This window comes from Castor canadensis, chromosome 11, assembly GCF_047511655.1.
Source record: "Castor canadensis chromosome 11, mCasCan1.hap1v2, whole genome shotgun sequence".
NCBI lineage: Eukaryota > Metazoa > Chordata > Mammalia > Rodentia > Castoridae > Castor > Castor canadensis.
This window is the reverse complement of record NC_133396.1, coordinates 43,135,195-43,277,797: the sequence shown is the minus strand read 5'-3', so window position 1 is coordinate 43,277,797 and position 142,603 is coordinate 43,135,195. Positions and strand designations below refer to the sequence as shown.

Below are 142,603 nucleotides of genomic sequence, written 5' to 3'. Positions count from 1 at the left end.
GACCTATCCAGGAGACTCTAGGGCAGGGCTCCCAGCTCTTCCCTCCAGAAGCACCTGGAGCTACCTCTCTGTTCCAAGCCACAGGGAACTCCTTCTGGAAGCCAGGCTTCAGGTCTCCCTTTCATCCTCCTTATCAGGTGGGGTGATGAAACCTGGTGGGCCTCTCTGTCAACAGCCCTTTCCATTGGAATTTAATAATAATTCATAGGCCAAAGTTGAGGATCTCAAGGCAGCCTGTCCTTCCCTGCTTCACGCTGCTTTTCCTGATACTGAAATACTTTTGCATGCTTATTTTTATGCAGGAAAAGCTGTGAATACCAGGCTTTTCAATAAGCATTCCCTATGGAGAGGGGTTGCATCTCTTGCCACTTAGAGACCAATGGCAAGTCTTTAGAGACTTTTCAGCAAGGAGTCTAATTAAATAAGCTTAGAAAAGTTTCCTAACTGTGTGTCTGTGGGGTCCTGAAGCAAGCCTGGTTTCAGGAGTAAAGACAGAGGCCTTTCCTAGAGGGTTGCTGACTGACCAAAACAAATATGGTTCACCCAGCCTTCCTTTCCAAAGGCTCCTCTGTTGGCCAGATCTCCTTTGAGGACTGTCAGAAGCCAGAGCTGGGGGCAGGAGCCAGGCTCCTTAAATCCTTTCTCTCTAAACCGCAGAGGGGAATCCTGCCTGGAAGACATTTTATAAATAAATTGATTTTGTAATTTATGAATTCATTTAATCAGTAAATACTTATTGTGAGAATTTATTTAGTTGCAGAATAGGTAAGACATTTGCATGGTTCAAAACTCAGTAAAAATAAATCTTCTAACCCAGTGCCCAACAGGCCCAGGTCTCATGTCTCCTTTTAGACATGTGCTATCCGCAGAAAATCTGCACACATTTTTTTTTCATGCTTTCTTTTCAAATCCAAATACATAGTAGTCATTATAAACTCTGTTCTGCCCCTTGATTTTTTTTTTTTTTTTAAATTGTCTAAACCCAGAGGAGAAGCCTGTTGCCAGAAGCCCGCAGCTCTTAGAATCCATCTCTAACTTGGGCCTTAGTTCTGTACCAGTATACGTCTGCCCTAAACACTTGGAAGAGATTTCTTTTTATTTTTTTGGTGGTGCTCTTTTTTTTGGTTCGAACTCAAGGCCTCATTGCACTTTGATTTTTTTTTTTTAACTTACTGTCTTGGAATTTTTTCAAAACAATGAATAAAAGTCTTCATTCTACTTCTTCTTCTTCTTCTACTTTTTTTTTTTTTTTAGGGTTCATATTAGTTTCCTGCAAGGAGATAGCACGGGTTTTTCAGGAATCTTCTGTTGAGGGACATCTGGCTTATTTACACTCTGCTGCTGCTCTAAGTAACACAGCAGGGACTGCTCCTGTATAAATGTTGTTTCATATGTGGAAAATATCTGTAGGCTAGGTTCCTAAAAGGGGAATTGCCAGGTGAAAAGGTGTAAACATTGGTAATTTTGAAAGCTGTCATGAAATTGTGCTACATAGACGTTGGAGCAATTTATGCTGCATTTCCATGTGTTTCAACATGGAAATGCTTTATTATGTCCCGTATACATTGCATGAGTAATGAGGTGGACCTAACCCCAGTGGCTTCCCTTTGCTTGTTAATAAAGGCTCTCCCTACTTGGTCCATGCCACCTTGCATGACCCGCAAGCTCCCTGCCCTCATCCTGGCCTCACACATCCTTCTGCTTGCCAGACTTCCCACCCACAGACACATCACCTTTGTTTATTTCTTCAAATATGCTGCACTGGGTGTTTGTACATAACATGCCCCATGCTTGGAAAGCGCTCCCTCTCTTCCTTCCTCTCTCCTTTTCCACCTTTAATCAACCACCACCTGCCGTGGAACCCTTTCTGCACCTCTATGGCTCTCCTAGGACTCTTCTCCTTGTAGGCCCAGAGCTATGACCCATTTTCTTTACGGTTGTTGTTTCTTGCTGCTCTTTAAGATTCGTGAAGGCAGGGACCATGGCTGTTTTTCTCTCCATGGTATCTCCAAAGCTTAGCACTGTGTCCAGCACTTAGTGGGAACTCTGTAAATATTTGTCGTATGAATTGATTGATTTTTGAGACAGGGTCTTTGAACTCGAGATCCTCTTGCCTCAGGCTCCTGAGTGCTGGGGTGTGAAAGGGAAGAGGGGGAGGTGGGGGGAGGATGAGAAGGGCAATAGAATGGGTGCATATGATCAAAGTGCTTTATACGCTCAATATTTCATTATATATTTTTCATTATTTCAACATTTCATTATATGGAAATGTTACGAAACTCCTTTGTACAATTAGTGTACACTAATAAAAAAAGAAAAAAGGAAAAACTCATAAAGATGAGGTTCTCACATTTCTACAAATATATTTTCTCAATAGCAAACTGCTTTTAACATATACGATACAAGAAACAAATTCGATATAAAATTTGTAAATAGTTTTTATGGTTAGAATTTATACATTAAAGCATTTGGCTCTAATTTGCCTAATCTATGAAGTTACAAGAATTCTAAAAAAAAAAAAAGAATTCAACATGAAAATACTTTATCTTGAGACCATAGACAAAAAAATAAAGCCACATTCTTCTTCCTAAAAAATCTGATCTCCTGTGTGTAAATAAGGCTAACTACCTCACTTCAAAATACTATAATTCATTTCACCTAAGTTACTTTAGATCAACAAAGTATCAAAATATTCTGTTTTTCATCAAGAAATAGAAATATCAGTACAAATATAATCTCCAGAATTAGCCATTTATAATGATGCAGAAACTTATTTCATATAAATTTATATAAAATCAATATACACTTATGTCTATGATGTAAATAATTATTTCTGAAGAAATTATTCATAAAAGAGAAGTTTATATTATCAATAACATTCAATTCAATATAATGATTCTATTTTCTCACATGCCAGTCAAAAAAGGTGTAGTGATATGAAATTCGAGTTCAAAAAAAAAGAAAAAGAAAAAGAAAAAGACTTCTACTGGTCCCCTAAGAATTGGGCAGGATTCATAAAATCACCTCTAGTGAGATTAATCTTCACGGTTTATGGGACTGGGGACTGGCTCAAGTGGTAGAGCACCTGCCTAGCAAACTCAAAGCCCTGACTTTAAAACCCCAGTATCGGGGGAAAAAAAGATTTTTCATAAAGCATCCTGAAGGTACTCACAAGCACTATATATAAGATACTGTGACATTTGTCAGTCAAACTTGAGCTTACCAATGGAAGATTCATGGTGGTGTGTAGGGCAGCTCATACAGGCTCTCAGATTGCTAACTATACAGGAACTTTGCAAACTGGTTATTAAGCCATGGAAATCACCAGTGCTACTCACCAGGTAGGCCGGGTTACCAGTACACTACTAGCTAGGCAGTGTTTATGATTTCCCTGCAGCTATCCTATTTTCAAAAATACTTTCTTCCAATTCCTAACCTGCCCTACACTGCTGCCTGTGTACACACTGAGCTGAGACGGGCCTATGCGACAAATGTCCAAGGACCCTGTCCTTCCAAAGTTGTGTTACTTACAACAGCCACCATGGTCCCCAGCTCCTTACAGAACTTCCCCTGAAGGATTTCCTCAAGAACATGTAGCCTGTTTACTTTGAGCAGGGTTGTTCCCTCTCTCCTCCAAGGTTATTTATACATTGTCCATATGACTTAGTGTATTTTTCCTTGTCGTGAATGCACAGAAACTGTATTGAGAGTTTATCATCTGGCATGGTTTCAGATAGGGAAGAAACTGCTTAAAAGGAAATCTCTAAATTTCATAAATAAGGCTCTCAGACACAGAAAGAATCCCATATTTATAACAGCAAAACAAGAGTCTGAGTTCTGCTGTTGTTTTATTATTCCCAGTAGAAGCATTGCTTTGGCTGAGGTGCACATTTGAATGGTGTCTCTGTAAGAGGAGCTGAAAAGCTGCTTTTGCTGAGGAGCCCAGACTCCTTCCTTGGGCCTAGGAATTAACTAAAGGCAGGAAGAAGCTACGTGATTGTAATGCCTCTTTTCCATAGAAATGGAAGGAATAAATTGACAGTGGGGAAAACGTAACCTGGACTATAAGAGGGAAGAACTCTTGGTGTAGCCAGCTTGTGTGCTGGCCAATTAACTCTGCTTATTAATCAAACTGACACTTTTTCCCTCTTTGTCTACATGCTGGAGAGCCCACAGTTAACACCCTTACTCTTCAATTTAGCCAGGCATTTTTTACTCCTTATCTGTCTCTGACCACCAGAGAAGTAAATCTGTCAGCCAAAACATACAGTTTCGGAGATGTGGTGTCAGTAAGAACCTCGGGAGAACCAAAGCCAGTACCTATTATAGGACATGTACTCAAACTGAGCCCCTGAACTCCCCTTTAATTATTAATTAATTAATTAATTAATTAATTTTTTGGGGGTGATATTGGGTGTTGAACTCCAGGACTTGAATTTCCTCTACCACTTGAGCCATGCCTCCAGCCCTGAACTCCCCTTTAAAATGCAGACATTTTTCTCTCAGAAGGGGGACAATAGAATCTCCAGAGGGCGACTCTCCTTGTCCTCCTCTTCATCTGATAAATAATAAACCTTATTTCCTTTTCCTCAAAACACTGTTGTCATTTTTTGTGAGTTGGCATTGAGGCCAAGGGACCAACTTTCTGGTAACATCTCTAGTAAATAACTTTTTTGGGCAGTACCGGGGTTTGGACTCAGGGCCTCATGCTTGCTAGACGCTCTATCACTTGACCGTGCCCCCAGCCCTTTTTGCTTTAGTTTGTTTTTTTCAGATAGTGTCTTGTGCTTTTGCCCATTTGGTCTCAGACCTTGATCTTCCTATCTCTACCTCCAGAATGGTTGGGATTATACATGTCAGTCACCATGCCTAGCCCCTGAAGTGAATAATTTTGTGATCTTGCTAATTTCCTGGCTGCTCAAATTTCTTCCCCTGCTGTGTTGCAGAGAGAGTGTGTGTGTGAAATGAAGCCATGGTTCTCAAACTTTAGTGCACAGGTCATCAGCGGGGCACCTGGAAACATACACTGCTGGGTCCCACCCAAGTTTCTGATGCACCAAAATTCAGTGGGTCCTGAGACTTTTTATGTCAGCAATGCTGCTGACTAAGAGACAACAGTTTGAGAACCACTGAAGCAAAGCAAGGAAATGATACTAATTTGCATAATCCTTTGTGTTTCCTAGCACCTTAACTAACAGATTAAGGAAAGGGAAAATAGCATTGGAGTATCTATAATTATGCAAGTTATCTTATTTTCTTTAATATTTACAGCACCTTTAAAATAATTGTTACCTCATTTTATGGATAAGAAAATTGAAGTCCAAAAAAACCTGACATGCCGAGAGTTTTACAGTGAGAAAATAGTGTAAAACTATTTTTTATAGTAGTGTAAAACAATTATGCCTAAACCACCACAGTAAGAATCCAAGAAAATAGTCTTGGATTTAAATGCAAGGTTACCCAACTGCAAAATCTATATTCTGAAACTTTTTTTTGGGGGGGGGGGCGGGTACTGGGATTTGAACTCAGGGCCTTGCACTTACTAGACAGGTATTCTACCACTTGAGTCACTTTGCCAGCTCTGAAATCTATATTCTATTTACTACCTGTATTCTATTTTTGCTACCTTCCAAGAGTGTTGGCCATAGGAGCTGCACAAGCTTGCATCTACTTTAACTGATTTACTGTACTTTCCCCAGATATTTGGTTGTTCAGATTTCAGTCCACTGGTCTAGAACAAGATATTTTGGCTTTTTAAGCTTCATTTTCCTCCTATGTAAAATGGGGAATCATAGTAATATGATTCCACCCTTGGAGCTTTGTAGTGAGAATAACAGAAAACTATGCCTAAAACCACCTGGCAAGGTGCCTGGCGAGTGTGAGGCACAAACACTTGACAGAAGTATCATTATTCCATCACTTTTTGCTTTTCTTCTTTTCCACCATTCCTAACTTTAAATTGAGGTATTCTCCTTTCCTGTAATCCACATTATCCAGAGTTTCTTCTGACCACGTGACTGAGTTGTCAGCCTGTCTCTCTTGGGAACTATTTTATTGAAGAGTGCCGAAAATATTAAATGAGAACACATGCAAGAGATGTAGATATAGACAGGCAAGAAGCCGGTATCTACCGAGCTTAGCTGCACGCCAGGCATGGGGACAGAGTTGTGAGGCAGAGTCCCTCCTTGAAAGGCTCTTACACAATCCTTCTTACTGCTTCTTTTTGGAGGTGGCAGGGATGACATCTCTGAGGCATTCCCAAAGCCACTGGCACTGCCCTTCCAATAGTGCTCTGCTTTGCTTCTGGGCTGTTTTGAATCTCTGGCTGTTGTTTTTACTATGTAATCTGGGAGCTACTGAGTTGACTGGGCACTCAGATTCCTGTGTTTGAACTCCCAGCAGCTCCCTGTGCATTTTCACCCAAATGGACTTGCTGGGGTCAGTAGTGACACGCCTCCGGTCTTAACACCTGCAGTGTTGCAGATGTGCATGGGGCTGGCGACTCTGACTCCCAAGGTACTTGGTGCCCTGCCTGAGGACTCAGTCACTACTAATGCATGCATTTAAGGGATCACTGTTTGTTTCAAGCTCACTCCGTTCCTTCACTCAAATATAAGCTCTAGGAAGGCAGGTATTTGTTTTGCTCACCTTCTAACCCAAGGACCTAGTCCAGTGCCTGGTATATAGTGAGCGCTCAGTAGATATCTGTCACATGCTAACCTCTCTGACATCTACCAGGTTCTCACTGTGCCAACACTGCACTTAGCACCTTAGTGCTCCTCTAAACTCAGCCTCTAGCAGTATGGTGAAGCACTGTTATTTTATAGATTAGACTTAGGCTAAATACCTTCTCTAAGGTCACATAGCTAGGAAGCCATAGATGAGGGACTTGACCTGGTCGGCTTGTCCTCCAGATCCTGTGGGCCTCACCTGTGCTGCAGGCATTTAAGCCCCTGTTACTGAGCCTCTGCCTCCAGGAGGCCTTCCTGACCCCACTACAAGCCTGCTCTGGTGACCAGTCTCAGTCACAGCACTTGAAACAGTCTGCCTGACTGTTGGTCCCTCCTTTCTAGCACAAGTTCTGCTAAAACAGTGACTTAGTCATGTTGATCTTCCCAGCTTGTCACATAGTAGCTTCCCAGTGAATATTGTGTAGGAGGCTGGAGCTGCTTGTGTCTCCTGGGGACCATGGATTGATGGTTACTTCCAGAGTGCTTTGCAACAGCCCAGTGACCAATCGGCCACGTCTGTCTGTGGCAGGGAACAGGCCACATAACTATTTGTCTAGCTTCATTCAAGTACAGAGGACAAATTCTGTAGCATTTTCTCAACTAGAAGGACACATTCCTTCCTTAAGGAATTGCCTTGAACCTTTTAGGTCATACAGAGAACGGGTCATTTTAATGCACCAAAGGAGGCATTTGGCTGGGAAGCATTTGGCTAGGGTGCTCCTTGGAGAGACTGCTAAACAACAATGCTCTTCTGGTTTAACAGAACAGAAACAATTAGAGCTTGGTCGACACACACTTTTGCGCCCCTGTGCAAATTATATTAAAAGAATGTGCTTTTGCCAACAGTAACTGAAGATGCTGTAACACCAACAGGTTCAGTACAGCGATTCTTCTTACAATATGGGTGCAGACAGCCACTTGACTAGGTCAAGGACATTCCTGGAACACTGATACCCAGTAGTGGTAGGGGCAGAAGAATGAGATTTATTACACGGCAAAGGCACGTTATGGAAAGAGGCAAAGTAAATATTTCAGTCCATCTTCGGGGTGCAGATGTGAGTTTAGTATTAAATAGAGGAAGAATTGGGGTAGAAGAGATAGGTATGCCTAATTAAACAGTCTCGGTTGTGGTGTGGCCTGGTCGATCATTATCTTGGTTCTGGTTCTGCAGGGATTCCTGAGTTGTTATTGCTGTCATCACTTAAGGGGAGCAATCTGGTTCCTATGAGGTGATTACTTCTGCTCCAGGGTGCAGCTTCATTATTACAGGTAATCATCCTCATTTGGGGAGGGGCGTTGTGTTTTGCAAGGCTCCGCTGTTCCTTGGGGGTAGTTTCTGTCCTTTGCCATAAAGACGTTATCAATCAGTCCTGTTATTGATCAATCCTTGAACACAGGTGATTGCAGGAGACAGAGACTCGGAGCAAAAGTGACAGATGTAAAATGGAGGAAACACCAAGCTTTGCTTCAGCTAAGTGCCTGTTATATTGGAATACCCTACCTCTCAGACATAAATGTAAGTTCTTGTGATTTAGCTCTTCATGTTAAAATCAGGGCAGCTACATTTAGGGACAGGATGATAGATAAGATTCTAATTAACTGACTGGAATGGAATAGATCGAGGTGAATGATTTAGCAAATAATGGGGCTGTAAGACAACTCTGTGAAGCTAACCTGTGTTTACACATCCAGGAAACCAGACACAGTTACACCTGTTGTAACCAAATATTGTAGCTACTCTGTGACTCTCTCAGTTGTCCATGGTTGGGGATCTTTTGTTCAGCGGAGATTTTGCAGGGCTGCTACTGGCAACAAAGTCTGAAAGACAGGAACTGGATGAGTGCAGGTGTGTGAAGCTTTGTTGAGAGGGGGAAGATTTTGTCCCCTGCCCCCCCTGGCTCCCTGACTGTGCTGCAAAACAGATCCTTTCAAACAAAGAAGAGTAGGCAGTGCCTGTCCTCTGTGTCACCAGTCAGCTCAAACCAGTGCACAAGAACAGAGTCAAGTCAGGAACCCAAACCCTACCTGGAGCCAATTCTTTCTGAACAACAGTTGTTACCAACAACACAGGGACATTGTGGGACATTAAGTAGTATGGTCAGAGCTTAATCCCAGAGTCAGTTTTAATTAGGTAATTAATTAACTTTGCATGATTATTGAAAAAGGATGGAAGGGTCACACAGTTTTAAATACAGTGAAAATGAAGATTTTTTTTTTTGATACTAGGGTTTGAACTCTGGGCCTCATGCTTGCTAGGCAGGTGCTCTACCATACTGCCAGCCCTGAAAATGAAGAATTTAAAGAGACTGGAAACTAGTTATGATGTTTCAGAAATCTCAAGCTGAGATACGGGACACTGAGCAGGAAGCAACGTTTTATTGTGCTGGCACAGACCCAGCGGACTTGTGTCCAAAGGCTGAGTTCCAAGAACAAAGAGGTTTCACCTTATATACCCTTGCAAGCAGCTTACGGAAGCAAAAAGCAAAGCTTACCACACATATGGCTGCATGTGACTTCATTGGCTATTTCATTTTCCCAGTGCTATGTGACCTTCATGTTTCAATTCTTTAAGTTTTATCTCTGCTTTGCCATCCTTTTCCCCCTGCAACATTATCAGAACACAGGCCTATCTGTTTCTTTTCTGGTCCTCCTCCCTGCTACAATGACAAAGTGAGAAAAATTCTATCCTTATGGTTAAACAGTTTAGGCATTAAATTTGACTCTGGTCTTCTTAGCACTCAAGGCAAAAAGAGAAATGGTGGACCATCATCTAATTTAAAAACAAGAAGAAACATATTTTTTTGTTTCTTTATTTCTTTGTCTTTTGGTGGAATTGGGGTTTGAACTCAGGGCTTCATGCTTCCAAAGTTGGCACTCTGCCACTTGAGCTACACCTTCAGTCCGTTTTGTTCTGGTTATTTTGGAGATGTATTCTTGTGAACTGTTTGCCTGGGGTTGGTCTGGAACTATGATCCTCTTGATCAAGTTTCCCAAGTAGCTAGGATTACAGGTGTGAGCCACTGGCACCAGGGTGTTAGGTTTTTTTCTTTTAGTGGTACTGGGGTTTGAACTTTGGGCCTCTCGCTTGCTAGGTAGGTGCTCTACCACTGGAGCCATTCTGCCACCATTAGTTTGTTTTTTAAGATAAAGTCTGCTAATGAAACTCAGACTGTCCTGGAATTCATGATCCTCCTGACTCAGTGGTGCTTGGTCTAAGGAGAGCAGTCAATTTACAATCAAGTACCTGCGTCAGTGCTGGAATTACAGGCGTGCACCACCACACTTAGTGAAACATAATTTTTTAAACATCTTCATTGAGGTATAATTGATGTATAATATAAATTTTTAAAGAAGCCTTTTTAAAGTCAGATATAACCAGATCCAAATGGACTGGAGGTATAGTTCAAGTGTTAGAGTGTCTGCTTTTCAAGCACAAAGCCCTGAGTTCAAATTTCAGTCCTACCCCTCTTCCCCAAAAAACAGGCATTTTGTTTGGAAGAGCAGTCATTCACTTGGAAAATTAGATTTGATAGATCCACATGTAATGGCTTGGGTTATCTTGCTCTGAGGTGTCTTCAGCTGTGGTTTTGCAAGAGCAGGCATGGTCTGGGTCTTACCATGACTCCTGACTCAGTGGTACTTGGTCTAAGGAAAGCAGTCAACTTAAAATCAAGTACCTGCATCAGTGCCTGACCCATGTCCCATTTATTTTTAGCTTTTGTTCAGGGATGAGAGGTGGTTGTTCAGAATGACTTGACTTCCAGAAAGATGGGCTTTGGACATGCAACTGGTACAGGTACCACAAATGAGCCAGCTTGAGCAAGTCACCAGAAAACTCCCAGACCTCCTTTTTCCACTGGTTGCTCAATATTGTATTTACTCCTACGTGATGGTGTCAAAAAAAGAAAGTGAAATAACCAGGAGAGTCTTGGCCAATGTTGACACAAACTTTGGCACTGACTCCATGGACTGAGCAGGAGTTTTGCCATTGGGAAATTCCCAGTGTGCACATCTTGGCGTTCCCACCTTGAGTGTGGGCCTGCTGGGTGGGTGGAAAGCAGCCAGACCTGGCATCTGGGGTGAATGTCCCTGACCAAAGGCAAACATCCTGGGCCTGAGCGTCCCCTCCTGGGCTAGCAGACAGGCTGACATGGGGTTCAATTAGCTTGTTTTCTTATCTGGTTCTTTTGCAACCAGTTGCAAACATCTGCATTGCAATTGTGAATGGAGAATATTCAGCACTACGGTGACCCCTATAACTCCTGTAGTTCATTTCCAGGAGGGCCTCTGGCTTCTCTGGATTCATAATCAGTGCTTCTCACAAGAATTAGAATTAACTGCAAACATTTCATCTCCTGCTTCTAAATCAGGTGTGTGTGTGTGTGTGTGTGTGTGTATGTGTGTGTGTGTGCACGTGTATGTGTTACTGTGGCTTGAACCCAGGTCCTGTGCATGCTAGATAAGCGCTCTACCTCTTGAGCTATGCCCCCAGCCCTTTTGGTTTTATTTTTGTTTTTGAGACTGGGTCTTGCTCCTTTTGCCAGGGTTGACCTCAAATTCAGAATCTTCCTGCCTCCGCCCCAACTAGCTGGTGCACACTACAGCTAACCTTCTTAATGAGATAGGTTTCACTTGGGGAAAGCTCAGTGAAGGGTTCTTTTCAGCAGTGCCCTTTGGAGGGCACAGGTTCCTTCCTTGGGTGCCAAGTGAAAGGCAGAGGTGATGCGTAACAGACTTCCTTCTAAGACAGAATGCAGTTCTACGGTCAACAAAAGGGCATGAGTTGACTTTGGGAGGTGAGAGGGTGGGGGAGGCTGGGGATGTCCCCTTGCTGTCAATATCAGGTCAAATGATAGGAAACGCACTCCACAAATTCCCCAGTTTATTAAACCTGTGCATTTGGGGACACCCTGTGCAGTTCTGAGCACAGCAGTTGTGGGATTTTCCCTGCCTGGGTGAGAGTGATTCACCTCTCTGGCTAATTTCCTTCTGGAATCTTGGCTCTAAGTCTTGACTTTGGACTAGAGAAAGAATACTTCTCAGAAATGGGCATCACTGCTGGGCGTGGTGGCATATGTCTGTAATCCCAGCACTAGAGAGGTTAGGCAGAAAGATCAAAAGTTTGAGGCCAGGGGTGTGGGTGTAGCTCAAGTGGTATAGCACCTGCCTAGCACCTGAGTTCAAATTCCAGTAACACCACACACACACACAGTACCACTTGTCTGAGCCACTTAGGAGGGCGTCACATATCCATGCAGACATTCTGTAGGCTCTAACAGAGGACCAGGGGATAACATTAGTAAAAATATTAACAATAAGTCAGGTGCCGTAGCTCACATCTATAATCCTAGCTACTTGGAATGCTGAGATCAAGTGGATCACAGTTTGAGGCCAGCTGGGCAAATAGTCCATGAGACCCCCCATCTCCAAAACAACCACAGCAAAATGGACTGGAGGTGTGGCTCAAAGGTAGAGTGCCTGCTTTGCAAGCGCAAAGCCCTGAGTTCAAACCCCAGTCCTACAAAAATAATAATAATGACCTGGGGATATAGCTCAGTGGCAGAGCATTTGCCTAGCAATTTGCCCTAGGTTTGATCCCTAGCACCACAAAAAAGGGGAAAATATTAATTATAGGAGCTATTCCTCATAAGGTGCTGTGTTCCAAATTCTCTTCTAAGCACTTTCCACACATTCACTCCTTTGATGTTCATAGGAGCTCCATGAGGTGGGTGATGTTATTCTCATCTGCAGATAAGGAAACTGGGAACAGAAAAATTTAGTAACTGGCTCAAGATCACATGGCGGAGGGGAGAGGTCTAGAAGGCCTCTGACTTTGTTCTTCTCTTTCGAGACTGTTTGACTGTTAGGAGTCCATATGAATTTTAGACTAGATTTTTCTATTTCTACAAAAAAACATTATTTGGGATTTTGATAGAAATGATATTGAATGTGTAGATAGCTTTGGGTGGTACTGACATCTTAACAATATTAAGTCTTTTAGTTCATGAACATAGAATGTTTTTCCGGTTATTGGTGTCTTCTTTATTTTTTTCAGGAATATTTTAGTAGTTTTCAGTGTATGTTTTTTACCTCCTCTGTTAAATTAATTCCTAAGTGTTTTCTTCTTCTTCTTTTTTTTTTTTTTCCAGTACTGGGGTTGGAACTCAGAGCTTTGCATGTGCAAGGCAGGCCCTCTATTACTTAAGCTGTGCTTCCTCTGTGCTTTTTTTTTTTTGCTCTGTTTGTTTTTGAGACAAGGTCTTACTTTTTTGCTGAAGAAGGCCTGGGCTGAGACTCTCCAATTTTAAGCTTTCTGCCCTTGCTGGGGTGATAGATACGCATCACCACACTTAGCTTTTTTCCATTGAGATGGGGTCTCGCAAACTTTTTTTTTGCCTAGGCTAGCCTGGAACCAAGATCCTCTGAATCTCAGTCTCACACATAGCTCGGGATGCCAGGTGCATGTCACTGCATCCAGTTATTTGGTTGAGATGGGGTCTCGAAAACTTCCAGATTGGACTGGAACCTCAATCCTCACGTTCTCAGCCTCCCAAGTAGCTAGGATTACAGATACAAGCCACTGGTGACTGGCTCTAAGTTTTATTCTTTTTTTGATGCGCTCGTAAATTAAATAGTTTCCTCTTCAGATTGCTCCTGTTAGTGTATTGAAATACACCTGATCTTTGTGTGTTACTATGTATCCTGGAAGTTTGCTGAATTCCTGTTAGTTTTAACATGTGTGCGTATGTGTTTGTGTGTGTGTAATCCCATGTCATCTATGAACAGAGACAATTTTATCTCTTCCTTTCCAATTTGGAAAGCTTCTATTTCCTTTTTTCTTGCCAAATTGCTTTGGCAATTTATTTGGCAATACTGGGGCTTGAACTCAGGGCCTTGTCCTTGCTAGGCAAGCACTCTATCACTTGAGCCACACTCCCAGCCCTTTTTGCTTTAGTTATTTTTCAAATAGGGTCTTGCATTTATTCTCTGGGCCAACATAGATAGTGATCCTCCCATTTATGCTTCCCATGTAGCTGGGGTGACAGATGTATACCATCATGACCAGCTTTTTATTGGTTGATTTGGGGTCTCCCTAGCTTTTTACCTGTGCTGGCCTCAAACCATGATCTTCCCCATCCCTGCCTCTCAAGTAGCTAGGTTTGTAGGAATGAACCATTACTCCTGGCCTCCATTACATTTCTTTTAATATGCTGTTGCATTTAGTTTGCTAGTATTTTGCTGAGGATTTTTGCATCAGTTCTCATAAGGGATGTCAGAATGTAGTTTCTTTTCTCATAGGGTCTTTGGCTTTGGTGTAAGGGTAATGCAGGCCTCATAGCATGGGTTAGGAAATGTTCTCTTCTTTTCAACTTTCTTTTGGGAAGAGTTTGGGAAAGATTTGTGCTCACTCTTCTTTAAAGTCTTTGGAAGGATTTCCCAGTGAAGCCATCTGGTCCTGGGCTTTTCTTTGTTGGGAGTTTTTGATTACTGATTCAATTTCCTTGCTAAATATGTCTATTCAAATTTTCCAATTCTTTTTGATTCAGCCTTGGTGGGATGTGTTTCTAGTAATTTATCCATTTCATTTAGGTTATCCAATTTCTTATTGTACATTGTTCATCACACTCTCTTATAAAATCTTTTCTATTTCTATAAAATTATTAGTAATGTCCCCTCTTTCATTTTTCTTTTCTTTCTTTTGGTGGGACTGGGGTTTGAACATAGGATTTAGTACTTTCAGCAGGCCCTCTACCCCTTGAGCTGCAACTCCAGTCCATTTTGGTCTGGTTATTTTGGAGATGGGGTCTCACAAACTATTTGCCCAGGCAGGACTTGAATCACCATCCTCCTGATTTCAGCTTCCCAAGTAGGTAGGATTATAGGCATGAGCCACACAGCACTCCGCCCCTCTTTCATTTCTGATCTTAGTTGTTTGAGTCTTCTTTCTTTTTTCCCTTAGTTTACCCAGCTTGTCTCTGTGGATTTGATTATCCTAGGAACCTCAGAGAAGTGGAATCACACAATATTTGCCCCTTTGTGTCTGGCTTAGAGAGTACCCTGAAAACATGTTTTCAAAAATCATCTACACAGTGGCATCACTTTTTAAAAAAAAATTGCATTTACCTAAAACTTGACATGTAGAAGGTATATTAAGTTATTTTCAAAGATGATGAAACTGGGAAAGAGAGTGGTTAATTAACTTGTTCCAAGTCATAAGCTAGTGGCTGGTGGAGTGGCTCAAGAGGTAAGAGTGCCTACCTACCAAGTCATAAGCTAGTTAGAAGTAGGGCAAGTGCTGGAGCTCAGGTCTCTGAGCTTCAGGGTACTCTCTAAGTCCCCCACAAGGCTGCAAATGCAGGGCAAAAACAAACAAGATATGGAATGGGTCACCTAATCTTTAGATGCCAAAGAAGGGTATCTAAAGTCTCCTAGGAGCTTCTAGTCTCTCCTCCCTATTTAAGATGCCAAAGTTCTAGGATCCAATCCTGGTTGTCCATTTGTGCCCTTCACCAATGCACTTAATCTCCATTTCTTCACCAATAAAATGTTGATAATAATATCCATCTCACAAGTCACTATGATCCATCTGCCTCCCTTGGATACTCATTAAATGAAAGTAATGTTGATGATGATGATGATGGTGAGGAGGAGGAGGAGGAGGAGGCAATCAGGGAGGTGAAGGAAGGGTTAGGCTTGTGAGCAGGCAACTGCTTTGCCCCTGCCGCACTTGAGGCTATTTTAGCCCTGCCTCGGAGATTCTGGTCAGCTGCTCATGCAGCCTGGCTTAATGAACCCCCTTTTCTGATTGGTAATCTGAAAAACAAAGTGTACCTCATGAGGGAAAGTGTAAAGCTGTCGTGAGGGACTCATCTTTGCACTGAACTCCAGGGAAGAACACCCCCTTGCACTGTGCTGGCCAATGCAGGCAGAGGAAGCCAGCCCAGGAGCTGTGGCATCATGGAGGGGCCATGGGAAACTGGCCTCCCATCAGCAGTTTCCCACTGCCTCCCATCAGCAGAGGCAGGGGTGGACTTGCCCAGCCTGGCCAGTCTCTGCTCAAGTCCATGCAAGGCTCAGCTGCTCACTTCTTCCCTGGATAGTACTGAATGTTAAAAACAAAACACCTTCCAAATTTTGTCTTCTGTTGGATAAAGCTGTCTCTCAGCTTCTTGGACTTCTGGTTCTGCCTATGGAATGACACAGGCTAAGTTCATTCCCTCCTCCACACAACAGACCTTTAAATATTGTGCACAACTGAACAGCTACAGTAAGGACCCTCCATGTATCAGCCATCCTCTGACACAATTCTTTCACTCCTGCCACAATGCCCAGCAGGTACTCAGAAGGTTGAGTTGATGGATTAGCAAGTGAATGAGTTAGGATGTGGTACCCATCTTCCTGGTGACCTTAGTCAGCCTTCTCTGGTTGTGCCCCAATGTCCCAGTGTTGTTAAGAATGTGGTTTCCTGAACTGGACACAAGGTTCCACATGAGTCTGAGCCATCTGGAGGCCAAGAGTTGTCACCTCTTATTTGCAAGACACTCTGTTTCTGTTTATGGGGCTAAGGGTTGTGACAGTTTTTTTGGCAGATGTGTCTATCCCACTGTTGACTCATACTGTGCTTAGTATGTCCACTGATATTTAAATAGACTTATTGCCTTTTCCCCTACATGATTACAAAAGGGAGTGTATTTTGAAAGACATAGAAAGATAAAAAGAAAAGAAATGAATAATTATTTTATCTAGTCATCAGTCCTGCCTTCTGGTTTATTTAAAAGTTTTAGGTCACATATTGCATGTCATTAAATACTCTTAAAAACTTCATTCCATAGTGAGGTTATATAATCATAGAACCATAAAATTCACTCACTCAGTGTGCATTTTACCTTAATAGCTGGGGTATACTTCAGCCATTTTGCTATTGTTGAACAGTTCATTGTTTCATCATTGCTTATAAGTAATGGTATGATGAAATCTTGGTACGTAACTCCTTCTTAACCTCTCAGAACACAGGCTGACATCACAATTGTTATTTATTTATTTATTTAATTTTTATTGTTTTATTATTCATATGTGCATATAATGCTTGGGTCATTTCTCCCCCCTGCTCCCACCCCCTCTCTTACCACTCCCCCCAACCCCCTCAATACCTGGCAGAAACTATTTTGCCCTTATCTCTAATTATGTTGAAGAGAGAGTATAAGCAATAATAGGAAGGAACAAGGGTTTTTGCTGGTTGAGATAAGGATAGCTATACAGGGAGTTGACTCACATTAATTTCCTGTGCATGTGTGTCACCTTCCAGGTAAATTCTTCTTGATCTAACCTTTTCTCTAGTTCCTGGTCCCCTTCTCCTATTGGCCTCAGTTGCTTTTAAGGTATCTGCTTTAGTTTCTCTGTGTTGACTAGCTAATTTTTTAGGTGTCTTACCTATCCTCACACCTCCCTTGTGTGCTCTCGCTTTTATCATGTGCTCAAAGTCCAATCCCTTTGTTGTGTTTGCCCTTGATCTAATGTCCGCATATGAGGGAGAACATATGATTTTTGGTCTTTTGGGCCAGGCTAACCTCACTCAGAATGATGTTCTCCAATTCCATCCATTTACCAGCAAATGATAACATTTCGTTCTTCTTCATGGCTGCATAAAATTCCATTGTGTGTAGATACCACATTTTCTTAATCCATTCGTTGGTAGTGGGGCATCTTGGTTGTTTCCATAACTTGGCTATTGTGAATAGTGCTGCAATAAACATGGGTGTGCAGGTGCCTCTGGAGTAACCTGTGTCACAGTCTTTTGGGCATATCCCCAAGAGTGGTATTGCTGGACATCACAATTTTTATACAACACATTCCAGTGTCTTCCAATATTTGATTTGTTTTGGGTTGGTTTTACTTGCTTTTTTCATCCTTATCAAAATGTCTATGAGCCCCAATTTTTTGTTGTACCTCTGCACTCTGAACTGTTCTCTTCAGAGCCAGTACCCACCCAAGACCCTCTGTGGTCACCTTCCCTCCCTCTTGTTGGGTCTGGGGACCTAAAGGACAGATGAGTGAGTCAGTATCCCATCCCCCATGCAGAGCACTATGAGCCCTGCATATGCATATATGTGAGGAGGAGACACATGGCCTCATAAATCTGCATGGGGCTGATAAACAGAATGCCTCAAAGTTGTTTCCTGCCACGAGGGGCAAACAGACCAGCTCATTGAAGAGAACCCATGCACGCATGCACATGATTCCAAGGCCAATGGAAAAAACCCACCTAACACTTACCTTAACCCAGAGTTAAAGCGTCCATAAAAAGCCCCAGCCTTCACCTGAGCAGGGAGTTACTGTCTTCGGGCTGTGCTGCACTTCTCTAGCTGTAGCCTTTCCTTTCTCTCTAATAAACCCTACTTTATATAGCGGCTTTGGCTCATCATTGAGCTGCCTCACGAGCCAGTTCCCTGGCCTGTGAAGGCAAGGACTCTCAACACCTGCCCACAACATTTCACGCTGGCACGTAATACTCTTGTCCTTTCTCCATTGTTCCCTCCTCAACTTTAAGGTTTTTTTTTTATAGATAAAATTTTTTTATTAGATAAAATTTTTAATAGATAAAATTTATGCATGGAAAAAAAATCAAACAGTATCAGCTGAGGCTGAGATCAGGAGCATCACTGTTGAAGGCCAGCCTAGGCAGAAAAAAAGCAAGACCCTATCTCAAAAATACCCAACACACACACAAAAAAGCTGGTGGAGTGCCTCAAGTGGTATAGTGTCTGCCTGGCAAGTGTGAGAACCTGAGTTCAAACCCCAGTGCCACAAAATAATCAAACATTATAGAGTTAAAAATGAAGTAAGTCTTACCCCCAAACTTGATTCTACCCCACACCCAGTTGTCCTTCCTACACCCAAACATACATTAGTGCATCTCTGCATTCCTTCCTGACATATTTAATGCCTGAAGGCATAGGATGCTATTTGGGCAGCTGAGGCAGAAGGATCACAAGTTAGAGGCCATCCCAGACAATATTGCCAGACCTGGTCTCACAAACAAATAAAAAGGCATACAGTATTTAGGTGTATCTTGTGTATCACTCCCTCCCCTTTTTTGCAAATCCTATGATACTTTTGTAAACTTAAAAATCTGCCTTGGAGGTGCATGACCCTTTGTCCTTTGTAACTGCTGCAAAAGATTCCGTGAATGTATTAAAAGTGCTCTGTTGTGTGCAATGTCTTCTGGCCATATCCCATCGTCTGGCTTGGTTGGCTTTGCCCACAGGGGCCTGTGCCCCCACACATATACAGACCCAGTAGTGGGCCAGGCAGCTTTGAACCTGGAGTGTATGAAGAAATCCAGAAGGTGTGGTGGTAATGACCGAACACACGCACTGGAAGGAGGGGTGGTGCTCATTTTCCTATTTGGTAATGAGATGTGGATGTGGTAGAAGCTACCTGGACAGCTTCTCCTCATCCTGAAAGTTGGGTTCAGACTTCAGCTTACCTCAGGAGTGGCCAACCCCACTTATGAGCCTACTCTTCAGAAAAGGCTACTTCACCAGCACTCTGGGGGAAAGACGGGGATGAGGTTTTCCATACACTCCATATGGCCAGATGTCACAGAGTCTTCCTCACCCTCTTCTGTCCCTCGGCCTCTCTCACCACATCTTCCTTGGGCTCTCTCCTTTCCTGTCCATCTAGGATAACCCAGCTCTCTTGCTTCTTACCTTAGCATCCTCACAGCTACTGCCTGAGCCCGCACAGCAGCATTTCTCAAAGTGCATTCTCTGGATTGCCTGCCAGAATCACCTATTGGACTTCTGCTGATGCGATAGGGTCACCTGGACCCCACCAGTATGAGGAAGTAGAAGCTGGGGGAGGGGGAGGAGCCGCTGTTGGTAGCCAGCTCCCTAGAGGTTGGAGGACCAGAAGCAGAAGGCTGTCCTTGGCTCCATCAGTCAGAGCCAGGTATTTGGGCCAGGGTGATGGGGTCAAGTGGTACTAAACATAGTGGCTGGGGATAAGAAAGCCACCCTTGTAGGCTGCTCTATTCAGAAACAGACCATGTGTGGCTGCACTAATCCCCAGCACAATCTCTGGGGTGGGGGAAAAGCTGCTCGCTCTGCCTTGCACGGGAAGACCCTGCCTGGGAGTCAGCATTTGTTTGTCTTTTAACAATGGAGGCAGTGGTAGGGTGCCTGCCTAGCAAGTGTGAAGCCCTGAGTTCAAACCCCAGTACTGCAAAAAAAAAAAAAAAAGAGACAGAAATGATACAAGGAATTTGGATACCTATCACAAGTGAAAAACTGGGGAGGGTCACTAGACTCTTAAACCCAGGAGGAGGACGAGATAAAGGGGAGGGGTCTAAATGCCCTAAGCTGGAATAGTGTGGCATTTTCAGCTCTACGGTGGAGGAACATCTAGAGAAGGGAGGTTGACTCCATCTGTGAGACTCTCTGCTTCCCTGGTGTCACTTCAAAGGATGTAACTCCAGGCCAAGACTTTTCAGCTGTTGCTGGGAAAACTTGAGATTTCCAAGAAACTGCCCATGAAAAAAAGGAACTCAGCTTTGCATGTTAAAATGTTCTCATTGCTTTTCATGTTGTCTAGGACAAATGTATGCTTTGGAGGAAAACTGACTGTAATCCCTGAAAGATTTAAGCAAGCCCATGCTGGAGGCGGCAGTAACCAGGGAAAGTCCTGTATATTTTCAGGCCACAAACTGTTTATTTCTCTCAATGAAAGAAAAAGAGTGTCTGGGTTAGGTTCTGCAGACATCTGCCTTAGGACTAATATTTTCCAGACAGTTATCTTCTGTCCAGTCCTTTCCTGGACTGCTTCCCATGGTCTTCTCTCTGGCTACGTGAGCCCTGGCAGCCACTCTACCATCTGCAAAGGACAAGAAAGCCACTCCTGGGTCGGGTGTGGTGGTACACATCCATAATCCCTGCTACTTGGGAGGTGGAGTTAAGAGGATGGCAATCCAAGGCCAAACAGGGCAAAAGCATGATACCCTATCTGAAAAACAAACTAAAAGCAAAAGGATTGGGGGAATGGCTCAAGTGATAGAGCATCTGCTTAGAAAGCACAAAGCCCTGAGTTCAAACCCCCATACTACCAAAAATCAAGAAAGCCACTCCTGGATCCATGGCACTGACACTCTGGGGATGCAACAGAAGATGTGTCTGATTTCCTGCTGTGTGCAGGGATTGGACTTCGCTGGTGGGCACAGAGCCTAAGAGGGGATGAGGGGGAGAGTGTTCCCCTGGAGTTGATGCTGGGGAAGTATGTCATTTCCTGACTTGTGATTTATTCCTGAGCAACTGGAGTCTGCAGAGCGGCTCCGCCTGGGGACAAGGCACCTTTCGTGTCTTTGGGCTCTGCCAACCTGGGCATGTCTGTGAGGTTCACTGTCCTTAACAAATAATTTCTTATCTACTGTATTAATCAATGCATTCATCCAAAAAATATTTATCAAGGCAAGCACTATGCTAGGCACTGGGTATATACCAATGAGCTAAATAGACAAGAGTTCCTGCCTGTGTGGGACCCTTATTTTTGGGAGGGGAGACGCAATGAACAAATAAACAAGGAGATCACTCAGGATGTGAAGTTAAGCTCTGAGGAGATGCATAGTGAGGGTGGGAGAAATAGGAGGGTTGGGGAGGGCTGGGCAGTGATTTTAAGTGGAGGTGGCAGTGTTGGCCTCCATGAGGGGGTAACATGTGAAACATTTGGAGGGGGTGGAGAGGAGAGCTGTGGTTATTTGGAAGAAAGATTGTTCACACTGAGGGACAACTGTAGAGGCCTCCAGGCTTCAGTTCATCCTGACAACAGACAAATTCTAAACTCAAAGCTTAGCACAATGGAAAAGGAGTCTCCCACTTCCTTCCTTCCTTCCCTCCCTCCCTCCTTCCATCCCTTTCTCTCCTTCCCTTCCTCCTTCTCTTTCTCCCTCCCTCCCTTCCACACATATTAATTGGGGGTTTAATATGTGTGGCCATAGACCAGCCACTCTTGCCCCCATCCTTCTCCTTTCACTGAGAAACAAAGGACAGAGCGAGACACCTTCAGAAATGCCCTCCATATGGCTGGACAGATGGGCATTTAGTGATGGATTGAGTCTCTCTAATCTTAGAACCTCATAGATGCTCCTGGAATGAAATTAAATTGTAATGTGTTCACTCCAACTATTTTTATTTTACCCCAACTAACCCCTACCTTCTGAGGTCTTTGATGGGCATTTTAATTAAGTCCTGAAGAGCCCTTTGTCTCTTGAGAAGGGGGATGGAACCCTCCCCTTCCCCCCCCCTCCGCCTGCCCCCCCCACCCCCCCACCTCCCTCCTGCCCTGACAGCTGAGGAATGTACCTTCCTTTTAAGCAGGGTGTTGGGGTTAGGACCCAGCTCTGGACATGGCCTCCACCCCAAGCCCGGCTTGTAGGCTCAGGGAATCCTCCCTGGAGGGATGGGGCAGCCACTCGTGGATGGAGCGGTTGCTATCCTGGCTACTTGGTCAACGTTGGTGAAAACAACCTGTGTGTCTGTGTCCTCTCTGCTCTGGCTTGTTGTGAGCAGCTGCCAATCTACAAGTGATGCACTTCAGCTTCCCAGCTTCCCTGATGCGACAGACCTCAGCTGTCTGTGCATGTCCCTGCCTGATGCTTGCTTGTTCACCCATCCATCCATCCATGCATGGTTTCTACAGTCACTTGTCCATTTCTGCTTTCATGTCCTGTAGGCCTTTTGGCCTCAGTACAGCCCATGTTAAATTCCTGATCTTAACCCACCCCCACATCAGCCCCTCCTGCCTTCCCCATTTCAGTAAGGGGCATCCTTGCTGCTCAGTCACAGCAGGCAGAAAGCTGACTGTTGCTGGGACACCTTTGTTCCAAGTCCACCCATCAACAAGGCTTGTTGATTCTATCTCCAAAAATTTCAGTTCTACCTCTCCTTCTCACTACCTGTTTGGCCTTGGACAAGCTGGTTAACCTCTCTGTGCCTTTCCCCAAAGTAACATGGAGATAATATTATCATTACTTCAGAGGATTATTTTGGGCACATGGGAGTTAACACATTTGAAGAACAGTGTTCAGTAGATAGGAAGAGCGGAATATATGCTCATGAATGAAGATAATGGTGTTGGCTGTGTTCAGAACCTTTAGCCACATAGGAGGTGGCAGTAATTCATATTATTGTGCTTCTAATGCAATATGTTTTAATTTGAATACATGAAATGTCACATTTCACATTTCCAATGAAGGAATTGGGCATGCTGGCACTCGCCCTGTTCAGCACTCAGGAGGCTGAGGCCAGAGAATTATGAGTTCGAGGCCAGCCTGAGCTACATAGTGAGCTTCAGGTCAGGCTGGGCTGCATGAAGAAAGAGTCTGAAAAAACCCAAAACAAACAAAATATGTATATAATAAAAGGGAAAAAATGTCATTCTTTTTTTTTGCCTGAACTGGCTTCAAACTGTGATCTTCCTCAGTCTCCTGAGTAGCCAGGATTACAAACTTGGAACTGCCACATTCAGCCTTTTTTTTTTTATTAGCAGCACTGGAGTTTGAACTCAGGGCCTCACACTTCCTAGGCAGGTGCTCTACCACTTAAGCCACTCCACCAGACCAAAAAGTCATTCTTAACAACAAATGATACAAGAAAAGAATAATGATATGGAAAGTGTTCAAATATATTGTTTATTAACTGTAAACAAAAAGTATTGTTACAAAATAGTATATATGGATAGAGTAATCTCCTTTTTGCAAAAAAAAAAAATTATGTGCATGTATATGAATCAGCCAAAATATTGATAGTGTAACTACCCTCTGGGAGGAGAATTACATAGGGTTCTAATACTCTTTTTGTTGATCTATATTTTACTATAATAAGTTCTACAGAACTCATATAATTTTCTAAAAGTGAACCAAAATGGAAGTAAGCAATTCCCATGACCTTTGGTAGTTCCCTCACCTACAAGACGGGGGGTCCACATACCTTGGTCTGGCCTCTAAGAGTCTTTGATCTGGTTCTGTCAGTGGTCCAGTCCTTTCTCCTTCTCTTCCCCCAACCACACACCCATGCACATATGTGTGCACACTATTTGCACACACATGTGCACACACACATGCTTATACATGTCCCGGTGACACAATGGCAATATTGAGCCATTTGCAATCCCCCACCCGGCCTGCTTTTCCAGGCCTCCTGGCCTTCACTCATGCTGTTCCCTGTGGCAGGGTCTCCCATTCTTCCATTGGCAGCCCAGTGAAGATGTTCTTCAAAATCTTGCTCAATGAGTATGTAAAGCAAAATCAACCAGTTACGTCAGAATTTATCACTTTGCTTTTATAAGAGACACTTAAAAAAAAAAATCTGGGAGAAGATACTTGCAAACCATCTACCTGACAAAGGATTCATACCCAGCTCAAGAATCTGCAAAACTCAAGAGTAAGAAAACAGCAAATTTAACCAATGAGCAAAAGACTTGAACAGACACTTTACCAAGAAGACACACCCAGATGACAGATAAGCACACGAAAAGGTGCCCATCAGTGTTCCTCATTAGGGAAATGCAAGGCCACTATGACATGCCACGACACACCTGGATGGCTGAGCTATCTAACAAAAGCCTGGCGATGCCAAGTGCCGAGAGTACTTGAAGCAACTGGAACTGTCCCACATTGCTGGCAGGAATGTGATAGCACAACCGTTCTGCAAAGAAGCTGGGCAGCTTCTCACGTGCTCACCACCAGACCCAGCCCTCCAATCCCACACATTTCACCTGGAGAAAAACTTACGCCCACAGAGAAACCTGTGCGTGAACTTTACAGCAGCTCCCTTCAGAACTGCCAAAACCTGGAAGCCACTCAGATGTCCATCACTGGGTGAATAATTAAACCAAACTTCATCTATTCAGGAGACTGCCTTTCAACAACAAGCGGGTGACTTAGCAGAGGACTCTCAAAGTCATGCTAGGTGAAGACGCTAGTCTCAAATGATGTGCACCGTGCTTCCATTTAGAGAAAATCTAAGGAAGGCAAAACTCTTAAAGATGGAGAATATGTCAGTGGGTGCTAGGGGCTAGGGTTGGGGGTAGGGTGTGACTACAAAGGAGTAGGAGATGGTTTTGGGTGGGTTGGGGGAGTGGAAGGCCTGTGACCTGAGTTTAGAAGTAGTTACTTGAATCTACACAAGTGTTAAAACTCATTGAATCAGGCCAAAAGAAAAAGAATCAATGCTAATTCAAACCAATCCAAGCCAATGCAAATGCTGTTGGGGACTTAACTCCCCTAGGAGCCCTCCCCAACCTCTTGGCCCCCCAGCCTCATCACTCTGATTTACAGTGTGCAGAAGCCATCAGCCAGCTGAGGGGTGAGAGCCCTGTGACTTCACATGAGTGATATGACTCTGCTTGCTTCATGGTAAGAAAATACGAGTCTCCATATCCCCACATGGGTTGGGGACCAACGGGTTTGCTGGAGATCACAAGGATGGCTGTTTGCTAAAGGTGTTATGAGGATTTGCACACTGGTTGTCTTTCCCATGGGGATTTCAACAAAGCTCTTGGCTCCCTCAGAATCACTGCAAACTGGCAATTGGTACTTTCCCATGTGATCAAAGTGCCTCTCCTTCCCTGATCCCTCGAAGCCACTTGCTTTCATTTTTATCAAGAAATTGAAGACTTCCTCTATAAAACAATAGCACCTGTGTCAGGCTGTGCTAGGGAGCTGCCAAAAATTTAAGCCCCTCACACCAATGTGCATTTTATGGGATTCTCTGGGCTATAAAGAAACCAGATGGTGGCCAGGAGCCATGTGGCCTGTGGAGAGAGAATCCTATAAAGAGTGTCCAGGGCCTGGCATATCTCCACCTGCATGGTGGAGCATCCTGGTGGTCACCCTTCCCTCCTTGGCCCCTGTTCTCTTACTGCAACCTACCCTTTGCCCCCCACATGCTACTTCTTGCTACTTCTGTCCCATGGCTCCTGTCCTCTCTTCTTTCCCCATGGACCTGACTTTTAACTATTACTCTTCTGTCTGCCTCCACTTTACATGGCCTTTGGAGGCAGACAGAAGAGGCAGACAAAAGAGGCCATTGGCTACCTCAGGGTTACATTCCTCCCCCCCACCCCACCCTGCCAAAATCAACTGAAGGGGGTCATGTGATACACAGCAGGGAGTCTATGGCCTAGAAGTAAGCTGGGCAGGGCAGATGTGCTGAAGTGCCTAGAAGGAGGCTCTCTAGCTGGAGTCATGTTTTAAGACCAATGCCTATGGAATTACGAATGCAGCAAAGGCCTGGAATGAAGTTTCTGCCACAAAGCTGCCTGTGTTTTTGCATGTTTTTCCCACTTCTCCCAACCTGCTGCATGTTACTTTTCTCCTCTATAAATCTTAGAGCAGGGACTGCTGGCTTTCCCTTCTTAATCCATCCCAGGAGATCATCTGGCAACTTAACCAGCAGCCCTGAGAGGTATGTCACCACTGTTCCCATGCTACGCTAGAGGAAACTGTCACCCCAAGAATCCCAGTATCTCCTTGTCTCTGCAGGTGCCCCTGGCCTCTCTAAGTGCTTAGTGACATCCACCCCAGGGGCTCTGAAAACCAGATGCTCCATTCTCTGTGCAACCTGGAGGATGTATGCAGTCAGGGAGAAACCACTGCCACTGTGCCTCAGTTGTTCCACAACTTGTTTTAGTCTGCCATTCTTTTGCGATCTTTAATCTGCCCGGACTAACAGACTATGTAGGTGACACGGACATCTAACAGAGCGCTAGCCTTTAAGCTGACTAGACCGGGGCATTAAATACAGGCTATTGGTCACCAATCCTGGACAAAGGGGCTACCTTTTCCTCCTGAGTCTTAAAATACAGAACTTTAAAACCCTTCTTGCTGTGAGGCTCTGAGTGGCTCTACTTGTTGAAGGCTGGCACAGCAGAGAAAATAGGTTCCATCTTCTGCGAGGTTTGTGCTGGAGGCAGCACTATTCAGATGCTCCCCCCACACCCCCTCCAGTCCCACGTAGGGGCTCAGGTGTTCCGGACATCACACACGTGTTGGATGGAGCAAAGTACCCTTGAGAAAACAGGTAGGAAAAGATTCGTTTTCAGGAAACTCTCATCCATCCAGCACCTGCTCCGGGCTGCCCTGTACAGGCAAGGTACAGGTTCTCACTGGAATCCCACAAGCTGCGGTTTGTTATTCCTACTTCACAGATGATGAAACTGAGGCTCAGAGGGGTTACACAGCTTGTCCCATCCAGAAAGAGCACCCCTCCAGAGCCTTCCATGGGCCTAGGGGAGTCCAGGCCTCCTACATGCTTAGGAACCACTCAGGACTGAGAAGGACTGGAGATCGGTCAGGACCAGGGTGTAGATTGCTGTGTCTCGCCCTGGGAGAGGCCCTCAGGGGGAGCAGCTCTCCCACCAAAATCTGAGCTCGGCTCAGGGGCTGGCGTCCTCTTCCACCCACCCATTGGCCTGCTACTCATCCACTCATCACAAGTCCATTGGTCACTGCTCAAGGACCTATGGATAGGGAGCTATGGTAACAACGATGGCCCGCAACAAGTGTTACTGAGGATGTGGAGCAATTGGAACCCCCACGCTCTGTTGGTGAGGATGCAAATGGTGCAGCCAGTGTGGAAAGTGATCTGGAAGTTTCTCAAAGGTTGGACACGATGTTTCCCTGTAACCCAGCAATTTTACTCCTTGAACTGAAAATGTATGAAATGAAAAAACCCTGGGTTTAAATGTTCATAATAGCCAACAGGTAGAAACAACCCCAATGCTCAAAAATTGAAGAATGGATAAGTAAAATGTAGCATAGCCATACTGTGGACTATTAGTCAACAAAGAATGAAATATTTAAATATATCACAACATGGATGCACCTTGAAAACATTATGCCAAATGAAATAAGCTAGACACAAGAACCACTTTAAGGTCCAAAGATGATTTTAGGGGACAGGCCTAAGACATGTCCCTGGATCTGTCTCACAGTGGCCCCTCTCCTGCCTGACTCCAACTGCCGGCCTACACCCTTTCCTCTCGTTCTTCCTCCCTCCCTCCGAGCCTGAAACCCATATCTGGTTCAGGAGAAAGTAACCCCATTCTTGCCAACCTTCCTGGGTTTTTGAGGTCCTCAGCCCATCCTCCTGATTTCCACTGTTTCCAAGGAAACAGGCTTCAGTCCCACGTGTACCCCTCCACCAGGCAGAGAGCCAGCTTGTCTGTTGTTGCTCATCTCTGGGTCCCCAGAGCCTAACTTGGTGGTTTCATGGCTGATGCTCAGATAGTGTGTAAAATGAACACAGGACCACAAGAACTTGCAGTACTCTCTCTCTCTCTCTGCCTCTTGCAATTAAAACATGAATCAGGACCAGATGTGGTGATACATGCCTATAATCCCAGCTATGGGAGGTGGAGGTAGAAGGATAATAGTCTGAGGCCAGCCAAAGCAAAAAAGGGTGAATCCCTATCAAAATATAAAAACTAAAACAAAAAGGACTGAGGGTGTGTCTCAATTGGTAGAGCACTTGCCTAGCAAACTGAAAGCCCTGAATTCAAACCCCAGTAGCACCAAAAAAAGAAGAGAAGATTAAAAAGAGGACTTGGGCCTCTCTCCTGTGGGGAAGGTGACCCGTGGGCACAGTCACATGGCTGACCCATGTTTTCAAAAGGTAAATGTTTACTTTTTTTCTGATTATAAAACTAATATATGTCCACATGGAAAATACAGAAAAGGGCAAAGAGGAAAATCACTATCATCCACAATTTGTCACTGTTGTATTTAAATTCTTAATACATTTCTTTGGCTGTGCAATGGTTCACCATAAAGCTGGACACAAATGTCTTTTTTTTTTTTTTTTGCAGTACTGGGGCTTGAACTCAGGGCCTTCACCTTGAGCCACTCTACCAGTCCTATTTTTGTGAAGGATTTTTCAAGATAGGGTCTCACGGAACTATTTGCCAGGGCTGGCTTTGAACCACAGTCCTGATCTCTGCCTTCTGAGTAGCTAGGATTATAGGCGTGAGCCACCGGTGCCTGGTTCGAATGTCTTTCTCGAATGCTTTTAAAGTTGTTTATGACACTTACGAGCAATGATGCATGGAATGTGTTTGTGCCAAAGTGTTGGCCAGACTGTGGAGTAGAAGTTGCAGGTTATTGCTTGCATTCTGAATTGGGGTGGTGTGGGGGGCACTCTGGTCAGGAAAGGGACTCTGCCAATAGCATCAAAGACAAGATGCAGAGGAAATGGGACAAGAGACCCAAAAATCCCAGTTTTCTGAGCAGAAGGGCTTCAGAGGACCTTAAATGAGGAAAAGGAGGCTCAGAGGGCCCAACCAAAGATGGCAGCCACTTAGGGAAGGTTGCAGAGGGTGTGCTTAGTTGGTGGTAGGCCTTCAGAGCTTCTTGGATAAGTGTAGAACATCCTTGGAGGCTGAAGCTGGAGAGAAAGTGACCAGACACCTCTGTGTTTCCTCTGTGGCCTAACCCTGACCCACCTGCAGCAGCAATGTCTGTCCCCACCTCTCATTCCCACACCTTGCAAATTTCAGCTGTCAGCAGCTGCATTCTGGGCTGCAGGGCTTTTTCAGAACTGAGGAAGGCAGGTCTTGAGGATTAACTCCCCAGCAGCCTCAATCAGTGACACTCTGAAATGGTGGGGGATCACCCAGAGCCTCCCTCAGGTAGAATCACACAGATCCTGCGCTCCTCACCATTCCCCAGCAGGCTGAACCATTGTGTTAGCTGGCTTAGTGCACTCCCCTGATGCTAGCCTGACCTTCATGTCACTTCCCCATTCACCTACTGTGGCCTCTGCACCTCCCAGATACACCTTCTTGCACCTGACTTTGCCCCTTGAACCATTATACCCCAAGACCAGCCCAGGTAAGTGACATTCCAACCCTCAGCATTGAGGGGCAGGCACCTAGAAGGCCACATGGGAGGACAGGCAAGGGAATATATTTTGGGGATAGTTTGCAAGGAGCAGGGCCTTTACTGAAATTCCTGGCTGTAAGCCCACCACTAGTGGGCAGGCTGCCTGCTGGGCCAGGTCCTCTCTTACCCACTGTGCCAGCCTGTATAGCAGCGTGAGTCACACTTCAGGGACTCAGCAAGCAAGGCCTGACCATTTCCTGGTCCACCCTGGGCCTGTCCACACCAAGGTGACCACCTGGGCATTTCCAGCAAAAGTCCCTTTGCCTTGGTCATCTCGAAGTCATTAAAGTGGTTCAAAAGCTGGGCGACATTGATTTCCTACTACTAGAGTTTGTGTAGCTCACACCCTCCAGTGGCCAACTGATAAATGACATGGGGCCCACGGGCTGAGGGTCTGTTGGAGACCTAAATGAGTCTGGGGATCAAAAGTGGTAGGCTGCTTAGAAAGCCTCTTCCCAGTGCCTTCTGTTGGCAGGAGGTGGACTGAAGCGCAGGGAGGATAGGTGACTTGCCATGTCACCTGCACAAGTTCAGAGGTGTGTCTTTCAGTACGCTTTCCTTTGTGTCCTGTCTTTATAATTTTTGTCACTAGTGCATGGAACCATACTATTGTTTGCTTAACATTTTTTCCTTAAGCATTTTTAAAACTTAAATAAATATATTTCTAAAATAAATTTTGTCATTTTCCGTAAGTGGAACACCAGTCAGTTGCCACAGTAGTAATCACATCAAGAAATATGTCAGGACTGGAGGAGTGGCTCAAGTGATAGAGCACCTGCTTTGCAGGCTCAAAGCTCTGAGTTCAAATCCCAGTACTACTAAAAGAAAAGAAGAATAAAAGAAAAGAAGTATTTCAACTGTTAAAATAAAAAAAAAATATTTCACATGCCATCTTGAGCTCCCTGTGGATTGCCTGGGTACATGGACCATCTTTTTTTTTTGTGGGGGGGTTTGAACTCAGGGCCTACACCTTAAGCACCCCACCAGCCCTTTTTTGTGATGGGTTTTCTCGAGATAGGGTCTTGCAAACTATTTGCCTGTGCTGACTTCAAACCACGATCCTCCTGATCTCTGCCTTCTGAGTAGCTAGGATTACAGGTGTGAGCCACTGGTACCTGGCTGTATCTGAAAAGAGGCCAGATTCACCCAGATACTGCATTTAACATCATCAGAAGGACATGACCTTCTGATGCAAGTGCTGAAGTTATAAGACATTAAAGGGGGAAAGATTTATAAACAGTCAGATCCACATCCAAAAGGGGTGTGGTCACCACCGTGGTGTGCCGATGTGGTAGCCAGAGAAAGTCTCCAGAAGGAGCAGGGGAAGGGGCTAAATGGATGCCAGGGAGGTTTGGGGCCTCCGGATGAAGCAATGGTGAGCTGAAGACAGCAGTCAGCTGTCTGGACAGATCACTGTGAGACTTGGGATTAAGTTATTCTTGGGACTTGGTTTCCCATCTACCCAGAAGGTGCCTACTGAGTGCCTGGCATGACCTCATTTTATCCCCAGCAAGAGCCTACAAAGAGGCTCTTACTGGTGCCATTTTGCTATTAAAGAAACTGAGGCTGGGGGTGGCATTGAGGGATTTGGCCAAGTTCACCGAGGCTGGGCTGGGATTGGAGCACATTTCAGTCTGGCCTTGGAACCTCCCCCATGTCCCCCCCACAGGATGATGACAAAAATCCTCATTGTTGCAAACCTTGCAGAAATGCAAGAAGATCAGCCATAGCAGAGCTGCCTGACACTGCTGGCTTCCAGACCCGACTCAAGCTTGGGGCTGCTTCCAGGTCCTCCTGGTCAGTCAAGGGCATGTGGCACAACCCCACTGCAGACTCCAAGGCAACGTGAATCTGCTGCTTGCTTTATTCCTCTTTGGACCAGGTGCCTGGGTGATAAAGCTGGAGCTTCCTGGATGAGGGTGGGAAATTCCCCGAGGTGGAGGGACAAGGACTTTGCACTTGGGAGGACAGCCTGACCATTCAGTTATCACCTCCAAGAGGCAGGTGCTCTTCCCCTGCTCTGAAATGCTCTCTCTGTCCCCCTTCCCTGTCCAAATTCTTCTGTCCTTTAAGCGCCTTTGTTACCTGAAGGATTTCAGTCTATAGTGTCCCCCTGTGCCTCAGTGTTCTTTCACAACCCCAAATGCTCCATGCAGCACATCAGTGCTGTTACTGGAGCCAGTTCATCTGTCCATGAGCCTGTGGGCCCCCTCTTTGAGCCTTAGTGTCCCACCTGCAAAACACTTACCTTGCAGGTCTTCCTGGGGTCAGGTAACAACGTGCCATGCACGTGGTTAGTGTGCAGACTCCCCATGCATCAGTTTATGAGCGCTATTGTGCCTCATGGGGACAGAAGGATGCACGTGATGGGATGCAGTCCTCCTGTCCTCATGGCGCCAGGGGTAGAGGGAGGGGTGGCCTTTCTTCCACCTTCACTGGGAATATTCTGGGAATGAGGACAGGGCTGTGTCACCTTTGTCCACCATTGTGCCAAGTCCTGTCTAACAGGTACCTCATAAATACATGGAATGGGATGAACTTTCCCTTTGGAGCCTGAACAATCCAGGTTCAAATCTCGGCTCTTCCCCTTAGTCCCTTTGTGACTCAGGCAAGTCACATCACCTCACTGGACTGCAGATTCCTCCTCTGAAAATTAAAGATAAGATGAGTTCCCTCAAGAAGCTGGTGACAGGATTCTGTGGGGGCTCCTATGAGGCAGGCCCAGGGCAGGGACTCTGCTAGCCTGTGTCTCCCCTCCTCTCATGGTGTCATAGAAACCAGATACCAGACACAAACACTAAGGGGAGGATATTCAGCCCCAGATAAGCTCAGCAATCACCTTGGTCTCAGTTTCCCATCCCTCTCCTTACCCACTGCTTGCTCTCATATGCAGTGAAATGGGCACTCAAGGCAGGTGACAGCGAGGATCCTGGGTCTCAGAGCTGGGCCAAGCCTTATCTTTGCCATCTATGAGCTGAGTGACATTGGGCTAGCCACCCAATTTTTATGCATCTCAGTGTCCTCACTTGAGAAATCAGGGTGACAACAGCAACCATTACATCACATGACATGGTGGGAGGACAATGAATGGAAACCCTGGGGCCTGGCTGTATTTATCAAGCAAATACTCCGTACATAATTCTCATGGTGAGAATTATTACTGCAGGATGGGGGAGACGTCAAAAGAGGCAGAGGGTGTGGCACAGCATGTGCGGTGGAGCCAGACTCCTGTGTTGGCTCTGTCCCTCAGAGGGAATTTGGGGGACTGGAGAAGATGGGAGGTAAGGGGCGGGGAGGGATGACTCCAGCCTGTGAGCTGGGACTCTTGTACCACCAGAAAAAAAGGAAATGGCTAGTAATAATATCCACCTACAGGACTGTTGTGTGGCTGAAGCGGTGAACATGTTTAAGTGCCCTGCATCACCATCTTTTCAGAAAGGGTTTCAATGTTGCTCACCCCTCAGGGTAACCTGGAGCCAATCCATCTGCACACCTGGATTAAAGACAGATCAACTTTATTCAATGGACAATCGGTCCCAGAATGATGGGGCTGAGAAATTCCAGTGCTGGTTGTTTTTGGGGTGGTGCCTGAGATATCCTGGTATTGGGAAGGGAGGGCATTTCCCCACAGCAATCTTAGAGCCTCCATCACCACCTCCCAAAGGGCCCACTTGTCCCCATCTGCCTTTCAAGGTACCTTTGATTTCTCCCCAGCAGACTTCACCTGCCACATCCATCATCAGAAGGGGCCCAGGAATGCCGTCTGCTGGGTGAACAGGGCCAAGGTTTCCTGCACAGCTAGGAAACTGCAGGAGATCTGGAGAGAAAAACCAGTAACAACCTATACCATGGGGCTAGCCCTGGACCCTGCAGTGAGAGCTCTGCTGTGGGAACCAGGAGCCCCGGCTCTGAGGCTGTCTGCTGTGTGACTGTGGTGAGTCTCAACCTCTCTGTGCATCATAATCTTTATTGCTGTTTTTACTCCCTTCCTCTTCCTAGTCAATAAGGAAAATATTGGAATAGTGGTAGTGTTTACACATTTCAAATACAGCCAGCCCTCCTTCTGCATCCATGTATTCAACCCCCAGTTTTTTTTTAACTCTTATTTGTACCGGACATGTACAGACCTTTTTCTTGTCATTATTCCTTAACAATATAGTATAACAGCTACTTAGATAGCATTGTACAGCACTGCATATGATATGTAATCTAGCAATTTAAAGCACAGGGAGGATGAGTGAATAACCTAAGCAAACACCATGGCATTTTACATAAGCTGTGAGCATCCTGGGATTTTGATGTCTGCAGAGGTCCTGGGACCAATCTCCACGCACACCAATGGACAACTATATGTCAAATGTCACTGAATTACATGCTTTAAAATGGTGAATTTTATGTTACATAAATTTTATTTCAATAAAAACTTAATTTAGTGACAGAGAAGAATTTAAGAACAAGGGTATATAGTTTGCTGACCATCTGAGGAAGGCTACTTTGGAAAGTGGCCCTGTCACCCACTTTCTCCTGGCTGAAGGTAAATGGTTATTCTCTGACCTACAGAGCATGGGTTAAAATTTTTTGTTTGGCTGCCTTTTTGCTCAATAAGTCCTATCTCCTCTACTCACTTTCATCATCAGTACTCTGCCATGTGAAAAATAGAGCCCAGAGAGGAGAGGGAGCTTTCTTGAGGTTACATAGCCAGTCAATAATTAGAACTGTTCCTAGAATCCAGGACTTGTCAGGCTAATTCCAGTCATGTCCTCCAACCCTGGTGCTTCAGTGAGACAGTCATCCCTGACTCAAACCCTGCCACTCACCCAGATTTCCACAGTTAGTGGGCACCAGATTTGAGTAGTGCCTGAGGTAATGTGGTGGCTGGGACGTTCAGTCAATATTCGTCATCCCAGTCACCATTCATTCATTCAGCTAACACAACAGATTCACCTGAGACTCCAGGCACCGTGTTTACACGACTGTCCAGAAGGTGAAGAATCGAAGAAGGCAGTGGACCCACAGCAGCCAGGCAGTGATTAGTGCCACACAGTTCAGGTGGTAGAGTGCCAGGTGAGCAAGGCTCTTTGCTGAGGGAGTTTGACAGCAAGATGAGGACATGGGCAGTGGGCATGGTGGCTATAATCGCTGTTGCTCAGCAGGCAAAGAGCAGGAGGATGTGGTTCAAGGCCAGCCCAGGGAAAAAGTTGGTGAGATTTCATCCCAGCCAATAAGCTGGCATGGCGGCGTGTGCCTGTGGTCCTAACAATGTGCGTAGGGGGTGTGAATAGGAGTGGCATGGTCAGAGGCTGGCCCCAGGCAAAACGTAAGACTCTATCTGAAGAATAACTAAGCGAAAAAGAGTTGGGAGTGAGGCTCAAGCAGTAGAGTGCCTGCTCAGCAAGTGTGAGGCCCTGAGTTCAGAACCTTGGTGCCACCAAAAAAAGAAAAAGGATGACGACATAGAGACTCCCCAAGGACTGCTTTTGACAGAGTCCTTGTCAAAACCCCTCTGTCACACATTTGACAGATGAACTAACAGAATAATTGCATTTTCTGAAGCAAATTCAGTCAGGTATTCTGATGTCAAGTAGATGGGATTCTAGTGGATTCCACAATTGCCAAGATAGACTATTTACCTCAAGGGGTTTGGGCTTGGTGCACGTATTTGTTGCAGGTATAGGCAGAATATGTGTAAGCAGTAACCATGGTTAGGGGTTATAGTGCAGCAAACCCCTAATCATCCCTCAAAACCCAGTCTGGGGTACCTTCCCTGGCCAGTGCAGATCCAGCTACGCCAGCACCTTACTATCCTCTGGGATTGCAGGCATCCCTGCACTGTAAACATTGTTCCATTTTCTAGGCTTTGCACTCCCTGAGACAGGGGCTATGAGTCACCCCTCAGTCTGTTTTCCCAGACCCACCTGGCTGAAATCTGAAATGAGAATGGCTTTGTGACTTTGGAACACTGAAACTCATTCCAGGCTGCTCTTTTTTTTTCTTTTTTTTTTAGATTTTTGAAATAGAGTCTCCCTTTGTAGCACAGAACCTTGAACTCTCGATCCTCCTGATCTCTGCCTCCTGAGTAACCAGGATTATAGGTGCGAGCCCCGGTGCCGGGCTCTACGTGTCTTTTTCGTGACTCTTAGTTTGTCTGTCTTAAATTCAATGATTCACTCTGAATTGAATCTGGGAGACACAGGAAGGATGATGGTGGGGGTGTGTTAGGATGGTGAGATCCAGGATGAATTTTTCCCCGTTTTCCACTTTCCCCCCAAATATGGTAGCTATTTTACTTTTCATTTCTTTCTTTGTTCGAGACAGGGTATCACTAGGTGGCCCAAGCTGGTTTCAAACTCACGATCCTCCTGCCTCAGCCTCCTGAGCTGAGAGTACAGTGTGGACAACCACACCCAGCTTATTTTATTCTCATAAGGGAAAAATTCATTCCATTTAGAAATGCTGTATTTGAAACATTCTAAGAAATTATAATCTTCCATAAAAGAAATTACAATTTTCACTTTGAAAAAAAGAATTTCCTCACTGTAGAACACAATCTAACTGCCTTTCTGCCCAAGCTCACTTAGTGCTAAAGAGGAGACATTAGTAAGACTGACATCTAAAAAGCCTCTCTGTGCCAAAGGCCTTCCTTTCCAAAACCTCAAGCTGAGTATTTGGGGTGTTGGAATATTGGCATCATACTGTCACCATTCCCTAGCTTCCTGAACTCCTGCTGCAAACTGGAGAGGACAGACAGGAATTAACCAAAGTGTTCCCTTCGGAAGAAAAATGCCCTGATGCTGAAAGTCAGGCAGTGTGACTTAGCCAAACAGTCTCACTCCCTGGTGACGCCTGTATCAGTGGGGCCATCCTGCTGATGAGCTGGACTGGGGACCAGGAAGAGGTGGCTTTACTGAGGATGCATCACATGGAGTGCCAGAAGTGTGGTCATAAATTAGCTAACTGTACACCAACTGGGACACTCCCTTGAAAATAAATATGAGACTTATGCAAAACGGCTCTGGATGGCACAGAGTTGTTATAAATACTTGGTGGCCACTCATGTTATCACAACCTTTGCAGTGGGTGGAAGACTGAGGCTCTAGTCCCAGAGGACTCAGCATCGTTGGTCTGAGACTTCTCAGCCACCTGAGTGCTGGCACCAGACAGTAATAGATGCCCTTCAATTGCCTGAGGCCCAGGTCTTCCTCCCACGTCTTCTGCTTGTACTGTAGAGCAGCACAACCAGCTTGAGGTGAGTTGTCCCTGGGGAAGCTGCTGGTATGAGAGGGGAGTCACATCTTCCTGTTTAGGATGATCCAGAAAACTGGGAATTTTCTACCAGCACACAGACGCTGTTAGAGTCTAGGTGAGGAATTAGCACATTGGGTTCGGCTACTTGAACAGGACATCATGCTCAGATCTCTTTTCTGCAAATATTTGCTGCGATTAATTCATTGGAAGGAAAAGTTTTCTGGAAAATTCAGAGTGTGTGTGTGTACAGGGTATCAGCTAAGAATTTTTATTTTGCATAAAATCCTTACACCCAGTTCTGATAAGATACACATTATTAAGCCTGTTTTGTGGGCAAAATGAGTTTCAGTGGAACAACTTGAGCAGGTCAAGTAACTGGTAGAGCAAAGATTAGAACCCAGGTCGGTGAGTCTTTAAGATCCTGAGTGAACCCCATGCCACACTGCCTCCCAGAAAGTATTCTCAGTGAAGTTGGCTGCGGGGGAAGCCCTGTTTTCTATCTTATCTTTGTTTTTCTTTGTTTGTTTAGTTTTGGCAGTACTGGGGGCGGTGAACTAGAGCCTCCCGGATGCTGGGCAAGTTCTCTATGACTTGAGCCCAGCTTCCAGCCCTTTTTGTTTTGTATTTTGTTGTTTTGAGGTAACTTTGCCTAGACTGGCCTTGAACTGGCATGGTCTACCTCCATCTCTAGAGTAACTGGTATTACAGACACGCACTACCACACCCAGCTAGTTCTTATCTTTTAAAAAGAAGATTGCGAGAGTCAATTGCATTCTTCACAAAATAGTTATTTCCCCCTTGAATAATAAAATTGGAGCACATGCTCTTCCTGACTTAGGATGAACAAACCCAAAATAAACGAAAGGCAACTACCACTTGACTTCTTTCCCTAGTCATAGGTATAGTGTGACAGATGCTAATGACAGACACTGGATCTTGTCTTTGCTGGATCAGGCAAGTTTTTACGTCTGCTGTTCATCTTGCCCCGAGGCCAGGGATGGAGCTCTGCCCAGGTTAGGGACCAGTGGTGCCACGGAGGAGCCTTGGGACCATACAGTTTGTCCTTGGCAAGGGCCATGCTGGGGATCCAATGTTATTCCTTCAGATTGTTATATAGCTTTATGGAAGTGAAGCCAATGTCCACAGAGATCCAAAGCCAACATCAAATAAGAACGCAGCATAAAAACATGGGCAAGGTAGCTGTTCAAGTCTTATCTTCACTCCATCTCGATTCTTCAGTGAACTGGTCACACTGGGAAGGCTCCGTTCTGAAGCCCTTTCTTCAGCTTTGTCTCACACTCCCTCCTCTTCCTCAGCCCTACAGTGAAGAACATTGGAGCTGAAGTCCAGATAAGTCACCTGCTTGCAAAGTCACAGAGATGGCCTGTCCCTGGAAGTTTCTGTTCAAGGCCAGATCCCACCAGTATAACTTGACTGAGGAAAAGGACATCAACAACAATGTGGGGAAAGCTATGGGTGCCATCTCCAGGTAAGCAAGTGTTCCCTGCTGCTACCTCCCACGCATCTCCTCCTGACTTCCATCCCCCACTCCTGACTCAGAAGTCCTCTTTGCTCTGGGTCTCCTAGCTGAGGTATGGTGTACAGAGGGAGGTCAGAGTCACTGTTTACTAGGCACAGAGGTGGCTCTGAGGGAGCTTGGAACTTCTAGAGGAAGAATTCGGGACAAATATGTGAGGATGGAGGCGGGAGTGCTTAGTGGTCAGAACCGGGCGTCTGTTCTGATTCAGTAGTGTGTGCGCCTCACTGGTTGTTGGATACTTGAATATCGGCCTGCTGAAGGTGTCCAGATGCAGACAAACTACCCGGGCCAGTGCCGTTTCTCAGCCACTGTGTAACTTTAGGCAAGTTAACCTCCCTGAGCCTCAGATGTTCTCATCTGCAGTGTAAGGACCCCCTCATAGCAGGCTGAACATGAAATAAGACGTCAATGTAAAGCAGCCTGAAGCGTGTCACACAGCAGGCAGTTGGTAAACAGTAGGATCTGTCGCCATTCGTTAGGGCATGCATACTCAGCATTTCGCCTAACCTCCACGTGGCTATGGGAAATTCGTATTGTCTCATTCTACGGATGAGACAATAGGGGCTCTGCAAAGGGAATCACTGAGTCATATGACTACTAAGTACAGAAATTTGAATCCAAAGTGTGTGTTCATCTGGTCCTCTTCCATCAGCAAGCCATAGAACTGAGAGACTCAGTCCTCCAGCCGGCCCATGGACAGGCTTCTGGAGGATGCTTGAAGAGTCTCTTAGCTTGTCCTGGGGCTTGAGGCTTGCTCAAGTGGAAAGACAAGTCCATCGGCAGTGGCATGACACAGCTAATCAAATCAAAGCCCCAGGGCCACCTGGCAGCTGCCCAGAGGAGCCTTCCCAGGACTACTGTAGTCAGGACGCCCCCTGAAGACGGCAGGTGTGACAAGCCCAGGTAGTCTAGCAGTGCCAGGCAGTGGAAAGCAGCCCAGGAACTTGAGGAGAGGCAACTGGCTTTGCCACTTCATAGCCATGTGGCTTTTGGAAGTCCTTTAGCCTCCAAGTCTCAATTTTCTCACCCATAGGGAGTCTCTTGGAGAATGAAAGATTTCACATGCAAATCACTTAGCACATTTCCAGGTGCAGAGCAAATACTCCAGACATAGCAGCAGCTATCATTGTCATTATTGTGTTTATTGTTGACAGCTAGGTTGGGACAGGGTAGCAGTAAGCAGAGTCCCTTCCAATGGCTTCACAGGAGGGAGGTGGGCTCTGTGGAGTGTAAATAGTGGGTTGAAGGTGAAGAGGCACTCAGGAAGGAGGACGAGGGAGAAAGACAGTGCAGGAGCAGACCTGATGTGCCCAGGTGGGGCAGGCAGGGGGCTAGGCTAGGAAAGGCAAGGTCAAAACTCTTGGCCTGGAACACAGGGTGGTGTGCGGGGTGAATCAGAGGGGAGAACTTTTGAAAAGAGCCAGATCAGTGGTGGCTTAGGGGTGAGAGCACATAGTCTGGTGGCCTCTGGATTCCGCTGGCATTTCCATCTCAAAAGGCTGCAGGCTTACAGAGACTTCTTCCCTTCCTTCTCTTCATCTCATCACTGTGGCCCCCTGTTGCTGGCCTCCTAACTCCAGCTTCCACCTTGGTTCTGACCTCTCTCCCTCCAACTTGGCTTCTAGCAAATCATGCTCGTGCTCTAGAGTCTGCAGTGGCTGCCCATTGCCCATCACCACACTGAGACTGGACAACAGGGTTCTGCATGATCACCAACCCAGACACAGTACACCTCCCACATGCCTAGCCCATCTTTCCTCAGCTTCTTAGTACCTGTACACAACCACTGCTTCCTGGACTTATCCAGCCCCTGCCCATCCCTGTCATTTGAGACAACCCTGAAGCCCTCTCCTTCAGATCTCTTAGTGTGCCCTTGACCTTCAGCCCTTATCTCCACATCTTCCAATGCCATTCTACTTATTCCCAAAGACCTACTTATGTCTTTGAACCATTTGGGAGACCTGAGATCAGACTCCAAGGCAAAGCCCTAAGGCACAGTGGATGTGAGGCATACCAGTCAACTTGATTTTCTTTTTTCGTGGTACTGGGGTTTGAACTCAGGGCCTCATGCTTGCTAGGCAGGTGCTACCACTTGAGCCACTCTGCCAGCCCTTTTATGTGTTGGTATTTTTGAAACAGGTTCTCATGAACTATTTTCCCAAGCTGGCTTCAAACCATGATTCTCCTGATTGCTGCCTCCTGAGTAGCAAGGATTACAGGCATGAGCCACAGGTGCCCAGCTTAGGTTATCTGTTTCTTAGCAGTTATACACCTTGGTGTGCTAACTTGTCACTGTAATGAGAGTTAAGATGTCAAGGAAGCCCTTCTGTTTATCAATTAATTGTCTGAGTCAGTTATTGATTGTATATTCAATGACAGATAACATTTATAGTGTCCTGTGTACTGTGTCCATTATGAGGCAGGAACTGTAACCCTTGTTTTATAAGCTTCGATAATCTACTCAAGGCCAATTATCTAGAAAGTGGTGGAGCTGAGATTTAAAGCAAGTCCATATCCACACTCTATGGGCCTACCTTGTGCTGGGCTGTGAAAGAACAGAGAAAAGACACCCAGTTCCTGCTGTCCTGGAGCAAAGGGACAAACAATGACTTCCTCACTGGTTACAGGGACAGTCTTGAAGAAGGAGGTGCCTCTGGTGAGGGGTGGGGCAAGGCAGAGCTGGGGAGACCTGGAAGGTGCCTGACTGGCTGTAGAATGGGGAGGGGAGGTGTTTGAAAGAGAGCTTACTCTTCCAGCCCAGCTGCACTGCCACCACCCATGAAGGAATCAGGAAGGATATTACTGAAAGAGGAAACTGCCTATAAAAGGGGATTTTAGTCTGAGAGCAATGGGAGCCAATTCATTTCTTTTTATTTTAAAACGTAATTTTCAAATCTATGCAGACCCACTATGCCCGAGGGCCTGAGTCTCTGTGACTGATCATTCTATATGTAGTGATCAGAAGTGAATGTGGTACGTGCGTGGGTGTCTTAGACACAAAAGGAAGAATATGGAATTCAGAACAAAGTTGAGCTGAGTGTTGCTCTCTGGGTTGGAGGCTGCTCACAATAAATACGTGCACTCCTTCCTTCCACTGTGATTTAGGTTTCCGTTTAATATGCTGAAATATGGCCAGAAGCGTCCCCAAGGGCTGCCGCTCTACCCCAGGATCCTATCAGTTACCTTGCACCTTAAGGAGCAATTTGCAGATAGAACAAAGTACCCCGCCCTGGCCTCCCAGTAGCAAGGACCAGGAGTCTGCCTTGCAAGGGACCCGATGGCACTTCTGTTCCAACCAGCTCCCCTGGGCTTCCCACCAGAAATCATGCATCCTCGGCCTTGCGCTTTCTTTGGTTTCCTTTCTGGAATCACACAGGACATGGAGAAAAGATGTAACGTTCTGGGGGCAGCCCTAATGAGGCTCTGAGGTGGCTCTGGTGGCTCTGGTGCTACCGTGTGGCCTTGAGATAGATCCTTAACCTCTCTGGACTTTCAACTTCATCCTCGCAGTCTAGAACTATCTTCTTGCCCGGATTAGTAAAGAAATAACAGACGGGAAAGATCCCCATGTAGACTGAACAGCACCGGGAGCAATAGGAGATTTTTTGTTGGTTCTTATCCCGGATAAACAAATCCGAGGCCAAACATCCTCCCCCACCCCCACCCAAGGACAACCGGTGACATCCACACCTCGCTGCGGGCGCTCCTTGTGGCCACTGGTTTGGGGGTGGTGGGGCGGGGTCACCCCGAGGAAAGTCAGGCCGGGGCGGGGACGCCCACTGCGTAGAGACGGCCGCCGGCGGGGACTCCCAGCGCTGGAAGCGATCCCAACGTCCGCCCCCCAACGCCCGCTCGCCCCGCCCGGGGGCGGGGGCGGGGGCTGCAGGGTCCTTTGCCGATAAAGGGGCCACCACAGCGGGGCAGGGGACGCAGCAGCTGCGCCACTCCAGGACCATGCGTGAGGGGCTGAGTGTCGCGTGCGACGCCGCCCGGCCGCGGTTCTGGCGGTTCCTCCGCAGGATCCTGCGGCCGAAGTCCGCGCGCCGTCCCGGCTCAGCCAGGTACATCGCGGGGACAGGGGGGTGGGGTACTGTGTGTTGCCCACGAGGATAAGAAAGAAGTCGCGATCTCGAGGCACAAAGCCGGGACAAGCCCCACGGGCTCCGCGATCTGTCGATCCGATGTGGATTGGAGCGCAAAGAGGTTCTTTTTCCAAATAAACCCAGAGCGCTCCCCGCCCACTTGGTGTCAGGACAGGTAGGCTGGCGGGAGGAGTGGGAACCGCGGGAGGCGCGACACCAGCTGAGGACAGACAGCTGCGCACTGCACCCGCACCTCGCGCTGCTCCTGCAGCGTCCCTGGTTATCTCGAGGTGCCCGAGGCTGCTCAGTGGTGTCGCTTCCGTCCCCGGGGCCTGTGTTACGGTTGCTACTGTGCGTGTCCGTTTGCTTTGGGGTTCTGAGGCCGTCGGTGCAGAGCGTGGAGACGAATTAAAAAAAAAAGGGCGGGAGGGTCGACACGGTGAGAGGCAAGCGCGTGGTCTGCCTGGTCGTCCCCGTGCGCGTCTGGGACTCTGAGGCGCGAGCGCACGCGGGCCTGCTGCCTTCCCGACGGCTGCGCGCCGCGGGTGTCTAGGGATCGCGGCGGGCTGCGGACTGTCGTTCTGCGGTGGAGAGTGCCACCCGCTGCCAGTGCTCCCTTTGATGGCAGGTCCTTAAGGGTCCTCGTCCTTACAAAGGACTGTGGGGTTAGTCAGACTGCATGAGGGTCTGTGGGTAAACGATGCGACAATTTGGAATCAGGTATCCGGATTCTTAATCTGCTCCTCTGGCGACTGGTCCCCGGATCCTCCAGCAGCCAGCCAGGAGAAATCAGCTAACTGGAGAACGCAGGCGCCTGGGTAGAGCTGTTATGCATTGTTCAAAATTTTTTTAAAAACAATCTCAATTATGAAAGGCACTCATGGCAATTGTTAAAGGTTGAAAGGTGCAGAAAAAGAGGAAGAAAAATTTAAATTGCACATGAACTCATGACTTTATGCTAGTCACTGTGTTTCACTGGCATTTCCCCCAAGGTGCTTGTACCTGCATGCGCGGGCACACACACAAAGCCAGCATCAGAACACATCACAATTTGAGGCCTCATTGATAACAGCAGAAAAATTCAAAAAGCCTAAACATTCAGCGGTAGATGATAGGGTCAGGTTAATTATGGCCCATTTGTCTGTGAGGTTTCAGACAGCCTTTTAGAATGTTTAATATTTCGAATGAATGGTGATGTGACGTATACAAAGACATTGTTTCTCATTGTAAATATTACTATAGACATTTCTGATCTTGAAGCTTCTGAAATCCTTTCTCATGAAACTGGCTGACTCTCCAATATAAGTAAGAAGCCAGAAGAGTTGCAGAATGAGGGCTGGGCTGAGGGATGTTGGCAAAAGAGAGGAGCTGTTGTGTCTGTGGGGCCCCAGCCTCCAAACATCTTCCTATTTAAGCTGTCCCATGATAGCTGCTCAGCCATGGCTTATGTGTTTCACATATCCAAGTTATTTTATCTTGGCTTTTGTTTTTCTTTCTGGTAAGGCACACCAGTCCAGACCAGAGTAGGTGTGCTAAAGAAAAAAAATATTCCAAGCTGGGCGCCAGTGACTCATGCCTGTAATCCTAGGTACTCAGAAGACAGAGAGCAGGAGGATGGCAGTTCGAAGCCAGCCCCAGGCAAATAGTTTGAGACACCCTATCTCAAAAATAACCAACACAAAAAAGGGCTGGAGGTGTGGCTCAAGTGGTAGAACACCTGCCTAGCAAGCATGAGGACCTGAGTTGAAGCCTCTATACTGAAAAAAAAAAAATTTCAGGAATAACTGTATTTGGGACCATCTATGGTGTTGGTACAGGGACCACTGTAGTGGAGGAGAGGTTGGGTCATTTTAGAACATAGCATGAGCAGGTGGGAGATGATAGCCGAGGAGCAGGGCGGGAGTCAGTGGAAGGAAGAGCTCTGAGCAACATCCTGGGGAAAGGGGGTTCTTGCCAAACTTACCTAACGAGATTCTTGCTGAGGCTAGGCCAGGGTGATCAACATCACTTGGAGGAGGGAGGGGGGGCAGAGGATGAGGGACCTGATTAGATATCAAGATTGATAAGATATCGATGGGATAGTTGCTAAACTGACTTAACAGGGTTCTTTGCTGAAGCTGGATTTTATAGCGACGTGCACAGATGGGCCTAGGATAAGGGACAGAAGCTTGACCAAAGTTTCCTAGAACAAAGTATCTTAGTCAGGTTCACATGGAGGCCCTTTACATGGCTGCGAAATCACTTAATTCAGATATAAGTTGCTTTGTGATACCTACAGCATCTACCCTTATTCCCAAGACCCCCAGTAAATACCTGAAAAACTATGGTTTCTCCTACACATACTTACTGGTGATAAAGTTTAATTTGTAAGTTGGGCAAAGTAAGAGATTAACAACAATAATTACTAATAACAGAACCATTAGGACAGTGTACTATAATAACAGTGATATAAATGTGGATTAAGGAAGTTGGGACAATGACAAAGTTCAGATGTCCTTAATCACCTTCAATTCTGCTGAAATGTGCCAACAGCTTCTTCAGCAGCAGATGCAAATTTATCCCTGAATCTATGTGACCAGTCCTTGCTTGCAGTGAATGGCTTGGTGTCAGTTTTTCAGGAGCTCCCTTGCTGACATCTCCGTGCAGATTCAGGGCCTCCCAGTGTAGCACGGGGCCGTGGATTTGTCCATGTCTCTCACCCACGGGTTTAAGGCCCACAGCCATGCACTGTGGCCATGACTTTGGCCGCTTAGGGTGTGACAATAAAGCTAGCATGAATTTCTTTTTCCTTTTTCACAATTTCAGAAATGGAAGAGTTGTTCTTGACATAGAGTTTTTTAGCAACCTGAGAGTGTGATGTTTTTTCTTTCCTTAGAATGTCTAAGAGCTCTCACCTTTTTGCTAAAAGGAGGCTGTTTCTGGCTTCTCTTTGCCATGTCTGAATCTCCAGCACCACTACTCTTCCACTTTGGTGTTGTTATTAAGTAAAATTAAGTTACCTGAGTACAAGTGCTGTGATAAATGACAGTGGAGCTGATGACCAAGATGGCTACTAAGCTACAGGTGGGCAGGCATTGTGTGAGGTGGCATGGGATGGGCAAAGAGCTAATTCACATCCCAGGCAGGAACAGAGGGGGACAGTGTGAGATTTCATCGTGGTACTCAGAATGGTGTGCAACTTAAAAATTTAAGCATTGTTTGCTTCTGAAATTTTCCATTTAATATTTTTAAGCCCCATTGACCTTGGGTAACTAAAATCACAGAAAGCAAAACCACAGATAAGGGAGGACTACTGTAAATACATTCTCTTAAAGGAATTATCTTTTTGTAGTCATAGTGCCTTTAGGCACTATGGGATCTGTAAACCCAGCTACCCATGAAGCAGGACTCCAACACTGGCCAAGGTAGTGGCAAAACCCTGTCTCAAAACCAAAATAAAAACAAAAGGGTTGGGGGTATAGCTCGAGTGGTAGATCGCTTGCTTAGCCCGTGTAAAGCCCTGAACCACAAAAAACAAAGTAAGCAAAAAACCCCTAGTGTTGCTATATAATATACATTGTTAGTTATAAAATGGTGACATACAGTCATTATTTTTACCAATAATAAAAAGCAATCTGTGGCTATTTATCAAATTCTAACATCATGAATATGTGTGAAGTAGAAAATGAAAGGTCTTTATGGAATATCTTTTAGCCCCTGACTCATGCATGTGTACATGTATGCACACTCCAGGAGATCCTGCAGAGAACACAGAGCACAATTAGCTAGGATGAGCCTGTAATCCTAGCTACTCAGGAGGCAGAGATCAGAAGGATTGTGGTTTGAAGCTAGCCTGATCAAATAGTTCTCAAGATCTTTTCTTGAAAAAAATCCATCACAAAAAAAGGACTGGTGGAGTGGCTCAAGCTGTAGAGCGCCTGCCTAGCAAGCATGAGGCCCTGGGTTCAAACCCCAGTGCTATAAGAAAAAAAAAATGTTAGGATGCCCCTAAGCAAGGATCCTCCGCAGGAGGAGGCATGTGTCCTATGACCACTGAAGGAGCTCTCATGCGTACAGCAGCCAGGATCCCAAGTCTTCAGCTACCTATAGCATTGGTTGGGAAGGTGAACCCCAAACCTCAAACCCAAACTAAACCAATGGTTTCTGAAGGATTTTAGACAATTAGGGCTTTCTTTTTTCTTCTTCGGTGGGACTGGGGTTTGAACTCAGGTCTTCCTACTTGCAAAGCAGGTGCTCTTGCACTTTGGGCCACACCTCCAGTCCATTTTGCTCTGGTTATTTTGGAGATTGGGTTCTCCTAAACCATTTGCCCAGGTTGGCTTCTAACCAAGATCCTCCCTTATCTCAGCTTCCCAAGTAGCTGAGATACATGAGCCACCGGTGCCTGACTGACAGGCTCAGTTCTTTAAACACATGTGCCATTTTAAAAGCAAAAAAAGTCAATATTTTTTAAAGAACCCTTTTCAAAGTATTTAAAAATATAAATGCTGGGATATATACTTACTGGGATACTTATCTCATAAAGATGGTGTGAGTTCTTAGATTTGCTTTAAAATAAAAGAAGAAGCCATCCTGGGTGGATAGTTGCTGAGCTGGCTGAACCTGGATGAAGGGCCCATGGAAGTTTGTTATACTGTACTCTCTACTTTTGTTCATTTCACATTTTCCAGAATAAAAATTCAGGTAAATCAATAAACCAAGATAAAGTATTTAAATAAAACCTACCAAGCCATTAAAAGCAAGCAGGTAGTAGGCAGTGCGCACAGCTGGCCCTACACTCCGTTGGCATTTGGCTTTGGAAGAGGGGCATTTTCCCAGAGCGTCTGAGTGCAGCTGTTCTGGCTAGTAGCTTTGGCTCCACCCTCTTCACATCCTTTTGGCTTTGCATGGGGAAGAAGAGAGGATAGGATGGTAGTGGAGAGACTGGGTCTGACCAACTTCTCCCTCATCCTCCTTGGCTGGAAGCCAGGAGCAGTTCATTCCTGCTCTCTGGGCCTCAGTGCCCATCTGTTTGATGAGGAGGCTGGTAGAGCCCACTCCAAGATTCCCTTCACTTTCATACGTCACCTCATAATAGCTGTTTCCTTTCACAGTCCTTCGACACAGGATGACCCCAAGTGTCACAGCCCCAGCAAACACCAGAATGGATTCCCACAACCCCTCATAGGGGTGGCAAAGGTCAGTGGGTCACATGGGTGTGGGAAGCCCCTTCCTCGATTTCCTAGACAGAGGTCGAAGGGTGGCGGAAACCAGTGTCTGGGCAGTGAGTGGAGAGTCCCAGATGGGGGAGGATAGGTGAGAGGGGGGGAGGCTTGTGGAGAGTGGGACGATCCACGGTAATCAGGAATGGTGGCCTCCAAGGTGCACTGGCCCCTGGATGACTTGCTGAGGTAGGGTGGTAGCATGGGCAAAGGGCGATTTGAGACCATTCATAGAGTCAGGGTGGAGACATCCCCAAAATGATGTCAGACTCAGCAGATGAGCCTTTGGTCCTAGCTACTGACCACGGGACTTCTCTGGTTCCATCTTCTCAAAATGTTTTTCACCTCATGAGTTCCAGAGAGGTGGCAGGGACATGGGGGGAGGAAGAGAAGATGGCTTTCATACTCTTAGGTGCCCTCCGGGAAAAGAAGGCATTGAGTGATGGATTCTTCTTTCTCTTGATTTTTGTCCCGGGCAGTATTGACTGTAACATGTGCCCTCACATCTACCCCGAGTCCCTTCTTTTGCAATTTCTCTGAGCAAGCATTGGCAGGGCCTTGGTGAGGAGAGAAACCTGGCCAGAGGCCCAGGCACCTGGAGCTCTCAGCAGGCACTGGCCCAGGTGGCCCAATTGATGGGAAGGGAGGAAGGACAGACAGCTATGGGTGTCCCATAGCTCCCACCCCCCTCAAGCTGGAGGAGCACACAGAGGCATTTTGAAGAATCTGGGCTTTTTTTCCTCTCTTTGAAGTCTCCAGAACCCCTGGACAAACTGCATATGCCTGCATCAACTTGCCAGCAGTATATGAGGATCAAAAACTGGGGCAGTGGGGTGTCATTCCAAGACACACTTCACCAAAAGGCCAAATCGGTGAGAAGTCTGGGCTCCAGGGAGGACCACCCTTGTTTCCAAGCTGGTAAAGTCATGGGGGCTTTTGGGGACCGAACAGATGTTCACTGGGCAAACAAATTGTCTGCTTGGGCAAAGGGTGCTGGGAACAGAGACTCCTGTCCTCAAAGTGCAGTAGGAAGTAGACGATGCCAACTCCCTATTTACCACCCTATTGGTAGAGGATAACCTGGAAGGTCAAATAAACAATTAAAAAACAAATTGACTAGGTTGGGTGCAGCAACTCATGCCTATAATCCTAGTTACCCAGGAGGTTGTGATTAGGAGGATTGAGACTCAAGCAATGGCTGAGTACAGTGGTAAACCCTTGTCATTCTAGCTATATCAGCACAAATAGAGGGATCCAGGACAGGCTGGGCATAAAGTAAGACTGTATCTCAAAAATAACTAAGCGATGCCAGGCGCCGTGGCTCATTCTTGCAATCCTAGCTACTTAGGAGGCTGGTCTGAAGCCAGCCCTGGCAAATAGTTTGAGAGACCCTATCTTGAAAAAATCCAGCATAAAACAGGACTGGTAGAGTGGCTCAAGTGTAGAGTGTTTGCCTGGCAGTGTGAGATCCTGAGTTTAACCCCTAGTACCACTACAAAATTTAACATTTTTCTTAGACAGATTCCAACAAAGAGATTTTCTTTTTCTCTCTTTTTTTTTTTTGGAAGTACAAAGGTTTGAACTCAGGGCCTCAAGCTTGCTAGGCAGGCGCTCTACCACTTGAGCTACATCCACAGTCCTTTTATGCTTTAGTTATTTTTTTTTTCAAACACAGTGTCAAGTATTTTCCTGGGTTGGCCTGGATCACGATCCTCCTACCTACAACCTCCTGCATAGCTGGGATAACAGGCGCACAGCACTAAGTCCAGTTTATTGGTTGAGATGGGGTCGCGCTAACTTTTTGCCCCAGCTGACCTCAAACCACTATCCTCCCAATCTCTACTTCCCAAGTACCTGGGATTGTAGGTGTGAGTCACTGTTTTTGGTCCTCATAGAGAACTTTCTAACAGAATTGCCCAAAGCTGGACCAACTAAATGAGGAGGTAGTGAGCTCCCTGTCCCTGGAAGGATCCAAGTGCTGTTTGATAAGGGAGACAACAGAGGGCTTCAGGCATCCAATGAGTGGTCGGACTAATGTCCTCCAAGGCTCCTCCCTATTCTGACTTTAGGATGCATGCTATGACTGTAAAGTGGGAAAGAATGAAAGTTTCAAGACCAGAATGAAGGCAGAATGATTTCCTGCACCCTTCAGGAAAACACCGCAGTTAACACTGAGTGAACTTCCTTCCTATATGTTGCGTGTGCTGTCCGGTGACTTTGGGGTTTGTGCCCTCCTGTTTTGGTTCATTTCGGCTGACATGATGAGAGTCGTGTTCCCACAGGGGCCACGTCGACCTCTTTAAATAAGGCAGATGGACTGCTCCCAGGGACCATGCTGTCGGCATTGCTGTGGAGTTGGTGCTGGCTGGAATGGGAGGACCACTCCAGCTCACACCCACTAGAATTAGCCAGTAGAAGAGAGGGGATCTGTGTAGGGACAAAGCCAGGTGAACCCCAAGGAGGAGGTGCCCTAGGGGGCAGGAGGTGTAGGAAGCTAGAACACCCAGAAAGGAGGGAGGCAGCCAAGTGATCCAGCCCTGGGGGGAGACAGCTGGGAAGCCAAATGACCCACCCTCATCACCTGCCTTTCTCTTTTTCCAGGATTTAGCCTGCAAGTCAAAATCTTGCCAGGGGTCCATCATGAACCCCAAAAGTTTGACCAGAGGACCCAGGGACAAGCCTACCTCTGTGGATGAGCTTCTACCTCAGGCTATTGAATTTATCAACCAGTATTACAGCTCCTTCAAAGAGTAAGGCTGCTTCTTGCGTTTGCTGCCTCCCTGTTCTCCCTGGGGCTCTCCAGTCTCCAGCAACTCTACCCTCTGCCCTTAGACCCTTTTTCTCCCCAGATCTGTGGTGGTTGCAGGGCAAAAGCCTAATTTTCCAAGAGAAAAGACCCTAGGGTAACCTGTTGTAATCCAAACGTAGAGTTTAGGCATCATAGTCATGTTTTAAAATGTGGGTTGGGGTTTAACTGAGTTCAAATCCTGGATCCACCACTCACTACTGCTGAGTCTTTGGGAAATCCACTTACCCTCATTGAGCCTCAACTTCCCCATATGTGAAATGGGTATTCTACAACCTGGCTCTTAAGCACATTGTAAGGATTGTGTAATTCAGAACAGTGACCCTAGCCTAGAGGAACCTTGATTGGGCTTCACTGAGCCACAGGACCTATTTTCTTAACACTAAGCATGTGCAGGCCCCTGTGTAAGTCGCTGACACTTAATGCCACCACAACTCTGTGAGACTGGCATGGACACCCATCCTACAGGGAGGGGAACAGGTCCTGAAATCTCAGGACTGGGATCTGAGCCAAGGCAGTCAGCACCAGGAGCCCTTGCTTTTAGCCTTGGCACTGGGCACTTGTCTCCTATGCTCTGTGGGATCCTAGCTCCCTTCTGTACCTGGGGCCTGGGCTGATATTTGGAAGGCAGTCTGGTGGCTGTTCAAACTCATGAGTTTCTCACAGAGGAAAGTCCCATTTCTCACAGTCACCAGTACATACAGTGGCCTGCCAGGAGGTCCTGAGGTATGAGTGATGAGTGGCAGCGGGCCCCACAAGGACACCAAAGAACCACCGCGTGGACTGTGACTTGCTGAATCTGAATGTTTGTTCAGGTCTCTTCACTGATTGTGAAGCCGCTTTTTTGAGAGCTAAGAGACGCCATGGCATTTTTAGTGCCTCAGAACACAGCTATGCAAGGATAGTAAAACAGAAAACTCTACGGAAGTTGGTGTAAACGTAAAAAGCAGTCTTTCTCACGCATTCACATGTGTGCTGACAGCTGGTGAATGTTGGAGGCGTCCATGTTACTGTGGTCACTCCTGTCTTGTGCTGGGGTGCAATGTGAGGGATGTTTCTAGAAGGTTTTTTTGGGAACTGCGATCTCACCCAGCAGTTCCTTATGGCAGGGATATCCTTGAGGATAAACATCCCCAAGTGTTTTGTCTTTGTGCTCCGGTGTGTAATCAAGGAAGAGCTGCCCAGACACTGTGCATACCCCAAAGGCCGTTTTGTTCTATGACCACTGTCCTTAGTTAGAGTTCGTTCTTTAAATAGTTTTGTTTGTTGCCATTTTGAAAGCCTTTGGTGCTTGCTGGAAATCTCCAGGTTGCTCTGTGTGTGTGTGTGTGTGTGTGTCTGTGTGTCTGTGTGCACGTGCATGTGTGCATGCGTGTGTGTGTGTGTGTGTGTGTGTGCGTTTCAAAGCCTTTCTGAGTAAGTCCTTTGCTTTGGAAAAATTTTGAAGCCTGTTTAAATGACCAGGTACAACTCTTCTCTGGGCAGGTCCTGCAGGCTAAGTCTTGACCCCAGATCATGTCTGGGCCTAACCAGGTCCCTGAGGGCTTTCAGTGCCTCAGGTAGCAGGTAGAAGGTTCCTGTAGGCAGTTAAGAGCCTGGACTTGGTGGTCTGGCAACCTAGGTCTGTGTTCTTATTTTCATTTTTGCCACCACATTTCCATTCTTGGGCCTGGTACTTAATCTCCTCTTGATTATAAAATAAACACAGATACCTCCTTCACCAGACATGGTGGTGTGCACCTGTAGTGCCAGCTACTTGAGAGGCTGAGGGAGGAGGATTGCTTGAGTTTGAGACCAGTCTGGGCTACATAGCAAAACCTCATTTCAAAAAAATTAAAAAGAACCTTGCTCCCAGCCTCAGCGAGACCCCATCTGTGGGTCACTTTGCCCAGTACCTGACTCACAGGAAGTGCTGCATTGGGCTGGCCTATCTTCTCTTAGCCATGACAAACTGACCAAAAGAGGCAGGACATTTCTATGGCTCGATGGGACATTGCTCCTCTGAGTTTTGCAGGTGTCTGAGGAGGAGGAGGAGGAGGAGTTATTGTTCAGAAAAAGTACCTGGAAATAACACAGCTTTCAAACGGTTTGGGACAGGAGTCAGTGTAAAACTGAAAATGCAGGCTCCTTGTTCCAACACGATGAAGAACTTCAAGGTGGCAACACAGAGCACTAAGCGTGGGGCCTCTGTAAGCTGATCAGGAGCCATAATACTGCCCAGAAGGGCACAGTCTCCCAGGAGGGACAACTAGCCCTTATGGTGTACAATTTCCAGTTCCTGCTTCTGTGGATTGAATTAATCCACATATAAGGCTCTCATTGTTGATCTTCCTGATGTCTTCCTGTCTCTCAGGGCAAAAATAGAGGAACATCTGGCCAGGGTTGAGGCGGTCACAAAGGAGATAGAAACAACAGGAACCTACCGGCTGACGGGGGATGAGCTCATCTTTGCCACCAAGCTCGCCTGGCGCAACGCCCCCCGCTGCATTGGCAGGATCCAGTGGTCCAACCTGCAGGTAAGCCTGCTCGGACCCCCACGGGAGAGAGCGTGGGAGTGGGCAGGCCCTGAGCCCTGAGTCCTGAGTGCTGAGCCCTGAGCGCTGAGCACTGAGCGCTGAGGTGGTGGCTTGGAGAAGTGTAGCCGAGCTGGGCCCAGGGCTCCTCAGATTAAAGCCAAAGTCCCAAATTCCCAGCACCAGAGGGGTGCTCAGAGGGTCCCCCTCTGAGAGTTGAGAGGCCTACTTCAGCACCAGAGTCCCTAACTGACTCCTCTCTTGTGATACACTTAGGATAGCAAAGGCCACCACAAAACCAAACAATGGTCTTGTTTTTGTTATTTCCAAGGCCTTGGTGCTGCAAGAGAGGTTGTTTATCTCCAGTGTTTGAATTCTTGGTTCCAAGAGGACATTTTATTTATTTTGGTCCCCTCGGTCATCCTTTTGTTGGAAGATCATTTGTTGAATCATATCTAAAACACTTGAACAGAGAAATTGATAAGGAAAGCCAGGGAAACCAACTTGGGCTATGTAAAATGTACTCATGTGGCAAAGAAACCAGACTAGTTGGTGCTGTGGGGGTCTGACTCATAGTGCTTTAAAATCAAGCATTGAAAGGGCCAGGTTCAGTGGTTCATGCCTGTAACCCCAGCTATTTGGAGCCATAGGTAGAAAGATCAAAGTCTGAGGCTGTCCCCAAACAAAAATGCAAGATCCTATTTGAAAAATAACCAAAGCAAAAAAGAGCTGGCATGTGATTCAAGTGGCAGAGTACCTGCCTAGCAAGCACGAAGCCCTGAGCTCAAACCCCAGTGCCACCAAAAATTAAATAAATAAAATGAATCAGGTATTGTTGGGATATTGGTTTTGCTGAGGTTTTCTGAGTGGGGTTCCCTGTGCTCCCCTAGGACAGCAGGAGAACGAGGGATAGGGCAGTTGTGAGGTTGGCACCGTGGATACAGTGCCCTTCTGCGTTCTCTGGGTGTTGGTGTGCAGAGGCTTCTGATCAACTCTGAAGCCTCTGCCTGCACAGTCCTTAATGGTGTGGTGTGGGTGGGCTGTGTGCAGGTCTTCGACGCCCGGAGCTGTACCACAGCCCAGGAGATGTTTGAACACATCTGCAGACACCTGCACTACGCCACCAACAGCGGCAGCATCAGGTGGGCGCGCCTTTCCCAGGGCTCACCCTGCTCTAGAGTCTTAGCTAAACAGTGCAGGAGAGTCTAGGGGAGGCCAGGGAGAGAAAAAAAAAAAAGGAAAAAGATGTGACTTTTTAGGGTCATCTAGTGGCAGGCTCCCCTCCATGAGCTTGGCCTCTGTCAGTGGCCCATTTCCTCAGTTGCCTTCTGACTTGAACTGTGGGGGAAGTTACATCATTAATAAGTCACTTCTTCAGTGACCAGGGCTAGGGACCCACTTTTTAGAGGGAATGAGACCTTGGTTTTCTAACAGATGGTTCTGAGATGTGGTGTTTCCTTAGAGGAGGAGAATCACTGCTTGTTACTGTATCCACCCCCCTGCCCTCCAGGATGGGACAGCCCATTCTGTCATTCACTAATATTATAATTATCTTATAACAAGTGCCCACCTAATGGTGACTCAACACAGGACCAGGCTGGGATGGGGGACAGGCGAAGGAGAGTAGGATGCAGAGGTGACTAAGACCCTATGATATGGCCCTGGCCTGCTATGAGCCACCATCTGCACTAGACAAATATCCATCTAACCTGACTGCAGGGAGAGACACATGGGCAGCGGGCAGCGAGCATCAGGGCTGTGGAGGGACCGTGTGCCCCCTCTGAGGGGTGGACAGGGAGCTCCTAGTCTGGCGGTCCCCTTGCTGGTCTTGAAGGAAGGGTAGAAGCTGGAGGGTAAGAGAGGGCTGCAGAGTAGGAAAAGGGGAGGGGAAGTAGGGACAGCAGGGGCTGGCTGGGGGTCGCCCAGAGCCAGGTGGTAACCAGCACTGTCCCTGTCCTGGGGAAGGTCGGCTATCACAGTGTTCCCCCAGCGGAGTGATGGGAAGCATGACTTCCGGGTGTGGAATACACAGCTCATCCGCTACGCTGGCTACCAGATGCCTGATGGCACCATCAGAGGGGACCCTGCCAACCTGGAGTTCACCCAGGTACCCACCCAGCCTCCACCTGGACCTTCAGACAGGAGCCCCGTGGTGGGTAGAGCCCAGAGCAGACAAGGCACCTGGGCTCGCAGACTCACTGGGCCTGTCTTGTCCCTAGCTGTGCATCGATCTGGGCTGGAAGCCCCGCTATGGCCGCTTTGATGTGCTGCCTCTGGTCCTGCAGGCTAACGGCCGTGACCCTGAACTTTTCGAAATTCCTCCTGACCTTGTGCTCGAAGTGCCCATGGAACATCCCAAGTAAGCAGCTGAGGTTGCTGGGGGCCCCCCTCCTTGCATCAGGGAGATCCCCACCCTCAAGCCTCTTCCTGTACTCCCCCCCTCCCCAGTAGCCTAGTCAGCAGCAGGGATGCCCAGAGGGCCAGCCTGCAAGGCGTGCTTTGTCACCCTGGCTTTCTGTAGCTTCTATACTTTTCTTCAGCCTCAGACTTCTGAGGACATGTTGATGGCTTGTGAAGGGAAGCAGAGGCTCCCAGAGCCCAAGGGGCTTCAGGAGTTGGAGATTTCCTTGTGATTCTTCATCTGAGCAGTCCAGGCCTCTTTTGCCCTCCTGCCAACTCTCTTAGTTGTCCCTCTTCTGATTAGGGGAAGCTCAACTGGCTCAGTCCCTGATCTTGGCGCTTCTCATAATTGCAAAAATAGCTCCATATATTGAGACTTACTATCTAGTAAGCTTTCAGCTGGGCTCTCCTTGTCCCTTGAATATACTAAACACAGTTCTGCCTCAGGGTCCTTGCACTTTCTGGTCCCTTTATTAGACATGCCTTTTCCTCAGAATCTTACAAGGCTCATTTCTCCTAAACAAAAGCTAATTCCTGTAATGTCTCCCTCTGAAAATACTCTCCTGACCACCCAGTCTAGGGTAGGCACCCTACCCTAACACATCATCTTTTTTATTCTCTTATTGATGTATTTGTTTACCTTGTTACCGTGCAGAGACTACACACTAGACTGTAAGCTCCTCAAGAATAGAAATCTTGCCTTTCTCATTCACCAGTGTGTCCCTAGCACCTAGCAGGATGCCTGCCTGAATACTTGTAGAATAATTGAATATACAAACAAACAGCATTATAATAATTGCATGAGTTTGATGCTATTACCTCTTTTGTGATGTGGTCTTTTTTTTTTTTTTTTGGCAGCACTAGGGTTTGAACTCAGTACCTTACACTTGTTAGGCAGGAGCTCTACTACTTGAGCCACTCCATCAGCCCTTTTTGTGCTGGGTATTTTTGAGATAGGGTCTCTTGAATTGTTTCCCTGGTCTGACTTCAAGCCACGATCCTCCTGCTCTCTGCCTCCTGAGTAGCTAGGATTATGGGTGTGAGCCTTCGGTGCCCAGCTGCTATTACCTGTTTTGGTGGTGGGATACTGAGGTTCAGAGACACTAAAAGCGTCCCATGGTCACTGCCGGTCAGTGGTGAGGGAGAACTTCAGCCCTGGCTTTCTGATGCTAGAGGCTTAACCTTTATGTTATGTCAGGTTTGCACACGGAGGACATTCTTAATGTGTGAATGAGTGAGTGAATGAATACATTTGTAATTTAATGAATTAAATTCATTAGGGTGTCTGTTTACCTCTCCTGGTATGATGACTAAGAGATCAATTAGAAAGGAGTTTTCTTGGTTGACTCTTTTTCTGAAGCTTTTTCTTTTTCCTTGGTGGGGGTTGGTGGTGAAAGAGAAGGCTTCAGCTGCACTGGCTCTGCCTCCCCCTCCCTGCCAGGTATGAGTGGTTCCAGGAGCTGGAGCTGAAGTGGTATGCCCTGCCTGCTGTGGCTAACATGCTGCTCGAAGTGGGTGGCCTCGAGTTCCCGGGGTGCCCCTTCAATGGCTGGTACATGGGCACCGAGATTGGAGTCCGGGACTTCTGTGACACCCAGCGCTATAACATCCTAGAGGTGAGGAGGGTGGCCCAGCTGGGCCAGCTGGAGGTGTGGCCTATGGGTGGGTCCCCAAGACCTCCTCACCCTGTTTCTCTGCTCCGTAGGAAGTGGGCAGAAGGATGGGTCTGGAGACACACACGCTGGCCTCCCTCTGGAAAGACCGAGCTGTCACAGAGATCAATGTCGCTGTGCTGCACAGTTTCCAGGTGTGTCAGGTGTTTTGTGGGCCTGAAGGCATTTTGGTGGGAAGGTCACCTGGTCCCACCACTTGTCTGGTGCTTGAGGCATCAGTCGTTCACACTTGCACCAGACAAGTACTGAACACCTAGTTTGGGCCAGGCACTTGCTCGGTGCGTGGACACAGGGATAAATAATCCCTCATGTTTGCCTGACAACAGGCAACTCCTTACCTGCCAAGACCGGTCAATGTCAATCCCTGCACTGAGCACTGACTCCTGTCCTCTTTGAATTGCTGAAGGACTTTACCCCTAAAAATGTCCCTCTCCCCTATCTGCATCGTTCCTATCTAAAGTCAGTGTGCAAACAGACTGCGCCAACAAAAAATACCCAAATAACTAACCAAATAACTGCCAGTCCTCGGGCTCCCACTAGCTACTATCTCATTTTTCTGCTTTTCTTCAGAGCAAAACTGTTGGCCCATCTTGCTGCACTTCCTCATCCTCCAGTCATCCCAGTCTGGCTTTTATCATCTAGTGTTCCAGGGTGATGCTGAAATTCCTGCAAGTTTTTTTATTTTTTTGGCAGAACTGGGGTTTGAACTTAGAGGCTCACACTTGCTAGGCAGGCATTCTTACTGCTTGAGCCACTCTGCCAGCCCTTTTTTATGATGGATTTTTTACAAGATAGGGTCTCACAAACTATTTGCTGGGGACTGGCTTTGAACTGCGATCCTCCTGATCTCTGCCTCCTGAGTAGCTAGGATTACAGGCATGAGCCATTGGTGCTTGGCTCCTGCAGAGCTTTCAAACTCACCAAGAGGATTCCTACCACAGGGCCTTTGCACTTACTTCCCCCTCTGCCTAGAACCTTCTTCCCACAAATCATCCCATGGCCAGCTCCTTCCCTTCTTGCAGGTTTCAATTGTCACCTCCTTCAAGAAGCCCTCTCCAGCCATGCCACCATGATGATGAAACAATTACATCTTGCAACACTGTCTTGTGTCTCCCCATTATTCTTTGAACTCTGCTGAATCTTTATTCAAAATACTTTAAAATGCAGTCTCTGGCATTATATAGGAGGTCAAGTTCTGTCTTTGTTGTTTTGTTTTCCCCCAAGAGGATATCAGCCCCACAGGGTTCCATGGTGGGCAGGGACCTTGACTCTCGTGTTTACTGTTGTACTTCTAGTCTAGCAGAGTGTCTGGCATGCTAAAAATACACACACTGGATGGACGAACACCAGTCCATGTCCTCACAAGCAGTGGTTGCTCTCAATCCCCTGTGCTGAGAGACAGTGTCTACCTCTTGTGCCCACACGCAGCAGGTTGCTTCCTGTGTGGGACTGGGCCTTCCAGTCCATATGCTGTCTCTACTCATATCCCTACCTCCCTTCTTTTGGGGAGAGAGACTCAGGATGTGTGAAGATATTTAGGATCTGGGACCATCTCTGCAAAGATGGCAGATGCCCTAGAGACCAGACCACTGGGCAGAAAGTTGTTAATTCATTGAGTAGAGTTTTATTGAACATATACCATGTTCCAGGCACTAGGTTGGGCCAAAAATGTGGATGGTGAACTAAATATATATGATTACACAACTCCCCAGGGCTGGGTCACCCCACAGGGCAGATCCATCCTGTGCTTGATGGGGTAGGGACACTCTGAGCTAAAACGGAACAGGAAGAGTACCTCCGGGTCTGTCCTTGCTCAGGAAGGGCTGGGTATGGTCCATACATCCTGACTTCCAGGGACTCCATGTGTTGGCCTTGACACTGGCAGGGTGTGGATGTGTCCAGAAAGCCTGCAAAGCCTCCTTTGTCTGCCGGCCATTGCTGATCATGTTCCCCCACTGCTCAAGTGTCTCCAGGATTTCCTTGACCCCTACTTCCAGGATAACCTTCAAAAGACACAGCCTTGCTTCCTCATCTGTAAAAGGAGGATAATAAGGAGCACCTCCCTCACCAGGTTTCTGTAAGAATTAAATGACAGCTCATGTAAAACTTTTAACTGCACTGCCTGGCCTAGAGCAACCACTTGGCCAGCATTAGCTTTGTCATTATTTATGATTGTCATCAGAGCCATCGTCATTGACTCCTGAGCTTCCAACTAACTGTCTGGCACATGGGAGTTGCTCTCTGTGTTTCCCTACATGTGCCTATGTGTTCTCAATTTATGATGGTTCAAGTGGGGTATCTTCACTTTGCAAGAGTGTGAAAGGAATACAAACTCGGCAGAAACTACTTGGAATTTTGAATTTTGATCTTTCCTGGGATAATGATATGCCATAGGACTGTTAAATGATGCTGGACCACACCAGCGAGGCACAGCTCCCAGTAAGCCCAGCGATCATGAGGGTCAACAACAAACACCCTGCAGTGTGCTGTTCATAAGTAAGGGTGTTCAGGAAATTAGGCGTAGTCGATGCACTTTTGATTCATGAGATTTTCAACTTGTGTGGGTTTACCAGGGTGGAACCCTATTGTCAGTCGAGAAGCATCTGTATATAAAATGGTAAAAGATGTGGTAGATTTGAAAGGCCCAACATCTCCTGGTTACTGTCATCCCTCCAGCTTTGGCTCATTCAGCATCCTACCCGAGGAATGTCCTTCCCCTGGCCAGCAAGAACCCATCTCTCAGATGTGCCCTGTCTCAGAAGCTGTGTCTGAAACCCCCATGTCTCCCCTGAGCTTCTGTCCAGCACTAGGTCTTTTCTTCTGCCCTGCCCAAGTAGCCTTTGCTCTGGCCTCCCACCAGGCCATGTGAAAACAGCTGACTTCCTTCAGCTTCCCTTAATTAGACTACAAGCTACTGCAGAGAAAGGGCTGTCTGTCTTTCCACCCATCATCACGGCCTTAACGCAGTGCCTGCAGATGGAATTAATTGCAGTAGCTCAGTTTATTGAGCACTTCCGGTGCTTTGCTTGTCCCAACTTACTGTGTTCTTTCAACAACCCTGGGCCCCTGCAGAGGCTGGGGAAGTGCCCCCTACTTGCGTATTAATTGTAGCAGATGAGATGAAGAGGGGGCCAAGAAGAGATGCTGGGCGGAAGCTCCCTGGGAAGCACCCTGCAGCCCCCTGGCCACTCTCCTCCCCCCAGCACTTACGGAGCTCCCCTCTGGCCTTCTGCCTTAGAAGCACAATGTGACCATCATGGACCACCACTCGGCTGCAGAGTCCTTCATGAAGCACATGCAGAATGAGTACCGGTTACGTGGCGGCTGCCCGGCCGACTGGATTTGGCTGGTCCCTCCAATTTCTGGGAGCATCACCCCCGTGTTTCACCAGGAGATGTTGAATTACGTGCTGTCCCCATTCTACTACTATCAGGTAAGGGAGGGGCTGCCCTGTTCCGCCCCTGACTTTGGAGCACAGGCATGGAGATTATGCCTGTGGGACACCTCCTTGTCCTCCCAGAGGTGTCCTGGTTTGGACTATATGTTACACAGTCTGCTAGTGATGCAAGTGGGGGGGTGGCTCTGAGCCCCCTCTTTGGGACCTTCGGTGAGGTGGGGTGCTGTGGGCCTGCCTGCCCTCTTGGCAGCATGTGGTGTAGAGGGTCCCCTACCTCTGCAGCATCCCCTAGCCTGATCTGAGTCAGGATGCTGGACCTTGCCTCCTCTGTACGTCTCTGTTTCTGCAGGTGGAGCCCTGGAAGACCCATGTCTGGCAGGACAAGAAGCAGAGACCTGGGAGAAGAGAGCTCCGATTCCAAGTCTTGGTGAAGTAAGTGCGAGCAGCTAGCATGGATGTCTGTGCTCTGTCAACCTCTACCTGAAGCCCTTGAAGACAGGACACACAGAGAGAATATTCTTTATGGAATTTGGTTCCCCAAAGGTCTGGGCACCAAAGAGGGCTACCTGATGCTGTTGTCCCATCCTTCTCTCTTCTCCCCTTTCCAGTGGGCTGAGTGAAGGAGGAAAAGTGTCACCAATAGAGTAGAGAGCTGGTGAGAAGTGTAGGTTGCTATTTCTTCAACTGCCCTGCCCTAAATGCTGGCCCCTTCCCATTCTCCTGGGCCTATTTTCTCTTCTGAAAGCTGACTTAGCACACAGTGTCTGCCATCTGTCCCCACAGAGCTGTGCTTTTCTCCTCTATACTGATACGTAAGATTATGGCGTCCCGAGTCAGAGTCACAATCCTCTACGCAACTGAGACAGGAAGGTCAGAAGCACTGGCCCAGGACCTGGGGACCTTGTTCAGCTGTGCCTTCAACCCCAAGGTACCCGGTCAGCTGGATGGGGTCTGGGGAGCGTGTGGAGGGCTGCACCTGTTTGCTGAGGGCTGATGTCCACCGTGGGGTTGTCCAGGTTCTCTGCATGGATGAGTACAGGCTGAGCAACCTGGAGGAGGAGCAGCTACTGCTGGTGGTGACCAGCACGTTTGGGAATGGAGACTCCCCTGGCAATGGCGAGGTGGGTGGCCAAAGTCTTGGAAAACTGGGGGTGCAAGTGGAGTCAGGGCTGGGAGGAGCAAGGAAGGGGGTGATTCAGCATGACCCAAAAAGGGAGGTTAGGAGTGAGTGCTCAAGTGACCTGGCTCTTTTGTGTGTCACCTTTCCTATAACACACTTAATATATTTCCATGAATTGATTTGCCTGCCTCTTCCTTTTTTGGTGGAACTGGGGCTTGAACTCAGGGCTTCATGCTTGTAAAACAGGCATTCTAACACTCGAGCCACCCCTTCAGTTCATTTTGCTCTTGTTATTTTGGAGATAGGGTCTCATGAACTATTTGCCTGGGCTGGTCTTGACACGTGATTCTCTTGATCTCAGCCTCCCATGTAGCTAGAATGACAAGCCCCTGTTGCCCTATGACTTACTTTTTTTTAAATTTATAGATTTACATTAAAAGAAATTTGTACTGTTCTCACAAAGGGAAAGCCAACAAAAAGCAAGTTCAATAAAATTAAAATGAAGTTATTGAATTTTAACTAGATTCTACTGCCTAACCCAGACCACTATATTTTTTTTTCACAAAGAGTAATAGGCAAGTTTGCGAGGAGCATTAGGCTCTATTAGCACCAATTTGAGGCTGTCTCTCTAGTACTTAGAAGGATAAAAAAGTAATCAAAAAGGAAGTAACTAAAAGATAAATCACAAAAAAGGAGTCATTTCCCATAATGTGATTTTTTTTGGCAGTACTATGATTTGAACTCAGAGCCTTGTGCTGTAGTTATTTTTCTAATAGAGTCTTGTGTTTTCCTGGGCCAGCCTGGGCCACAGTCCTCCTATTTATGCTTCCCATGTAGCTGGGATGACGGATGCTTGCCACCACACCCAGCTTTTTATTGGTCAAAATGGGGCGTCTCAAACTTTTTGTTTGAGAGTTCAAGTCAGGCTGGCCTTGAACTATGATCTTCCAGATCTCCATTTCCCAAGTAGCTAGAAATGCAGATGTGAGACACTTTGCAGGCTTCATGATATAGTTTAAAACTATTTTGGCTGGGTCACATACCACCTAAAATTATCTGAGTTTCCTGGAAAACTGAGGTTGTTTTTAGAGAATAGGGGCCCAATTGTTGTTCTTGCCAGATTCCAAACAAGAAGACAGGTTCATGTCCCTTTCGGGGACTCTGTTAGAGCTGGATGCAGTGGGGCAGGGCTAAGTGGGGATTCTGGGTCCCCATTGCTAGGGGGTGGGGTGAGAGACAAGCTGAGCTTATCAGCTGAGCCCTACACATATCCTAGAACCTTCTGCTAAATGTGGCTAGTGTTTAAATGGGCCACAGGGGGAATGAATCCTGGCCTGAGAACTCTGTGGTTTCTCCTCCCAGACACTGAAGAAATCCCTCTTCACGCTGAAAGAGCTCACCAACACCTTCAGGTGAGGCCCCTCCCACTCTGCTAAACGCTGCCTCCAGGGCCCAGAGTCTGGAATCAGGGCATGGAACAAGATGTGCCTAGGGGGCCTTTTTGGAGATGTCTAGGCACAGAGACAGCCCTGGTTTGAGGTTTGTTCTCCCAGCAAGTTAGGGGCCAAGCAATGGAAACCAAGTCCCTCTCACAGGTCTGCAGGCCAAGTGTATGTTGGTTATGTGAGTTGGTGGTGAAGGCCAGGACCAAGGAGGTCCAGAAGGGGGTGTGGCCCAGTTGGTGTGGGAAAATGTTGGTGTGGGGCAGGCCCCACATGCTGCTGGTTGTAGGTGCTGCTTGCATACTGAGTGGGTCTCCAAGTGCATGTCTTCTTCCCACAGATACGCTGTGTTTGGCCTTGGCTCCAGCATGTACCCACAATTCTGTGCCTTTGCTCATGACATCGACCAGAAGTTGTCCCAGCTGGGGGCCTCTCAGCTCACCCCAACAGGGGAAGGGGACGAGCTCAGTGGGCAGGAGGACGCCTTCCGCAGTTGGGCCGTGCAAACCTTCAAGGTTAGTCCCTAGCTATAGCTACCCTGCAGCACGTATAGGATGCAGTGCTTTCATGCCCAGGACCTCTGTGCTGGACATCCTAGGTGGTATGACGTCTGCTCTGTCCTCAAGTACAGTTCCAGGTGTGGGCTAGGGCTACGAGTCTGAGGTCAAGGCTGTTGACCCAGAATAGCCCACTCTGCACATGCTCCTGTGGGTGGGAGAAGGTGGCTGAGCCAATTTTGCTTACCATCTTTTTCCCACTGATAGCATAGGTCATTTCTTGTTGCAGTCCCCCAGCCCTGGAGAACTGAGGACAGGGACCACACCATGCTTCAGATCTGCTCAGTAACTCTGGAGGTCTTTATTGTCTGGGGCTTGACCACACTGATCAAGGGAACTTATCACTGGGACAAGGAGCTACAGCTCCATTCCGAGGCCTCCTCCATCTGATTCCTATTAGGAAAAGGAAGACATCAGATCTCCTGTGGGCAAGAGGATAAATAAGATGGTGTCAGCATTAATGTTCACAATAACAGCAGTAACTGCTGTGCTCCAAGTCCGGCACCTCTTCGAGTCCTCTAGATAGATACTCATCAGATGAGTGCGCTTAGACTGTCTGTGAAGCTCAGTGTTTGGCCCAGGGTGAGGGCCCACAAATAGCAGGCCAGTGGTGATGAGGATGGTCACTAACACCAGTCTGCTCTGTCTCCAGGCAGCCTGTGAGACGTTTGATGTCCGAGGCAAACAGCACATTCAGATCCCTAAGCTCTACACCTCTAGCGCGACCTGGGAGGCGCAGAACTACAGGCTCGTACAGAACTCACAGTCGTTTGAACTCCACAAAGGTACCCGCATCCCGGCATCACACAGGGCCTGTTTGCCCTTCCTATCTGGGTTGGGATCTCTGGGCCCAGGGCCAAGAAGACTACCAGGTCCCTCTGGATGAAGGCAGTTCTGTTGGGGCCACCAGGCACCTGTCTTGATGCATCTAAAGCTTTTGGTTATGAGACTCTAGCTCTGAAGAAGGCTGTGTCGGAAGGAGGTCCTGGGAGCGAGCTGGGGAGAGGAGGGAGCCAGTGTCCGTGGAGGGCCAAGTGTGTGTCAGGCTCTTTGCCCACACAACTGAGCCCCGCCATCCAGCCTTCGAAAAAGATTCAAATTGAATTCAAGGAGGTGAAGTGAGTTGTAGCACACGGCCAAGTTGAGAGTTGAGCCCAGCCTTCCAAAGGCAGCAAGGTGTTATGCAGAAGGCTTCCCAGAGGCAGCTCTAGATGGTCGTTGGCGACCAGCTCTGTTCCCTTGGATACTGTGCCTGGTACCCTGTGTGTAGAAGTCCTGCAGGCGCTGCATGCTTAGGACATCTCAACTTCACCTCTGTGCACCTGTGGATCCCAAGCCCCTGAGTTGTCCTGGAACTTCTCATATTTTGGTGTTTGAATTGAATTTCCTGACACCCAGCAGTCAAACACAAGGCCTTTATTGGTGGTTCAGAAACAGTGAGAGAGGGCTGGGTGCTGGTGGCTCACGCTTATAATCTTAGCTACTTGGAAGGCAGAGATCAGGAGCATTGCAGTTCAAAGTCAGCCCAAGCCAATAGTTCATGAGACCGTATCTCAAAAAACCCAACACAAAAAAGAGGGCTGGTGGAGTGGCTCAACGTGTAGGCTCTGAGTTCAAACCCTACTACTGAAAACAATAAACTGGGAGAGGCCAGACACAGTGGCTCACACCTGTCATCCCAGCTACTCAGGAGGCAGAGCTAACAAGGATTGTGGTTTGAGGCTACTCTAGGCAAAAAGTTAGTGAGACCCACCATCTCAACCAACAAGCCAGGCATGGTGGTACGTGCATACCTGCTACACAGGAAGTCTAATTAGAAGGACTGTGGTCTAGGCAGGCCCAGGCAAAAGCATGAGACCCTACCTGAAAAACAACCAAAGCAAAAAGGGCTGGGGGCATGGCCCAAGTGTAGAGCACCTGCCTAGCAGCACAAGGCTGTGAGTTTAAACCCCAGTACCTAGAAAGAGAGAGAGAGAGAAGGGAAGGGAAGGGGAGGGAAGGGGAGAGAAGGAGAGAGGAGGGGAGGGGAGGGGAGGAAAGGGACATCACAGAGGGACCCCTAAGGGCAGTGTGCAGAGTGGTCGACTCAGACATGTGGGGGCTCCCCATCGACAAGCAAGAGCTTGCTTGCCACATCCTGTCTCTGTCCTTGTCTCCAGCCCTTGGCAGTGTGCACTCCAAGCATGTGTTCACCCTGAGGCTCAAATCCCAGCAGAATCTGCAGAGTCCCAAGTCCAGGTAAGGCAGAGGGCTGGGCTTCCTGGATAATGTTACACGATCTTGCCTGAATGAATGAAGGATCACAGCAAGCCAGTCTGTGAAGGAGAAAAGTGGTCATGATGCCTCCAGTCAGACTCTTGGCCACCTGTACCTTTGTGTCAGGTGTCAGCTGACTAGCCAGTGGCCTGGTGTGGGAACTAGGCACCTGCTTCATTTGTATCATTCCTCATCGACCTCTCACTAAGAGAGGAGGCCAGGAGAGACTCAAACCATTTGAGTGTTCAGAGCTCCCATGGAGCATGTGGGGCAGGGAATGTCCCAGCCAGGTTCATTCCCTGGGATGATCTGTGGGTTTGATATTCTGTTCTGTCCTTCCTCCTCCCCAACCCCTATTTGTCAAGAAAGTGGCCTTTCTTCTGATAAGAACAGGATTTGTGCTGGGGACAAAGCAGGCCAAGCCCTTGGGGCTTGGAGGGCTGCAGGGAGGGGTGTGTTCCACCTTTTCCTCAAGGGGAGGCTGTAGGCACATCCCCCACCTAAGGGGATAGCTTGCCTCAGGCTCAGTCTGGGGAGAAGGAAGGCGCAGGAGGGCACTTTTCCTGGGAAGGCTGGCCTGCCTATCAGGGAGCTCAGAGGGGCTCTTTTTTTCTTTCCATAGCCGTACTACCCTCCTGGTAGAACTCTCCTGCAAGGACAGCCCAGGCCTGAGCTACCTGCCTGGAGAGCACCTCGGGGTTTTTCCAAGCAACCAGCCAGCCTTGGTCCAAGGCATCTTGGAGCGAGTAGTAGATAGCCCCAAGCCCCACCAAACCGTGTGCCTGGAGGCCCTGGACAAGAGTGGTGAGCCCTCCATTGAAAAGCAGGACAGCGATGACCCAGCATCCCCAGCCACTCCCCATCCCACTCAGGGCTGGGCTGTACCTGCCTGTGCCAGCTTCTCCACGAGAATAGTTCCCTGGCCTTTGTTCCTCAGCGATGATGATAGTGTGTCCCTAAACACAGAGGTCAGGATAAGAAAGTAGAGGCCAGAGAAGCAAAGCCTGGCACTGTTTGTTGTCCTCTCACCCCTCCATCTAGGAGAAAGTGAGAGAGCCTGAAACTTGAGGATGAGGAACCAGAGATGTCCTTGTGACTATAGGGAAGCAGACTGGGCCCACAGAAAATGACATCGTAATAGTTACTGAGCAGTACCAGGCACGGTACCAGCTGTTTCCCATGCATGATTTCTTTCAGTGCCCATGTGATCCTGGTGAAATGGGTATAGTTACCACACTCATTTCTCAGGGAAGGAGCTCAAGGCCACAGGGTTCAGCCACTCAGCTGGGAGTGGGGAGCCAGAATTTGAACCCAGATATGCTGTTCCCAGGCTCTGTGCCGTGCCTGCCCTGCACACTTCCTCCTGGGACTCTTTGGGACTTGCCACCTCACTTTGACTGATCTGCTCACCCAGCACTTCACAGTATAGTGTCCTAGGTGAATGTAGTCATGGCTTTTCTCTCTAAATGAACAGAGGGGGTGCATATCAGTCTTCAGTAGGTTTAGTCATTGTGAGTCTGTAGGTCACTTTGTGGGTGTCTTGCTAAAGTATAGGTCTGAGCCAGATTGGGACATGGTTAGTCTTTTCAGGATTATGTCAAATTGGTGCCCATTTGAGGGCTTTTGGCCAGCTTCCCTGGCATCTCTGACTCTGGGCACCACCTTTGTCCTGGAGCCTGAACTTCCTCCTGCAGGTGGAGGATAAAGGGGTCTGCCCAGAGGCCTCACTATCCTGTGAGAAGTCCAAATGGGGCCTTTGTCCCATCCTGACACCTTCCTTCCCTATTCAGGCAGCTACTGGGTCAGAGACAAGAGGCTGCCTCCCTGCTCACTCAGCCAGGCCCTCACCTACTTCCTGGACATCACCACCCCTCCAACCCAGCTGCAGCTCCAAAAGCTGGCCCAGCTAGCCACAGAAGAGGCTGAGAGACAGAGGCTGGAGACCCTGGGTCAGGTGAGGTGAGGGGCTGGTGTAGGGAGGGAGGAGCAGTTTCCAGAGAGGACAGAACTGGCGGTCAGAGCTGGTTGTTAACCTCTGAGTGAATCCATCCCGGTGTCCAAAGTGGGGCACACCAAAGGCTGAGGGGAAGCCAGGGTTTATCTGCTGTCCATCTCTAGGGCACAGTTGTGTTGAGTGAAATAAATTTCTGAGTGTCAGCAGAAAATAGCTAACGTACACTTACTTGGAAATTAGAAAGGGAGCTGCAATTTCTTCTTGTCTTCCCAAACCTGAAACAAACTGAGAATTTAGGAAGTATTGGAGGCCAGGTGCTGGAGGCTCATGCCTGTAATCTTGGCTACTCAGGAGGCAGAGATCAGGAGGATCACAGTTCAAAGCCAGCCCTGGCAAATAGTTTGCAAGACCCTGTCTTGAAAATAACCCATTATGAAAAAGGGCTGGTGGAGTGGCTCAAGATGTAGGCGCTGATTTCAAAGGTAATGATAGATGGATAGCTGAATTAATAAGTTAGAGAATGCATTAACTCACTTGCAACTTTCTGAGCCCATGTTTGCAAAAGACACTGGGAACCATTAACACCGTTGCCATTCTCGCTGACTATCTCCATCCCAATCATCTGACTACCATTTTTGTGTGGTGGTACTGTACTATCTTGGCACACAATCTTCTCATTTAATTCTCATGACATCTCCATGTGGAAAGCAACACTACTCACTTCACAAGAGTTAAATAATTAGTATAAAATTCCATGGCTAGGAAGGGTGTTCAGCCAGATTTCAACCCAAATCTGAATAGTTCCAAGTTTTGCCCCAAGTTAGATGACACTAAAGAGTTGAGTTCTTCCTGTGAGTTACCACGGTGGGGTTCTAAGCACACAGCTGGTAAGTGCTACTGATTGGTCTGAGTTCTTCCATTTTCCTTCCAGCTTGGTAGCCTCAGCACCCTGGACAGCGGCTGTCTGGTTGTGTTTGTTGAGTGAATGAATAAATACTAGGTTGTGACAGTCTTTCTTCAACCCCATTCCCTGGATGCGGGGCAGGCACCCTGAGTCCTCACACTGCCCTTGACTTTCAGCCCTCAGAGTACAACAAGTGGAAGTTCACCAACAGCCCCACGTTCCTGGAGGTGCTGGAGGAGTTCCCATCACTGCGGGTCCCTGCTGCCTTTCTGCTGACCCAGCTCCCCATTCTGAAGCCCCGCTACTACTCCATCAGTTCCTCCCAGGACCACACACCCACAGAGGTCCACCTTACAGTGGCCGTGGTCACCTACCGCACCCGAGGTAAGACAGGGTCAGTGGCTCTGGAGCAGTCTGGCTTTGCTTCTTCCTGGGCAGCTGTTCAATATCTCTGAGCTTCAGTCTTCTCGTCAGTTAAACAGGGCTGGTGACACCCACCACCCAGAGTTGTGAATAATTCAGGCAGCTGTGTAGGAGAGATCGCTAGGAAGCAAGCGCTAAGCTTTCCCCTTACCCTCAGTGAGATAGGTTCCTTGTACATCTATGGGAGGAAAAAGAGGCTCAGAGAGGTTAAGCCAATAGATCAGAGTCACGCTGTTAGTAAAACAGAGCTGAAATTCAAACCCAGGTAGTTTAACTGCTGAGTTCAAATTCTTGACCACTCTGCTCTCCTTTGACTGTTGGGACAATTGACTAAATGTAGAGACTAAATGTCGAAAGCACCCAGCACTCAGGGGGTGTGCAATGATTCTTAGTCCTCCTGATGGTCAGCCTGAAGAAGAGGTGGTTCTGCCTTCTCTGTTTTTTCACTCACAGTGGCATTGGGTGCCATGGTGGGTGTGGAAACACAGCAGACACAGCCCCTGCCCTCACAGAGCATCTGGAGGGCAATGGAGAGGTAGACATTGAGATAACTAGAGATTGTGATCATGGAGGTGTAAGAAGGGAAGTGTAAGTTTCCATGAGGGAGCAGATGGGGGTGAGGTGACTACACACTGAGAGAGAGGTCCAGTGTCTCATCCAGTTGCCCCTGGCTCTTCCATTGGGTGACCCCATAACTGGACATTGTTTGGGTTGGCACAGCTGGGAGCTGGCCACACCTCTGCCCTCTGTCCTCTGCAAAGAGCAATCATACTGCTTCTAAAAATTCAGCAGGCCAGACCTGTGTGTGCTCTGCTGGAGAAATCCCACCCACACAACCGGGTCTCAGTCCTCAGGCCAGGCCAGGACAGGAGAGGCAGGTATGTCTGGGAGAGCCAGACCCAGGCAAAGCAAAACTAAAGGACTTCCCAAGTCAGTTGGCGGCCTCCTTTACATGGCGGGCCATCTCAATAGGAGTGTAACCCAGAGAAAACTGGGGTTTCCACAAACTCAGGAAGGGCCACTGGGAAAGATAGGTGAGGAGCACAAGAGGCCACCCCTCACCCAGGGCTCCTACCAGCAAGGCCACCCTCATGAGGGCGCTCAGCAGTGGCCATCTCTGAGGGCTCACTTTGTGCTGCTGTGGGCAGAGCTGGGGTGGAGGTGGCTGGGCAGGGCAATCCAAAAAAGTGCCTCGGTGCGGGAGGGACAGCTCAGCTAGCCTGCTATGCACTCAGCCCTGGGGCGCGTTGGTTAGGTCTGTGCTGTCCTTGCAGATGGTCAGGGTCCCTTGCACCACGGCGTCTGCAGCACTTGGCTCAGCAGCCTGAAGCCCCAGGACCCAGTGCCCTGTTTTGTGCGAAGGTGAGCACTTGCTCGTGCCCCTGTCGGGCCTCTGAGGCTTCTGAGGGAAGGGCCTGAGGCTAGGGCCTCTCTGGGCCCCTTGCCTATAAGGAAGGTTTGGGCTCACATGCGGTCTCCTTGTTTTATCCTCTGGCTGCAAAGTGCGGCCACGTCTCTAGCAGGGATGGTGATGACAGCCATGGTGGGTCCCAGAGTGCTGGCCGTTTTACAGAAGGACCCCAGGGTGGGGAGATGTGTGTCTGGACAGGGCACATGAAACTGTCCAGCGGGACTGGGAGTCAGCTTTGAGCCTATCCTGCTCCACTCCCACGCCCCCACCTCGCCTCGCGTCCTGCCCCCAGTCCGCGTTCTGTATGAACGTCCAACCCAGGGGCTCTGAGGATTGTGGCTTCCCTCCTCTGTCCCCCTTCAGTGCCAAAGGCTTCCAGCTTCCCAAAGACCCCTCCCAACCTTGCATCCTCATCGGGCCTGGCACAGGCATCGCGCCCTTCCGCAGTTTCTGGCAGCAGCGACTCCATGACTCCCAACACAAAGGTACGTGCAGCTCATGATGAAGAGGGCAGGTGCTAATTGCCCTCACTTAATCACTACGCACTGTCACGTGTATTGAAGTATCACACTGTACCCCATAAATAAAAAATAAAAAGGAGCAATGTATTGGCATAATATTTGTACTGAATGAGGGTCTTAATAATTGCTTTCATTGTGTTCTAATTTGCACGTCTCACACTGAAAAACATAAAGTGAAAATAAAATAGGACAAAAAAGGTACAGCTTGAGGCTTCCTGGGGAGAAGGAGTACCAGGTGACCTGTGTATTACTTCCCTGGAAGTAATGAGACCTCTGACGAGCCGGATGGAGTCCTTTGTCCACACTTTCATTTGTGTGACAATGGATGAGTGATAACGAATGCCTCAGTTCCCTAGTCTGAAAAATGAGGATCATACCAGATTGGATAACTTGCAGAGATGAAATGAGAATTCATTTCATGGCCTTGGGCCATGGCACACCCTCTGGTGGCCATCCTGGTAACTGCAGCCTGCTGGGTCTTGCAGGGCTCAAGGGGGGCCACATGACCCTGGTGTTCGGGTGCCGCTGTCCAGACGAGGACCACCTGTACTGGGAGGAGATGTTGGAGATGGCCAGGAAGGGCGTGTTACATGAGCTGCACACAGCCTATTCTCGGCTGCCTGGCAAGCCCAAGGTAAACTGCACAGTGAGTGAATGCACACACTAGGGCTGCCTGCCCCGGCTCCCCCAAGCTCCTCACTTTTCTGAGCCTTCATCTCCTCAACTCTAAAAGGGAGACAGTTATACAATCACGAGGGTGATCTATGAAGAGCTAATGTCCTCTATTCCTGGAGTAAAGAACAAATCAGTAGGTTTAGGAGTAACTCAGGGTTACATAGAGAGCCTGCTGAGGGTCCCCAACAGCCTCTTGGGATATATGACTGTCTGTGGAGAGGTTGGTCCAGACTCGCTTCATTCTGAAGTCCAGCAAGGCATGAAGGTGTCCACTACTCCCATCACTCCCATCACAGCCTTCAGATGGGCTCTGGTGCCCCGGGGGTACTTCTCCCCAAGTTCCTGTAGAAATGGACTCTCAACTCAGTGCTCCTGAGCTTGTCCTTGTGGGCTCCCCCCGGACCCAGGGTTGGGGCCACTGGAAATGTGTGGAATAAGGGTAGAGTCCCTGGTTGTCTCCTGGACCTTCTGTGTAGACAGAAGCCTGTTACCCCTTCCCTGAATCACAGCTGGGATAGAGGGATATCCACACTGAGAGGCCCCATTTTCTGGGGTGTGGACAGGCAGGCCTCAGACTCCTGGGTGGGGGAACTGGCCTCACTCCTGGCATCTGGGGACTGGACTCAACATCTCTGGTTTCAGGTCTACGTTCAAGACCTCCTGCGGCAGCAGCTGGCAGGTGAGGTGCTCCGCGTGCTCCATGAGGAGCCAGGCCACCTCTATGTTTGTGGGGATGTGCGCATGGCCCGGGACGTGGTCCACACCCTGAAGCAGTTGGTGGCTGACAGCCTGAACTTGAATGAGGAGCAGGTTGAGGACTATTTCTTCCAGCTCAAGGTATGAGAGCTGGGATGGGGATGGGGTGCAGGCCAAGGGAGCCAAGAGCAGGGGAGCAGAACTAAGGGCATCCCAGAACACTCCTGGATCCAAAAAGGATGCTAGAGATGGCTGGATGACTGGATGGGCTGATGGACAGTCCCTTATGGTCAGGCTGCCAGCAAGCTTTGAGAAGTCAGGTCAACAGGCTCCACTTTTCTGTGGATCAGCGGCCTCCTTGACCTCCCCTGCACCCCTCCCTTTCAGGAAGGATCTGTGTAGCAGGATAGGGCCATGAATACCAGACACAGGAAGGCTGTCCCCTGCCAGCCTCACACGAAATGCACTTATTTACACTCGGGCTGCCACTTTAAAATAGGGGAGCAGGGGGCAGGTGACTGCAAGAACTTTTTTTTTGGTGTGATTGGTGTTTGAACTCAGGGCTTTGCACTTGTAAAGCAGGCACTCTCCAGTCCATTTTGCTCTGGTTATTTTGGAGATGGGGGTCTTGCACACTACTCGGTCATCCTCCTGATCTCAGTCTCCCAAGTAGCTAGGATTACAGGCTTGAGCCACCAGCACCTGGCTCTGCTGGGAATTTTCACCCGGTATTTCCTTCTGCCCTTCATTGGCTTTTCGAGGGAGGCTCCACTGTCCTCCATTTGCAGAGGAGAGGGGCCCTGAGAAGCCAGCATTCTGTCTCTCACTGGTTTCAAAGCCTCTCCGTAAGACTCATGCATCTCCTCCTTATATTCATGGAGCACCTACTGCGTGATGGGGATAAAGCAGTAAACAAAACCGGCAAAGACTTCCTGCCTGGATGCAGCTCGAGTTCTTGTGGGGTTGCCAAATAAAATCAAATACATTGCCAGGTGCTGGTTGCTCACACCTCTAATCTTAGCTACTCAGGAGGCAGAGATCAGGAGGATCGAGGTTCGAAGCCAGCTTGGGCAGAGAGTTTGCAAGACACACACACACACACACACACACACACACACACACACAAAGACTGGTGGAGTGTCTCAAGGTATAGGCCCTGAGTTCAAGCCCCAGTACCACAAAAAAACAAACACATAAAATGTGCAGCGCTTCAGAGAAGAATTTAGCAGGGAAGCAGCTGAGGAAGAGCTGGGGGGTGTCATTTTCAATATGGTGGTCAGAGAAGGTGTCACTGGGAGCCAACATTTGAGAAAATACCTGAAGGAGGGAAGGAGGAAGCTCTGTGGATATTGATATTGAAAGAGACAGTTCTGGAATGTTCTGCAGGAAGCAGAAGGTACAGAGGCTTGAGAGGGGGTGAGTCTGACATATGGGATGAACAGCAAACAACAGTGTTGCCCAAAACATGTTCCATGTGTTGGCAGATTTGTCATCAAATAGATTCCCAGGTAGCTGGGCGTGGTGACACATACCTGCAATCCCAGCACTTGGGAGGCTGAGGCAGGTGGATTGTGAGTTTGGGGCCAGACTGGACTATATACCTTGTCTGAAGAAAAAAAAGTTCCAGTGTCAGACTGTTTGGAACATGCTCAGTTAAACAAAGGCCAAGTTGTTGCTTCACTGTAGGACTTCTCAGAGCTTTTAGCAGGCTGCTGTGTAGCGTGACCCTTCAAGACTAGGGGGAAAGAAGGGTGCCCAGCGTTTCCCAAGTGTACTTATCTTAAAGCTCACATTTGCTGGAGCACCTTGTGGGATGAGCGCTAGGCAGGAAATGGGATTACCGTCCATCCATAAAGCTTTGGGAGGTAGCCAGGGATTACAAGATAAACCAAAGACAGACGTAATCTCAGCATAACAGTTGGGAGGGCAAAGGACTCACGAGTGCCCAGGGAAGTTGGGGGCAGCCCTGGTAGCTCATCCCAGCCTGTACTTGGTAGATGAGAAATGGCTGGGCCCAGAGAGCTGACGTCTTGGCCGGTTTCTCCTTACAGAGCCAGAGGCGCTATCATGAAGATATCTTTGGTGCTGTCTATTCCTACCAAGTGAGAAAGGACAGGACAGCGGGGCAGACCAGCGATGGAGAAGTTGAAGCTGCTGGAATGAAATATAACAATGGAGACACTGTTGAGCTGTGGTCCACGGCCCTAAGGAGATAGAAGCAAATCACTTCTCCCCAGGCTGTTCGTCGCTCCCACATCAGTCTGTATTTAGCTGTTCTGTGTATAGTTATTTATGCTTTTGTATTTAAGACACCTCTGTCTGCTCCCAGTGGCCACTTGGGCCTTCCCTGTATGATTTTTTGATGGAAATATTTATATGAAATGCATTTTAACTTAACCACTTTGCCTGTGTGTGCGTGTTTCATAAGAAAAGCACCCCAAGTTACGTCCAGTGTTGGGGGTGTGTCAGAGGGTGCTATAGCCTAGACAAAGATCCCCACAAAGCTGCATATCAGCAAGCCCATGGCTCCCTCTGTAGAATGGCTCCCAGGGACAGCAGATGGACTTGGTGCTTCTCTGACCTGTGGCATGGGCGAATGGCCAACTGGCAAAACCCTGCTCCATTGGCCCCTCGACAGAGCTACCCAGATGGAGGGAAGGACAAGAAAATGAGGCTCGTTAACTTTATCACCCAGAAAAGCTCTGAGCCTCAACCACAACAATGCACCTGAGCAGTCGTTTGGACCAGGGTGTCTTGCACACTCCTGTGCACACGAGCCACCTGGAGTCATGTTGAAATGTGGGCTCTGGTTTAGTAGGTCTGGGAAGGGGTCCAAGATTGAGAATTAATCACCAACTCCCAGGGGCGAGGGGGTGGATGGTGCTGGGGGCAGTGGTAGTCTGAGGACCACACTTGGCTCCAAAGCCCTACTCTGGTTCCAAGGCGCTGGGTTCCTGAAAGAGTTAGCAAGTGTGTGGGCACTTCATGGACACACAGCAAGGCTTCTTTATGTTGTCCAGTGCTGGCAGGTCCCCAGGCACAGCCACTCCCCTCCCTACACACCTGAATCCTTGACACACTGGGGAGCCCCCCTGAAGGATACCTTCCCAGGCAGCTTCTCACTCTCTCTCCTCCCACTCAGGCACAAGCTTCAAAGGAGCTGGCTTGGCATCTGGCCTCCTGGCCTGCCATGGCCATTACAGGCTCTGCCTGGCCCTTCTCCCATTTCTGAAGCATGGGGCTATTTCCTGGGTTCACCCAGCCACCAATATTGCTATGTCAGAAAGCCTGACCTGAGACCTGATACAGGGTTTGTGAGGGAACCACAGGAAGCAGGTGTGGATGTCAGACCCCTGCCAAAGGGGCCCGTGCTGTCTCCTCACACACCCCTCAGCATGCCCAAAATTCCGTAGTCTCCAAAATGTCTCCAGACAGATCCAATAAGTCAGTCATCCCACTCGTGAGCCAATAAGCACTTTTATTTCTCAATTTTAAGCACACTGGGAAGGGGCGAGCCACTGTTGAGAAAGCTCTGATCAGTTGGTGGAGGCCAGTGGGATGTCATCAGGGTAGCCTTCCTGGAGGGGGTGAAAGGTGGCAGAGGGTGCGAGGAGAGAGGTTAAAGGTCAGAGAAAGGGGAGATGCTGAGGAGTCTCCTCACCCCTGGAGAGGATGGCTGGTGGCTTGGGACCTGAGTGGAGTTATGTGGAGGTCAGGAATGTGGCTGAGAGCCACATGCAATGAGGGGAGCAAACAGGAGCTTCACCTGTACCCAGCACCTGGCTATGACGATTTCCTCAGACAGGATTTAGGGCAAGGGGTTGTGACAAGGAGTCACAGACAGCATACCCCAGCCCTCATCCCCAGGGCCAGGGCACCTGTCTAGGACTGCAAGTGGGTCAGCTGGATGTCACCTGCTACTTCTAGGCTGTTGATGGCTGGCAGGTTCTGCAGGCGGTGGAAGTATTCACACAGGTGTTGTCCGTCCACAGACACCCTGAAGCAGTGGCCTTCACACATGATCCACACCTGGGGAGACAGGCCATGGCATTCATACGACACGTGGAAAGCCTTTAGTCCTAAACAGGAACACGCCGCCCCCCTGCGATCCAGCCACACTGATGACCACTAAGTACAGGTGCTTACCTTCCCTGCTACCTCAGCATATGCTGTTCCTGCCCCTGGAATGCTGTTCCCACCCTGCACATCCTCCCCATGGCGTAACCGCCATCACCCTTCAGGATCCAACCCCTCCACAAGCCTCAACTGCTCCCCCAACTCCTGCCCCCTCCCAGTGGAGCTTCCTCAGGCCCCGCCACACCCTCAGCCTCAGTCTCCAGTGGGACCCTGAGACACTCGGACAGGAACCCTGGCTCAGGCCCTCGATGTCCTCAGTGCTGCGCACCTGGACTCCAGTAGCAGCAGCCTAGCTAGTCTTTACGCCCAACACTTTCTGCATGGGGCAGGAGGGGCACAAATGTGAAGATGCCATTGTGCACTGGCAATGGCTAACGTTCAAATCGCACATACTGTGTGCTGGGGACTGTCCTAAGGATGCCATGGATACGGTCTCAGCCCATTCCTACAGCTTTGTGACAACTGTGTGGTTATTGGCTTCACTTTGGAGATGAGGAAACTGAGGCACAGAGCAGACAATCACTTACCCAGTGTCACACAGCTGTCTGTACAGTGAAGTTGTTGTTCCCTGTCTGAAGCTCAATGGCTTCTCCATGAATTAAAATCCAAGTAGCTTTCATGGTCTACCAAGCTCTAGACCAGTCATGCTAAACCCTGATGCAGAGCATAATCTCTTGGGGTATATTTTTATTTTTTGGTGGTACTGGGGTTTGAACTCAGGGCCTTGAGCTTGCTAGGCAGGGGCTCTAACACTTGAACCACAATTCCAGCCCTTTTTGATTTACTTATTTTTCAGATAGGGACTTGCATTTTTGCCAGCAGCCAGCCTGGGACCAGTATCCTCCTATAGGGCACCTCTTGTGTAGCTCAGATTACTGACATATACCACTATGCCCAATTTATTCTTTGAGATGGGGTCTCACTGTTTCTCCCCTCTCCCCCACACTCTTGTCTGGCTTTGAACAAGGATTCTCCTATCTTCACCCCCCAAGTAGCAGGGATCACAGACATGAACTACTGCATCTGGTGTAATTTTAATTATATATGCTCATGTGGATTGTCTTGTTGGCCTGGGGCAGGGTCCAGCATAGTTTTTTTTTTTTTTTTTTTTGAGCTCTCTGGTGATTTGACTGCGTAGTCAGGATCTGAGGACATGTTTGGGGTGAGCAGACCTCTGTCTACACCCCATATCTCCCTAGCCCTCACTCTCCATCCTGTTCCCCTGGTGTGGCTACTCAGAACAGGCCACGCCCACCTCCGCAAACTGCATCAGTTGCTGCCTCCCAGGGGTCCTTCCATTTCCCTGTTGTCTTGCTTTCTGCACAACACCTGTCCTTCCCTGCACAGCACCCGCCCTATCTGCATAGTCTGTTCATGCATTAATCTCCTGCTTTCTTCCCTCCCTAGATTGCAAACTCCATGGGGCAGGACCTTGTCTGTCTGCTCTGTGGCTGCACCATCAACACGTGGGGATTCTTCCTGCACAAAATGGACTCAATGAAGTGGCTGATAAGTGATGGTTGAATGAACAAATGAATAAGTGAATGGTGTCTAGTTCTTGGCACAGATTAGGGGCAGGACCTCAGGCAAGTTACCTGCTTTTGTGAGTTCTTTTGCACATGTGTAAAAAGCAGTTATTAACTCCTGCCTCTGGGGAAACAGTAGTCACAGGAACCAGGGCAGCAAGGCAAGCCCTTCAGTGGCTAATCAAACAGTGGGGTTGAGGGAGGAACCTCTGTCTATCCAGACTTCCTGTGGCTCATGATGACACAGACAGGATTCTGCCTCCTGCCACATATTCTCACTTGGTACCTGGGCCAGCCTGGGCCAGCCTGGGCCAGTCGCTTAACCTTCCTGAGTGTCATGGCCTCAGCAGGGAAACAGGAGTTAAGGTCGCCTTCCTCATTGGAAAGCGCTGAGTCTCAGGCCTTGGCTCTCAGTGAGGCCTCTGTAAATGCTAGTGTTCACCTGAGGGGTGAATGGGGCACCAGAAGCAGGGTTCTTGTCTGTGAGGGCTCAGGGTAGTGGTATGGTCTGCGTCAAACCTGTCCCCTCAGGAAGCCAGGGGGACACTCTCCCCCAATCCTGACACCCCTGTGCACGTGCATGTGAGAATCTTCATGCTGCAGGCTCAGGAATAATGGTTGTGGGGAAGCAAGAAGGAGGTGATTGCGTCCGGAAGGCATTTCTGACCACAGTAGCTCACCTGGAGTAGGGCAGTCACCTCTCTTCCCCAAGTGGCCCCAGTGAAAACCATCATTTAATTTTTTCATCCTTTCAGCCTGCAGGCATGTCTCTAGCTCTCTTCTCAGAAGCTCTTCATTTTGGTTCTTCTTGTGGGTTTAATAGAAGGCAGGGTCGGGCATCTGGCCTCTGCCATAGGGAGGGTTGGCACCGAGGGCAGAGCCCGGACCATCTGCCTGGCCTGGGTGATGGTGGTGGGCGGGGCTGGGGTGGGGTTGGCTGATCTTAATGATCTTGCTCAAGCCTCTCTCATGTGGGCAGCCTCAGAGCATGGAGGCCCCGCATTCACCTCTCCTGCCCCTAAGTGAGGCTATGTCCACAGGCTTCCCTGAGAAGAAAGAACAGTGGAAGAGGAACGCTCCCATGCTTGGGACAAGGTGGGAAGGTCTCACTAGGAGGTGAGATGACAAGGAGGATGATTTTAGAAGGAGGAGGAATTGGATAGAGGAGGTAGCACAGCCTCCTTCTCTGGAAATTTGCCCCTCTCTAATCCCCTTGAGCCAAGGAGCACCTCCACCCACCCCTAGATGTGGGGGGTGGGGAGGGAGTCTGGCCAGCAATGTTTGTGGCAATAGCTGAAGTCATTTCCTCAAGGTTGCATATCAAGTGATGTCTCTGGTGGCTGGTTGAGGTCCCCATCCTAATGAGAGTTTACTAAGCTCATTTCTTCCAGGCTCAAACTATCATGCACAACACCCCTGGAAAAGCTTCCCTGTAGGTCTAAAATTTCTGGTAACCTCCCAGCCTTCCAGGCTCCCACTTCAGCAAAAAAAAAAAAAAAAAAAAAAAAGGAATTCCCTGGAGTCTCAGAGTTGGGACCAAAATGGTTAGGAGGATGGGGACAGTTGGGGCTGGGCCCTCTGCTAAGAATGTGTAGTTAGAATTCTCCTTGGTACAACAGAAATTCTGGAACACTCACCAGAATCAGCAGGGAGTCTGGTCCTTTTGTACCCTATGGTGGAGAACCCTGGCCTGAGCCCCGGGTTATTAGCCCTGCATCCAAAGGACAAGCTCCTGAGATATCACTACTGACCACAGGCTTGACCCCTCTTCTCTTGCCAGTGTAGATCAGGCAGGAGGGGTGGGTATAGAGACAGCGATGCTATCTGTGAAAGTCTGACACTCAGGGGACATAGCAGGTAGGTAGTTCAAGGAAAGCTGACATGGCATGAAGGTGAACAGGAGAGTCCAGGGGTTGAAAATTCACAACCTCAGTTTCATATTGAAGTGTCCACTCTACAATGTGCAGGTGCCTGTGTGTGCACGTGTGTGGATGTGCAGGCACACACAAACATTGAATTCCCCCATCTCTTCTCACAGAACCCTGGAATCCCACCCATGGCACTCCCACAGCCAACCTATGTAAGTGGTTTCTCAGGGAAGGCTGGAGATTTCATTTGTTTGGGACAGGATAAGAGGTGTCCCATGTGCTCCCAGGAAGTCTTGGGACTAATCCTCTGACTTCCATAGAACTTTAAAAGCATTCATGTAATTTAGCACACTGTTGAAAGGAGCTTTCAGCTTTTAAAATGGTCCCTTCAATGTGAGCAAATTATATGGCCTTCCCCTTCACCCCAGGAAGACTTTTGTGTCCAGCCAAATTTCCTTTCATGATGATCAAAGCCACTGCTTTGGGGAACACTAGCAAGTTTTCCTATTGAACAAGCCAAGTAAAGATGCAAGGCATTCGTTCTGGCAAACATGCTACTCACAAGCATGATTTCAGACTGGGCTGAGAGTGACATGGATATGGACTTCCCCTTTGGCAGTGGCAGCCCTGGCTGGCACTAACTGACCTGTCTCCTTCCTCCCAACAGCCAATGCCTTACTTTACCACCATCACTGGTGGGCTATACCCATCCAAGTCCATCATAGCATCAGTCATTGTTCTGCCCTGTGCTATGTGGAAAGCAGAACCTCCAGGAGGAGAGAGACCCCCAGGGTCATTCTGTCCATTCCCTGGCTCCAAGTAGACTAGAGGTGGTAGGGAGGGCCTGGGGCCCCAAGCTCAGTGGCAGACAGGGTACCTATGAGCTACCTACTCCAGGATCCACATCAACCTGAACTTTGGGAGGGACATGATCTGAAAGCCTCTTTCAATGGGAAGGTGTGGTCAAGCAGATCAACAGCACTTGGAGATATGAAAAGCTAAGCATGGCCAGAAAAATGCCCTTCAACAGGGGCCAGAATTTCTCTGCATTGTGGAGTGCAAAGGGGATTGTGGGTGTGAGAGCAGAAGGGGTGAAGGAGGTCTGGGGTATCTTGAACATGAGGGTTCATGCCTGAGTGATGAGGACGGGACCTCCCAGAAGAGAGAATTCAAAAAATCGCTGAACAGGTAGAACTTCTGGTGCCCTGTTCACCCCTCAGGTGAAAACTAGCATTTATCAAAGGCCAGATTGAGAGCGAGCCTGAGATCCAGTGCTTTCCAATGAGGGAGGTGACCTTAGCTCCTGTTTCCCTGGTGAGACTCAGGAAGGTTAAGCAACTGGCCCAGGCTGGCCCAGGTACCAAGGGAGGAAACCCCAATGGAACCCAGTTCTAGTCGAGCTCTCTGCCATTCTAGCCAAGCCCCCAGCCCTGATGACCAATTCTGTCTGGCTACTCACCACACTCTATAGCCACCCTAGGCCAGAACCAAGGCTGGGAGCCCTGCAAAGGTTTCCTGGGGATCTGTGAGTGCTGATGTTAGTGTGGTGGGAGGCAGAGCTCTGACTGTGTCATCCTGGGCCACTGCTCGAGTGGCCATGGAAGCTCTGCTTGACTTGTTGTCTTGGTTCCTGTGACTACTGCCTCCCCACAAGCAGGAGTTAAGAAATGCTTTTTATACATGTGCAAAAGAACTCACAAAGCTGGTTACTTGCCTGAGTCCTTTGCTAATCTGGGCCAAGAATGAAGCACTATTCACTTATTCATTAGTTCATTCAACTCTCAGCTCTCTGCTACTTTATCAGTCCACTTTGTGCAGGAAGAACCCCTACGTGCTGAGGTGCAGCCACAGAGCACACAGACAAAGTCCTGCCCCCATGGAGTTTGCATCTAGGGAGTGAAGAAACAAGGAGACCAATGCAAGAACAGACCAGGCACATAGGGCAAGTGCTGTGCAGGTAAGGACAGGTGTTGTGCGGAAAGCAAGACAACACAGAGATGGAAGGACCCCTTGGAGGCAGCAAGTGATACAATTCTCAGAGGTGGGCGGGGCCTGTATCAAGCAGCCAGGCCAGAGGCTACAGGGTAGAGTGAGGGCAAGCGAGGTGTGGATCTAGACAGAAGTCTGCTCTCCCCAAGCACGTCCTCTATGTCCTCACTACACAGCTGAATCACCAAAGAGCTCAAAAAAGAACAACCAATGCTGGGCCCTGCCCCAGGCTAATGAGGCAGTCAACCTGAGCACCTATAATTAAAATTATTCCAGATATGGTGACTCGAGGCTGTAATCCCAGGTACTTGGCAGGTGGAGATAGCAGAATTCCTGTTCAAAGGCAGTCAAGGGTGAAAAAAAGAAAAGAAACGGTGAGACCCCATTTCAAAGTATAAATTGGATATAGTGGTAAATGTTAGTAACCTAAGCTGCTCAAGATGCATAGTTAGGAGGATATTGGTCCAAGGCCGGCCCCAGAAAACTTCAAGTCTCTAACTGAAAGATGAGTAAAGCAACAAAGGTCTGGAAGTTGGTTGAAGTGGTAGAGCCCTTGCGTGACAAGTACAAGACCTTGAGTTCAAACCCCGGTACCACCAGCAATAAAAAAATACAAATACACCGCAGGAGATTGTGCTCTGCAATCGCGGTTGAACACGACTGGTCTAGAGCTTAGTGGGCCACGAAAGCCACTTTGATTTTTATCCACGGAGAAGCCACTGGGCTGGTTCAGCCAGGGAGCAACAGTTTTGACTTACAGACAGCTGTGTGATGCCGGGTAAGTGATCTCATGCTCTGTGTCAGTTTCCTCATCTCCAAAGTGAAGCCAAAGGTCACACGGCTGTCACAGAGCTGTAAGAATAAGCTAAGACCATATCCGTGGCATCCTTAGGACAGTCCCCAGCACACAGTATGTGCGATTTGAACGTTAGCCATTGCCAGTGCACAATGGCATCTTCACATTTGTGCCCCTCCTGCCCCATGCAGAAAGTGCTGGGCGTAAAGACTAGCTAGGCTGCTGCTACTGGAGTCCAGGTGCGCAGCACTGAGGACACCGAGGGCCTGAGCCAGGGTTACTGTCCTAGTGTCTCAGGGTCCCACTGGAGACTGAGGCTGAGGGTGTGGCGGGGCCTGAGGAAGCTCCACTGGGAGGGGGCAGGAGTTGGGGGAGCAGGTGAGGCTTGTGGAGGGGTTGGATCCTGAAGGGTGATGGTGGTTACGCCATGGGGAGGATGTGCAGGGTGGGAACAGCATTCCAGGGGCAGGAACAGCATATGCTGAGGTAGCAGGGAAGGTAAGCACCTGTACTTAGTGGTCATCAGTGTGGCTGGATCGCAGGGGTGGGGCGTGTTCCTGTTTAGGACTAAAGGCTTTCCAAGCGTAGTGTGAATGCCATGGCCTGTCTCCCCAGGTGGATCATGTGTGAAGGCCACTGCTTCAAGGTGGCTGTGGACGGACAACACCTGTGTGAAGACCCCAATGCCTGCAGAGCCTGCCAGCCATTAACTGCCTGGAAGTGGCAGGTGACATCCACTGGCCCTGTGGATGTTACCTGGATCTCCTTATCACCTGTCCTGCTTTGTCCCAACCCTTGCCACCGAATCCTGAGATCCGAGCAGAGTGTCATAGCCTGGTACTCAGTAGTAGAGAAGCTTCTGTGTACTCCCGTCATTGCATGTGGCTCTCAGCCACATTCTTGACCTCCATTTATATCCACTCTGGTCCATCCCACCAGCTGTCCACTCCAGGGGTGAGGTGAACTCCTCTCCTTGCACCCTACTCCAAACCCTTCACCCCCTCCAGGAAGGCTACCCTGATGACATCCCACTGGCCTCCGCCAACTGGCCAGAGCTCTCTAACAGTGGCTCACCCCTTCCCAATGTGCTTAAAATCGAGAAATAAAAGTGCTTGTTGGCTCACACATGGGATGACTGATTTGTCTGGAGACATTGTGGAGTCTATAAAATTGGGCATCCCTGCTGAGGGGTGTGTGAGGAGACAGCACGAGCCTCTTAGGGCAGGGGTCTGATGTCCATACCTGCTTCCCCTGGGTCCTTTTCAAATCCTACTAGGGTGCCAGAGAAAGTGGTCTGTGGCTCAGTTGGGCTCTCTAAGATAGCAATCTTGGAGGCTGGGTGAACCCAGGGAACAGCCCCATGCTCCCATAATGGGAAAAGGGCCAGACAGAGCCTATAGACTGGCGGCCAGATGCCAGGCTGCCTCCTTTGAAGCTTATGCGTGTGTGTAAGTGGCAGGGCAGGCAATGGGTCCAGGAGAAGCTGTGTGGAAACATGTCCTCCTGTGGGGCTCTGAGGTGTCAGAGGTGAGTGATGTGAATGGGGCTGTGCCTGGGGAAGTGCCAGCACTGGCAGCATAAGGGAGGTGCCCACAATTGTTATCTCCATCAAGAACACACTGGCTTGGAATCAGGGTGAGGGTCTGGAGCCAAGTGTGGCTCTCAGACTGTCATTGCCACTTGCACCATCCATCCCTCTCCCAGAGGAGATGGTGAGAAATTCAGAACCTTCAGCCCCGTCCAAGACCTAGTAAGCCAGAGCCAACATTTTAACCTGATCCCATCTGATTCTGTACACAGGCGCATGCAGAATGTCCTCACCTGGTCATGAGGCTCAGATGAATTGCTGTGGGTCGGGCACAGAATTTTCAATTCTCTGGCCTTTAGGGAAGGGCTGATATGTTACCTGTTCCCACAAAAGCTGGTGCTGCTGTTTCCAATATGTGTTTCCAAATTTGCCCTTGGAGGGAACTCTTCTGGGCCAGCAGAAGGGAGAGAGGATGGAGACGTGCCTGTGGGAAGTCTTTGTGGTCCAGGTAATCACAGTCCACTGGGAGATCTCACTCTTGGTCTCAAGGTAGGTTGAAATGGGGCTCACTGTGTATACAAGGATGGAAGAGACAGGAGAGCCTTGACTTAGCAAGAAAATCTCTGCCAGCTATTTTTCATATCAACATCAGGAATATCCTACCAATTGTCTAGTCACCCAGGCTTGATCTTCCACAGCACCTGGACATCCCTTGGCATGACTCCTCCCTCCTGCTTCTCCTCCATAGGTTCTATTTTGGATCAAGATTCAAAACTCAAAGTGTATTTTCTACAGAGCATGTACTACTTTCACACTATTGTGAAGTCAAAAAAATTCATAAATCAAATCATCATTAAGATGGTGGCCATCTAAACACCGATTATGTTAGATTGTTACAATAATAAGCCCCAAAGAGTCACACTTCCCACTCTTGGCAATGTGGCTTTGCTCTTCCCTTCATATGATGGAGTCTGTTTTTCTATCCCTGAGTGTGGAATGGCTTGTTTGTGACTTGCTATGGTAAAGTGACATTGTGGGCCCTGCAGTGTCTGCTTTTCCGAGGGAGCGTCCTCTCTTGGAACTCTTCTAGGGAAGAGACAGCCAGCAGCATCCAGGCCCCAGACATATGATGGAGGCCACCGTAGGTCCTCAGGATTGCCACCAGAGAAAGGCAGGTGCGTGGGTGAGCCGAGGATGGGCCAGCAGAGAGCCACCCAACTGAATCCATCGAAGATGCAGAACTGCAAAAAACAAATGGTGGCTATTTCAGGTCACAAAATTTTGACATGTTTTGTTACTCAGCAAGAGATAAGTAATATTCTTGTCTTTAAATGAGGAAACTGAAGCCCAGAAAGAGAACATGAACTGCCCACAGTTACACAGTGTCTCAATAGCAACTCCTGTTTAGTACAGTTCCCCTTATTTTGTGACAAACTCCTCAAAACCATACTGGGATAAGTCCCAGGATCCTCTTCAATATAAGCAGGTCCCCTTCAGATTACTCTTATCAGGAAAGAAACTGGTTTGGCCTGCAGCATCATTTTATTGAAGTGATCACATTAATGGCAACCAGTGCAGTCTGTGATCAGAAGACTTCCAAAGTTCTTGTGTCTTGTGGGGGAAATCTATAGCAGGACTCGTGTGCAATTGTAGTTTATGAAAAGATAGGGAAGGGAAATACAGGTGGAAGCTGGGAAGAGGACAAAACATGCTTTTCTAATCCAGGGGCTTTAAAAACCTATGCTAACCTATGGGAAAGGGAAGAACTAGGTGAGTCCCATCTTGTAGTCAATGAGTCTGGAGGGCCATGGGTGTCCCCTAGGCTAGGTGAGAGTGGTCCTGAGCCAAAGCATGGTCAATCTGAAATGGAACAATAAGTTATGCATTTTCTGTGAATCCCAAATTTTCCTTAATTCTAGCCTGCTTCAACTTTCCGCTGAGAGAAAAGACCCCCCAAAAAACGTTTTGAGATTGTTGAGGGGCTGGAGTTCTTTTTTTCTGAATCTGCTTTGAACTGACAGGGGGCAGCAGACCCTACCTACAAGTGCAAATTTTCTCTCCTACTTCTCTCCCTTGGGGTCATTTGCACACAAGGTGTCTGAATTAATGTCAAGCACAGTCATCTGGGTTGTTCATGGAGATCTCATTTGTCTGTGCAGATCAATAGCCCTGCTGCCTCGTGATCTGGGTCCTAAAGGCTTTGATTTAGAAGAGCTACATCTGGTTCAGAAGGCAGGGCACTGATAGGAGCATTGGGAAGTCCCCTGAGAAGTATCAGGAAGGATAACGAATCTAGCTTTTCATTTTGTAAAGTGACCAAGTGCACCCAAGCATGGGGTTGGGGGAACAGGACACTAATTCTTGTTCTCCCCAGTGTCATGTGCTTCAGTGACATGCTCTGACCACTGAAGACTCCTGTGCGCTGCCCAAGGCCCACAGCAGGAAGGTGGCCGTGTTAGTCAGCTTTCTGGTGCTGTGACAAATTACCCAAGAAAAATAACTTAATCGGGAAAAGTTTATTTTAAGTCACTTTTTCAGAAGTTTCAGTCCATGGTCACTTGGCCCAACTGGACTATGTTGAGGCAAATCACGGTGTGCACCAGGTGGTGAAGCAAAGTGGCTCAATTTATGGTAAGTCTTGAAGGAGGGAGTGCGGAGAGGAAAGAGAGAACACCTCAAAGGACCCAGTCCCTCAATTAGGTCTCACCTCCTAAGTGTCCATCACCTCCCAACAGCCCATCAATTATGAACCCGTCAATGGCTTCATCCATCCATGAGGGCAGAGCCTTTGGGATCTGATCACTTCCCCCAAAGCCTCACCTCTGAACACAGCTGCATTGGGGACCAAGACTTCAACAGATGAGCCTTTGGGGGACATTCCAGATGCAAACTACAACAGTGGCCATCCACAAGCCAAGGAGAGATGCCTCAGGAGAGACCAACCTCCCCATACTTTGATTTTTGACTTCCAGCCTCCAGAAGTGTGAAGTCCCCAGTCTGTGGTGGTGTGGTGGGTAACTCTTTCGCATTAATGCATATTCCAAAGGTGGTTTTTCAAGTGTGGAAGTGGGGGTTTGGGAACACCTCCTTGGCACATAGGAGCTCAGAAATTTTGGCCTCTGGTCAGCAGTTCAGGGAAGATTAGGGAAGGAGCTAGGCAATACCTCTGAGCCCAGGTTCCAGGAGCAACCAAGACTACTGAGAAAGTCTAAACCACACAGTGACTATGACAGCAACACAAAATATGAGCTGGATGGAGAAACCAGGACAGAGATCCAGCTATTTTTCACAGAAAGTAGATGTTATGATGATGGAGCAAAAGCAGGAGATTAAAAAATGTAGGAAAGGGGGACATTTGAAATTTCAGAGGATGTGCTCAAATTGTGCCCTTTGGCCACACCTTTCCTGGTTTCGTTCTCAATAATGCTGTGGATGTTACTGAGGCAGGCTTGAGTTAAGGAAAGTTCAGCATTCATAGAAAATATATGTCTTAATATTGCATCTCAGGTTGATCGTGTCCTGGCTCATGGACCACCCTCACCTGGCCAGGGGATGCCATGCCCGTCCCTCTCACTGATTATTGGATGGGAATCACCTGGCTCTTCCCTTCCCATGGGTTTTAAAAGGACCTGGAGAAGAGAAGCACGCTTTACGTGCTTCCCAGTTTCTGTAATTTTTAATAAACTCCAATTATATCATGTGTTCTGCTATGGACTCTTCCACTTGGAACATAAGAACTTTGGAAGTCTTCTGATCACAGACTGCACTGGTCACCATTAACATGTGGCAAAGCCAGGCAGGAGAAAGGGTGAACCCCCAGACCCTGTATTTTAAAGGATCATTTTGACTCTCTTATGTTCCTTTGGCATCTGTCTCTCCGAAACCACAGTCAGAGGAATGGCTGAGCTGTGCTGGGAGGTCCCAGGACCACAGATCACATCAGGATCCAGCAGTGTCCACCTGTCTGACACATGGTGTCTCACACAGTACCTCCTGGTTCTGGGATTGCCCTGAGGGTCATGGATCGCATTGCTGGATACCGCTGCAGGGGTGCAAGGCCCAGTGGGCAGTAAGCCTTAAAACCATGATTCCTTTTCCCCTTCCCCCTCCCTCCACCCTTGTGTACAATAGGTTTTTCAGCAGAGTCGCTTCTAAAAATGCAGTTAGAGCGCACACACTAAGGACGCTAACCACCAGGGTCAGGCAGATGTTTGGCCAGGGGAGGGTGATCAGAACCACTCCAGGGCCCTGGGCATCACCGGGCATGGCAGGACATTGACCTGGGCACTGGGGCTGGACTCCTCTCTGCTTGTCCTCCACCTGCTAACCTGTCCCGTGCTATGGGAGCAGGCAGGGTTCTGGAGGGCAAATGAGAGGCACGCCTCACCCAACCTGAAAGTCCCCAGGCTTGAAACTGCCTCCAGAGGGGCCGGTTCGAAGCACTGGTCACAGTTGAAAGACGCAAATCTCCAAGCAACACCTGTCTCTGGCCTTGCTTCTCAGCGCCAGTCCAGGACCATGCAGTGCCCAGACCAGCGGGATCTCTCTGCCCAGGGGAGAGAGCAAAGGGCAGCGCCGGCTCCAGTTCTGGAACCCGTGTTGCACAGACCAGCAGGTCCTGCCTGGCCAGCAGATTCCAAAAAGGGCATAAGCAGAGGATAGCACCAGCAGCGGGTGTGCCCCAGGACCCGCCATTTACATGGCTGCCACCCGCCACAGCCACCACCGCTGCGAGCACCCAGGGAAGGTAAAGGTGCCAGCTCAGGTGGCCATGGCTCCAGGCTGGACCCATCTTTCCAGCAGCAGCCATGCATTCACACTTAGCTTCCTCTTTCCCCACTGTCCAGCTCCTTCCCCACCTATCCACCATGCCTCTGTTTGCCCTGGCAAGTGATCCCAACTCTTGCCCATATTCTCCTTGTCCCCAAGCCTGCAGGGGTCATGGAAATATGGTCACTCCAAGGTCACGTACCCTCTCTCAGGGACACATCAGTTGGTGCCCTTCTCTGACAGGATTTATGGGGCTGGTGACCAGATGCTAAAGATAGTTTCTAAGTCTCCCTTCTTTAGGGAAGCTAACAAGGACTGACAGAACGGTTCAAATGATAAAGCGCCTACCAAACAAGTGTGAGGCCATGAGTTCAAATCCCACCTTAGTCAGCTTAGGTTATTTGATCTCTTCATTATGGTAATAGTTGGGTTAACATTCAGGATCAACATTCCATTCAGGAGATCCATGAAGGGGTGGAGAGAGCCCTTAGGGAAATGGTTGACTGAAGCCAGGGGCCCCTGCACTTGCTCGCTCACAGAGGTATCAAGCACGAGAGGCTTTCTGGATCTAAAGAGGGAAGGCTTGTGATCTCAAAAGTTCTCTCTCTCTCTCTCTCAAAGAGTAATTTCCTCCTTCCCATTTCCCTCTCTCTTCTCCACCAGCCAGCGTAGGGAATTCCATTCAGGAGCCGTCATCACGCGTGGAGGGCGCGACCCTTAGGAAAACAGTTGTCTCTTTCTCAGAGGGCAAATTCTCTCTTTCTTTTCCCTCTCTCTCTCCACCAGGCAGCATAGGGGAAGCCGGCATATTCACCTCTTGGCTGTATCCTTAAGTTCTGGAAGTGCTTTGATCCTGCTAATTGAAATGGGCAATAGCACCTATCTCTAGGGGAGACGTCTTTATTCCTGTAACAGATTGCTGTTTTGTGGCTGTGTGTTGCATGTAACATGTCTTTGTGTTCCATTGGAGAGACTACACGGTCACAGGGAATGCTGCCACCATGATGAGGCCACCATGATGAGGCCACCACGGGTTCAGCGCTGTCTTGACACTCCTTAGGAATAGGAAACTCATGGGTGATGCCATCTTTTCATCATCTAGGAAGATTATAACTAACTTGTGGTTAAAATTCTCTAAATTAATATAGTTGCAGTACATTAATCTGTTAAGGATTGGACAAAAAAAGGGAGTATTTGTGTGAAAGATCTGTTATAAATTACTTAAGAATCTAGCTGACTGATTTACTAAAATAATGACCAAAAACTGATTTCAGAGTGCACAGCGAATTTATGTGATTGTGTGTCATTGTGTTTTCTGTGTATGTCTTTGTCCCCTACCAATTGTGGCCACTTAATTAATACTTTTTTGGGTTCACAAATGTGTGCTTACATTAACATTTTTTATATGCCTCAGTCAAAATGTGTGTGTGTGTGTGTGTGTGTGTGTGTGTGTGTGTAGATGTCTTTAGGATGATACTTACACTACTTTTATAAAGTTAATATGTAAAACTCTTGCTTAAAAAGTTATCTGAAGTTCTCATCCCAACCAGGTCTAAGTATCCTCTCTCTAAGGACAAAAAAAATTGTATACAATAATCTGTTTCATTCTACTGTGAACGTAATGCACATTTAACTCTTTTATACTTAGGTTTATTAACACATGTGCTCCTGTAGGTTGCTATTGTAAAACAGATAGTTTAATTCACTTTTCTTCCTGAGTCTGTTAAAGTATAAGTTTGCTAAGAGATTTATTACAAGCAGTGTTATGTAAATTTGGATTTTTACAAAAGTTGTTTCAAGATACAAATTAAGATCTTAAAGCTTTTAAGTTATATGTGTGATTAAGTGGGCTATAGTTTCAAGTTTGCCTAAAAAATATTTTGAGGTTAAAAAAAATACTAATGTAGTTCTAAAAGTGGGTTTTTGTCAGCTCTTTTATGTAAGGTACATTCTATCTAATAAGATCTGTGACATTTCTGCCATTTATGCCAAATGCTAAAAGTTCTGCCATTTAGTCCTGATAGCTGTTTGTCAGATAAACATTTATTTACCTGATATTGCCTAGATAAACATTGTTTTATATATATATATATATGTATACACACACACACACACACATATATATATGATATGCAATTGAGCATTAAAACAGGGGTATTTAGGATTATTGACACTGCCTTCCCTTAAATACTGGGAAATTTAGGGTTTTTATTTGTCAGCACTGTATTGTCACTTTACTTAACTAAAATTCAAGGTTTCTGCTAGATGTCTTTGTTTTCTTTAAGCATGTAAGCTTTCTAAAATATAGTTATAAAGAGACATAAAACAAACTGGTGTCTTAGCTTCTTTTACAAGCTTGTGCACATGTTCCCAATTTAATAAGAGAAGTTTAGTAATACTACATACAGTAAAACTAATTAAACCATTATGTTTATTGCTAAACTGTTAGCCATGATTAGTTTAAGTTTTGTCATTACATTTCTAATCCTTCAGGGTCATTTACAGATAAGTCAATGAAAAATGACTGATAAGTACTTATCTGTCAACCAGAACAGACTCTTTTAAGTATTGGGGTCCTTTTGTATTTTCCTTGTAAAAATTTATAACTTTTGTCTGTTGACACTTCCCAAGAAATCAAAGGTGTTAGTACATTCTCCATGGGGCAGACACGAGATTTAATTAAGCCCAGCCATTTGTAAACAAATCTTGTTGTTGCTTAATTTGGCCAAATAAGTTGCATTGGCACAGACTTCTGATCTGTTTGATGTGTTCCTCCTCCTCCTCCATGGGACAAATCTGACCTCCTGGGAGAAGCTACTCCTGGCTCCGAAGGACAAGAACTGCCAACTTGGAAAAATATTCCAAGTAGAGGCAACTATTCAGAGAAACAGTTTTAAAGGACTACAGTTCAAAAGGTCTACACAAATGACAGGACTTCTCCAAATCTAGATAAACAATTATGACAGCCCTGTAAAAGTAACCAAAGCCGAGAGGGTTTAAAAGATAGCTCTTATGCATTTAAACCTTCTAGGCTTCTTGCAAAAGGCAGACTCATGACTGGACAAGGCCTTCTGTTTAAGCAAAGGCTATCTGAGTTTCAATACCGAACTTCTGCTTAGGGACACTGTGAATCTTCTTTCTGTACAAAATTGACTCCCGTTGATGTTTTCCCTCTAATTGTATTGGCACATGGCCCTGGTACACCAGGCCCCTAATGTAGATATTGCCCCCAATAATCAGTCCTTAACTGCCCACTATGGTAACAGTCCAAACAGAGGGCCATCCATGGGTTAGGAATAGCTACAGGTATAGACACCTATAGGAAAAATAACCAATAGACACTTGGTCACTTTACAAAATGAAAAGTTAGATTTTTTATCCTTCCTGCTACACTTCTCAGGGGCCCTTCCTATGCTCCTATCAATGCCCTGCCACTCACACACACGCCCAAGCTTAAAAGGAGGTTTGAACTCAAGGTCTTGTACTTGTCACGCAAGGGCTCTACCACTTCAACCAACTTCCAGACCTTTGTTGCTTTACTCATCTTTCAGTTAGAGACTTGAAGTTTTCTGGGGCCGGCCTTGGACCAATATCCTCCTAACTATGCATCTTGAGCAGCTTAGGTTACTAACATTTACCACTATATCCAATTTATACTTTGAAATGGGGTCTCACCGTTTCTTTTCTTTTTTTCACCCTTGACTGCCTTTGAACAGGAATTCTGCTATCTCCACCTGCCAAGTACCTGGGATTACAGCCTCGAGTCACCATATCTGGAATAATTTTAATTATAGGTGCTCAGGTTGACTGCCTCATTAGCCTGGGGCAGGGCCCAGCATTGGTTGTTCTTTTTTGAGCTCTTTGGTGATTCAGCTGTGTAGTGAGGACATAGAGGACGTGCTTGGGGAGAGCAGACTTCTGTCTAGATCCACACCTCGCTTGCCCTCACTCTACCCTGTAGCCTCTGGCCTGGCTGCTTGATACAGGCCCCGCCCACCTCTGAGAATTGTATCACTTGCTGCCTCCAAGGGGTCCTTCCATCTCTGTGTTGTCTTGCTTTCCGCACAACACCTGTCCTTACCTGCACAGCACTTGCCCTATGTGCCTGGTCTGTTCTTGCATTGGTCTCCTTGTTTCTTCAATCCCTAGATGCAAACTCCATGGGGGCAGGACTTTGTCTGTGTGCTCTGTGGCTGCACCTCAGCACGTAGGGGTTCTTCCTGCACAAAGTGGACTGATAAAGTAGCAGAGAGCTGAGAGTTGAATGAACTAATGAATAAGTGAATAGTGCTTCATTCTTGGCCCAGATTAGCAAAGGACTCAGGCAAGTAACCAGCTTTGTGAGTTCTTTTGCACATGTGTAAAAGGCAGTTCTTGACTCCTGCTTGTGGGGAAACAGCAGTCACAGGAACCAAGACAGCAAGTCAAGCAGAGCTTCCATGGACACTCCAGCAGTGGGGCTTGGGGATAGGCCTCTTTTGACCCAGCCTTCTTGTGGCCCATGATGACACAGACAGGGCACCTGCCTCTGGCCACACTAATGTCAGCACTGGCTGAGCCCCAGGAAACTTTTGCAGGACAGCCCAGACTTGGTCCTGGCCTGGGGAGGACATAGAGTGTGATGGGTAAGCCAGACATAACTGGATACCAGGAGTCAGTCAGTCCATGGTTCAAGTACTAGAGAGATGTACTAGAACTGAGCTCCATTGGGGTTTCCTCCCTTGGTACCTGGGTCAGCCTGGGCCAGTTGCTTAACCTTCCTGAGCCTGATGGCCTTACCAGGGAAAGAGGAGCTAAGGTCTTCTCCCTCATTGGAAAGCACTGGATCTCAGGCTCACTCTCAATTTGGCCACTGGTAAATGCCAGTTTTCACCTGAGGGGTGAACAGGGCACCAGAAGCCCTATTTGTTCAACAATTTTTTGAATTCTCTCTTCTGGGAGACCCCGTCCTCATCAGTCAGGCATGAACCCTCATCATTTTAAAAGGCAACCCCCGACCTCCACCCCTTCTACTCTCGCAACCACAATCCCCTCTGCACTCCGAGTGGTGGTACCTTACTGAGAATTTCTGGCCCCTGTTGAAGGGCAATTTTCCAGGCAGGCTCAGCTCTTCAGATCCCCAGGAGCTGTTGATCTGGGTGCTGCAGACCACAGCGTTCTCATCAAAATAGGCTTTCAGGTGGAAGGCGATGTCTCTCCCAGAGCCCAGGTTGACATAGAAACTGGAGTGGGTAGCACACAGGGACCCTGTGTGGCCATTGAGCGTGGGGCCCCAGCCCCTCCCCCCTACCCTTAACCTTCTGGAGCCAGGCAGTGGTCAGAATGACCATGGGGATCTCTTCTCCTTGAGGCTCTCTTGCCCTGCTCACTTCCTATTCTCTCTGGCTGTGAGACCACAGTGCACATCCATTTTTCAGTACCTGCTGCTCATGGTGGTGCTGGAAGGGAGGAGACCTTTCTCCTCTTCCTACTTGAAGTTCAGAAAGCAGAGCTGGCCCTTGTGGGCCATCTGGTGGCCAGTGTCAGTATAGGGCACCCAGTCCAGTCACCAGCAGTAGGAACATCAGCCTGGCTGGCCCAGGCCACCCACCAGCAAGGGGCAGTGCTCAGATTTAGCCAAAGGTCCCTACTGCCCCAGAGGTTTGGAGGCCCTACTGGCAGCCCACCTTTTGTGCCTGGTTAGTTCCTTAATCCCCATAATCACCTTTGCCATGGTTCAAGCCACTTTTTTGTTTGTTTACTTGTTTGGTAGGCATAAAATAAGTTTATTAAAGTAAAGAAAGCACACCCGCACCGTTAGAAACTCAGAAAGACTGAGCTGTCAAGCTACTTTTACAGATGAGGAAACTGAAGCACAGAAAGGTTCAGTCATTGCCCAAAGCCACACAGCTGTCATTGACAGAGCTGGGATTTGAACTTCAGAACTTATGGTGGGTTTCAACCACCATACAGGCTGCCTCTCACAATGAAGCATGGAAAATTTTCACTTCTGGCTCACCCAGGGCTTCCCCAGGCCACACAACAGGGCCTAACTTGACTCATTCTAGCAACTTCCTGGCCCTCAGAGGCAGCTGGCTAGGAATGGGAGCAGGCGCCCTTGTTGCCCTTATGGTGGGTGATGGACAGGGCAACTTCTCATGGGAACAGGGGTCACATGACCTTCTCATACAGTCAGCATTTCTGGGAAAGGGTGGCTCTGATAGCCTGAGGTCAAGGGGTCACTGAGTGGGGCTGGCTGGGTGGAAGAGGCCACACACACAGGACCTCTTTCTTGACTAATCCAAAGCCTGTTTTTACTCTCTCTTGCCTTTGGAGATTTGACTTCTACATTCAAACTAAAACTAGGCACCAGAATAATACAACAGCAGCTTATGTGATTTCCCCTGTCTGATGGGGACCAGAAGGGGGTCACGTGCCTAGAGTGGCACATTCTGGCCCCAAACCCCTCATAGAGGTGCTTCCCAGTGTCTTCCAGCTTTTCCTAGCTCCCTCCATGCAGGTTCCACTTTGGGGGCCTCTACAGGGTGACTGAGGGGCACTGGCAACATTGGCCAAGCCTAGGGCCTCTGCCATAGGCCCCAACTGGAGGCTGCAGCATGAGGCTCTCCCTCAGCGCCCTGCTGCTACCTGCCCACCTGAGGAGGGACCATGGGCCCAGCGCCCCAGGGCTAGGCCCAGAACACAATGACCTAAAAGGCTTCTGGGCCTGCAGCTATTTCTGGTGGCCTGCAGGAGCTTGTCCTGGAAACCTAACTGGGAGTGAGGGAAGATTAAGAAAGGACAAAAGACAGAAGACAAGCATGCAGAAAGCTGGGGTCAGGTGGGTTGGGTGCGCTGGTGGAGACACACAATAGCCGTCACCTCCAGCGAGTTTATTATATACAGCAGCAAACCAGGAAGTAGAGGAACAGTTCTTGGGAGTCATGACATTGTAGTTATTGGGAAAAGGAGGAACTTGCAATTGCTACTCTCTGGGTGTAAACATCTTAGGAAAAGCAGCTGTGCTGCATTTTGCCCTTGCCCCCTTCTGCAGCTGGGGCTGTGCCAACTCAGCTTGCAGATTATTTGACATAGCTGTGCTTTTGTCAAGTTCTCATAATCGCTCCCTACATCTCCCCCTTTTTTATTTCTTAAATGTCCCAATGAAGCCTGTCTCCTAATCCAAGGAGCTGTCTTTGCTCTGTGCAGCATCTGACTGAAAGAACAAGAAAACAGGTGAACAATCCTGCCAAATACCAGAAGGAGTGCTTTAGCAAGTTAAACAGAAACTCTTGAATTCACCCAAGATAATTTTTGCAATATTAGCTGGAGAAGAACATTATTAACATAGCATTTGTACAGCCTGAGTTAAATGGAATATTTTCATGAAACTTCTGCATGTTGTTAGGGTCCAGTCTCTCAAGCACAGGGTAAAACCTCCTTGACTACAAGCTGCCTGCAAGGCAGCCTGTAGGGGACTCTTTGCTAGAGTAGGGAGTCTCCTGGTCCATGGAGGTAACCCCAAATGCATGGGTCCCAGGGCTGGAGTGTCCTCATGACACTCTTCATCTGACACTGAATCAAAATCAGAATAATCTTTGGACTGAATTTTAATTTTAAGATGGGGCTGATGGCTCAGCAGCTCCACCACCCATAGCATCTTGTTACTTCCTCTCACACTCCTGTATGACTGGTTGTAAGGGGTGAGTCCCACATTCCAGCTCAGCTACCAAGGAGGAAAATCTTTGTTTATGTGAGGGGATAGGTTCCCAACAATCTCTAATCATAGACCACAACCCAAAAATAACATAGATCCATGTTTCTAAATTTACTGTGCCCTCCTCAGGGAACCCCGGGCAAGTATCCTGTTACCTTGCTTCTTTTCTATTACCTTACTTCTTTTCTATTACCTTCATTCTTTTCTATTTACCTTACTTCTTTTCTATTTACCTTACTTCTTTTTTCTATTACCTTACTTCTTTTTTCTATTACATGCACACTTTTTGGAGAATGTCTCCTCACCTCAGGCTTCAAGTTCCCCCGTAGTTAGGTTCCTGAATGCTCACCACCTCTCATGGCCAGCTCAAGCTAGTGTGGGCCCTTCAAACATGGAGACATGCTTAATTCTTACCTCAGCCTTGGGAAGTGGGCTTGATTGAACATTAGTCCCATTTTACAGCTGTGAAAACCAAGGTGAAGTAAGGTGAAATCACCCAGCTAGTGAAGGCTGAACCCCAGGAGGCCATCTCCAAAGCAAGTGTCTTAAGTACCATGCAGGCATGTGTTTCCTCCCTGAAGTCTTCTTAGGTCCCCTTCACATCAACCATCACCTTCTAGATGCTACCAGGCCTGTCTTCCCCTGCACCCAGGACAGAATAGGCACCCAGAGGGAGCCTGGTAAGTGTTCATTAAATGCATGAATCATGGTGACTGAAGCCTTTGCTCCCTAGAGGCAGCATGAGCCAGGATGGTCAGGATGACCCCAAGTGCCACTTTTCCTGTTCTCTGTGGGATTCCCTGCCACTACCCTTTGCTACTCAGTCACCACTTCCTCAGAGACCCAGAGCTTCTTCCCCTGGCTGGGCAGCTAGCTCAGCCAGGGCAAGCCTCATGACAACATCCCAGAATTCACTGGGTTCTGGTAGGGACCCTAGGTGCAGCAGAAATCCTTTGCTCCACTGCTTGTTATGTTAGGCCACTGCTGCCTTTCACACTGCCAGCCAGTCATCTGCATAGGACTGGGCTTAGCAAGGAAATAGAAACCAAAGCAACTTGGAGGTGGTTCAACTGGGTGAAGTCAGGAGCCAGAAGCCAGAGGAAGTGGGTTTGGAAAAAGAGAGAAGGTAGGTGCTGGGGAGGCGAGAGCTAAAGGTGGACTCAGGGGGAGGGGAGTGGGTACACCCAGCCTAGTGACTTTTCCTCTCCTGTGTCCGACCCCAGTACCCAATCACATTTGGTTCATGAAGTCACAGAGTAATGTGGCAGTGAGGTTCTTGAGGACACAGGCCAGAAGTATGTGACTGACTTCCTAAACATGCTCCAACATAGCGTCCAGAAAAACACGGGCAGGGCATTATCTGGGCAAGGGGGTGGGACTGCTTCAGTAAAATATCTATTCAAGGAACTGAGGCTCAGAGAGTCAAGGCAAATACACAGCTCATTAGTGGTGGGCTGAACTATTTGAGAAGCTTTAGCTCTCCAATATCTGTTCATTTGAAATCTCAATTCCTCTTATAAAAACATGATTGTGTAGGAAGAACTGTTTTCCAAGAAAAGCACCACCATGTAGATTTTTATTCTGGAGTACAGGGTTGGCCTGGGAGCTTCAGATCCCTTAGTCTATGGATTTCTCTCTTTTGTCTCCTCTCCCTCTCTCCACTCCTCCTTTTTCCTGAGTTTTAGGATGGAGAGAGAAAGGTCAGACACAATAGAACATTTCAAGTGATATGAAAGGACATGAGAGGGAATATACATAAGAAACTGCTCTTAAATGACATTGGCACCTAGTTAAGGAAAACAATTGGCTGAAACCCAGAATAGTAGAGTAGGTTGGGAACAGGAGGGAGCCATGACAATCAATTTACCTTGCACTAGCACTAGCAAGACGACCCAGGAAGCAAGTTCTGAATGGGCAGTGAAGAGTTGCTGTTCCCCCTGAAAGCATGTGCTGTGAATTTTATCCCCAGTGTGGTACAGAAGTGATGGGAAGTGTGGTCCAATGGTGGGGGTGGGTTGAGGTCAGCAGGGCTCCACCCTCATGGATGGATGGATGCCCATTAGCAAAGACTTGAGGCTACAGTTTGATCTCTTGCTCTCACTCTTTCCCTTCCACTAGATTCTGCCTTCCACATTGGGATGTTGCAGTAAGAAGGCTCTGATGTTAGACTTCCCATACTCCAGAACCATGAGAAAAAGATTTCCATCATTTCTAAATTACCTAGTCTGTGCCATTCTGTTAGGGCAGCACAAAATGGACAAAGACAAGAGTCTTGCAGGTACCGAGGGGGTGGCAGGTGCCCTAAGGCCAGGTGTTTGTCTGCACCTCTCTTCCTTCTTGTGCTCTGTCTAGATGCATCAGGATTTGCAAAGACAGGCCATGTGGCTCCTTTCATCCCTGTCATGCACCAGGGTCGACCACAGTTTGCCTGGATTTCAGGCCCAGAAAATGCAGGGAGGGATTCTTTTTGTTTATAATCCTCTCCAGCACTGTGAGCACCATGGAACAGTTCCGTCATGGCACGGCATTTGCGGGCAATTGCCAACGGGTTTGGGATTTGGAGCAATCAGACTCTCACTCACTGCAGTGGGGGTGTAAAAGAACACAGCTTGGGAGCAGTCAGATATCTGCTTCTCCTACATCCAGGCTATTCCATGTCAAAACATTACCCAACAGAAAGGAAAACACACACGGCTGTTCAGAGTACCTTTGCTCATCACAACCCCAAACTGGAAACCAGCTAATGTTCACCCACAGGAGAAAGGAGAAAGGCACTGTGGTAGGGATACAATAGAACAGCCCAGCTACAAAAAGGAATTCAGTCACAGGCGACAATGTGAATGAGCATTGAAACCAAGGGAGGGAGCCAGACACAAATGAATTGTCACATGCTGTGACAATCCCATTTACAAGTCCAAGAACAGGTCCATGGTTGTCCTTGGGGTCACTGGCTGGGAAGGGAATGAGGAATCATCTGGGGTTGCAAAGGTTCTGGATCTTGGTCTGGGACATGGTCCCACCATCATTTACAAAAGTAAAAAGTCATATCACAAATGGATCTCTAGTAAAAAATATCTCAGTAAAATACCATTTAGAGAAGGAGTTTCTCAGAGACCAGGGAGACTCAGGCACAGCTAAGAGTTCCAGAAAAGAAACACTTTGGGAGATTGATAGGGAGTGAATAATATTTAAATACATTCTGTCTAGGAACAGGGCACAAGAAAATGCACTGAAAGCTGTTGAACATCATGGGGAAAAGGAAAAAGGGTGAGAAAGAGTAATCAAGGGGATAGCCTGATTAAAGTACAATATATTTACAGATACAGTATCAAGGCAAAACCTTACTGAACAGTGGACAGACACTTAAACAATGAAGGAACGCAGCAGAATTGACACTGTGGTCCTGGAGTGTCTGCTTTTGCAAGGGAGTATCCTCCCTTGGAACTCTTCCTTGGAACCTGTATGAGAGAAGTCTGAGCTGGATGATGCAATGAAGAGCCAGTGGAGAAAAAGCCAGCAACAGCCAGGCCCCAGACATCTGATGGAGGCCTCCTTAGGTCCTCAGATTTGCTACAACATAAAGGCAGGGGCTTGGGTGACCCCAGGTTGGAGCAGCAGAGAAGCCGCCCTTTTGAACACATCCAAGATGCAGAATCACAAAAAATAAATGGTGGTTGTTTTAGGTCACTATGCTTTGATACATTTTTTACCCAGCAAGAGAGAAGTAATGCTCTTATCTTTAAATGAGGAAACTGAAGCCCAGGACAGAAATTGAACTGTCCACAGTCACACAGTTTCTCAATAGCAATTCCTGTTCAGTTGCCATTACTTTGTGACTAACTGCTCAAAACTATATTGAGATAACTCCCAATACCCTCTTCAATACAGGTAGGTCCACATCAGGGTACTTTTGTCTGCAAGAAAAAGACTGGTCTGATTGCAGAATCATTTTATTGAAGTCCTCATGTTAATGGCGACTGGTGCCTTCCAAATGATTCCCATCCAATATCAATGAGTGGGGAGGTGCATTGTGGCCCCTGGGCTAGGTGAGGGTGGTCCTGAGCCAGGGCATGGTCAATCTGAAATGCGATATTAAGGCATACATTTTTAATGAGTCCTGAACTTTCCCTAACTCAAACCTGCTTCAACTTCCCCCTGAGAAACTAGATTCTGAAACTATCTTTTTGAGGTTAGTGAGAAGCTGGAATTCTCTCTTCTGAATCTGCTTCAAGCTGAGAAGGTTCAGCAAATCCTACTGACAAGGAAAAATTTTCTCTTCTACTTCTTTCCCTGGGGGCTCATTTGGACATAGTCCAGGTCTCTCATGGAGATCTAGGTTGTTCATGGAGATCTCATTTGTCCATAGAGATGGATAGCCCTGTAGCTCATGATTTGGGTCCTAATTTATTTATCCTGGAAGAGATAAATTTATCCTGAAAGAGATAAATTTGGTTTAGAAGGCATGACACTGATAAGAGTATTAGAACACGCCCAGCCAGGTGTAGTAGGAAGGATATAGAATCTAATATTTCTCTTTGAAAAGACGAGAGTCTATTGATTATTTTTCCTATAGTTGTCTACACCTGTAGCTATTCCTAACCCTTGGATGGCCCCCTGTTTGGACTGCCACAGTAGTGGGCAATTAAGGACTGATTACTGGGGGCAATATCTACATTAGGGGCCAGGTATATCAGGAGCAGATGCCAGTACAATTAGAGGGTAACATCAATGGGAGTCAGTTTTGTGCAAAAAGAACACTCACAGTATTCCTAAGCAGAAGACAGATACCATTGAAAGTCATATTACCTTTTCTTAAACAGAAGGCTGTGGCCAAAGACATGAGTTTGCCTTTTGCCAGAAGCCTAGAAGGCTTAAATATTAGAGCACATGCTTAAGAGTCCTCTTTGAAAATCTCTCGGCCTTGGTTGCTTTTAGAGGTCTGGCATAATTGACCTTATCTAGATCTGGAGATGTCCCCTTATTTGTGTAGTAATTTTTTACTACAGTTCTTTAAACTGTAGTAGTTTAAACTGTAGGTGTTTAGGTTGGTCTCAGCTAAACCTGATTGTCCCACAGAGGATGTACTGAATCCTTTAAATTGTTGTAAAGTGTCAACAATAACAGTTACAAAGTTTTATGAGGAAAATACAAAACAACCCCAATAGTTAAAAATGTCTGTCCTGGTTTATAGATAAGCATTGGTCAGATTCATTTTTCATGAGCTTATCTGTAAATGCTCCTGAAGGATCAGAAATGTAATGACAACTTAAAGTAACCATGGTTAACAGTGTAGCAATGAGCATATTAGTCAAATTACTTTTACTGTATAAAGAATTACTAAACCTCTCGTATTACAATTGGAAACATGCACAACTTGTAAAAGAAACTAAGACACCAGTTTGGGTGTCTTCTTATAACTCTACTGTAGAAGGCTTATATATGTAAAGAACACAAAGTCAACTAACAGAAACCTTGACTTTCAGTTAAGTAAAGTGACAGGTTAGTGGTTTTAAGTACTGACAATACAGTGTTGAGAATTAAAAACCCTAAATTCTCCATTATTTCCCAAATAATATTCCCATTATTTAACTTCCCAATAATCCCAAATAGCCCGTTTAAGTTGTCATAATCAAAGCAGACTAAGGTGGGATCTGAACTCATAGCCTCACACTTGCCAGATAGCTGTTCTACCATTTAAACCATTCTGTCATCCTTGCTGACTTTCTAAAGAAGGGAGAGCTAGTAACTATTTTATCGTCTGGTAACCAATCCTATAAGTACCATCAGTGAAGGGTGCTAGCTGTTTACTGGCAGGCCTGGGGCATGTGTCCCTAGGATAGGTAAATGCAACCTTTGGGTGAGCATTTCCATGACCTCTGCAGGCCATGAGGACATGGAGAACACAGGTGAGAGTTGGGACAAAGTGACCAGGGGAAAAAGAGGCAAGCCAGGCACACAGGCAAGGGACTGGGACAAGGGAGGAAGAGGAACAAGGTGTGGACTCACGGCACCTGGAAAAAAGAGGCGTCTGGCATGAGGCCCAGAGCTACGGCTTCCAGAGCTGGCACCTTCAGCTTCCCCGGCTACTTGCAGCTGGGGTGGTGGTGGTGGTGGTGGAGCGGCCACATAGTGGGTCTTGGGGCACAGCCAGCAGTGGTACCTGTGGGAGACCAGTAACTAAACAGACTGAGCAGAAACCTTGACATGAGCTGGAGTTGTGTGTGTGTGTGTGTATGAAGTGTCCTGAGTCACTGGACCTCGTGGTCCTGCAGGGGGTCCTGTTACAGATGGGAAGTGCAGGGAAACAGGCGAAGGCAGAGGCCCAGGCATCCTGGCATGACCTGTGGGGCCCAGGCAAGGTCCAGCCTTTTGAGGATGACCTTGGGAGGGTTAAAAGTCATGGAGCCACTTGTGCCTGGAGAACTTTGCTCCAGAGTCCTGTGGAAGAAATGTGATGGTGAAGGAGGAAGGGGCTCCTCACCCTGATCAGAGAAGGAGGAGTAGAAGGAGCTAGCACAAAGGTAGCCGAAGCGGAAGAGGGCCAGGGACGACCAGGCTGGGCAGCCAGGATGCAATGCTCTGGATGGTGACATCACAGTGTATTTGTGGGCCTGCGTGTGTCCGTATATACATGCACACAGTGCATGGAGGATATGGCATGGGGGAAGGGATGGCAGGGCAGGGAAGCCAAGTTAAAGGGTGTGACCGTAAGCGCTTTACATTTTTCCCATGAAAAGTGATCCTCAGAAGTTTGAAGTAGTGTTCATTGAAAGGTGATTTATTACAAAAACCTTCAAATATTTATACTATGAGCTAGTAGCTATTAAAAACTAAGATTTTGCCTGGTGCTTGTAGCTCACACCTGTTATCCCAGGTACTCAGGAGGCAACAATCAGGAGGATCACAGTTTGAAGCTAGTCTGGGTAAATAGTTCATGAGACCCTATCTTGAAAACCCAACACAGAAAAGGGCTGGTGGAGTGGCTCGAGTGGTAGAACACATGCCTAGCAAGCATGATGAAGCCCTGAGTTCAATCCCCAGTTGTGCCAAAAGAAATCTCCCCAACCCCCTAAGATTTACATGTGTGGACTGGGAGGGCTGGTCCTGACACAGTCACAAATAACCTTAAGGAAAAAATATGTGATATATGCATATGATATGACACGATATGATATATATATATATTCTATGTTACCCTAGTGTTTCCCCTCTTTCTCTCTCTCTCGCCCTCCTCTCCCTCCCCATACCAAGGCCACCATAAGGTGAGCTGCTTTGCTCCACCACACGGTCTCCACCATGATGTGCCTTAACACAGTCCAGTGATTGAGCTATGTGACCAAGGACTGAAACCTCTGAAACAGTGACTCAAAATAAATCTTTCCTCCTTTAAGTTGTTTTTCTTGAGTATTTTGTCACAGCACCAGAAAGCTGACTAACACAGCCACCTTCTTGCTGTGGGCCTTGGGGAGGGAACTGGGGTTCTGCTGTGGTCAGAGCATTTCACTGATGACAAGGCACAAGGCACGTAGCAGGACAAGGAGAACAACTTCCCCCTACCACCATACTCAGTGTCCCAGTTTGTAATCCATACAGATGCTTCCATGAGTGGCCATGGCTGGGCCAGAACCTGCAACCTGGTGGCCAATTCTGTTAATGGCAGGTGTGCAGTCTATGATCAGAAAACTCCCAAAGTCTTTGTGCCCCATTTGGAAGAATCCATTGTGGGACACATGGTTGGAATTGGGGTTTAGTAAAATTTACAGAAGGGGAGTACAGGTGGAATCCAGAAAGAAGAGCTAGGTGCTTCTTTTCTCCAGGTTCTTTTAAAACCCATGGGAATGTATCAGGAGGGTAGAACCCAGTGATGCTCATCCAACAATCAATTAGTGGAGAGGGGAAAAGGGTGGTTCCCAGGCCAGGTGAGAGTGGTCCAAGACATCCTGGGCCAGGCAAGGGCAACCTACACACACATACAATTTTAAGTCATATTTCTACGAGTCCTGAACTTTCCCTAATTTTAGCCTACCTAAAATTCCCTGAGAGACAAGATCCCGAAAAAAAAAAAAAATTGAGGTTGCTGAGTGGCTGAAGTTCTCTTTCTTCTGAATCTGGTTCAAGCTGACAAGGGCAACAGACCCTACCTACAAAGGGAAATTGTCTCTTCCATTTTTCTCCTTTGGGCTCATTTGGACATGAGGTGTCTGAATTATTGTCCAGGACAATTAAGTTTCCTCATGAAGATCTAGGTTGTTCATGGAAATCTCATTTGTCCGTAGAGACTGATAGCCCTGTTTCCTCATGATTTAGGTCCTAAAGGCTTTCATTCCAGAAGAGAGAAATCTGGTGTAGAAGACATGTCCCAAACATGAACAATCATAGGAGCATCAGAAGAGGCCCTGCTAGGTATAGCAGGAAGGATAAAGAATCTAATTTTTTCTTTTGAAAAGCAACAGAGAGTCTTATGGTTATTTTTTTATAGGCATCTATACTGGTAGCTATTTTTGACCCTTGGATGGCCTCCTGTTTGGACTGCCACTGTAGTGGGCAGTTAAGGATTGATTATTTGGGGTAATATATACATTACGTGCCAGTCCAATTTGATGGTAAACATCAATGAGTTAGTCTTGTACAGAAAGAAGACTCACAGTGTCCCTAAGCAGAAGTAGATACTATTGAAAGTAGAATACAAGGGAAAGTATAAACAACTCTGAATATTATTAAAAGGACAGATCTTGAGCTAGTAGAAATGGTCACATTGCCTTTGCTTAAACAGAAGGCCTTGGCCAAAGACATGAGTTTGCCTTTTGCCAGAATCCTAGAAGTCTTAAATATTAGAGTACATGCATAAGAGCCCCTTTTTAAAATCTTTTGGCTTTGGTTATTTTAGAGATCTGGCATAATTGACTCCATTTAGATCTGGAGAAGTCCCCTCATATGTGTAGTCCATTTGAACTGCATACTTTTTTTAAATTGTGTCTCTGAACAGTTGTCTCTGAAGATTCTGCCAATTTGTCAATTTTGTCTCTTGGAGCCAGGAGTAGCTTCTCCCAGAAGGTCAGCTGTTATCCCATGGTGGTGGGAGAGTAACACATCAAACAGATCAGAAGTCAATTCCAATGCAACCTTTTTGGCCAAATTAAGCAACAAAGATTTATTAAAAAACGGGCCTTCAGCTGGGCTTAATTAAATCTGTCACATAGAGGATGTACTGACTCCTTTATGTTGTTGTAAAGTGTCAGCAGACAACAGTTATAAAGTTTTACAGGGAAAATACAAAATGACCCCAATACTTAGGGATATCTGACCTAGTTGACAGATAAGCACTTGTGAGAGTCATTTTTCATGGGCTTGTCAATACTCCTGAGGGATCAGAACCATCATGACAAAACTTAAAGTAACCATGGTTAACAGTTTAGCAATTAACATAATGGTCTAATTTCTTTTAATTGTATGCAGTATTACTAAACCTCTGATTATCATTGGAAACACATGCACAAACTTGTAAACGAAGACACCAGTTTGGTACAGTGTCTTTTTATAACTCTGTTTTAGAAGGCTTATATATTTGAAGAACACAAAAACACCTAACATCTGAAGGAGCCAGTTACAGAATCAGTTTAAACCTTGAATTTTGGTTAGATAAAGTAACAGATTAGTGATTGTCAGTACTGACAATACAGTGCTTACAATTAAAAACCTTAAATTTTCCATTAGTTAGGGGAAGGCAGGGTCAATCCCAAATGGCCCCAGTTTAATGGTCAACTGCATAACACACAATGTCAGATAAACATTTGTTTACCTGACAAAAATGTCAGGCCTAAACAGCAGAAATGTCAAAAACTTCATTAGATAGAATGTATCTTAGATAAAATAGCTAACACAAACCCATTTTTAGACATACATTAGTACCTTAAATTTGGACCTCAGAAAATTCTCTAGGAAAACTTTAAGCCATAGCCAACTCAATCACAAACATAAAAACTTATAAGCATTAACACCTTAATTTGTATCTTGAAACAACCTCTGCTTTAAAACCCTAATTTAGATAACACAGTTTTTAATAAAACTCTTAGCAACCTTATACCTTAAAAGACTGAGGAAGAAAAGTAAATTAAACTATCTTTTTTTTTTAACAATAGAAATCTATAGGAACACATGGGTTAATAAATCTAATTATAAAAGAGTTAAATGTAAATTACATACACAATAGAATGAAACAGATTATTGGTCATAAGTTTTCTTTAGTCAGAAGTTAGAGGATAATTAGGCCTGGTTGGGATTAGAAATTTAGATAACTTTTGAAACAGTTTTACACATTAACTTTATAAAAGTAGTTTATAAACCATCCTAAAGACATCTAAACACACAGATGTTTTGACCTAAGGATGCCAAAAAATGTCAATATAAGTGTGCATGTATGGCTCAAAAAAGTAAATATTTAGTGACCAAAGTACACTGGCAGGAGACAGACTAAGACATACAGAGAAAACACAATGACACACAGCACAATCACATTAATTCAGAGTGCACTCTTAATCATTTTTGTCATTATTTTAGGTTAGTCAGCTGATTCTTTAGTTTATAACAGATCTTTAACATGAATACTCTTTTTTTGTCCAATCCTTAACAGATTAATGTATTAAAATTATATTAATATAGATAATTTTAACCACAAGTTAGTTATAATCTTCCTAAATGATGAAAAGATAGTGTCACCCATGAGTTTCCTATCCCTAGGAAGTGTCAAGATGGTGCTGAACATGTGGTGTCTTCATCATGGTGGCAGCATTTCCTGTGACCACATAGTCTCTCCAATGGAACACAAAGACATGTTACATACAACACACAGCCACAAAACAACAATCTGTTACAGGAATAAAGACGTCTCCCCTGAGCGACAGGTGTTACTGCCCATAAGTTATCATCTTTTTAGATTAGCAGGATCAAAGTGCTTCCAGCATTTAAGGATACAGCCAAAACGTGAATATGCCGGCTTCCCCTATGCTAGCTGGTGGAGAGAGAGAGGGAAAGGGAAGGGGAGGAACTTGCCCTTTGAGAGAAAGAGAACCATTCTCCTAAGGGTCGCACCCTCCACCCCTGCTTGAGGGCTCCCAGATGGAATTCCCTATGCTGGCTGGCGGGGAGAGTGAGGGAAAAGGGAAGGAGGAAATTACCCTTTGGGAGAAAGAGTGAGAACTTCTGAGATTCGCCAAGCGTCCCTTTACAGTCTCCAGTACAGGTCCTTAAACCTGGTTTCGTCAAACATGCCAGCAAGTGCAGGGGCCTGCCTCTCCACCCTTTCATGGGGCTCCTGAATGGAATGTTGATCCCGAATGTTAACCCAACTATTATCCTAATGAAGAGACCAAATAATCGAAGCAGGCTAAGGTGGAATTTGAACTTATGGTCTCATATTTGCTATGTAGGTATTCTCTCATTTGAGTCATCCTGTCAGTCCTTGTTAGCTTCCCTAAAGAAGGGAGACTTAGAAACTATCTTTGGAATCTAGTCACCAACCCTATAACCCCCAGCAGTGATCACTGGCAAGCCCAGGTATGTGTCCCTTGAACGGGGGAATGTGACCTCAGGGTGAGAATTTCTGCGACCCCTACAGACCATAGGGACAAAGAGAGTGCTGGCGAGAGTTGGAATGGGGAGTGCAGGGCAAACAGATGCATGGCGGGTAGATGGGCAAGGGAGTGGGATAGAGGAGGAAGAGGAAGAAAGGCACAGACTCATGGCAGTCACAGGAAAGAGGGGACCCGCCTGAGGCCGGGTGCTGTGGCCTCTAGATCTGGCACCTTTAGCTTCCTCGGGTGCTCTTACCAGTGGTGGCAGTGACAGAGCAGCAGCCATGGAGTCCAGGCCATGTAGGTGGTGGGTATTGACATTAGGCGGCGCTGCTTTCTGTTTGCATCACTCCCTCCTCCCACTGCTGGGCAGGCGGTCCCCAGAGTCCAGCTAGATAGCTTGTCTCCAGACATCCATGGTGGGTTCCCTACCTGCGCAGAGAGTTAGGTCCGAGACCCGGGACACTGGTGCATGGGTGCCACCGCTACTGCTGACACTGCTGGTGGGGCCCAGGCTGTCCTCCACCTCACCTCGGTGCCACAAGCACTCTTTGGCTGGGCGTGAGACAGGCTAGAAGTAGGAAAAGTTTGGGGCTCATGTATGTTGCCTGGGGATGGCCCAAACCACCCTCACTTGGTCAGGGACTGCCCATGCCACTCCCCACTGATGGATTATTGAAAGCGAATCACCTGGGCCTCCCCTTCCCATAAGTTATCACAGGTTTTAAAAGCATCTAAAGGACACAAACATGCTCTCTGGGCCCCACCAGGCTCCCTTTGTATTTCCCTTTCTTAACTTTAAAAAAACTCCCTTTACACCCACGTGTCCTGTCATGGATTCTTTCTGGTGGGATCTGAAGAGTTTGGAATTCTTCTGATCACAGATGGCACCAGCGCTGTTCACAGGCGGAGGCTGCCATCCTGGGCATTCTGAGCTGAGCCAGGCACATCGCCCTTCTGGACCAGCACTAAGGAGTGGGGCCATGGCTTCTGGCACAGGTGCATGGAGGCTCATGTCTTTCCCCTGCACCTAAGCTCTGGTGGTGCATATCCCCGCCCCTCCGGAGCTAGTTTAAAACCTGGACTGGTTGGGTCAGATGAGGCATGCCTCTTATTTGCCCTCCAGAACTCTGCCTGGCAGCTCATAGCACAGGAGAAGTTAGAAGGTGGAGGAAGGATGGAGAGGAGTCTAGTCCAAGTGCTCCAGATGACAGGTGCCTGCCTGGTGCCAGCCATGGCTGACATTGCCCAAGACCCTGGGGTGCCCCTGTACACCCTCCCCAGGCCATGAAGCTGCCTGGGCCCAGAGATCAGAGAGGGGGAAGGGAAAAGGGAGAAGGGTATGTGGGTCCTCTGGTGCCTGCTTTTCCAAAGGAATGTCTTACCTTGGAATTCTTCCACCTCTACTAAGGCATTCTGGGCTGTCTGACAAAATGAAGAGAGCCCATGGAGAGACAACCAGCAACAGCCAGGCCCCAGACATCTGATGGAGGCCACCTTAGGTCCTCAGGGTAGCCACCAGATAAAGACAGGTGCATGGGTGAGCCCAGGTTGGGGTGGCAGAAGAAGCAACCTAGCTGAACCCATCCCAGACAGAATCGAAAAAAATAAATGCTGGTTGTTTCAGGTCACAGAGTTTTGGCTTACTTTGTTACCCGGCAAGAGGTAAGTAATTCTCTTGTCTTTAAATGAGGAAACTGAAGCTCAGAGACAGAAAGTGAACGGCCCACAGTCACGGTGTCTCAGTAGCAATTCCTGTTCAGTTCAGTTCCCATTATTTTGTGACTAGCTGCTCAAAACTATACCTCCCAGATAACTCCCAGGACCCTCTTCAATATAGGCAGGACCCTTCAGAGTAGTCTTTGCAAGAAAGAGACTGGTCTGGGTCCAGAATCATTTTATTGAAGTCATCATAACCATAGCACTAATGAGAATAAAACCAGGGAAGGTGTGGCCAAAGGGCACATTTTGTGCACATCCTCTGTAAGTTCAAATGTCTCCCTTTGCTACCTTATTCAATACCATGGTTCTGCTCCATCAACGTAACATTTACTTTCTGTAGATGTCATGGATGGATCCAGATCTCTATATCCTGGTTTTCCTGTCCCACGCATATATTTTATTGCTGTATCTTAATCACCATATTGCTTAGACACTGTCAGTAGTCTTGTCTAGCTCCTTCACTGATTTTTCCTAATCTGTTGATCAGACACTAGAATTTCTGAGCTCCTCTGCACCAAGGAGGTGCCCCCAAAGCCCCACTTCCACAGTTGAAAAACCACCTTTGGAATATGCATTAATGTGCAAGAGCTGAACACCACACCACCACAGACTTCATAGTTCTGGAGGCTGGAAGTTGAAACTCAAGGCAGCCAGAGGTTGTTTTCTCCTGAGACGTCTCTCCTTGGCTTATGAATAGCCACTGTCATAGTTTGCATCTGGAATGTCCCCCAAAGGCTCATCTGTTGAAGGCTTGGTCCCCAACACGGCAGTGTTCAGAGCTGAGGCTTTGGGGGAAGTAATCAGATCCCAAAGGCTCTGCCCTCACGGATGGATGAAGCCATTGACGGGTTCATAATTGATGGGTTGTTGGGAGGTGATGCACACTTAGGAGGTGGGATCTAGATGAGGGAGTGGGTCCCTGGAGGTGTTCTCTCTCTCTCTCTCTCTCTCTCTCTCCTCAAGGCCACCATAAATTGAGCCACTTTGCTCTACCACATGATTTGCCTCAACACAGTTCAGTGATTGGTCCATGTGACCATGGTTGAACCCTTTGAAATAGTGACTCAAAATAAACCTTTCCCCCTTTAAGGTGCTTTTCTTGGGTATTTTGTCACAGCACCAGAAAGCTGACTAACACAGCTACCTTCCTGCTGTGGGCATTGGGGAAGGCATGGGGGTCTGCTGCCGTAGTCAGAGCATGTCACTGGAGCACAGCACTTAACAGAATGAGGAGAATAAGTGTCCCCCCAACCCCCATGCTCAGTGTCCCAGCTTGTAATCCATCCAGATGCCTCCATGGGCAGCCATGGCTGGGACAAAACCTACAACTGGGTGGCCAATTCCAGTCTGCAAACTTGTTTTACTTGACCTGATACTGTTTTTAAAAATATAAGCCAACATTTGAAAAGTGTGAGATTACACATAAAAATCCAGACTTCTAGTGTCTCTTTGAAACCAACCAACTAACAAGAAGGTCTGGCAACAGTGGTCCTAATTGCCATGAAGGAGCCGCATCCCCTTCGCACATCTGAATCCCCAGCACCAGGAAACCCACAGCAGGAAATCTTCCTGGGCAGCTTTTCCTGGCCCCATTCCCCTCCCACTTGGGTACAAGCTTTGGAGGAAGCAGCCTGGCAACTGGATTCCTGGCCTGCCATGGCCACCACAGTCTCTGGATGACCCTTTTCCCATCTTGGGAGCATGGAGCAGTTTCCTGGGGTCACTCAGCCACCAAGATTGCTACATCAAAGAGACCAACCTGAGGCCAGAGCCGCAGCCCACTTACTCCAGGACCCTCGTGGGATTTATGAGGGACCCATGGAAAACAGGTTGTGGACATCAGAATCCCTACCCAAAGAGGCCCGTGCTGTCTCCTCCCACACCCCTCAGCAGGGATGCTCAATTCCACAGACTCCAAAATGACTCCAGACAGATCCAATAAATCAGTCATCCCATGCATGTGCCAACAAGTGCTTCTATTTCTTGATTTTAAGCACACTAGGGAGGGGCGAGCCACTGTTGAGAAAGCTCTGGCCAGTGGGATGTCATCATCCCACTGGAGGGGGTGAAGGATTTGGAGTAAGGTACAAGGAGAGGAGAAAGATTAAAGGTTAGAGAAAGGGGAGGGGCTGAGGAGGTCACCTCACTGCTGGAGTGGACAAGTGGTAGGTTGGGACCAGAGTGGAGTTAAGTAGAGGTCAGGAATGTGGCTGAGAGCCATATGCAACCAGGGGAGCAAACAGGAGCTTCACCTGTACTGAGCACCTGGCTATGACGCTTTCCTCAGATGGCAGGATTTGAGGGACTGGGGTTGAAACACAGCCGTGGGGGTTGACAAGGAGACACAGACAGCATATCCCAGCCCTCATCCCCAGGGCCAGGGAGCCAGCCTATGTCTCCACGTGGGTCAGCTGGATGTCACCTGCTACTTCTAGGCTGTTGATGGCTGGCAGGTTCTGCAGGCGGTGGAAGTATTCACACAGGTGTTGTCCGTCCACAGACACCCTGAAACAGTGGCCTTCACACATGATCCACACCTGGGGAGACAGGCCATGGCATTCATACGACACGTGGAAAGCCTTTAGTCCTAAACAGGAACACACCCCACCCCTGCGATCCAGCTGCACACACACTTGTCTTCCCTGCTACCTCAGCATATGCTGTTCCTGCCCCTGGAATGTTGTTCCCACCCTGCACATCATCCCCATGGTGTAACCGCCATCACCCTTCAGGATCCAAGCCCTCCACAAGCCTTCCCTGCTCCCCCAACTCCTGCCCCCTCCCAGTGGAGCTTCCTCAGGCCCCACCCCACCCTCAGCTCAGTCTCCAGTGGGACCCTGAGATACTAGGACAGGAACACTGGCTCAGGCCCTCGGTGTCCTCAGTGCTGCACACCTGGACTCCAGTAGCAGCAGCCTAGCTAGTCTTTACGCCCAGCACTTTCTGCATGGGGCAGGAGGGGCACAAATGTGAAGATGCCATTGTCCACTGGCAATGGCTAACGTTCAAATCGCACATACTGTGTGCTGGGGACTGTCCTAAGGATGCCACGGATATGGTCTCAGCCCATTCCTGCAGCTTGGTAGTTACTGGCTTCACTTTGCAGATCAGAAAACCGAGACAAAGAGCAGTCAGTCACTTACCTGGCATCACACAGCTGTCTGAAAAGCAAAGTTGTTGTTCCCTGACTGAACCAGCCCAATGGCTTCTCAGTGGATTAAAATCCAAGCACCTTTCATGGCCCACCAAGCTCTAGACCAGAAATGTTCAACCCTGATGCAGAGCATAATCTCTTGGGTGTATTTGTATTTTTTTATTTTTTGGTGGTACTGGGGTTTGAACTCAGGGACTTGTGCTTGCTAGGCAGGGACTCTACTATTTGAACCACACTTCCAGCCCTTTTTGCTTTACTTATTTTTCAGATAGAGACTTGCATTTTGCCCATGGCTGGCTTTGGACCATGACTCTTGTGTAGCTTAGATTACACGTGCATCACTATGCACAGTTTATTCTTTGAGATTGGTCTCTCTGTTTTTTGCCTTGTTATTTTCTTTTGTTTTTTTTTTTAAACCTTGGCTGGCTTTGAACAAAGAACCTCCTGTCTTCACCTACCAAGTACCTGGGATTACAGTCGTGAGTCACTACCCCTGGTTGTAATTTTAAGGATACTCAAGTTGACGGCAGCATTGGCCTAGGGCAGGGCTCAGCATCGATTTTTCTTTTTTGAGCTCTCTGGTGATTTGACTGCGTAGTCAGGATCTGAGGACATGCTTGTGGTTAGCTGACTTCTGGCTACACCCCACACCTCACTTGCCCTCACTTTCCACCCTGTTCCCTTGGCCTGGCTGCTTGGAACAGGCCCCGCCCACCTCTAAGAATTGCATCAGTTGCTGCCTCCCAGGGGTCCTTCCATCTCCCTGTTGTCTTGCTTTCTGCACAACACCTGTCCTTCCCTGCACAGCACCCGCCCTATCTGCATAGTCGGTTCATGCATTAATCTCCTGCTTTCTTCCCTCCCTAGATTGCAAACTCCATGGGGCAGGACCTTGTCTGTCTGCTCTATGGCTGTGCCCCTAGCACGTGGGGATTTTTTTTGCATAAAGTAGGCCTGATAAAGTAGCTGACAAGTGATGGTTGAATGAACAAGTGAATAAGTGATGGTGCCTCATTCTTGGCACAGATTAGAGGCAGGATCTCAGTCAAGTTACCTGCTCCTATGAGTTCTTTTGCACATGTGTAAAAAGCATTTATTAACTCCTGCCTCAGTGGGTAGATTAGTCACAGAATCCCGGACAGGAAGGCAAGCAGCCCCCCTGAGGCTAATCCTGCAGTTGTACTGGGGGAGGGGCCTCTGCCTGCCCAGATGACATGGACAGGGCTCTGCCTCCAGCCACACTAATGTCAGCATTAGTTGAGCCCCAGGAAACCTTTACAGGGCAGCCCAGCCTTGGTCCTGGCCTGGGGAGGATGTTGGGTGTGGTTGGTAAGCCAGAGAGAGCTGGGGGCTTGGCTAGAGTGGCAGAGAGCTCAACTAGAACTGGGTTCCATTGGGGTTTCCTCACTTGGTACCCGGGTCAGCCTGGGCCAGTTGCTTAACCTTCCTGAGCCTCATGGCCTCACCAGGGAAACAGTAGCTAAGGTCGCCTCCCTCACTGGAAAGCACTGGATCTCAGGGTCGCTCTCAATCTGACCTTTGATAAATGTTAGTTTTCACCTGAGGGGTGAACAGGACACCAGAAGCTCTACCTGTTCAACGATTTTTTGAATTCTCTCTTCTGGGAGGCCCCGTCCTCATCACTCAGGCATGAACCCTCATGTTCAAGATACCCCAGTCCTCCTCCACCCCTTCTGCTCTCGCACCCACAATCCCCTCTGCACAACACCACAGTGGGCACCTTACCAAGAAATTCTGGCCCCTGTTGAAGGGCATTTTTTGGGACAGGCTTCGCTCCTCCGATCCCCAGGAGTTCCTGATCTGGGTGTTGCGGACCACAGCATTCTCATCGAAACGGGGGTTCAGGTGGAAGGCGATGTCACTCCCAGAGCACAGGTTGATGTGGAACCTGGAGTGGGTAGCTCTCAGGGACCCTGTGTGGCCAATGAGGTTGGGCTCCAGCCCCTCCCCACCTGCTTGGAGCCAGGGAGTGGCCAGAATGACCCTGGGGGTCTCTCTTCTCCTGGAGGCTCTGTCTTACCTCTTAGCACTGGGCAGCACAGTGCCCGACACTATGATGGACTTGGACGGGTACAGCCCACCACAGATGGTGGTGAAGTAAGGCATCGGCTGTTGGGAGGAAGGGGACAGGTCAGACAGGGCTGCCACTGCCACAGGGGAAGTCCATATCCATGTCACTCTCAGCCCAATCTGAAACCTCGCTGTGAGTTGCATGTTTGCCAGAAGAAATGCCTCGCATCTTTACTTGGCTTATTCAATGCCAATGGAAAACTTGCCATTGTTCCCCAAAGCAGTGACTTCGACTATCATGAACGGAACTTTGGCTGGACACAGAAATCTTGGTGTGAATGGGGAAGGCTGTATGATTTTCTCACACTGAAGGGACCATTTTAAAGCTGAAAACTTCTTTCAACAGGGTGCTAATTTACATGAATACTTTTAATTTTTATGAAAGTCAGTATTAGGCAGACTAGGTTAGGGATAGTCTGGGACTGCAACCCCTCTTGATTCAAGATCTCCTCCCCCTAGGTGAGCGGAGCCAGGTGATGACATATTGTCTCCCTACCTCCAAGTTCAAGATGGTATAAAAAAAAAAGACCTACCAAAAGACCCTGGGCCTTTCTTCTCTTCACTCACCTGGCAGAACAGACAGACTCCCCTTCCCTCAATAAAACTATTCTACCTCATAAGACTAATGGTAAGCTCCCAGACCCTACACTTTAGAGGGTCACCCTCATTCTTTTCACTATTTTTCCTTCTGCACTGCCAAAGGAATGGACTGAGCTCTGCCCTCAGGAAAAGTAGCCGGGAAATGCTGGGTCAGCACCCAGTGGTCTTCCTGAACAGGCGGGTTTCCCTGCAGGTCCCATTGCAGAGGTGGGTGACAGTGTCTGTCTGCCCAGTGCACTCCCCCCACGATGGGGCTCGCAGAGAACAGGCAGGCCAGGCTGCCTTAAACTGCAACACCCTTTCCCTTAACCGCCCCCCCCCCAGTCCTTTCCTTTGCTGTTATTGTTGCCATGTGGATAGATTGAGATCACTGTTTATAAATTTCTTTTTAGTCCTAAGGTAGAGAATAGTTGGGTCTGGTTGGGATTAGAACTTTAGATAACTTTTGAGACAGTTGTGCACATTAACTTTATAAAAGTAGCTTAGGAACCATCTTAAAGATATCTACATACACACACACACACACACACACACACACACAGATGTCATGACTTAGGCATGCCAGAGAGTATAAGCATGCATAATGAGCTCAAAATTTAGTGGCCACAAGAACATAGGTGGAGACAGCCCACCAGCCCCTCCTAGCCAGCCGTGCAGCGCTAATGCACAGAGGTGACACACAGTGACCACGACTGTGGTGGTGGTGGCAGAAGGGACTGCATGCCCCAAGACCTGGGTCCATAGCACCCACTCTGGCAAACAAACAAAAATTTAAAGATGTCACCTCTAGTGGCCAAGATCCTGCACCTGGCTGGACTGCCTTTCTCCTCTCTACCGCCTTCTCTTTCTTCCTCATCTGACCTGGTCCCTTGCCCGCCTACCCACCACCCTCTGCCCACCCTGGACACCCCATCCCAACTACCACTCGTGCTCTTCTCCTTGCCTCCGTGGCCTACAGGGGTCACAGAAACGCTCACCCTGAGGTCACACTCCTTCGTCCCTGGGCTAAGTAGGACTTACCTGCCTATCTTAGCCAAAGCTTCTAAATTCCATTCAAAGGTAAAATCTAAATTAACATATCAGTTACATCTGTGTAGCTGTGATATGATTGTTGCTGTTTTTAAATGTCAAATGAATTTAAGTTCTCTTAGGTATGTTTTCTAAAATTAAAAACAGTGCCATTTAATTAAGGATTGGACATTGGTCACCCATTAAAGTATATCTGTAATAAAAAAACATATTGTAATTCATTTACTCTAAAGGCAAAATTAGGTGGAGAAATGACCCAAACAATTATGCACATGTGAATAAATGAATTTTAAAAAAGGCAAAATTAAAAGGGGGAATTTATTCTATTAATTATTAATAAGATGTCAGTTTTTACACTAAAATACGAGTTTTAAATATATACTTGAGCTAAGGAGAACTTAATGGTACTCTTTAATGCTGTCCATCACAATTATTACCCTAAATTGCAATATACAATAAACATTTAAAAACATTCTAACTTTAACTGTTCTCTGCTGATAAAATTTGGCTTACGTATAGCCAAGAGGTTGAAAAGAATGGGTTCTTTTGTGTGGATATTTTAAATAGGCAATTTAACTACAGGTTTTATTCTTAACAACTAATTATTTTTGTTTTAAAATTGATAAAGCTTTGTTCTCTGTAGCTCAATGCAGTATGTCAGATTCTAAACTTGTTTAAGGTCCTTTCCAAACTGTAGATTTGTAAATGGCTGGGTTCTACAGGATTTGGATCCTGGGATTAATAACAAGACCCCTTTGTGAGGCAACTCAGGATCTAATTATAAACACCTGGAATAAACTGGACACTAACAAAGCCCCTCAAAGCCTAAAGGTTTACTGCCATTTGCCACAGCCCTAGTAATCCTAAATTTAGATAAGCCTTTAAAACTTAAAAAAAAAAAAGGACATTATATTCAAAGAGGGAAAGCTTCTATAACCTATGACTAATTCTCCAAAACTGTCAAGTGAGGTCCCATCCAAGGAGGCTGACAAACTCTTTAAATCCCACCTTACCTTGCAGCAATGATTTGGGCTCTTCATTAGGATGACTAACTTGTCTTATTCCTCTAATGGATTGCTATTTTGAGCCTATGTGTTGCATGTAACATGCCTTTGTGTTCCATTTGAGAGAACCTCTGGAGAGACCATGTGGTCCCAGGAAATGCTGCCACCATGATGAAGCCACCACCATGTGTTCAGCATCATTTTGCCACTCTCCAGGGATGGGTGATGCCATCTTGCCATCCTAGGAAAATTATAACTAATTTGTGGTTAAAACTCTCTAGATAAATATAGTTTTTATACATGTTGTTTTTACTGCATTGATCTGTCAATAGTTGGATGAAGGGTAGAGTGTTCGTATGGAGATCTGTGTGAACCACATAGGAATCTAGCTAACCTGCTACAGATATGACAAAAATTTATTTGAGAGTGCACTCTGAATCGATGTGATTATTTTGTATGTCATTGCATGCTTTCTGTGTATGTCTTAGTCTTTCTCCACCTATGTACTTGTGGCCACTAAATTTTGAGTTCATTATGCATGCTTATACTCTCTGGCATGCCTAAGTCATGACATCTGTGTGTGTGTGTGTGTGTGTGTGTGTGTGTAGATATCTTTAAGATGGTTCCTAAGATACTTTTATAAAGTTAATGTACACAACTGTCTCAAAAGTTATCTAAAGTTCTAATCCCAACCAGACCCAACTATTCTCTACCTTAGGAATAAAACAAAATTTATAAACAGTAATCTCAATCTGTTTCATTCCATCATGAGTGTAATTTATATTTAACTCTTTTATAATTAGATTTATTGACCCATGTGTTCTTGTAGATTGCTGTCATTAAAAACGGTTTAATTTAATTTTCCTTCCTAAGTCTTTTAAGGTATTAAGTTACTAAGAGTTTTATAAAAACAGTGTTATGTAAATTCAGGATTTTACAAAGGTTGTTTCAAGATACAGATTAAGGTCTTAAAGCTTATAAGTTTATATATGTATGATTGGGTTGGCAGTAGTTTAAAGTTTGCCTAAAAGTAAGGTCAAAATTTAAAGTACTAATGTATATTTTTAAAAATGGGTTTCTGTTTTATCAAAATAACTATCAAGATCTTTTGGTGCTGTAGGCTGACACAAGATTTTACCAAAACCAAACAAAAGTTCACCATCCAGATGGGATGATAAAACCTCAATTTTTAGGAATCTACAAAAGGTAATTAATCCTAAAATACTGAATTATGCATATTATTAACTCCCAATGACTGAGGCTGTACTTTTGCGCTCCTGGAGCTACATGCAGATCAACAACAACCCTGCTACGTGTCCCAAGTCTTTCTGTTAGTTAACATCAGCAGTCTAGGATGTAATTTCTTAACAATATTCAAGCCATGACTCTTAAGTCATTGGGTCTCCTGACCTTATGCTTCCCCCTTTATCTCTGTTTCTGTATCTAATCATTTGAGACATTAATCTTAATTGATATATTATTAAAAAATGTACACGTTCTCTCCATTTTTCTCAGTTTACAAGCTGACTACAACTCCATGGCCTGATATGAAAACTGACCACGAGTGATGCGTTTGTATCAGCCAAGCTTACTTTGCTGTGATTTGGATTTGATAGTTAATTTTATACTGGTTACAACAGTTCATATTAAGATGCTTCCTTTTTAACACTCAACAGATTGTCTTCCTACATATTGTTATCTTTTCATTTTACATGTTGTTTTGGTATCAGCCTCTTTGCCCAGTGCATAACAGTTCTGATGTTTAACAGTTGGGTTAACATTCAAGATCAACATCCCATCCAGGAACCCTGTGCAGGGGTGGAAGAGCTGGGCCCTTAGGAGAGCAGATGACTAGAAAGACAGAGTACTCTGCTACTCGCTTGCTCCAGAGACGTCTGATGGAAACAGATAAGAGGGACCTGTATACAAGAGGGATGTTTCACAGATCTTGGAAGCTCTCATTCTCTCTCTGAAAGGGCAACTTTCCTCCTTTCCTTTTCCTCTCTCTCACTCTCCACCAGCCAGCATAGGGAACTCCATTCAGGACCCCTTGTGCAGGGGTGGAGGGGTGAATGGATTTTTCCCCTTCCCTTCCCTGTCTCTCTTTCCACAACCAGCATAGAAGAAGCCAACATACTCAATTGGCTGTATCCTTAAGTACTGGGAGATGCTTTAATCCTGCTAACCAAAAATAAGAGGACTAGTTCTCTTCATGCACCATTCGAAATTATTTACTGTTCTTTTCATCCTACCAAAACCCTAAGGTATTTTTCTGATAACAATAAAAAAAGTTTAAGCTAAATAAAAATTCTTATAAATGGATCATTTACAAAGTTAAAAAGGTACACGTGTAAATAGCTATAGTTCTTTTATCTAAGGTACATTCTATCTAATAAGGTCTTTGACATTTCTGCTCTTTATAACAAATGCTGTAAGTTCTACCATTTAGGCCTGACATTTGCCTGTCAGATAAGCATTGGTTTACCTGATATCTGTTCATCAGATAAGCATTGGTTTATCTGACATTGGCTAGATAAACATTGTTTTATATATAATATATAATTGAGTATCAAAACGGGTACTATTTAAGGTTACCAACACCTCCTAACCATTAAAAATTTAGGATTTTTAATTGACAGTACTGACAACCACTAGCCAGTTACTTTACCCAACCAAAATTCAATGTCTAAACTGTGATTAACCATGGTTACTTTAAGTTTTGTCATTACTATTCTAATCCTTCAAAAACATTTACAGACAAACCCATGAAAAATGACTCTGAAAAATCTTACCTATCAGCCAGGACAGCCATTCTTAAGTATTGGGGTCATTTTGTGTTTTCCTTATAAAAACTTTATAACTGTTACCTGCTAACAATTTACAGCAATTTAAAGGTGTTGGTACTCTTAGGGATATGCCCAAAAGACTGTGACACAGGTTACTCCAGAGGCACCTGCACATCCATGTTTATTGCAGCACTATTCACAATAGCCAAGTTATGGAAACAGCCAAGATGCCCCACCACTGACGAATGGATTAAGAAAATGTGGAATCTATACACAATGGAATTCTATGCAGCCATGAAGAAGAACAAAATGTTATCATTTGCTGGTAAATGGATGGAATTGGAGAACATCATTCTGAGTGAGGTTAGCCTGGCCCAAAAGACCAAAAATCGTATGTTCTCCCTCATATGTGGACATTAGATCAAGGGCAAACACAACAAGGAGATTGGACTATGAGCACATGATAAAAGCAAGAGCACACAAGGAAGGGGTGAGGATAAGTAGGACACCTAAAAAACTAGCTAGCATTTGTTGCCCTTAACACAGAGAAACTAAAGCAGATACCTTAAAGCAACTGAGGCCAATAGGAAAAGGGGAACGGGTACTAGAGAAAAGGTTAGACCAAAAAGAATTAACCTAGAAGGTAACACCCACGCACAGGAAATCAATGTGAGTCAATGCCCTGTATAGCTATCCTTATCTCAACCAGTAAAAACCCTTGTTCCTTCCTATTATTGCTTATACTCTCTGTACAACAAAATTAGAAATAAGGGCAAAATAGTTTCTGCTGGGTATTGGGGGGGGGAGAGGGAGGGGGTGGAGTGGGTGGTAAGGGAGGGGGTGGGGGCAGGGGGGAGAAATGAACCAAGCTTTGTATGCACATATAAATAATAAAAGAAAAATGAAAAAAAAAAAAGGTGTTGGTACTTCCCCTATGAGATGGACAATTAGGTTTAATTAGGCCCAGCCTAAGAGCTGGTTTTTTACTAAGTCTCTTTGTTGCTTAATTTGGCCAGAAAGGTCACATTGGCACTGACTTCTGATTTATTTGATGTTACACTTCCCCTCTCCATGGGACAAAATCTGACTTTCTGGACTTTCCAGGAGAAGCCACTCCCACACTGAGGTAGCAAACTGCCAAGTTGGCAAAATCTTCAGAGATGACTGTTCAGAGAAACAGTTAAAGACCACCCTAAGTGGTCAGCATCCCTCCAACTTCTTAGAGGAACAAGTGGTACCTGAGACAGTTCAAAAGGACTGCACAAATGAGGGGACTTCTCCAGATCCAGTGGGAGGCGATTATGCCAGACCTCTAAAATAACCAAAGCTGAGAGATTTTAAAAAGGGACTCTTATGCATGTGCTCTAATATTTAAGCCTTCTAGGCTTCTGGCAAAAGGCAAAGTAATGTCTTTGACTAAGGGCTTCTGCTTACACAAAGACAATATAACTTTCAATGGTATCTAACTTCTACTTAAGGACACTTCTTTAAGGAGTCTTCTTTCTGTACAGAACTGACTCACTGATGTTTACTCTCTAATTGGCCTGACACCTGGCCCCTGGTGCACCTGGCCCCTAATGTAGCCAGCCTTTAACTGCCCACTATAGTGACAGTCCAAAATAGAGTCATCTAAGAGTTAAAAATAGCTACAGATATAAACACCTATAGGCAAAGTAACCATAAGAGTCCCTGTCACTTTTCAAAATTATATTATCCTTCCTGCTATACCAGGCAGGGCCCCTTCGGATGCTCCTATCATTGTTCATGTTTGGGTCATGCCTTCTAAACCAGATTTATCTCTTCCAGGATGAAAGCCTTTAGGACCCGAATCATGAGACAACAGGGCTATCGATCTCTACAGATGAACGAGATCTCCAAGAGCAACCCAGATCTCCGTGAGGAACCTTAACTATGCTGACAATAATTCAGACATCTTGTGCCTAATAAGCCCCAAGGGAAGGAAATAGAGACAATTTCCCTTTATAGGTAGGATCTGCTTGAAGCAGATACAACAGATGGACCACCCCCTTCAGCAACCTCAAAGAAAGAATTTTTTTGGAAAATTGTCTCTCAGGGGATTTGAAGGAGGCTAGAAGGTGGTAAAGTTTGGGGCTCTTGTAGGTTGCCCGGGGATGGCCCAGGCCACTTGCACCTGGTTGGGAACCACCCATGCCCCTCCCCACTCATTCATTATTGGGAGGGAATCTCCTGGGTCTGCCCTCACCATGGGTTAGGGGAGGTTAGGTTTTAAAAGCACCTGAAAAAGGGAAATTCCAAGATGGCGGCTAGAGGGAGGAAGCAGAAAGCGACCCTCCTATAGTGAAATCTTGGAGAGACGCTGGAGACACACTTTGCAGGCATAATCACCGAGAAAAGGCATAACTTTGACTCCTCCACACCTCCAGCCGGCGCAGAGAATCTCCACTTCCGGAGAACCGAGGAGGCCCCCGGGGCCGCCAGTGGCCGGCGCCCAGACGGCTTGGGAAGACGCGGACCAGGTGAGCTTCGCGGTACCGCGGTTCCCCCACAGACAAGCCTGGGCCAGAGCAGCATAGCCCCCTGGACAGACTGACCTCCACCCGGGAAAAAAGAGAAACTGAGTACTAAGCAATAAGAACAGTTAAGACACGCTGGAAAGAGGGTGGGGCGCCCTGAGCGCTGAAGATTGGGGGAAGGGACTCCTTCCCGGGACTGTAAATAAACAAGCCGGGCGGGCCGGAGAGGCTCTGGCGGGAGCGGGGCGCGCCAGCAACCAGGAGCGGGGACGCTTGTGAGAGGAGGGAAGACCCACTTCCCACGTGAACTGTAAACAAACATGGCGGCCGGCAGGAGCAGCAGCACCGCCCAGTAAGCAGGAGCAGGAAAGCTTGTGAAAGTGGCAGTGGGAGGACAATTTCAGAGGAGAGGGGGGAAGACCCACCTCCCACATGAACTGTAAATAAACACGCAGGCCTGACAACGCAGGGCAGTGGCACCTTTCCCAGTGCTTGGAAAGGGGAAAGCCTGTAGCAGAGGCTCCCGCACAGGAGAACTCTGAGCAAACAAAGCCTGTGGGACCAGGTGAGTGCTAGCTCACCCCAGAGATCTGCATAAATAACGCCGCCAGCTACAGGCTGAGAGCAGCAGGCAGGCGAGCCACAGTTGCAGATACCACTCTCAGAACTGCCTCCAGACGCTTTTTTTTCTTTTTCTCCCTACCTTTGATGAGAGAACAACCGAATTACACCTGCAAGCTGAAAAACTTACTGAAACTGTATTGCATTTGAACTGGGGACACTTGGTGGGGCTTTTTGTGTGTGTGTGTGTGTGTGTGTGTGTGTGTGTGTGTAAGTGTGAGTGTGTGAGTGTAGTTTTGTTCTACTTTATGCATCCCCTTTGATGAGACAACTACAGAACATCTGAGGCACCAACTCCAGGACTGGAGATTGAGACGGACACCCAAATTATTAAGACTGAAACTGCATTGCATATAAACTTGGAAGTTTTTTTGTTTTTTTTTTTAATTTTCTATTTTCCATTTTATTTTAATTCATTTTTATATATAGATATTTCTTTCATTTACTTATTTTTTTATCTTTGATTTTCAATCCTCTGTCGCTCTAATGTCTGTTCAGCTTACTGTCGATTAGTACACTAACACTCCCTGTTTATACCTTTGAAACTCTCTTGTCTGATACCTTGTTCTGCTTTCTCCCTCTTGTCTGTATATTTGTTTTCCCCTTTTCTTTAACTTCTTGCTTTCCATCTCAGCTCACCCTTCCATTCTAAATATTACCATTGTTATTATTACAAGCTAGAAAATACTTAATTGCACACAGTACAGGGACAGTAACAAAACCAAGGACAATGACGGGAAGACAGAAAAAACAGGGAAACCAGTTTCCCCACAGCAAAAAATTAGTACAGGAACCAGAGGGGAATGAAGAGAACAGAAACTCAGATCCAGACTCCAACAAAATGAAGATAAACTATGCCAAAGGACCCAATGAAGCCCACAAGAATAATTTAAAAGAAGACATACTACAAGTACTCAATGAGAATTTTATAGAGATGATACTGGATAGGGTCAACCAAAATGTACAGGAGACACTCAAGAAATTCCAAGACAATAAAAATAGAGAATTTGAAAAAGCAAAAGAAGAAATAAAGGAAACCATAGAAGCACTGTATAAACACCAAAGTGAAAGAGAGAACACAATGAATAAATGGATAAATGAACTCAGGACAAAAATAGACAACATTAAAGAAGAAAACTGCCAGGATATGGAAAACCTCAGAAAAAAGAACGAAACAGAACTGCAAAACAAAACGGAAGGCCAATCCAGCAGAATAGAACAAACAGAAGACAGAATCTCAGAACTTGAAGATGAAATGGTAATTAAAGGAAAAACTGAAGAACTACTAATTAAAAGCACCTGAAAAAGAAAAGCATGCTTTCTCTGCTGGCAGACTCCACCTGCACCCACCATGCTCCCTTTGTATTTCCCTTTCCCTAACTTTTAATAAATCCCATTTACATCCACACTTCTGCTTGGATTCTTCTGAAAATACTGTTTGCCATTAACAAGAGGAGCGCACCCAATACACCCTTCACCTCTCACCCTTCCCAGACATTGAAATCTCCAGTCCTCACCACGAAACCACTTACATAGGTTGGGTTGGGGAACACCATAGGTGAGATTCCAGGATTCTGTGAGAAGAAATGGGAAAGTTCAATGTGTGTGTGTGCATGCATGCACACACGTGCACACACAGGGACCTGCACATTCTAGAGGGGACACTTCAATATGAAACTGAGGTTGTGAGGTTTCAACCCTTGGACGCTCCTGTTCCCTTCCTTGCCACTGTTCATCAGCCTTCCTTAAACTGCCTGCTGTGTCCCCTCCCTTTCAGCCCCTCACAGGCAGCTCCACTAACTCCATGTCACCCACCTGATCTGCACTGGCAAGAGGAGAAGAGAGCTAAGCCTGTGGTCAGTAGTGACATCACAGGGGCTTTTCCTTGGGATGCAGGGCTAAGAACCTGGGGCTTGGGCCGGGGTGCCCCCCACTACGTAACACAAGGACCAGTTTCCCTGTGGGTCCCTAAAGGACTTATTTCTTTGATTACTCCAGAATCTCTGCTATCCCAAGGACAGTTTTAGCTACATAGCTTCTGAGCAGAGGGCCCAGCCCCAACTGTCCCCATCTTCCTCTTTTTGTCCCAACTCTGAGACTCCAGGGAATTCTTTTGTTTTCAGAAGTGGGAGGCTGGGAGGTGTGAGCTGACCAGAAATTTTAGACTTACAGGGAACATTTGTCCAGGGGCGCAGTGCATTGTGTGCATGACAGTTTGAGCCTAGAAGAAAGAAATAGGTTTAACCAGCTCTCATCAAAATGAGGACCACCATCCGCCACCAGAGGGCATGATTTGACATGCAACCTTGAGGAACCTTGACCTTGAGCTATAACCACAGCTATTGCTCAACTGAAACTTCACACCCCCACCCCCACCCCCACACATATATACACATCAAGGGTGGGTAGAGGTATTCCCTGACTCAAGGGGATTAGAGAGGGGCAAATTTCCAGAGAAGGAGGCTGTGCTATGACCTCTGACCCATCTTTCTTCTCAGGGAAGCCTGTGGACATAGCCTCACTTAGGGGCAGGAGAGGTGAATGCAGGGCCTCCATGCTCTGAGGCTGCCCACATGAGAGAGGCTTGAGCAAGATCATTAAGATCAGCCAACCCCACCCCAGCCCCGCCCACCACCATCACCCAGGCCAGGCAGATGGTCTGGGCTCTGCCCTCGGTGCCAACCCTCCTATGGGAGACCCTGCCTTTTCCTTTTAACCCACAAGAAGAACCCAATGAAGAGGATCTAAGAAGAGAAAAAGAGACTTACAGTAGGAACCGGTTTAGGATACCACATGCCTGCAGGCTGAAAGGATGAAAAAATTAAAATGATGGTTATCGCTGGGGCCTCTTGGGGGAGAGGCAACTGCCCAACTCCAGGTGGGGCTACTGTGGTGAGAAATGCCTCACCAGACACAATCACTTCCTTCCTGCTCCCAGGCAACCATTATTCCTGAGCCTGCAGCATGAAGATTCTCACATGCACGTGCACAGGGGTGTCAGGATTGGGGGAGAGTGTCCCCCTGGCTTCCTGAGGGGACAGGTTTGACGCAGACCATACCACTACCCTGAGCCCTCACAGACAAGAACCCTGCTTCTGGTGCCCCATTCACCCCTCAGGTGAACACTAGCATTTACAGAGGCCTCACTGAGAGCCAAGGCCTGAGACTCGGTGCTTTCTGATGAGGGGGGCAGCCTTAGCTGCTATTTCCCTGGTGAGGCCATGAGGCTCAGGAAGGTTAAGCAACTGGCCCAGGCTGGCCCAGGTACCAAGTGAGAAAACCCCAATGGTACCAAGTTCAAGGCAAGCTCTCTACCACTCAAGCCAAGTCCCCAGCCCTGGTGCCCAGTTCTTTCTGCTGTAACCACCAAACCCTACATCCTCTCCAGGCCAAGACCAAGGCTGGCTCCCCTGCCAAGGTTTCCTGTGGCTTAGCCGGTACTGACCTTAGTGTGGCGGGAGGCAGAACCCTGTCTGGTCATCATGGGTCACAGGAAGACTGCCTGCCTTCCTGTCCTGGCTCCTGTCCTATACAGCAGGCCCTGTTGCCCTCACTGCTTCCTATTCTCCCTGACTGTGAAACAGCAGTGCACGTCATTTTTTGAGTCCCTTCTGTATCAGGCACTGTGCAAGTTGCCAGGGATACACACATGAAAAAGTCACAATGCCAACCCTCTAGGGGCTTGTGGGGATAGGGGAGGTGGAGCTGGAGTTATGGGGACACATAAACACGGTTATAACAGGGTGTCATGACTGGCATGGCACAGACGTGTACACAGTCCATGGGGACAGAGAGAGGAGCTCCAGCCATCTTTTGGGCAGAGAAAACTGCATAGAGGATTCACTTTTAAGCAGAGATTGCCATGCAATTGTTAGTTTGCCTGGAGCAAGGTGGGCAAGGGTAGCTCGAGCATTGGTGACAGCATGGATGATAGCATGGTGGCCCAAGAAAGCCTCCATTGGCAGTGGAGGCTGCGTGAGCTTCATGGGTGGCGTGGAGGTGGAAGGGGTGGTTGGAGTGAAAATAAAGGGTGTTCTGCTATGTCCTGCTTTATTTGAGCTGTATTTAGAAGGGCTTGGGGCTTTGAAGATTGGTACAGAGAGAGGATGAGAGGGAACGAGTTTATAGGAAAGTCACTGCACAATGGTGGGTGGAGGAACTAAACCATAATTGTCATAATTGTCATGGTGAGAAGTCACAGTGGCCTGGACCAAGGCAGTGGCTTTGGGGAAGGAGAGACATTGATTCACTGGAGAACATTAAGAAGGTGCAGGTCCCCAGCTCTGGGTGCCTGGTGGAGGCAAACAGGGGACCCTTGGGTGGGTGTGCTGTGGGCTGCAGGCCCTGGCTGGCATGTGGCTGGACCAGCCCTGGGCTCTCTGTCCCTCCTGCTAACTGCTCAGCCTCTGCTGCTGCAGTGTTAACTCACTTTCGTTTTCTGCCCTTTGGGCTTCCGAGGGAAACGGACAGGCTGGGAGAATTGCACCGTGGAGAAGACAGGCTGGACAGGGACTGTGTAAAATTTCTGTTAAAACAAAAGGCAGCACAGGGTGATGAGAAGCTTTCTTGCAGCCGAGGAGGAACAGAAGGCAGGTGAAAGACAGGCCAGGCAGGCAGGCGGGGGCAACAAGGAAAGGGTTAGGCCACAGCGTGCAGTGGCAGGTTGGCAGTCTCCATCTCCCTGTCTCTCCTACCCCTGCAGGGAACAGAGTCAGGGAAGGAGGCAATGTGGTAGCTGCCAGGGACTTACTGTGGCCCACCACACCATCTCCCATTCCCACATGGTACCTCCTCACTTTTACACATTGGCAACATGTCAAAACACACAGGGAAGGTCAAACAGAACCTGAGCCAGCAGCTGTGTTAAACCCATAGCATGTCATAGAACCCATAACCTCGCAGGGATACTGCCTGTGCCCATCCACAGATGGAAACAAGGCTGGACGTGGTCAAGTCACTACTCAAATATCCCATAGACCAGGAGCATGAAAGAGCTGGTATTTTGAACTTCATTCTGTTCAGATCCCCAAACATGGCTGTCTCTGGAACCACCTGGCCATCTAACCAGCATGAAAATAGAGTGACAGAGGAGTGGCCAAGGTAGTCCATACAAAGACAGCAGCTAAAGGAGAGACAGAGTGACAGAAGAGAACAGGCACCAACACAAGGGAACTGGCATGTCCCCAAACCAGCCAAGCTAGTACCTTTGGTCCTACCCAAGGGGCCTCATCTCAGGCAAATTGGGTCCTGCACCCCAACCCTGGCCAGGTTCCAGGTGTTCCATCTGACCTGGAAGCTGACGTAGGACAGCTGCAGTGGGCCAGCGATGGAGAGGGTGTCCACGAGGTGGAAGGGCACTCGGTGTGAGTACTGCAGAAAGAAGTTCTTGTTCACTGTCACCTGTCAAAGGAGAGTGCATTCACACTGGGCAATTAGCCCCAGGCCAGGGTGGGAGCACACCTGATTTTCTGGAGCCCTGCTTCTAGAAATGATGACCTGAGCCTGGTTGTTACATCCAGCCCCTCAGGTGGGTTGTCGTCTTCAGTGCTAGGCCAGTGACAGAGCAGGAACTCCACCTGCATCCAATCTGCTCTCCACCTGGCTCCAGTAGCCAGCTCTTCGGTCTTACTGTTGTTTGCTTATTGCATAGGCTTGTCTTTCTAACAAAGCTCACCTGGGGTAATATTTATGCATAAAAGTGCGGGTGGGGAGCCGAGGAGAGGGGGCCTCAGGTTGTACACTCAGTACATGGGAACCTCTATGTCACACAGATAAGCTCGGAGTGACATACTCACCCCTCCCAGATCCCCCAGGCACAGAGACACCACTCTGTCCGCAGAGGTACTTGGCAGCAGCCTACAAAACTACACCCTTAGTAGAACCTGGAGAAAGGCTAGAATGGTGTTGCAAAAAAAAAAAAGATGTTACAAGGGGCCTGCAGTGGAAGAATGGCCACAGCAGAGGAATGGGATTAACTTGAAATTTAAAGACACATGAGGCTGGGCGTGGTGGCTCATGTATGTAATTCTAGGTACTCTGGAGGTAGAGATCCAGGGAATTCATGGTTTGAGGCCGGCCCAGGCAAAGTTAGTGAGACCCCCATCTCAACCAATAATAATATGCGTGGTGGTACAAACCTGTCATCCCAGTTACTTGGGAGGCATAAATAGGAGGATTGTGAGCTGGGGGTGGTGACTCATGCCTGTAATCCTACTTATTCAGGAGGCAGAGATCAGGATAATGATTTAAGGCCAGGGCTGGCAAATAATTCATGAGACATTATCTAAAAAATACACAATGCAAAAAAAGTGTGGTTCAGGCTGGCAAGGCACAACTGCGAGACCCTATTCAGAAAAGAACTAGAGCAAAAAGAACTAGAGGTGTGGCTCGATTAGTAGAGTGGCTGTGTAGCAAGCACAGAGCCCTGAGTTCTAAACACCACCACCACCACCACCACCACCACCACCACCACGAAAAAAAAAAAGACACATCAGGCCAAAACACAACAACGTGGGGATGGAAATAGTTGTTGTTTTCAGAGTGAAAAAAGCAGCAGGTGTACCTGTAGCTGCAAGTGAAAGTACATAAGGGGCCTGTGCAGCCATGGATGAGGCACTGACAAGGCCATGGTCACGTGGGTTGTGGAGTGGTGTTGCTGGCCTGATCTCAATGGATGTGACTACTGAAAGATCATTCACCACGCCTGGTAGGGGTGGGGGCCTATCTGGGGAGAGAGGTTCCTGCTCACCTTGAAACCTGATCTCTCAACCAGGAAGCAGAGCTCAAAGGGCACCCCCTTCTGGAAGGGCATTTGCATCTTCCTCTCTTCAGGACCCCAGCTTCCATTCTGCTTCGTGTTGCAAACCACAAACCCTCCCTCCTGAAACCGGGGGTTGAAGTGGAAGGCGATGTTGTTTTCACTGTAACCAGTCTGCAAGTTCACGACAAACCTAGGGAGAGGGAAAATGGTCTTCTGTAGTCTGGTTTACTGCCACAGATGGCAGAACAGATTCCTCTTGTTTATCTAATTTGGACCCAACGGGGTTTTGGCAATTACTACATTTTGCCTTCCTGTGTGATTTCCTCCAATCATAAGTAGAAACTAGTAAGGAAAAGTGCTGGCATTGGCCACAAGAAGAATGGGTCTTGAAAACCCATGACAAATGGCTATCAGAGGCGGAAGTCATTAACATGCTATAAGGGAAAGGCTTTGGTGCCCAGTGGACACTTGTTGGAGGCCAGCATTGTTGGAAGCAGCCCATGCCTGCTCAACTGTGAAAGACAAGAACAAGGCTATGTGAAATTGATGGCACTACACAAAGGCAGGGTATAAAAGGAAAGGCCTAGAATAGATATTAGCTCTACAGATATGAAAACATTCACTGTGTGTGTCTGGCCCTCATTGGGCATTGGTGTGTTTTGAGGTGTGGGAGTGGTGGCCCTGAAGTCAGGCAAGCCTGGACTCAGACCTCAGCTCAACACTATGTGTCATCTGGCATGACCCCTGACCCATACTACACTCAAGTTCTATGTCTAGGAAGGGGAGTGGTGATTAAGTGAGGTAGTGCTTGGAAAGCTGGATGGGAATGAAACAGGCAGCTGTGAATCCAGAGGGGCTTCTGGGGGCACTATGGATTCAGCAGGCAGCTGCCACATAGACCCCAACAAAACTGGATGCGGGCCACACACTTCACATCACCCAGGAGGACTCAGATGATGCCAGCCAGGGCTGTGTGAGGGTCAGAGGCTTCTCCAGCCTGAGAAGACCTGTGAGCTCTACCCTGTCCCCAGACAGCCCTCCTTGGGAAGGAGGAGCTGGTTGGGAAATGGCACTGATGTTGACATTTGAGTTCACTTTGTGTTTTCTAGAAAAGACCTTAAATCAGGAGGAACTAATTTTGATTTGGTTTGGTTTTTTGGTTTTTGAGATAGGGTCTTACTGTATAGCCCAGGCTGGTCTCAAACTTGCAACTCTCCTGCCTCCCAACCCAAGTGCTGGGATTACAGGTGTACAACACAATACCTTTTTTCTTTTCTTCCAGTGTTGGGGATTGAATCTAGTGCATCAAGCATGCTAGGTTAGCACCAAATTTCTTTTTTCTTTGATGGTTCTGGGGTTTGAACTCAGGACTTCATGCTTGCTAGATACGTGCTCTACCACTTGAGCCACGGCTCAGAACAAGTGGTGGTACTGAGGTTTGAACTCAGGTTCTTGATGCTTGCTAAACAGGCGTTTTACCCTTTGAGTTACCAGCCCACCAAATTTTTTTTTTGATGGCAACTTTAAATGCTTCCATGTCAGCAGAACTAGGGCTCCAAAGCAGTTGGGAACTTCTAAAGAAAGTAAGGAAAGTTCTGTTTTGGTGACCAGGTCCTGCCACTCAGCTGTTGGGCCTTGGTTTCTCCAGAATCTATGTTAATGGCGCCCCTGGATGTGGTGATGCCAGGAGCTGTGGGCAGGGGCTGGCCCTTCAAACCCATCAGCTTCCCGTTGCTAAGAGACAGGCTGGAGACAGACAGCAATGACAGCCGAATACCTGTCTCTGAAGTGAAGGATGGTCCCATGGACAGTAATCTGAAGTCCCTCCTGGAGACCCCCCTGAATTGTTGTAGAAAAGGGAAGCGCCTGTGGGGAAGAGATGTGGGGATATTAATTGGTTGGCTCTTGTCTGGGGTGCCAGTCCTGGGGTACAGCTGCGAAGGGGGACAGATCTTATGGCCTGTGTGGAAGAAGAAACAATCTGTTAGTGACACAGACATTCTGAGAGTATAAGGGGACACCAGTCTCTGAGACGATATGACAGGTGGCTGACCTTGTGTAACAGTCTGAAAGGAAGTGACAGCCATGAGACCTCCAGGAAGGCCCTGAGAAGCAGCAGGCACATGGCCTGGATAGGAAGAGAACAGGGTCCTGGTGGCGCTGCTAGACCTTTGGCCACATCCACAAAGGTCCCGGGGTCCTGACTACAGATTCAGGGGGCCCAAGGGACCAAAGGGAGCCACTCACCTGTCCCGAGCATTAGCCTTTCGCTCTCTCGAGAGGCCCAGGGGGAAGGCACATGCCCCCCCCCCCCCATATCACACAATAGCAGCCATCATGAACTCTTTACTCCTGGCCACCTTAAGCAGGGCACCTTCCTAGAGGCAGCTGGGGAAGGCCCCATCCTACCTCCTACCTCCACCCCTGTTCTGCACCCCACCCCTGCTTCCTTTCCTTGATTCCTGGGCAGCCTCTAGAGCCCCAGTGGCAAGGGGTGGGGGGGAAAGAGGTACCATTTTAGAATCAGGCAGACTCCGGGCCTTGGAAGCTTATTTAGCCTCTCTTTGCTTCTATTTCCTCATTTGTAAAAATAGAAATTCCCCCTCCCCCCTGCCCACACTAAATCAGTTTGGTTGATGAGTGAGGAAAAAGTCTGTGGAAGTGAATGGCACATAGTAGGCCCCCTCTGCCACCTGTGCCCACCCTGCCTTGTGGTCTCTGAGCAAAATTCCCCAGTAGGTGACTTCCCAACTTTCAAGGCTTACTTCCAGAATGCCTTTTATGCAATATGGTGCTGTCACCACACAAAAGCATCTTCTTCTCGCTGGTTTCCACAGTTAGCAGGTTGTTACTGACTTCTCTAACATTTCCTTTAGGTCACTTCCCTACAAAAATGAGATGCTCACAGGAGCCAGGCAGGTGATACGTGTGAGTGACATGGCCAGACAGAATACAGTAGAGAGTGGTGGGGACTGGGCCAAAGTGCACTTCCCAACCCCCATCTAATGGGGCAGCTTCCACTCTGTTTAAGTAATGATGGCCATCCAGGGCTCATGTTGGCCGAGCTTCCAAATTTTTAAAAGAAAACAGAAATCTGCATTTTGTTTTTCAGTAAACTTTCTGATTTCTGGGGAGAAAAATCCTCTAATGAGGATTGGGTAAGAATTCCTATATTGAGAGAGATATGTGAGAAAATATTTGCAATGAAATGATATAGCTGGTTCATTTCAAAATAATCTGAAGATAGAGAAGGAAGTAAGTGGAGCAAGAGAGGCCAAAGTGAATTGTCGATGCTGGGTGGGAGTGGATTGTTTTTGATACTATTCTTTCTGAATGCTTGGATTTTCTCTAACAAGCTACAACAAACACTGTGAGGCAATCAAAACACCCACACGTCATGTGCGGGTGGCTCACGCCTGTATCCTAGTTACTCGGGAGGTAGAGATTGGGAGGTTCTTGGTTTGAGGTCAGCCTGGACAAAAAAGTTTGCAAGACCCCATCTCGAAAGAAAAGAAAAAAGCTGGCTGTGGTGCCCCCCTGTTCACAGCTTCTCCATAAATAGAGGATCATGGTTCAGGTCTACAGGAGGGTGGAGGGGTTGGAAAAAGCAAGACACAATCTCTCAAATAACCAGAGCAAAAGTGTCTGGGGAGTATGGAGTCAAGTGGTAGAGCGCCTCCCTAGCAAGCATGAAGTCCTAAATTCAACCTTCAATCCCACTCAAAAGAAAAATCACCTGCCAATGTCAGTTCACTGGCCCTGTGTTCTGGCCTCTGTCCTTGCTTTGGCTAAGGAAGCCCATTTGAACTCTATGTACAGGACTGGGACTGTGACAGCCCCCACAGTGCCCAGACTTCACTTAGACTCTGCTGTCCTTGGTCATCTAGGGAAGCTGCCATTGGGGACACCTCATGTCAGGTCTGAACTCTGGCATTAAGTACTTCAGTGACCTTGAGCCAATCACAACTTGTTTGCAGCTCCAAGTTCTCTCTGTTGTCCCTGTCCATGCCTGTGGTTTGGTAAAGTGATAGAGTTATGGACCAGCAGGGCATGAAATTGATCTCTTTCCTGTCTTCTTCCTCTCTCCTCGCTCCCTTTCTCCTGGGTCTTAGGATGGGAAGAGAACAAATCACAAACACAGTAGAACATTCCCAGTGACATGGAAGGATGTGAGAGGGAACATTTCTTAAGGGTATTGATTTAAGGATATTGAAAGATACCCCTTTCACACACCCCTTTCTACTGTCACAAGGGATCATCCTGAACCGCCCACATTCCGGGGAAGCCTGCAGCCTTGGCGGAAGAATGTTCACACTGGGCATGAAGAATGAAAAGCCAGGCATGATGACTGAGGGTTCATAAAGGAACAGAAGGTGTCATAGAAGACAGGGATGGAGGAAGAATGGGTACATGTCATGGGGGTCAGACAGTATGTGCTTATTTCTAAGGCAACAGTACCCCACCAAAAACATTTTGTGAGATTTCATTATTTTAAGTGGTGTCCCTAAATTCTGAAAAATAAGATTACTTTAACTTAAGTGTAATCTTAAGAGTAAGTTTATTCATTGAGGCAGTATAATAGCAAAGATTGGAAAGAAAATAAAAATCCACCAAAGGAAAGGGTAAGGTAAGAGATGCTATTACCATACAGTAGACTCTGTGTAGCCTTAAGATGAAAAGGAAGTGGAACTCTGAGCACTCACACAGAGTGACTCCATTTGTATAAAAAGTGGGTGTGGGGAGGCTATCTACACATATTTACTTATTTATAGATAAACTATCTTTAGGGGAGTGCATGAGAGTCTGATAACGCTGGTTGACTTCAGGGAAGGTGCTGTAATGTGAATAGCACCCATCACTGCCACCCTCAGAAATGTCCACATTCCAATACCTGGAACCTGGGGCCCTTGAAACGGGAAGGTTATCCTGGATGCCCCAGTTGGGCCCTATATGATCACAAGGGTCCCTCATAAAAGACGAGCAGGAAGGTCAAGGTCAGAAGGAGGAGATATGAGAAGGGAAGCAAGAACTGCTGGCTTTTTACTTTTATTTTCCCTTTTTTTATTTTGTGGTGCTGTAGATTAAATTGAGGGCCTTGCACACGCTAAGCAGGTGCTCCAAGCCTGAGCTGCACTTCCAGTGCCAAGAAGCTGCAGGCTTTAAACATAGGAGCCAAGGCATGCAGGCAGCCTCCAGTAGCTGGAAAAGGCAAAGAAACATTCTCTCCCTGAAGCCTCCAGAACACTACAGGCTGGCATTACTGTCCCACTGGAGCCAGGAAGGACTACAGGGCTCCGGAAGGTTGAGTGACTTGCCCAAGGTGAGAACTGCTAGCCCAGGTTGCTGCGTGGGCAGCTGAGGTTGTGGGGCCATAAATCCAGGCAAATCCACACTCCATACTACAGGGGTCAAAGGTGGTTTTCTGGCTGGGTGCTGGTGGCTCACACCTGTAATCCTAGCTACTCAGGAGGCAGAGATCAGGAAGATCATGGTTTGAAGCCAGCCCAGGCAAATAATTCATGAGACCCTATCTCAAAAAAACCCTTAACAAAAAAGGGCTAGTGGAGTGGCTCAAGTCCTGAGTTCAAGTCCCAGTACTGCAAAAAAAGAAGGGGTGGGGGGCGGGGATTTTCTGCAAAGGTTCAAAGGTACAAAGGTTCCTCTCTGGTCCAAACTCCACTGTAGCCTTGTTGTGCCAGGCTTAATCCAACAATTTGTTCTCTTACAGTGCTAGAGCTCAGAAGCCTGAAATCAAAGTGTGGAAAGGCTGGAGGTGTGGTTCAGTGGTAGAGTGCATGTCTAGTGTACTCCCGGCCTGGGGTTTGATCCTTAACATGCAGAAGAAGAAGAAAGAGAAGGAAGAGGAGGAGAAGAAGAAGGAGATCAGATGAGATGTCACATGGAAAGCCCCTGGCTTGAGGTTGGCCTTCATAATGCAGCTATTTGTGTGGGGAGGGGATCAATCCCCCTTCGGAGCCAGAACTAGTTCTCTGCTCCTGGTGGTACTGGAAGGGTGGGGCTCTGTTCTCCTTTTCCTTCCTGGAAGTTGAGAAAGCAGAGCTGGCCCTTTCAGGCGAGAGGGTGGATATCCTCCTTCTAGTGGCCCAGTTTCAGCAAAGAGCACCCAGTCCAGTCACCAGCAGTGGGAACATCAGCCTGACTGGCCCAGGCCACCCACCAGCAGGGGGCAGTGCTCAGGTTTAGCCAAAGGGCCCTGCTGCCCCAGAGGTTTGGAGGCCTTGCTGGCAGCCCACCTTTTGTACCTGGTTAGTTCCTTAATCCTCATAACCACCTTTGCCATGGTCCAAGCCACTTTTTTGTTTGTTTGTTTTAATAGATGGAAAGAAGTTTATTTAAGAAATATAGAACACCCCTGTGCATGGGAACTCAGAAAGACTGAGCTGTCAAGCCACTTTTACAGATGAGGAAACTGAAACCCAGAAAGGTTCAGTCATTGCCCAAAGCCACACAGCTAGTCATTCACAGAGCTGGGATTTGAACTTCAGAACTATGGTGGGTTTCAACCACCATACAGGCTGCCTCTCACAATGAAGCATGGAAAATTTTCACTTCTGGCTCACCCAGGGCTTCCCCAGGCCACACAGCAGGGCCTAACTTGACTCATTCCAGCAACTTCCTAGCACTTAGAGGTGGCTGGCTAGGAATGGGAGCAGGCGCCCTTGTTGCCCTTATGGTGGGTGATGGACAGGGCAACTTCTCATGGGAACAGGGGTCACATAACCTTCTCATACAGTCAGCATTTCTGGGAAAGGGTGGCTCTGATAGCCTGAGGTCAAGGGGTCACTGAGTGGGGCTGGCTGGGTGGAAGAGGCCACACACACAGGACCTCTTTCTTGACTAATCCAAAGCCTGTTTTTACTCTCTCTTGCCTTTGGAGATTTGACTTCTACATTCAAACCAAAACTAGTCACCAGAATAATACAACAGCAGCTTATGTGATTTCCCCTGTCTGATGGGGACCAGAAGGGGGTCACGTGCCTAGAGTGGCACATTCTGGCCCCAAACCCCTCATAGAGGTGCTTCCCAGTGTCTTCCAGCTTTTCCTAGCTCCCTCCATGCAGGTTCCACTTTGGGGGCCTCCACAGGGTGACTGAGGGGCACTGGCAACATTGGCCAAGCCCAGGGCCTCTGCCATAGGCCCCAACTGGAGGCTGCAGCATGAGGCTCTCTCCCTCAGCGCCCTGCTGCTACCTGCCCACCTGAGGAGGGACCATGGGCCCAGCGCCCCAGGGCCAGGCCCAGAACACAATGACCCTGGAAGGCTTTTGGGCCTGGGGCTACTGGCTCCCTGCCTTTTCCCATTATTGCTCTCTCTCCAGGGGCACCCATCTTATGGAGGTAAATCAAGGTACCTTCATCTCTGCCACTTCCCGTTTTGGAATGTTTGTCAAGTGTCCCGACTTCTTCTAGCCTCATTTTTTCCACACATGAAATGAAGTTTAAGCAAGGCCTCTGCAGGTGAGCAGAAAGGTGCCTTTGCACCCCCCACTGCAGAAAGAGCTCCTCTCACTTCCAGAAAGGCCCCTCTGCAGACACCCTTGCCTTGTGTAACCTGTCTTAGCGCTCAGGGGACACACTCCTCCCCAGGAGGGTGGCCCTGCTGCCTCTAGACTCCTAATAATACTTAGTACTTCCAAAGCGCCTACTGTGTGTGGGCCCTTCAAACATGTGAGACATGCTTAATTCTCACTCCAGCCTTGGGAGATGGGCTTGATTGAACATTAGTCCCATTTTACAGCTGTAAAAACTGAGGTCCAGTGAGGTGAAGTCACCCAGCTAGTGAATGGCTGAACCCCAGGAGGCCATCTCCAAAGCAAGTGTCTTAAATACCACGCAGGTGTGTGGTCCCCTTCACACCAACCATCTACTTCTAGATGCTACTAGGCCTGCCTTCCCCAGCACCCAGGACAGAACAGTTACCCAGAGCGAGCCCAATGTGTTCATTAAAAGCATGAATCATGATGATTGAAACCCCTCACTCCCTATAGGCAGTATGATCCAGGCATGGAAAGGGAGCTGTGTCAGGATGGTCAGGATGAACCCAGGCGCCACTTCTGCCCTTCTCCTGTTCTCTGTGGGATGCCCCACCACTACCCCTTGCTACTTAGTCGCCACTTCCTCAGAGGCTCAGAGCTTATTCCTGGCTGAGCAGCCAGCTCAGCTGAGACCAGCCCCATGATGGTACCCCAGAACTCACCGGGCTCAGGTAGGGACCCTGGGTGTTACAGAAAGCCATCTCTCCACTGCCCCTGTGGCTACTGCTGCCTTTCAAACCTCCAGCCAGTCGTCTGCACAAGGCTGGGCTTAGCAAGGAAATAGAAACCAAAGCAACTTGGCAGTGATTCAACTGGGCGGAGTCAGGAGCCAGAAGCCAGAGGAAGTGGATTTGGAAAAAGAAAAAAAGGTAGGTGCTGGGGACCAGGGCTGAAGGTCAACTCCAGGAAGGGAGCAGGCACACCCAAGATGGTGATCTTTCCTCTCCTCCTGTGCCCTACCCTGACACCCAATCACATTTGGTGGATGAAGACACAGAGTAATGCGGCAGCGAGGTCTTGAGGACACAGGCCAGAAGTATGTGACTGACTTCCTAAGCATGCTCCAACACAGTGTGCAGAAAAACACGGGCGGGGCATTACCTGGGCAAGGGGGTGGGGGCTGCTTCAGTCCAACATCCATGCAAGGAAACTGAGACTCAGAGTCGAGGCACGTGCACAGCTCATTGGGGGCAGGCTGAACTATTTGAGAAGATTTAACTCTCCAGTATTTGAAATCTCAATTCCTCTTATAAAAACTTGATTATATGAGAAGAACTGCTTTTGTAAGAAAAGCACCATCATTGAGATTTTTTTCTGGAGTACAGGGGTGGCCTGGGAGCTTCAGATCCCCAATCTGCGGTTGTCTCTCTTTTGTGTCCTCTCCCTCTCTCCTCTCCTCCTTTTTCCTGAGTTTTAGGATGGGGAGAGGAAAGGTCAGACACAATAGAACATTTCAAGTGACGTGAAAGGACATGAGAGGGAACATTTGTAATAAACTGCTCTTAAATGACAACTGGCACCTTGTTAAGGAAAACAATTAGCTGAAACACAGAATAGTAGGATAGGCTGATAAGAGAAGGGAGCCATGACAATCAACTTACCAGAAGTCAGTGAGGTCCCTGCCTTGCCCTAGCACAGGGCAGGTGGCTCAGGAAGCAAGCTCTGGATTGGCCATGAAGTGTTGCTGTTCCCCCAAAAAGTACCTGCTGTGAACTTAATCCTGCTGTGAACTTAATTAATGTTGGGAAGTGTGGTCCAATGTGGGGGGGAGGCATTGAGGTCAGTAGGGCTCCACCCTCATGGATGGATGGATGGATGGATGCTCATTAACAATGACTTGAGGCTACAGTTTGATCTCTTGCTCTCACTCTTGCCCTTCCACTAGATTCTGCCTTCCACATTGGGATGTTGCAGTAAGAAGGCTCTGATGTTAGACTTTCCATACTCCAGAACCATGAGAAAAAGATTTCCATCATTTCTAAATTACCTAGTCTGTGCCATTCTGTTAGGGCAGCACAAAATGGACAAAGACAAGAGTCTTGCAGGTACCGAGGGGGTGGCAGGTGCCCCAAGGCCAGGTGTTTGTCTGCACCTCTCTTCCTTCTTGTGCTCTGTCTAGATGCACCAGAATTTGCAAAGACAGGCCATGTGGCTCCTTTCATCCCCGTCATGCACCTGGGTCCACCACAGTTTGCCTGGATTTCAGGCCCAGAAAATGCAGGGAGGGATTCTTTTTGTTTATAATCCTCTCCAGCACTGTGAGCACCATGGAACAGTTCCGTCATGGCACGGCATTTGCGGGCAATTGCCAACGGGTTTGGGATTTGGAGCAATCAGACTCTCACTCACTGCAGTGGGGGTGTAAAAGAACACAGCTTGGGAGCAGTCAGATATCTGCTTCTCCTACATCCAGGCTATTCCATGTCAAAACATTACCCAACAGAAAGGAAAACACACACGGCTGTTCAGAGTACCTTTGCTCATCACAGCCCCAAACTGGAAACCAGCTAATGTTCACCCACAGAAGAAAGGAGAAAGGCACTGTGGTAGGGATACAATGGAACAGACCTCCAACTACGAAAAGGAATTCAGGCACTGGCAACAATGTGAATGAGCATTGAGACCAAGGGAGGAAGCCAGACACAAACGAATTTTCACATGCTGTGACAATCCCATTTACAAGTCAAGAACAGGTCCATGGTTGTCCTTGGGGTCACCGGCTGGGAAGGGCACATAGGAGCCATCTGGGGCTTTAAAGATTCTGGATCTTGGTCTGGGACATGGTACCACGGGCATTTACAGAAGTAAAAACTCATCCTGCAAACGGATCTCTACATTTTACTCTAGGTAAACAGTATCTCAATAAAATACTGTTTAAAGAAAGAGTCTCCTGGAGTCCAGGGAGACTCAGGCACAGCTAAGACTTCCATAAAAGAAATACTTCGGGAGAATGACAGGGAATGAATAATATTGAAATCCATCCCATCTGTGTAGGAACACGGCACAATAAATGCACTGAAAACTGTTGAACAACACAGGGTGGGGGGAAAGGGTGAGGAAGAGAAGTAGAGGGACTTACACTGAGTAAAGTACAATACATTGACAGGTAAAATACCAAGGCAAAACCTTACTGCATAGTGAACAGGCACTTAAACAGCAAAGGCCAGAAATGTGAAATGCTAAGGGAGTACACTAGTCTGGGGAGGGCAAATGAAGAGGTGAAAATGGTTGATTGCTTTCTATCCACGTATGAAGAGGGAGCATTGAAACCTGTCAAGTCATTTAAGAAGGGGGAGGGGAAAGAAGCGGAATAATGGAGAAGAACAAAACCAGGGTACATTGTACACATATGTGGAACGTTTTGCTTATGTGGAATTTTGAGTTCGAGGCCAGCCTGGGCAATACATCCATCTCAAAAAAAAAAAAAAAGAACAAAACAAAACATTGAGGTGGATGTACATGTGCTAACAGGTGATAATGTAGTTGACATGACACCCTGTTTAGTGAAGTCGGCATGTTATGTGGCATTATGCATCTAAGCGCCCACTATGAAAGAAATAGCAAATTAATGTGTTCTCATATAAATAGTACTCTCTTCTTACATAGCAGTGTTCTACTGTATGCATCCTGTCATGCACAGGCTATGTCAGAAACATAGACATGCTGTGTCTTTCCACAATGTCAGATTTATTTACTCATTTACTTACTTATTTTAGGCAGCCCTGGAGTTTGAACGCTTGCTAGTCAGGCGCTCTTACTGCTTGAGCCACTCTACCCGCCAGAATTTATTGAATAATAACAAATTTACAAGCTACATCCATTTAGCTGGCATTAACTCACCAAGCACTTCAAATTTCACTTGAGAGGCATGAGCCATTGGCAAGTATGTTCTTTTACCCCCATCTTAAATGTTACTGATAAGATCCCTTAATTACACATTACACTTCACATGAGGTACAGGTTACAGAGTGGCTTCAGTAAGGCATCAAACTTGGGTTTGAACTCAGGGACTTGCACTTGCTAGGCAGGTTCTGTACCACTTGAGCCACGCCCCAAGCACATTTTGCTCTAGTTGTTTTTCAGATAGGGTCTTCTGCTTTTTGTCTTGGGCTCACCTCAGACTGTGACACTCCTGCCTAGGAGTAGCTCAGATTACGGATGTGAACCACCATGCCTGGCTTGTTTGGCAAGATGGGTCTTGCTAATTTTTTTTTTTTTTTACCCCAGCTTGCCTTGACCCATGATCCTCCCAGCCTGTACCTCCTGAGTGGCTAGAATTACAGGCATGAGCCACTATGACTAGCCTTCTGATATGGCTTTGATACACCCATGTGTCCATGTGTTTCTGATTTAATTTGATAGCATCATAGGTAATAATCTTACTTGTGTAAGTTTTTAATCAGTCTGCCTCATGATTTGTGCTGGACA

General features: G+C 47.4%; 3 protein-coding genes across 5 annotated transcripts; 1 reads left to right on the top strand and 2 right to left on the bottom strand.

Annotated features, from left to right (window-relative positions):
- The first annotated feature begins 37,784 nt into the window (after positions 1-37,784).
- Positions 37,785-74,877, top strand: Nos2 (nitric oxide synthase 2). 2 transcript variants are annotated; one of them, XM_020174023.2, is made up of 26 exons: positions 37,785-38,395; positions 47,622-47,706; positions 48,482-48,601; positions 50,331-50,479; positions 52,889-53,051; positions 54,099-54,190; positions 55,014-55,155; positions 55,268-55,407; positions 56,890-57,064; positions 57,154-57,255; positions 60,360-60,554; positions 60,868-60,950; positions 61,302-61,446; positions 61,535-61,639; positions 63,001-63,050; positions 63,421-63,595; positions 64,290-64,422; positions 65,797-65,875; positions 66,516-66,697; positions 67,684-67,847; positions 68,928-69,135; positions 70,449-70,536; positions 70,949-71,070; positions 71,592-71,740; positions 72,424-72,618; positions 74,529-74,877. In XM_020174023.2, exons 1-26 carry the CDS (start codon positions 38,286-38,288, stop codon positions 74,691-74,693), a joined length of 3,516 nt encoding a protein of 1,171 aa, XP_020029612.2. In that variant the 5' UTR covers positions 37,785-38,285; the 3' UTR covers positions 74,694-74,877. The 2 variants fall into 2 exon arrangements, with proteins under 2 accessions (XP_020029612.2, XP_073902539.1); XM_074046438.1 differs by lacking the exon at positions 37,785-38,395 and adding an exon at positions 42,176-42,507.
- A 1,482-nt stretch (positions 74,878-76,359) lies between these two features.
- On the bottom strand, positions 76,360-94,522 carry LOC109693014 (galectin-5-like). The gene is made up of 3 exons (XM_020174022.2): positions 94,512-94,522; positions 94,151-94,313; positions 76,360-76,506 (listed from the first exon to the last, which is right to left on the bottom strand). The coding sequence occupies exons 1-3, from the start codon at positions 94,520-94,522 to the stop codon at positions 76,360-76,362; spliced, it is 321 nt and encodes a 106-aa protein (XP_020029611.2).
- Positions 94,523-112,034: 17,512 nt separating this feature from the next.
- LOC109693021 (galectin-9) lies at positions 112,035-138,992 on the bottom strand. 2 transcript variants are annotated; one of them, XM_020174040.2, is made up of 11 exons: positions 138,838-138,992; positions 132,397-132,485; positions 130,608-130,809; positions 129,149-129,259; positions 128,289-128,384; positions 126,628-126,663; positions 126,030-126,080; positions 125,392-125,433; positions 115,275-115,363; positions 114,980-115,142; positions 112,035-112,616 (listed from the first exon to the last, which is right to left on the bottom strand). In XM_020174040.2, exons 1-11 carry the CDS (start codon positions 138,874-138,876, stop codon positions 112,470-112,472), a joined length of 1,065 nt encoding a protein of 354 aa, XP_020029629.2. In that variant the 5' UTR covers positions 138,877-138,992; the 3' UTR covers positions 112,035-112,469. The 2 variants fall into 2 exon arrangements, with proteins under 2 accessions (XP_020029629.2, XP_020029630.2); XM_020174041.2 differs by lacking the exon at positions 128,289-128,384.
- Positions 138,993-142,603: the final 3,611 nt, after the last annotated feature.

Excerpts from the sequence above, each read along its gene's own strand:
- Nos2 (XM_020174023.2), top strand. The coding sequence starts at position 38,286 with ATGGCCTGTCCCTGGAAGTTTCTGTTCAAGGCCAGATCCCACCAGTAT. Across the intron at positions 55,156-55,267 it reads CCAACCTGGAGTTCACCCAG|CTGTGCATCGATCTGGGCTG; the intron begins GTACCCACCCAG and ends TCTTGTCCCTAG. Across the intron at positions 61,640-63,000 it reads ACTCCCCTGGCAATGGCGAG|ACACTGAAGAAATCCCTCTT; the intron begins GTGGGTGGCCAA and ends TTCTCCTCCCAG.
- LOC109693014 (XM_020174022.2), bottom strand. Across the intron at positions 76,507-94,150 it reads ACAGGGGCCAGAAATTCTCA|GTGTGGATCATGTGTGAAGG; the intron begins GTAAGGTACCAC and ends CTGTCTCCCCAG.
- LOC109693021 (XM_020174040.2), bottom strand. The coding sequence starts at position 138,876 with ATGGCTTTCTGTAACACCCAGGGTCCCTACCTGAGCCCG. Across the intron at positions 132,486-138,837 it reads AGGGTCCCTACCTGAGCCCG|GCGCTTCCCTTTTCTACAAC; the intron begins GTGAGTTCTGGG and ends TCTTCCCCACAG. Across the intron at positions 125,434-126,029 it reads CCCCTGGACAAATGTTCCCT|AATCCTGGAATCTCACCTAT; the intron begins GTAAGTCTAAAA and ends TTCTTCTCACAG.